The 142815-nt window shown below is 40.7% G+C and overlaps 10 protein-coding genes across 31 annotated transcripts in view; 7 read left to right on the forward strand and 3 right to left on the reverse strand.

The window, feature by feature from the left end:
• Positions 1-2378: 2378 nt before the first annotated feature.
• On the reverse strand, positions 2379-5678 carry LOC147234523 (glutamine amidotransferase-like class 1 domain-containing protein 3, mitochondrial). The gene is made up of 4 exons (XM_086144999.1): positions 5443-5678; positions 4418-4589; positions 3816-4014; positions 2379-2912 (listed from the first exon to the last, which is right to left on the reverse strand). Exons 1-4 carry the CDS (start codon positions 5635-5637, stop codon positions 2717-2719), a joined length of 762 nt encoding a protein of 253 aa, XP_086001125.1. The 5' UTR covers positions 5638-5678; the 3' UTR covers positions 2379-2716.
• A 1415-nt stretch (positions 5679-7093) lies between these two features.
• On the forward strand, positions 7094-10891 carry cln5 (CLN5 lysosomal BMP synthase). The gene is made up of 4 exons (XM_086144998.1): positions 7094-7261; positions 7609-7783; positions 8725-8950; positions 9520-10891. The coding sequence occupies exons 1-4, from the start codon at positions 7155-7157 to the stop codon at positions 10005-10007; spliced, it is 996 nt and encodes a 331-aa protein (XP_086001124.1). The 5' UTR covers positions 7094-7154; the 3' UTR covers positions 10008-10891.
• On the reverse strand, positions 10726-19055 carry fbxl3a (F-box and leucine-rich repeat protein 3a). 2 transcript variants are annotated; one of them, XM_086144997.1, is made up of 5 exons: positions 18750-19055; positions 17173-17551; positions 16923-17045; positions 15411-15582; positions 10726-14423 (listed from the first exon to the last, which is right to left on the reverse strand). In XM_086144997.1, exons 2-5 carry the CDS (start codon positions 17548-17550, stop codon positions 13783-13785), a joined length of 1314 nt encoding a protein of 437 aa, XP_086001123.1. In that variant the 5' UTR covers position 17551; positions 18750-19055; the 3' UTR covers positions 10726-13782. The 2 variants fall into 2 exon arrangements, with proteins under 2 accessions (XP_086001123.1, XP_086001122.1); XM_086144996.1 differs by having other exon boundaries at positions 18788-19054.
• Positions 19056-20498: 1443 nt separating this feature from the next.
• mycbp2 (MYC binding protein 2) lies at positions 20499-86690 on the reverse strand. Of its 19 annotated transcripts, none has more exons than XM_086145004.1 (85): positions 86033-86690; positions 81925-82000; positions 78108-78323; positions 76050-76203; positions 75605-75801; positions 73106-73348; positions 71721-71792; positions 71317-71413; positions 71139-71212; positions 69664-69802; positions 69406-69482; positions 68052-68256; positions 67776-67940; positions 67478-67636; positions 66995-67199; positions 66719-66816; positions 66111-66197; positions 65667-65771; positions 63325-63444; positions 63122-63203; positions 62638-62755; positions 62136-62494; positions 60549-60721; positions 60071-60196; positions 59768-59895; positions 58628-58719; positions 58159-58293; positions 57374-57457; positions 57185-57281; positions 56885-57077; positions 56452-56726; positions 55806-56027; positions 55480-55671; positions 55081-55287; positions 54861-54998; positions 54572-54750; positions 54352-54494; positions 54141-54241; positions 53830-54048; positions 53498-53720; positions 52352-52470; positions 52109-52196; positions 51966-52015; positions 51698-51870; positions 51269-51413; positions 50943-51149; positions 50564-50619; positions 50367-50482; positions 48851-48948; positions 47518-47634; positions 46133-46273; positions 44799-44876; positions 42642-42866; positions 41063-41195; positions 40826-40951; positions 37790-38026; positions 36761-36865; positions 34310-35947; positions 34002-34171; positions 33284-33531; positions 33019-33186; positions 32602-32759; positions 32312-32511; positions 31957-32106; positions 31708-31868; positions 31442-31598; positions 31086-31310; positions 30867-30932; positions 30440-30679; positions 29995-30084; positions 29824-29904; positions 29462-29728; positions 26494-26777; positions 26261-26357; positions 26018-26137; positions 25814-25915; positions 25600-25728; positions 25389-25521; positions 25167-25270; positions 24571-24759; positions 24377-24484; positions 23978-24187; positions 23796-23903; positions 21975-22140; positions 20499-21855 (listed from the first exon to the last, which is right to left on the reverse strand). In XM_086145004.1, the coding sequence occupies exons 1-85, from the start codon at positions 86305-86307 to the stop codon at positions 21740-21742; spliced, it is 14349 nt and encodes a 4782-aa protein (XP_086001130.1). In that variant the 5' UTR covers positions 86308-86690; the 3' UTR covers positions 20499-21739. The 19 variants fall into 19 exon arrangements, with proteins under 19 accessions (XP_086001130.1, XP_086001127.1, XP_086001137.1 ...); XM_086145001.1 differs by having other exon boundaries at positions 54352-54491; positions 66671-66816; XM_086145011.1 differs by having other exon boundaries at positions 42831-42866; positions 66671-66816.
• Positions 86691-91598: 4908 nt separating this feature from the next.
• scel (sciellin) lies at positions 91599-100598 on the forward strand. 2 transcript variants are annotated; one of them, XM_086145022.1, is made up of 23 exons: positions 91599-91737; positions 92640-92681; positions 93030-93111; positions 93297-93356; positions 93476-93547; positions 93643-93675; positions 93798-93818; positions 93899-93934; positions 94199-94255; positions 94330-94398; positions 94859-94912; positions 94989-95057; positions 97013-97072; positions 97169-97222; positions 97307-97348; positions 97794-97862; positions 97977-98027; positions 98406-98459; positions 98555-98602; positions 98691-98759; positions 98919-99027; positions 99813-99915; positions 100012-100598. In XM_086145022.1, exons 2-23 carry the CDS (start codon positions 92654-92656, stop codon positions 100026-100028), a joined length of 1257 nt encoding a protein of 418 aa, XP_086001148.1. In that variant the 5' UTR covers positions 91599-91737; positions 92640-92653; the 3' UTR covers positions 100029-100598. The 2 variants fall into 2 exon arrangements, with proteins under 2 accessions (XP_086001148.1, XP_086001149.1); XM_086145023.1 differs by having other exon boundaries at positions 93801-93818.
• A 669-nt stretch (positions 100599-101267) lies between these two features.
• slain1a (SLAIN family member 1a) lies at positions 101268-113005 on the forward strand. 2 transcript variants are annotated; one of them, XM_086144539.1, is made up of 9 exons: positions 101268-101786; positions 103884-104020; positions 107051-107167; positions 108535-108645; positions 109420-109569; positions 110170-110499; positions 110950-111138; positions 111307-111634; positions 112178-113005. In XM_086144539.1, exons 1-9 carry the CDS (start codon positions 101347-101349, stop codon positions 112251-112253), a joined length of 1878 nt encoding a protein of 625 aa, XP_086000665.1. In that variant the 5' UTR covers positions 101268-101346; the 3' UTR covers positions 112254-113005. The 2 variants fall into 2 exon arrangements, with proteins under 2 accessions (XP_086000665.1, XP_086000666.1); XM_086144540.1 differs by lacking the exon at positions 110950-111138.
• A 3378-nt stretch (positions 113006-116383) lies between these two features.
• Positions 116384-121647, forward strand: kbtbd7 (kelch repeat and BTB (POZ) domain containing 7). The gene has a single exon (XM_086145024.1). The coding sequence runs from the start codon at positions 116668-116670 to the stop codon at positions 118534-118536; it is 1869 nt and encodes a 622-aa protein (XP_086001150.1). The 5' UTR covers positions 116384-116667; the 3' UTR covers positions 118537-121647.
• A 730-nt stretch (positions 121648-122377) lies between these two features.
• On the forward strand, positions 122378-124394 carry LOC147234530 (ras-related protein Rab-33B). Its single transcript, XM_086145026.1, has 2 exons — positions 122378-122658; positions 122880-124394. Exons 1-2 carry the CDS (start codon positions 122401-122403, stop codon positions 123327-123329), a joined length of 708 nt encoding a protein of 235 aa, XP_086001152.1. The 5' UTR covers positions 122378-122400; the 3' UTR covers positions 123330-124394.
• A 1541-nt stretch (positions 124395-125935) lies between these two features.
• katnal1 (katanin p60 subunit A-like 1) lies at positions 125936-136437 on the forward strand. The gene is made up of 10 exons (XM_086145025.1): positions 125936-126713; positions 127834-127994; positions 129946-130111; positions 130292-130416; positions 130493-130598; positions 133846-134004; positions 134094-134220; positions 134514-134648; positions 134796-134922; positions 135531-136437. The coding sequence occupies exons 1-10, from the start codon at positions 126552-126554 to the stop codon at positions 135727-135729; spliced, it is 1467 nt and encodes a 488-aa protein (XP_086001151.1). The 5' UTR covers positions 125936-126551; the 3' UTR covers positions 135730-136437.
• A 2947-nt stretch (positions 136438-139384) lies between these two features.
• tspan7 (tetraspanin 7) overlaps positions 139385-142815 on the forward strand; it is a 13064-nt gene continuing 9633 nt past the window's right edge. The window contains exon 1 of the mRNA XM_086145027.1: positions 139385-139530. Coding sequence (XP_086001153.1) covers positions 139465-139530 — 66 coding nt within the window. The 5' untranslated portion in view covers positions 139385-139464. The remainder of the gene's footprint in view (positions 139531-142815) is intronic.

Genomic DNA, 142815 nt, shown 5'->3' on the forward strand with positions numbered 1-142815 from the left:
TTATTGTCCATATAAGCCATGAGAGACAACCTTCAGGGAGGAACCGGAAGTGAGGGTGTGGAAGATGCAGGGCTTGAAACTCCCAGTCAAAAACGTTAAACTTGCGCTCGCTGTTTTACAACTTGTGGCTAAAAAAAAGTGAGAGGTTGCGATGCATTTGCCACCTGCAGTTCAAACACCATCCCCGATGGCTGTGTCAGACATGTCAGGTGCTGGATAGGCAATTTGGATATGTGCTGATAAGCAGGGTGTAAACATTATTCTAAATATGATTATAGATATGAATATGAACAGTGCAACAGAACAGTTGCAGTGCAATAAGACATTAGAGCGCAGCTTGGTGTGCAACTCACAAAGTGAAGTTGCAAGGATGAGTGCAATTTAATCGAGCTGTAGACTTTACATGTGCAAGAATGCTTAGGCTTGTCAAAGGCCTGGACAGAGAGTGGCTGAAGGAGGTGGGCAGCGCGTGGGAAGAAATGGTTATAAAATACAACATGCCTAAAAACTCTTGCCTCGGCAGACACTGGGCAGGAAAATTCTGCCACCAGTTGTCCCACCAGTAGGGCTGTGCCTTGTGGTGAAATGCGATGACCCAAGACGTCAATCACTGGCAGTCCAAACTGACACTTGGCCACGTTGACCATCAAGTGGTGTTCGTCTAGATGACGGAAAACCTGTGTCAGGTGCCTCAGGTGCTCTGAAGCAGATGGGCGGACACCAGTACGTTGTCGAGATAAACACATATGCAAGGTCACGCAACATTGAGTCAACAAGCCTGTGAAAGATTTGTGCCTCCCCCCCTTGTGCGTGAACTCATAAAACCCCGAATGGGGTGATCACCGCAGTCTTGGACGAGTCCTCCACACGCACAGGAACCCGATGTCAGCCGTGCACCAGGTCCACCTCCAAGACAATAGCGGTACCCACCAGTCAATGGGAGAAGTCCTGTGTATGGGGGACGAGATATCAGTCATTCGAAAAGCAGCTGTAGATACCAAAAAGTATCTGGGGATGTACTGGAAAATTCCATGCAGGTGAAAAAGCACTTCAACATGCTTGAACCGAGAGACCGGGTCTCTCTGTCAGAAGATTCAGCGCTGCGGCGAGGATGATTGGCTCTGAGACTCGGGGTCATACGGCCGAATCGCAGTCACACACTTCTTCTGAGTCAGACGTGTTCAATATGGGGTCACAGAGACAAAGGCAAGTTCAAACTTTTTCCTCAATCCTTTTACCAAACTGACAAAGGAACACTTTGTGCCACAAACACTTGGGACGTAATTCACATCCCTCATCCAGTCTTGTAGCGTGCACCGGTTTAAGGCTTCTGTGCTGAAGTAGTGAACCAATCCAGGCTGCATCTACGCTAGTGAACAATTTTATATTTATTGTACATCTCAAATTATTCTCTGAGATAATACTGTATTTTTTTTTAGGAGCATACCGTGGCAAAAACTAACTTTTTTCACATCAATTTGTGTGTTTGGGTTTTTATTAGTTGTAGTTTTGCCCCACGGGTCTGATTCAGTCGAAATAGAGAGCAATGCCTATCTTTCATGGTTTTTACAAATGCAAATACTTCATGTTTAATTTAACTTATTTATACTGTTTCTTTGGAATATGTATAAAAGTCAAAACAAACTTTATTTATAGAATTGAATTGCAAGTGGGCAGTGTTAACAGTTATCTCATGATACTTTTCATTAAAAGCAGCTTTAGACCATAAAAGTGGTCACTGCAGAACCTATTCATCTCCTGTGGCTTGTAGGTTGATTTTATTGCATTTCGTTCCCCTCATACAGGCTGTTTTGTGCCTCCCAGCGGTAGTAAAAGCAAATGACAACATTAAAAAAAATAACTAAAAAAGAAAAATATCCTGACATGAGAACAGCTTGATATAACGTTTTTTGCGTCTACTTGTTATTCAACAGTTCATAGACATTGCTTACTTGTATAGCGATTATACTGATCCAATAGCGTAAGGCAAATTTAAAATGTATTAAAAGAAATGATTTTTTTTGGAGGCTTAGTGTTGATGCCTTTGACCTCAGCCACTGTTGAACTACCTCCACTGACAGTCCATTACCTGTCTGTCATAACAAATCATCCACGTCAGTTCGAGTCCTGCTGGACGGCCGTTTCCCCCGGCCTCCTTCAGCCGAGCCGTGAAAATCCAGGCTTAAATCTGATGGACTCTGATGATAAAATGTAGTTAAACAGCCTGTTGGAAAGTTCACAGGAAATCCCTTGTAGATGCTGCGCTCAGAGCAGGATGAGACGGTGAGTGATGTGATATGAAATTGATGTGGATGGATAACTTTCATCTTCTAATATATATCTGGGCAATCCCTGTGAGCAGAAATGACGCACACCAATTTTGAGATGATGGTGTTTTATGAAGCCGCCGAAACAAGTTTGGGTTTTTAACGTAAGAGTTAAGAAACAAGCAACAACATTGTCTGTAATTTACACAGATTTTCTTCAGAGCCTGGACTTAATGAAATGAATCAGTAAACCTAACTTTACAAATTTTTGTATAATTTATACTATAAATAAAGAAAGGGATTGACTGCTCTCGTGAGATTAAGTAATACAATCAGCCTAAGAAGTGGACGTGACAATTGCACACGTGCATTCTGTATACGGAAGTTCTTTGAATCAACGCACAGCTTTCCCATTACGTAATATCGACCATTTTCCGCTTTTGACTAAATCAGGCTCGTGTCAATACATCCTGCACCATCACACCGATCCCGTCAAATATTTCATGGATCGGAGCGTCGCACATGAAGGCACAGGTGGTCACCAGCTTGTTGTTCTCGTCCACGTGGTCGGCGCTGACATTTGCATTCACGTGTTTGCAGCCCAGCTGGCCGATCGCAGCTGCAGTGTCGGTGGTGTGGGGATACCTGAAAGGGGCGAAAGAAACACCCAATGACATTTGGATTCACTACCCCATTTATTCCCAGTGGTCGGGCTCTGGACGACTGAAGAAAAATGTGACTTATCACAACTTTATTTCCTTTTTTCCCCAGCAATGGAGATTAAATCTACAGCTAGTGAAAACCTTTTAAGACGACTCTCTCGTCAGTCCGGTTCTAAAACCTCTTCCTGCTGGATTTGTGACCTAATAATTCAGCAGAACTATTTCTCTGAAGTGATGTCACGCATGACTCACTGTCATGGGAATTATTTTGAAACAAGACCTGATACTGGAACGCCTTCGGGTGTGACTTCCAGCCCGACGTAACCCTGACCTGCCTGTTATTTCTACGAAACGCAAACCACTGATGTGTAGCCGAAACGGACCGTCACGCTTAACATAGGAGGGAAAACAAACGCTTAACATAACCGAAAAGTTAAGCCAAAATGCAGCAAAACTCCTGCCAGTATTTTGTGTGATATTATAGATTTCTTAACATTCTCCGGTGAGCAACTGAGCTGCAAAGCAACAATGTACTCAAAGGTGAGCCAGCTCTCTTTAGTTGAATTAAATGTATGTAGATCCCATTAATGTCAAGACCCATTTATATTCTTAAAATCTGACAGAAGCAGACCAAGCAGCTGGGGATGACATCGAATGACCAAGGGAAGAGAAATAGCATATTTGATCTTCGGGTTATAAAGCTGCTTCTGAAGGATGTTTGGATCATTCAAATTAGAAATGCCTCTCATGCAGTGAAGCGTCACGGATGCTGATGTTGAGAAATGTGTACCTCCATATAATCAGACTTCCTCATCATGCTCTGCCTTGATAATTCAATAATTGGTTTATAAACACTGCTGGAAACATGTGGGCTGCGAGGACTCACTTCTTATCGTTCTCCATGCCAACAGTTACTTCACATCCAGGGAAAACCTTGGCAGCCAGTACGGGTGCGATGCAGCAGAGGCCGATGGGCTTGCCTTCACTGTGGAAGGCCTCCAGCACGGCCTTGACCTCGGCATTGACGGAGCAATCCTTTCCCTGCACGGCCCATGTGCACAGATTCTTTGCTGCCCCGAAACCACCTGGGAAATCAATTTGAAACCAAGATAATTTCTCAGTAAAACCACCGAGACAGAAGGCCGTATAGCAGAAATTACAATTAGGGAAGGGTTACGGGTGCGCGGTTAGAGCAGGCGGTAACTTTAAATACTCAGGACTGCTGTACGACCATTGCAAGTGACAACATGAACAAAATGTTTACATCTTGACACTTTTTCCGCCATTTTGTTCACTGATTGGTCTATTTCTAGTCAAGCACTAGTGTAAAAGAGCACATAACGAGGATAACAGGATTCGTGATAGTAAAGGAAATGAAAGCCATGACAAAAAGATGTGTCCTAATCTTTCGAATAAAAATATGCAAGATAGAAATTTAGACTAAACTTGAAACAGTGGAACAAGGAAGCCATGTTTTAAGGACCAGACCTGGGAATATAATGGCATCGTGCTCCTTGACACTGAGTTTAGACAGCTCCTGGATGTTTCCGCGGGCCAGCCTTGCACTCTCCACCAGGACATTTCTCTTTTCCTGGGTAGGATCACCTTTCACATGATCCACCACGTGCATCTGCTCGATGTTGGGAGCAAACATGGAGACCTAAAGAAAAAAAATGATGATGACAATGGTTTGGAATGTTTTGCTTGTTTGTTTTCATAATTTTAGACAAAACATTGCTGTACAATCACTCCTTAATTGTCATCACCGAAAAACAGGTGTCATTAGGTCTAAGTATTGCTTTTGATCAATTCCCAATATGAGGAAAATAAGTGCAAACTAATGATGACCCTTACTGAATAAAGTGTTTTACTTTGAGAAAATACAATAACACTTGAAACCCCCAGATGATACCATTAAAAAAATCAGTATCTATGTGTGTGTGTGTGCGCGCCCTTCCCTCCAAGCAAAACCTTGTAATCATCTGCAGTCAGTTAGATATTCTTACATTGATTTGTGAAAAATACATTTATGAAGAACTCAAAAACACCTAACATATATAAATAACGCTCAATACTAGATGGTCCTCAGATGTGGGCACGTTGTCAATGGAAAGTTTATTTCCAGAGTTTAAGCAAAAGGAAACTTAAGAATAAGAACAACTTTATTTATCCCGAAGAAAATTGTTGTGCCAGAGTTTCAAGTAAAACCTAACAATAATAAATAATAATAGGAAATTGTATAAACAGTAAAAAAAAAAAAAAAAGGGGGGGGGGGGGGGGATAAGAAATACAAATAAAACTATAACGTGTCAAAGTCAAGGCTATATAGTGTTTTAAGGTGTTAGTGCAGCGGTTTAATATTTTACTGATCTGTGCACATGACATTTTTCAAGGCTTTGCCTCAACTATTGAGGACTCACTGGTAATAAAAACATTTTTTTTTTTTTTGCAGATGCATTGCAGGTTGTTGAGAGTGAACTCAGCCGACGAGGTCAGGCAGGAGTCGGACTTACAGTCGCGCCTCCCCTGCTGAGGTGAACCAGCACGGCGGAGGCTTCGTGGATCTCGGTGCCATCGTAAACTCCGCAGCCCGACAGAACCACGGCCACGCGTTTACTCATGTGTGCAGAGTAGAAACTCTTAACGACTGTCCGAATCGTCCGGGTTGTCAGGAGGCTGCGGCCGCGGTGCTGCAGAAGGGTTAGCATGGCGACCGCGTCTTCTTCTGCGATTTAAAACGTGTCCATCGGTCGCTCCCGTCGAGACTTTGCTGCCCTCCCGTGTTCGAGCCGCCACTGCGCCGCTTTCATGGGAAATTCTGATCTCTGTTGACCAAAGCGAGAATTACAGGATTGTGTTAGTGTGGCGCGGTGTTTCATCACGGTTAATATTATCATTACGACTGCGACTATGACTACAATGTTAAAAGTAAAAAATAATCTTCTTCTTTTACTTTCAACTTTTCCCTTCAGGGGTCGCCACAGCGAATCAACTTTCTCCATCTAACCCTATTCTCTGTATCCTCCACTCTCACACCAACTACCTTCATATCCTCTCTCACTTCGTCCATAAATCTTCTCTTTGGTCTTCCTCGAGACCTTCTGCCTGGCAGCTCCAATTCCAGCATCCGTCTACCAATATATTCACTATCCCTCCTCTGTACATGACCCAACCATCTCCGTCTGGCCTCTCTGACCTTCTTCCCAAACATCTAACGCATGCTGTTCCTCTGATAGACTCATTCCTGATCCTATTCATCCTGGTCACTCCCAAAGAAAACCTTAACATCTTCATCTCTGCCTCCTGTCTTTTGGTCATTGTAACTGTTTCCAGTCCATACAGCATTGCTGTTCTCACCACTGTCTCGTACACCTTTCCTTTCATTCTGGCCGATAGTCTTCTATCGCATAGTACCCCTGACACTTTTCTCCACCCATTCCAACATGCTTGAACTCGTCTCCTCACCTCTCCTCCACACTCTCCGTTGCTCTGGACTTTTGACCCCAAGTACCTGAAATCCTCCAACTTCTTGATCTCCACTCCATGTAGCCTCACCGTTCCACCCGAGCTCCTCTAATTCACACACATATACTCTGTCCTGCAATGACTAACTTTCATTCCTCTCCTTTCCGGGGCATACCTCCACCCCTCTAGATTTTCCTCTACCTATTCTCTGCTCTCACTACAGACCACAATGTCAATGTCTGCAAACATCATGGTCCATGGAGATTCCTGTCTAACCTCATCTGTCAGCCTGTCCATCACCACTGCGAACAAGAAGGGGCTCAGAGCTGATCCCTGATGGAGTCCCACCTCCACCTTGAACTTCTCTGTTACCCCTACAGCACACTGCACCGCTGTGTCACAGCAAACATACATGTCCTGCACCAGTGTAACATACTTCTCAGCCACTCAAGATTTCCTCATACAATACCAATGTAAGAATAATGTCTATAACAATATATGTATATATAACCGATACATTTCCTCAAGATTACCTGAGGATTTGTTAGCAGTAGAGGTGCAAGGATTGGTTCAACAATTGGTATTGATTATACTTTTTAAAATTCAAAGTCCGTCGACTAACACAAAAGTAGCCTGTCAGATAAATGAACGGAGCGTGGTCCGGTGTCACGTGATCATGTCTGGTCAACAAAAGCATGTGACTGTGATTCAGGAAGTAGCGGAGCTGCGCCTCCTCGCTTCCTCTCGGTCTCGCTTTAACATGGCTGCTTGGGCTCTTCTTTACATCTACTTTCTAGTATTCCCATATGTTGTCGCTCAATTTTGGACCGACGAACATCCACAGCAGCGATGGCCAGTTCCGTACAGGTATGAAGAAACCAAACTCCTCGCCTTGCTAACGCTAGGTCGTAACGTGGGTCACGTGACACCATTAAGGCGAGTTCCTGTTGATTGGAGCTTTATAGGAAGTTTGGTTTCGACAAAACAACAGTTTTGTAGTTTTTTGTCACGATTTCTCTCTGAAAACATAGCAAGATATTTATTTATGTACTCATAAGAGAACTTTACTCATTTCGAAGGAAATTATTTTGCCAAAAGGCTCCAAAATTACAGTCCAGTCACTACTGAACATCGTATTATCATTTGAGGCTCTTCCTTCCTAATATGTTTAAATGTTTACAAAACATTTGTCCTGCATCCCATTTCTACAACAGGCGGTTCGATCACCGACCTGATGTGGACTCGTACTGTCAGGCTCTCTACCCTTTCTGCCCCACCGGGGACCGGGACGGGAGAATCCCCTACGTGAGAGACACTGACGTCATCTCGGTTTACCGGCTGCAGACCCCCGTGTGGGAATTCAAGTATGGAGACCTGCTGGGGAAGCTCGTAAGGCGCCTTCCAATGATATATCTTAATATATTATTATTATTATTATTATTACGTACACACACATACAGTGCTATTACCTTTTGTCATGGCAGTGATTGTTATTCATTTGTGACATAATCTCCAAAAACAGGATGTGAAAGATAGACACATGGAACATTTAAAAATAAAGTATCAAAGTATCATCACCAAGACTTATGGTGATGATAATACATAAAGAAAGGAAAAGGCGGAAATTGAATTCATAATTGATAATTAAGCAATTAATAGGGGGAAAATGCACACAATTAAATAGACCCAACAGGCCTTTTGAGGAGACTTACTTTGGAAAGTGTTTATGTAGGAGAAACATTAGATTGAAAGCAGATGGGTTTTAATATTGTCAGAGCTGCCAGTTAAAAAAAAAAAACACCCCCTAGGCTAGACTCCAGCTCCTGTCACGGAACAAGTCCAGGAGACCTGGAGATGGAGCTGAAGAAGAGAAGGGTACAAACTTGTGTGTTACATCAAATCCTGTGCTCTTTTAACATGTTATGAGAATGAAACAGCCCTTTGAAGTTGTTAGGACCTTCAGAATGACCTCCATAATAATTAAATGTGTTCACTGTGATCATTTATCAAGCGTGCGCACACACACACACAAACACACACACATACACAAGGGCAGACATTTATGATAAATGACTGTTTACCACAGTAGTATGAGTCACTGAGGTCTGGACATGAAAGAGCACAAAACACTGGAAGGTCACCTCAAAATGTTCACGTGTTGTTAATTTGGCGGTCAAAGAGGCAGTATTATTGGGTGCGTGTTCATTTTTTAAAATCAATTTCATGCCTTAGATAGATACCGCAGACAAACACACACACACACACACGAGCATGCATGCATACAAACCAAAAGGACAGGAGCATGTAATGTGCATCTGTCTGGTTTTCAGCACATCATGCACGATGCTATTGGGTTCAGCAGCGCTGAGACGGGAGCCAACTTCACCATGGAGTGGTACGAACTGTTCCAGCTGGGAAATTGCACCTTCCCTCACCTGAGGCCGGAGGTGGCGGCGCCTTTCTGGTGCAACCAAGGAGCGGCCTGCTTCTACGACGGCATCGACGACTTTCATTGGTCACAAAATGGCACCTTGGAGAAAATTGGTGAAATCAATGGTAAAGCATACGGGTATCATTTTGCCGAAACAACCATCTTGAAATGTCTATCATCAAGAGTGTTTATAAATGCAGTCAGCATTTTTTGCCCTCTAATGATCCCTTACTTAATCAAATAATTAGTTGAAATCACAGAAACTCTTCCAATTCAGGTGATCGTGTCAGCCTGAAACAATAACCATTTAACACAATGACTTACATTGTTTTACGATTACAATGATGACATACTTATTGAAAATCCTCCACTAAAACTCAGCACATTGTTCCACTTTAAATGCTCCAGCACTATAGTTGCTGTCTCACATTTATCGATTCAGGATATAAGACTGGGCTTCTTTTAGTGTATGATTTTACTTCGTACACTTGTTAGCTTTGTTTTTCTTTGTAGAAATAGACCAATCTGCTCATGTCTGATTACACAACGTAGATTTACCTTTACCATGTTCTTAATGGAGGGTGGCTTGTCGCGTCTTGGAGAAATAAAGCAGGAAAATAAAAGAAACAAACAATCTGGCTGTCCTCTGAGGAGCAGCAGTATCATTATTTTTTCCCCCTCTTTCTTTCTCCAGGTACTCAGTTCAGTGATTTAGCCAAGTGGGTCCAAGATGACAACGACACGGGGATCTTCTACGAGACATGGACTGTGCGTTCTGACCCCAGTCCCAACGCCACCGTGTGGTTTGAGTCATACGACTGCTCCCAGTTTGTCCACCGCACATACAGGAAGCTCACCCAGCTCGGAGCAAAGCTGTCCAGCAGATCCCAAACAAACTACACCAAGATCTACCTGTACAGCGGGGAGCCCACCTACCTCGGCAACGACAGCTCCATATTTGGACAGCCGGCTCTGAAGAACCTGGCAGCAGATATCCATAAATTTTACCGAACTTTCAGACCGCACCAGTCTTTCACAGAATTTGCAATCAGCCTGTTAGAGGCTTTTAAAAAGGTTGTGATAGATAAGAGCTTTTATTTGTACTACAACTTTGAGTACTGGCTTCTGCCAATGAAACCCCCATACATGCAGATTACATATGAGGAGGTTCCGTTGCCTTAATCCAGACCAGAGATTCCCTGCAAAATCATCCTTGACAATTTTAAGCATTGTTGTCTTTTATACAGGGTGAAAAGAATGACAATGTTGCTGAGGCCAAAGGAACTGTTTTAAATATTTTGTTTAGTAGTGTGAACAAGCTGCTTCATAGAGGGGTAGATCAGGTAGAGGATCAACAGCATTTTAAAGAAAATGTGCTGGATCAACATGGGTCGATCAAGATGAACTGAGTTAGGTATTGTGGATTATAAATAAATGCACTGAGTTTAATCCAGAGTCCTGGAGTGTAAACTAACAATTTGACTGGTGGCATATAAAGATAAAAACTGCTCGCTGGGAAATAAGAGGAACTCCTTCCATGACTTAATGTTGATCTCAGTTTTCTTCTTAAAGGCTTTGTTCCTGACTTTTAAAAATTCAAGTGTAAAAAATATTCCAATAGGGAAAAAATTTTCAGCAGCTTACGGGACAGTTATTGGTTACCCAATATTTGCAGTGTACACAAGAAGTGTGTAAGGTGCTCACCTCCCTTCTGACACATCCATCCGGACAGGTTAAACGATGAGGAATTATTAGCAACAGCTGTCCGTGATAGTCCAGGTAGTTTAAGTTGTTCCTGATCGGTTTTCCTGTGCAATGGAATTGTAGTCCATGTTGCAATAACAATATCAAACTTATTACTATAATAAGTGATTATGAACTGATAAAGAAATAGAACCAGTACATTCACAAATGTTTATTACCAGTAGATCACATGTCCAAAAACATTTTTATTTCAAGACAGGTGACCAGTAAAGCAAAGTAGACAAAGCGTTTGCCAAGTGAAAGCAAAATGACAGCGTTGTTAAGAAGTATTACTTCCAAATAAACATTTCTGACAACCCCAGATAAATTAACTGCTGATGAGAAGCATTTTTATCACATTTCAAAATGAATCTATTTTGTCTAATATTTTAATTTATCATGCTTCTTTTCAATTAGAACCAGACTACAGCAAATTCCTTAAACAACATTTGAACCATCTTGGGAAGCAGAAGTGGACTAAGTGCAGAGACTGATAATTCTGAGTCTACCATAGAATCAGAGGGATGATCAGATGTTACTGTACCGTCACGATGCTGTTGAACACGGGCAGAGTTCCAAAGTATAAGGATCCACTTGAATGACTGGGACTCTAGTATGTCCACTAAAATATCAAGAATTTGCTCTTTTTCAATAAATATGTTGACTATAGTCTATATTATTGTATGGCTGTGTGAAATATTTAATAAGTCTTGGAAAAAGGATTGAAACATTTCTGGGGAGAAAAACATTAAGATGTAGTTAATCTACATAATACTCAGCACATATAGGACTGCCTCATAGGTTTATTCACTACTGACATCTGAACGTTTACCATTTGATGCTCTTCAAATACAAATAGTTTTTAACAATATGCCGTCAGACATTGAGTTTTCGATCGCATATTTGCTTGCAGTTTGTCAATATTTGGTATGCTACCTGATTGTTTCTGGTTGCTGTAACAAAATCATAGCAGAACTAGACCATCAAATGTTGCAACGCTAAATAAGTCAAAGCATGTGTACATGACTGTGCACTTTTCTACTCCTGAACATCAGTCAGTCTGCCTTTTCAAAGAAGGTATGACACATTAATTCCGTTGTGGAACTGGGTGCAGCCTTACATTCACTGACTGGGAGTGTGATCACTTGACATTCCGCGGTTTGGCTTGGAAAACAACTAGATATCATTGTGTTTATAAATGAACACGTTTGTAGTAGTGGATTCAAGACGTTCAGAAGCAACAAAACCCATGGACAGGGGGAGAAAGTGTCTAATTCAAATCAAATCTTGTCGCTCGTCCGCCTACTGGTTGTGATTTGCTTCTCATATATTACAGAAACAGGTTCATTACAAAAGTAATATTCATGTCAATAAATTACACAGCTCATCTCGTCAAGTGACAATAGTATGAAAAAGATCCAACTAGTAAAGGATAACTCGTACTCTGGTTTATAAAAGACACGAGCTGCGGGTAAGGAAACTTCAAACCCCGACAGAGGGTGAAATAATAAAGAAATAAGTACATTTCTATTCATAACAATCAAACACACAGCGTTTTATATACAGATGCATTTGACTTCCTTCTTAAAGGAAAAAAAAAGATTGTTTCACTCATCTCACTTGCCAAACCTCTTTCCACTGAAATTAATGTCTTAGACAGGAGCACTAACAAAATCTGCAATGACTGATGGTGACAACAGCTTGAACACTGCTTCCTCTCCTCTATGTATGATAAGGTGACATAATACAGAGCAAACTTGGGCTAAAGGAGGGCAGATATTCACAACAGAGAACCAAAAATGAATTTGGTGCACCTGAGCAACACACATCAAGTTTTGCATTCAGAGTGTGCATTTACCATCTAATAGCCACAAAAATAGAGTTGAATCATTATAAAGAAATCCGTCCATAAAGGTTGGAGATCAATATCTACCTCGGGCTTCTCAGAACATTTGCTTTCTAAACAAATATTCATTAGTTGTATTCTCATCTCTTACCGCTCTTACAACTTGGAAACTCAAGACATTTCAGTCTTTATCAGTTTACCAATCTGGGTCCAACTAGGTAATGGGAGAACGTTGTTAAGATCGTTTCTTTCCTTTCATTGGGATCAGACAACCAAAAGCAGTTTGTCCGGACTAACATTTGGTTTTTAGGTAAGGTGCTTAGAAAAATCTATGTCTGTACAGAAGAAATATTTATAAACTGAAAAAAAAAATCCATGATAAAGTCAATTTATGCATGAAAAAATCCTGAATAATAAGAGTGGATAAAATCTCATGACATCAACACTGTACACCATCACATCACAAATATAGACTTATTTACACATTTCTTGCTCACTCCTTGCTGTCTTCAAACATTTGAAGCAGCCTTGTTTTGTTATCAGATGTATGATTGAGCTCCAGTGAGGAGCAAGCCAGAAGTTGTTGACACTGTTGCGCTTATATTTAAATTTGTATAACATTCTGTTCAAAACTTAGCCACTCTAATGGAATCCTCCCTCATCTAAACTTAAAACACCTTCTGCCACCTGCCATAAACAAGAATTAACAGCCAAATGGACCTCTCCAACCCCACGTTGAGTTACATGTTGCAGAGGTGTTTCAAGGGAAATTTCACCCCAAAATATCTTATCTTCCTTCAACAGGGGGAGACAGACGAGTTTGCAGATCAGTGAGAAAAATGTGTTGATTTTGAGGGGCTCTCTCCCTTTAAGTAGACCACAATGTACTGTATCAACATACAATGTAGCATCTAGCCATCCCAAATACTTACCGATGGGGAAAATCATGGGCGGGCACGCACGCACGCACGCACGCACGCACGCACGCACGCACGCACGCACACACGACTGGGTTACAATTCAATATCCAGTTATAAAAACATTTTTTGTCTATTTCCATTTACATTGTTCTTTGTGTTGATTGTTAAATATATGAAGAAGCCAGCTCAGCAAGTTCCATTGTTGGACAGGCAAAGCAAATTTTTACAGTTCATTTTGAAGCAGAATTTTCAAGCTGTGTTTTATGACATGAAACAGTTGTGTAGCAGTCAGGGGCCACATCGCATTCCTGCACTCCACAGGAGTTCAGCAGGTTTGCACTCTGTGCTGGTACCAAACATGATGCTACTTCTGAGCACTTCCAGGCATTAACGCAAAACATGGAGGTTCTTCATCTCAAACTTCACTCTTATGCCTTTTGCCTGGACTTTACCAAGTTGGCATCATGTCTGGAAACCAGACACGACCCAGGTGCTTGGAAACCTCCCAGTGGATCTCATCCAGGGAGTATTTATGATCAGGAATCAGCACCTCCTCCATGATAGACAGCTGAGACAGCCTGCGGCCACACATCTTGACGAATTCGACAAACGCACTGCAAGATACCTCACACTCGCCCAGGCCGATGGCAGACAGCTGGGTACAGTGCTTTGCGATGCGGATCAACTCCTCATCCAAAGGACGCAAGCCATTGGCACACACCACCAGCTCCACCAGACGGGGGCAGTGGAGACCCACACGACCCAAGACCTCCTTGCTGACTGAGCGACCAAAGTAAAGGTGTGTGACAGGGATCTCCTCATTGAAGAAAGGACCAAACTCATCCTCATAGAGGAAGAAGTACATGACCAGATTGAATTTCGGTGAGTGTCGCACCATGGCATCCCAGCTGCTCTTCTTGATGGTATGAAAGTGCTGCCCAGGGTTTTCGCTGACCACGTCGATTCGCAAATGTTCCAGGTGGACGTGTTTCTCAGAGGAGAGGGCCAGCAGGAGTTCATCACTCAGGAGGTGATAGTTCAGTGCCAGCTCTCTCAGCCCGTGACACTGATCTGCCACACACAGGATTCCTTCAAACATAGAAAAATTGCTTCTTTAAACAATTGTCAGCCTTCAGAAAAGCGTTTGAAATAATTCCCTTAATATAGCTTTAGAAGGAGAAGCCAGGTGAATTGCAGCTAGTTTGGTTATTATCATAAATAATATTTAATCAAAATGACAAGGAAAATAAGCAAAAGGCAAAAGCTGATTAACTAAAACAGTGTTCATTCATAAATACAATGCCACTATAATGCTGGGCTTACACCTTAAGACTAAAGACCTAAGACTAAACTATGGATTTTGAAAAGATTTGTAAAACTATCAACTCACACCAGCTCACAATTTAAGACTAGTTTTAGAGTCTTAAGTCTTAGCACAGTCTTGCAACCCTGAGACTAGGCTGAGACCAAAAACTATGGGTCTCACATCTAAAGACTTTGAAAATATTCATGGAAAACCACAACTAGAATCTTTCAGCAATTTTTTATCACCATACAATGTTTTCACAACATATTTGCCGAGCCTCTGCTATTTCAGTGATTTTTCAGAATCAGAGAATCTTTATTTGTGTTGGAGGGCACAAGGGGTAGCATAGCAACCTAGAACAGATGAACATCTTTAAATATATAAATATGGAAAAAAAAAAGGAAAAATTAAAATTGGATAAGGATAAAGTGAAGTAACCTCAACATGTCTATGCAGCGTGACATGTTAGAGAGTTGAAATTGTACAAGCTGGGCTGTTCTGCTCACAGCTCCACCACACGCTGCCCTTTCTGGATAGCCCACACTGATTGGAACGTCCTTTTTTGAAAGCAGACATGAAAAATACACCCTCAACATAAACACCTCAGTGTTAAGCTACAATTAGTGACTTGACCCCCATCACTGTTGAGTATTTTAAAAGCAAATTCCAATCGAAAATTCACTCCAAATCAAAAAGGAGAAAAAAGAAACATGGGCTCCTGTGAATTAAAACTGAAACATCTACGTGAAGATTGCAAAATGCTACTGTACCTGCGGGAGAGACATGAGGGCAGCTGCTCATCTTCAGCAATTTTAGCGTGTCACTGTTGTTGGCAACCAGCACCTTTAGAGATGGATCATCCACTGGTGTGTCATCGATCTTCAGTGAAGACAACGATTTAGAGTTGACAAATACCACAGTCAGAGCTGAGATGAAGTGAGACTGTGGAAAGAACAAACATGGAAGTCAATGATGTAACAATTCATAATTGAAAAGCCATTGTAACTACAGACCTGTTGGGCTTTCCTTTCTGAACCTCTACCCCAGTATCTAATGACTTGACATGGAGACAAGCCTCTGTAATACTTAAGAGGATGAACTTGATCCAAGTTTTCAGTTTATTGGGTGAAGCCAAGTAAAACATATAATAATTAATAATATTAATTTATTCGTGCCTTCTGGGGGAATTTGTTCTCTCCATTTAACCTATCATGGATGAACCATGAGCAGTTGGCTGCTGTCAGTCGGCGCCAGGGGAGCAGTTAGGGTTACCATGTCTTGTTCAACAACACCTAAACAGGGAGCCGGGAATCGAAACCAGGAATGTTCGGTTCCAAAGAGGATTGATCTACCTCCTGCACCTTGTACCTCTAAAGCATATTCTGCCATCACTAAGTTTAGATAATCCTGAATCCTTAATGAATAAAGGATTCCTTTAGGGATGTATGCTAAAAGGGCGCTGATTACTAATGTGTTATGAATGAAAACTGTGCACAATAATCTTCTATGAGGCGCATACACATCTTGACAAAACAACAGTGACCAACATTTAACAGGGTAGGAATCTGATTCATATGTGGTTCCTCCAAGCTTATATCCTATACATACAACTTCAGGTATTTGTATCGATTTAATGAAAAAGCAAGTTAGAAGCCTTTTGAATTGTTATTTTACAGAAAGCATGTTAAATATGAGCTTTAGTGTTTAATACTAAATGTTTTGTGGCCTGGTTGTCCTAGAGCAAAAACACATATCTATTATGTAAGCATAAATAAGAACTAAATGATTATTGAGTCACATCATATCAACTATGAGACCCTTCTGTGAAAATGGAGAAACAAATTTCTTTTGATGACAAAAAGAAAAAAGATGTGTGATCAAAACAACAGCTCACATGGTCTATTTTGTCTGAATTCCTCCCAATCTGTTAGGTTGTAAAGCCTCTATAACAAGAATGTTTTAAATTAAAATTACTTTGATTGGTGACGATTTCACATTCTAAAGATTTTAATAAGAAATGTCATCATGTCCCTCAGAAACAAAATAAACCTTGCCAAGAGTATTTGGGATTTTGCCCTGTGGCCTTGACAATTACAGCCATGTCCATAAAAACAGCAGCTGCTTTTCAACCTCTTCCTCCCATAGAAATAAAGAAAACTGTCTCTTCAGCGGATTAACAATCAATATTGATACTATTAGTTCATAAAATATAAATACTTACCAAACTAAAAATAAAAGATACTTTTTACAATCAACTTCTTGTGATTATATTGTGATTATACCTTTGGGACTTCCATGAAACTGGGCCTGGCTGTCGAGATGAGCCCCAAGGTCTTGAGAGAGCAATTCACCAACTGTGAAAGAATATCACATGCTGCCTCTGCAGACTCTGTACTGCTGTCCACCTTGCGAGTACAAAAAGAGTGGAAGTCAGACATTTCAAGAGTCTTATATATTTTAACACCAAAGCAAACACTATCACAGTGTTGCCTTTTATGCAAAATTCCACGTGTACGCAAGCAGGACTCATACCTTGAAGCTGACATACTGCAGGTGGTTGGAGTGCCTCTTTATAATCTGCTTGATGAGGTCTGGATGTGTTGCTTTCAGGTAAGAGCTTGCTGGTTGGTTGAGTTCAAACTCAAAGCATCTCCACAGTTCCGGCATATGAAAAGCTTGGTTCCACCCTCGACATACCTGAGAGGCATAAGCCCTGTCCAGCAGTGGTAGGTACTGGAAGATGTGGAGCAGGAGCTCTTGAGGCAGTCGGGCCCAGTTGGAGTCAAGCGAGTCGATGGCTACTGTTTCTGCCTCAGTGCTCATCTGCTTTCGCACCTTCTTACAAGCCTCAGTCGGGCTCTTGCTGGGGGAGCCATTGCTGTCCTCCTCACCTCCTTTCATTCGCTTCATCCTGAGAAATGGAGATGTCATTTGGTTAGAGTTATGTAATATTCATAATTATGGTGTTATCATAATTAATACATTACATAGTCTTAACACATAACAAGCACTTAATACAAATTTATGCTTGCAGACTGATCTATGGGAGAATACCAAAAATGTTTGATTGAAGAAAGAAAGACAAAGACACAACAACCACTCATCTTTTAAGGCACAAAATTAAAAACAAGCCACAAAGGAGAATATCAGACATTGACCTCACTCTCCTGTGCCACTTGGGATTCCATATTGACTTTTGGTCATTTTCTTTTGCAGGGCAGGACATGAAAATGATAAAGCAGTCTGTCTTTCACTATCTTTGTAATTGTGTCATTAAACATGCAACCCAAATAACAAAATCAAAATACAGTTTGGATTACTTATTACTCATTTTAGTTAAGAGTCAAAATATGCAGCTACATTTGGAAAAGGAAACATTTTAATTTGAATAATGATCATTATACACTTCCAAAGTTTTGTAAATATTTAACTTTCACATTCAATTCTTCTGTGTCAATTCTCTCACATTCCATTCTTCTGTGAAAGATTAAACTGAACTCGAGAATGTTCCTGTACCTGATTGTATCCCAATCACAAATACTTTATTGACCCGGAGGATCTTGTACACTTGTCAATGTGTGTGTGAATGTGTGTATACACACACACATATTCCATTGCAATTATGCTTTTCATATACGTTTCGATTCTAGACACCAAAGTGGTTATGATATAAATACATTTTATATGTTTTAAACAAATAAACAGAACACGCAAAACTCCGCGGATGTTACTCCTAGCTTATCTTGTCGTAGGCCAAGCAATGGCAGGTGCCGTCAATTAACAACATTACGTGCCTTAATAGCGCCAAATATTTCCCAAGCATTTATTTTCTTACTGCTGCGTGATTCCCCGTAAACGTTTTTATTTCAGCGACTTTACCTGCCAAGAGACCACGTCAATCAACATATTTAGCGTTAAGTTAGCAAGCGTCAGCGATAATGTGTCGTTTGTAACGTCAGAGGGTGAATGTAGCTTCATGCTACGTTAATGTCTAGGCTACATAGCAGCGCAAATCTGCTTCGTGGTGCTAAGGACTACACGTTGTTTAAGACAAGAACAACTTGAAGAACAGCCAAAAGTTAACATTATTTCAAGACTACGACACTTACAAGAAGTTTAAGGCTGCCGGATTGACAACCCACCCTACCTTGTTTACACTCGGCTAGCTTACAAGGCAGGAAAATCCGTCAACAGACTTTGACACTTCAGCCCGGGCCCACGCTGGAAAAGCTCATTCGCATGAACCAAATAACGTGCATCGGTGCACAGTGCGGGGCTATTTAGATGATAAAGAAGAATATCGCGTTTTCGATGAAGAAACGACAGGAGACGCTACTCGGCACGATTGACCTAATTCCCTCGCAGGAGTTACGGCCCCCCTGAGCCTGAAATGGCGAAGTGTTGTTTTGAGAGCGGCGGTGCATCATGGGAAATCTAATGCGAAATGGCAGTTGGAAAAGATTGTCTCCAACAAAACGAGGCGTCACTCCGTAGTCCAAAGCGTGGGGACGAGTTACACTCAAGCTCTCAGTGGTGTGCCCTGTTTAAAGTTTCAAAAATAATTTTAAATGATTGGAGGGCAGCAGCGGTGAAAAATACCTAACTTTCGGTGCAGGCTGCGTTATGCAAATGACAAGAATTACCATAAAGTTATTTACATTGTGCGGCGATCGTCTCTACCACAGCCGATTCAGTGTCAGACAAATCCATGTATAAAAGTGCCGCCAGCTGTACTTTTGTGTATTTAAATAGTTATTTTTTATCGATTATTGTATTCGAAGTAATGCATATCACATATGGACTGCCAGTTATGCGAGATGATCGATTTCCTCTGTACTTGCGATCTAAAATGCAACGTGATGGAAACGACAAAACATAGCTATCCATTGTCAATACATGTAATGGCCACTTACATAATTTAAGAAAATATGTTAAAACGCAGGTTAGGACAGGGGTGGGCAATTATATTGGCTGGTCGGCCACATTTATTATTTAATTTTTATGCGTGGGCCAACTAGGTATCATGTTAATTGAACAAAAAAAAAATTGCAATTTAAATATTTAGATTTTTTTTGGGCATTTTATTTCAACTTTAAAATCATTAATGATCGTATAAATGTGCTGACATTATTTTGTATGTAATCCATACAAAACTAAACAAGGGAAAAATAAGTTTCTAAATTCAATATGGATTGAAAATATTTATATATAAAAAAGAAAAAAGTTTGGCAGGCCAGATAAAAATGCAAAATGGGCCGGATGTGGCCCCCGGGCCGTAAAATGTCCAGGTCTGGGTTAGAGCTGTGGCCTCACAGAACAAAGGACGATTCCGACCTGTGTGGAGTTTGCACGTTCTCCATGTGTCTGCGTGGGTTTCCTCCCACAGTCCAAAAACGTGCAGCTTAATTGGGAAATAATTGGGAAAATTGCCCGAAATGATTGAGTGAGTGAATGGTTGTTTGTTGATGTATGTGGCCCTGCGATTGACAGGCGATCAGTCCAGGGTGAACCCGGCCTCTCGCTCGATGACAGCGGGGATAGGCTCCAGCATCCCAAGAAGATGGATGGACGTTAACCACGTAAATACGGACATACATTGCAATTTAAGTTATTGCATTACATTCTGAAAGAACAAATAAAGGTCATTGTGTCAGGCCATCTTGTATGTTATGATCTAGAGTTTGATACACTTTTCCAGTCACCTTCTGCTTCACATTTTAATTTTGATATTTACATAAATGATTGGCAGATCAATCATTTAAGACTTGTGCTCTATTTAGTGAAGAAGACGCAGAGATGAATGAGCCAGGTCAAGTGCTTATTCAACAGATGAACACAGATGAAGAACAAACAGTATGTAGTTTGCGAAACAGAGAACCTGGTTTATTACCATTCAACTCCATCCACCACGGATATTACAGAGCAGATTCACAAGTATTAAGCCTTTATTTATATATATATGTATATATATGCATATATATACATATATATAATAGCAGCTGTTTCCCTGACCCCCAACCCTACCCCTTGCCTCCTACTAGGGAAAAGCATTACAGGTGCACAATTGTATTTGGTGTGAAGACTGATGCCTCCAATTGTTCAGCTTGATCAGTCTCACTGTGAGGTTCTTTGTTAGTTTTTGTATCACAGAATGATTTGGTACTTGTTCTCTCTTTTTTATTTTAAACAGAACTATAAATAGGATGTACATCCCCATCATTCGCTGCAGGTGCCAGGCTCCTTCTCATTTCCAGACAACAGAAAAGATATGACATTTAGAAGGGGGAGGGCTGTCTACTGTATAAAAATGTACAGTGGCTTTATTGACATACATTCCATAGTTTTAACAGCTGCAAAATAGGAGGCACACCCAGTATTGCACTTCATTAAAAGTTCTGGCTCGAAACATAACCCAGAATATTAAAGAAAACTGAAGTGAAGAGTAGCAACTTCGGAATACAGCTAATTTGAATAGTATCATTATATACAAGATTAGATAAATCATACACTATTTTCCTTCCAAACATAATATTCTTAACAGTCTTATCCACCAATGTATCTTTTTTGTCCATCAACACACGCACAGTGGAGAATACTGTACAAGATTAAGAAAAAAAAGTTTACATACAACAATATTTTAATGTATATTGAGGAAGCTGAAAATACGGCCTGTTCCTGTTTTCTTTTTTAACCGACGCTGAGCCACAGTTGCCTTAAGTAAATTTGTTTCATTTTCAATGTTTAATTTTAGTGATCGGGAGGTGTGCAATGTCTATAGAAGCCGAGGGAATACAACGGCCGCATGCAAACACGTCACAAGTTATATTCTGGTTTTCTTTTTTCTTTTTTTTTTTTCTTAAATTCTGCCATTTCAATCAGGTTACTCTGTATTCAAGGGACCCACTGCTCAAGGTGTGAGCCGAGTCTTGACACTGAAGGTGGTAGGAGAGCAGACCTGAGGACTCTTGGCTGGTGCAGACACCTGGACCAGCATCCAGGTCACTTGACCAGGTAAGAGCCAAGTTTCACGGCTGTGCTTCAGAAGCAGCCAGATATCATCACAGTGGACAAACTGGTTTCAGCAAAAGTCTTGAAGCAATTAGAAGGTGTGTGCATTCCTACAAACGCCACAGCCCAAAGCGAATTCCTCCCCTGTTGGCGGGTGAACTACATGCAAAGGGCATTCTGTACCCTCTAGCTGCTTGCCTTTGGGGCCTGCAAAAACAGGAAAGAGATTAAATCTCAGTTCTGGAGTCAGAAAACATTGCAGTATGTACACATGGAGAAGGGGATATTGCAAAGTGGTCCCAGTTGTCAATGAAGTTGTTTATTACCTGCAGGACAATGGGGTAGTTCCTCCTTTGGGACACTGGTCATCCTCTGGAAATCATCATGGCAGGCGTTGCAGAAGTGTGTGGTGCCAAAGCAGAAGAAAACAGCCACGGAGCAGCAGTACCGGCATTTATACTCAAGGAAGTCTGTGCCATGCTTGGAGCACATCTGGTGAAAAACAGGGTGAAATGATTCTATTACAGATAAACATGTTTTCAGTATGTCATGCTCCTACCCAGAGAAAAAGAAATTCTGATCACATATTAAGTATTCAGTTATGTATATTTTTATTTTTTTCATTGTTTTTCAAAGTAAGTTCTATGGTGATACTTTAGATGTTATTTTGATGGCAAGAATGTAGATTTATTCGTATGCAAACCAGCCAAGCTGGCATTAGTCAGTGTGACCATTTACTCTTCTTTTCCTTTCAGCTTTTCCCTTCAGGGGTCGCAACAGCGAATCAACCTTCTCCATCTAACCCTATTCTCTGTGTCCTCCTCTCTCACAAAAACTAACTTCGTATCCTCTCTCACTACGTCCATAAATCTTCTCTTTGGTCTTCCTCTGGACCTCTTGCCTGGCAGCTCCAATTCCAGCACCCATCGACCAATATATTCACTATCCCTCCTCTGTACATGACCAAACCATCTCAGTCTGGCTTCTCTGGCCTTCTCTCCAAAAGACATAACATGTGCTTTCCCACAGATGGACTCATTCCTGATCCTATCCATCCTTGTCACTCCCAAAGAGAACCTCACCATCTTCATCTCTGCCACCCCCAGCTCTGCTTCCAGTCTTCTCTTCAGCGCCAATGTCTCCAAACCATACAGCATCACTGGTCTCACCACTGTCTTGTTCATTCTGGCTAAGTCTTCTATCCCACAAGTACCCCTGACACTTTTCTCCACCCCTTCCAATCCGCTTGAACCGGTTTCTTTACCTCTTTTACAAACTGTCCATTGCTCTGGACTGTTTACCCTAAATACTTGAAATCCTCCAACTTCTTGATCTCCACTCCCAGTAGCCTCACCGTTCCACCCGGGTTCTTCTCATTCACACGCTTATATTGTGTCATAGCATACCTCCACCTCTCAAGATGTCATCTGCAAACGTGCAAACATCATGGTCCATGGGGATTCCTGTCTAAACTCATCCGTCAGCCTGTCCATCACCACTGCAAACAAGGGGCTCAGAGCTGACCCCTGATGAAGTCCCACCTCCACCTAGAACCTCTCTGTTACACCTATAGCATACCTCACCAATGTCTCACAGCTGGCATACATGTCCTGAACCAGTCTAAAATACTTCTCTGATACATGTCCTGCACCCATTTAACATACTTCCCTGTATGACCCTTTACTACAACTGAAAAAAGAAGCAAACAAACAGACACAAGAGTCCCTTGTGTCAAAGTATCACAGTGCTAAATCCAACTTGCGCTGACTCATTAACAACCCAATGAACAACACTACAAACATCCCACTGTGTTTGCTTCAAACCGAAATAACCAGCCACTTGTTTCCATTTGACTGGCTGTGAGCAGATTACTGCTGAGTCACAGCAGATATAAGAAAGATCAGAGTTCATTATAAGGACAATGTAAACGCACTTACTTTTTACAAGAAAGTTCGACTGTTATTTGGAATGATAACTGGGGGAAAGTAAAAGCAACTAAAACCAACGCAGCAACATTTTGAACAATACACCCTTGTAAGTTTAGACACCGTGAAGTACAGTGTTACACACCGGGAGAAGCCATAGAATTTAGTTGAAATAAATCATGCAAACTATTGTTTATTTGAGTGTGCGCATCCTTCACCCACCTGAGCCCTGGAGACATCTGAGCATGCGCCACAAATCAGCTCACTCGGGTCGTAGTCATCTCCCTGTCCTGCTTCTGCATCACAGCGTGCCTCTCCGCCAAAGTAGGCCTGAAAATAAGAACCCTATTAATTTTCAAACTCTACATCACATCTAGATTTGATAGATCATAATTTTTTGGTACCTTTTTGCATTTGAAGCAGACATAGTAGGCGTATCTGTTCATGGCAAAGCCTGCGGGGTCATTGTGGAAACGTGCCCCTGGTGTGGTGATTGCTTCGCTCTTATGAAGTCCCTCATATTCTAGTCTCATCAGAGCTTTTCTTCTCACATCCTCATAGAGTTCCTTGATGGGGTCAAGTAGGTCCTTGATCACGGAGTGATTTATTTTGTTCTGAAGGAAAAAGGATTGAAATGAGCATGTCAATATTCAAAAAGGTAATATTTTTACCATGTTAATGGTCTTTCAAAAGTTGCTATATGTACATGAAACATAAACATTTCCTGAGCCCTCAAACAAGCACAAAAAAACAATTTGATGAAAAAAATCTATGGAGTCTAAGAGGCAAAGGTAATATCTTACCTTACATATTGGACATAACATGAAACCAAAAGTGATTCGAGGACCAAGCCAACGATTTTCAAGAACACGTCGAGTACACTGGAGGTGGAAAACATGAGTGCAGTCCAGCTGGGGATCAAACATAGAATCAGATCAACTTTAAACCTAAAAGTGAAAGGTACATGTCGAGACTGAACAGTCACATGCGTAGATACCTGAACTGCAGGGGCAGCAGACAGAGCTTCTGTGAAGCAGATCATACACATGTCATCTGCATCTTGTTTCAGGCAGCCAGTATTCTTGTCACAGCCATGCAGGCATGGAAGGCAGGACTCCTCGTTCTTTACTCCACCACAAGGATGTCCGCAAGGGTGAGTCTTACTGCATGCCAGTTTAGAGTATTCCTGGGATGGTAAAATTGGTCAAGTTGTGAAACACGAGTACAAACATTGCCTACAGTTGATTGGTTGGAAAAGTGCTGCAATCCCATGCCTTTTTTACTGAAACTTTTTTCCATCCATATTTGTGTCTCAACAAAGAAGTTGCCAATCTTCATAGCAGTAAACATAGGTTTTCCAAATGATGTGTTGACAGACCAAGAGGGAGACATTGTGTGCAGGGTAGAGTTAAAAAAAAACTGTCATTTGAGAAAATATGCAAAGATTCAGTGTTGGATGTCTTTAGAACAATGGATAGGACTGAAGTTTCACTAAATCTAAGGTTTTGAGAGTTACAACTGCATTTCATCAGCAAAGCAGTGAAAAGCAATTCCATGTGTCTTTCAATCTTGGCCATTTGTTTTCAATATTACCTGACAGTCTGGGTCTGAACAGACACTGCCAACTGCAGACAGTTCAGTTCCATTCCTTGTTCCGCAAAATCTGCAGGCATCTGAGCTGCTGGAAGCAGGTTTACCTGGAAATAATTTTTCATGTGAGAAAGAGCTCACACGGGCTTTCACAAACCACAGGGAAATTCTATTTTTTCCTTAAATATGACAATTCTAATCACGGAGTCAATAGATTAGGGTTACCTGTGTGCTCCCTAAACTCCACCATAGCTTTCATTGTTTTGGAGTCTGCTAGAGCCATGAGCCAGAAAAGTTTGGTCCTCCCGCAGCCCTCATGGAGATCCACCTTAATGGCTTCTTCTTCCTCCTTAAACACCTGAAAATACCCATAAAAATGAACAGCCAGCAGCAAATTAATATTCCAAGACAATAATACCTTGAAGTAACAACACACCTGTCGCTGATGAGATCGCGTCCGTCTGTGCAGATGGAGAAAGCGATCGCAGTCGGTGCAAAGGTTGCCACAAATGTTACACAGGATGATGGCTGCTGTCTCGCTGTCGTCATGGTTGTCACACATTGGCTGTAGAGAGAAGGAAGACCCAATTTGTGATTGATCGGATCATAGGTGGTTTATTTTCAGACACTATGGCTCATCAGGCTCTCACCATCTGCTTCTGCTGTCCATCTTTACCCATCCAGCGTCCAGAGGACAGTCTGTCTACATGGTCTTGGTCCAACACACACAGTGAAGCTAAGGCCAACCACAGCTGCTCACCAATTGGAAAAATGGTAAACGGTAGGTTAAAGTACAGAACCCCTGGGTATGAATAATATACCAGCTAACCAGAGTATCAGAATAAAGTTCATACCCTCGTGGTAGCTATGCAGCGTACGGGAGAGCGATGCTCCTCCTCCATTTTGGTCAAAGCTATGATAGTCTCAGCTATTGCATTTTTGGTGACTCTGGACCATGCATCAGAGAGGTGACCCTAAAAATGAATTCATGATATGGCTGCCTTACAAATGCACATCCGATAGTGTAATGTAGTTCACTAACATGATTTGATCATGTATAATGAGTTAAAACAAAGTTGATACACCAGAGCACTTACACCTGCCATATCTTTAACTAGCTTTATGATGATCTCTGCAATCTGAGGAGGAGTGGACCCCTTCATCCACCAGTGGCTCTCCCCCCTGCGGATGTAACTACACGACAGAAATGGAAACCAGACCAACGTGAGAGAAATATTTGCTATATTTAATTTCTCCATCTTTAAAGTAATAAAATGTTTCCCTTTGATAAAGACATTTTTTGGGGGGGGCTAAGTAGGAAGCAACGCACCTGGAATTAAATATCATGGGCAGCGTGACAGTTGTAACCCCTTTGCCCGCAGCCATTCCGGCTGTGCCAGAGATAGTGGTTCCTTTAGCCTTTAGCTGCACAGTGAGCGCTTTTGCAATACAGCCGAGGAACATGTCAAGGATTCCTAGCTTGTTCCAATCACCCTTCTCCGTTGAATGGATGATGTCACTGATGTCTGCTGGTGGCAGAGATTTCACTCCAATGATACTGGCAAGTCTCACTGGTGTTACCTCTGGGAGAACTCGCCGAAGTAAAGAGGTCACCTGAGATAAAGAAAGGAGGATAAATATGATTATAAACGTATGAGATTGAGTTTATACTAATATGGTTTGTGCATTTATTACTTTCTTTCTAATTTAGGCATCACGAACAAAAAAATATTGTAATCATTACATTTCAAATGATCAAAGATGTATTGGTTTATACGAGTGATTTTGCAAATGAAACACCAAATTAAAAACTGGTGATAAAGGATCTCTGGAGAGACTTTTACCCATCAAGACGTGATTATACACACTATTCCCATCCACATACTGTCTACTCCAAAATTGATTATTTTTTTATTTTCAAAAGAGGTCGTCACAGAATACACGATTGTGAGATAGGTTATATCGACTTGTCCGACCATCCACCGCTTTCATTATCTCTGCAAATAAAAAATAACCCTGAAAGTACACTATGGAGGTTAAACTCAAGTGTTTTCAAAACTAAAATCAAAGAAGACATTGAACGAATGAAAATGAATAATAATGGCAGGTTGGTAAAGATATTGTTTGGGATCCAATGAAAGCTGTTGTCAGGGGGGGAAATTGTATATTTTTGTGTATATCAAAAGAAACAGAGACAATTAAAACTATTCGAATCAAAAAAGGAACTGAAGGAACTTGAGACAAAACGCAAAAAGGAACCAATCCCAAACCTGAACACAAAATTAAAAAATGAGAATAGGATTAATACTCTGTAATCATATGAAATACAAAAAAGATGATCTACATAAAGCAGCATATATTGTGAATCTGGCTCAAAAATTTCAAAACTTCCGGCAAGGAAACTGCAAAAAAAATGAGCAGACAGACAGTACAATTTCCAAAATTAGGGTCCCGCGCTCAAAAACCCTCTTCTATAAGCAATGGGAAACACAATTGACTTTTCAGAATTACTATAAACAACTTAATACTCAGCCCCCATTAGAAGATGACCAACATATCGAACAGTTCATAACACCCCTTGATCCACCCACTGTATTTTTAAAACACAAAAGTAACAGCCGAAATTACCAAGTGAGTTTGGAATAGTGCAAAATCAGGGTAAAAAACAAATAAAGCATCAGGGCCAGATGGGTTTTCTTCTGAATGGTACAAGACCTTCAGATCTGAGTTAGCACAAAGTCTTCTGAATATATTTAACACAGCCTTAAAAGAAGGGAAAACCCCGCCAACCTGGAGTGAGGCTACAATCTCAGTCATTATGAAGGAGGGAAAAGACAGAATACTGATTACAAATTGTATACATCGATACTTGCCGGAAGAGTTGAAGAGGTCCTCCCTCACCTTATCCATACAAACCAGATAGGTTTCATCTCACAGATATCCACAACAACATCAGACATTCATTACATATATTGATTAGCCTTGACGCAGAGAAGGCATTCGACTCTGTGAGTTGGAGGTTCTTACATAAGACTCTTGAAAGATTCGGTTTTCGTAAAGAATTCATGACAGGAATTAGTTCTCTATATAAAAATCAAACGGCACGCATCAAAATAAATGGATATCTGCACTAGACAAGGCTGTGGATTGTCATAACTTCTCTTTGCACTTTACATTGAACCATTTGCTCAACGGATCCAGCAATCTGAAAACATTAAGGGTATCAATATAAATGGGGAGCAATCCAAAATTACAACACACAGATAACCTTTTAATACATCTAAACAATCCAGCTAATTCAGTCTCTTGGCTATTTGAACTTTTCGATTACTTTTGGAAAGTATGCAGGTTATAGAATAATGTTAAGAAGACCCAAATTCTAAAACAAAATTACACTCCGTCAAAACAACTCTGGGATCAACTCCATTTTCAATGGGACCTGACTATCTTGAAATATCTATGGCTCATGATACCTAAAGATACTTATACATTGGCAAAGACAAACTATGGCCCCCCTCCTCACCAAGATAACATTAGATATACAGAAGATGGAACTCCAACCCCTTTATGAGCTTTACCCAAAGGGTGGAGACCAAAAAAATTGACATTCTCCCAAGACTTCTTTTTCTGTTTCAAGCTCTTCCAGTATAAATCTCTGCAAAGCAATTATCTGAATGGGATAACATTATCTCTAGGTCCATATGGCAAGAGAAAAACCCAGGGTAAGGTACAAAACACTACAACTCCTAAAAGAACGAGGAGGTATGGCTCTACCAATTTTGAAAGATTATTTTTTTTCTCAGCTCAGATTAGACCACAGATAAATTTGTGTAACCAAGACTATCATGCAGGGTGGAAAGACAATGAAATGTCACTCATCGAGGACCGTCAAAATCAGGCAGTATTGTATCATCTCTCTCCTGATTTGGACTCTGAGCTGAGATGGCTTAAAACTAAGATGGAGTATATTAGGATCTTCATACGGATGACTTCACTTGCTCAAACATCAACCCCTTTTCCTCGATTCCGTTTGTTTATTTTTGCTGTGTTTTGTATGTTTTCTTAAACGATTGTTATTCCTGTTATCATTATCTCTTTTTTTTATAGGTACAAAAAAAACTGTCTGATCAGGTCAAAAGGTCTTCAGGTAAATGTTTGTCCGTGAAAAACAGAAACAGGTAGATAGATGTAAAATAACTAAATACATTTTTAATTATTTGCAAACATTTGCCATGTGTAATATGCAATGCATACATCTTTAAAATGCAGGATGATTTGTTGCATGCATAATTGCTTACCTGTCTCTGTACTCGTGGCGACGCTGTGTGCAGCAAAGAAAAGAGGTCTTGCATTAGTGTCAGCTGCTGAGCGAGATACTGGCGGCCGACATTGGAGCCGCTCAGCGCAAGAACCATTGACAGGAGCTCAAAGCAGTAAGCATCTGAGGAGGCATCGTCGTCACTTGGCTGAGAGTTGGCGTTCTCTTTGCTGGAGATGGCGTGCTCCCACTCCTCCCTCACCCTTGTGGCCTCCATACGAATAGCCTGGACGATATGCGCACACACCTGAGGAAGAAAACTCTTGTTAGGCTAGAGTCGGGATTATTCAAACCAGAATCAGTGTTTGTATGTTTAGTAGCATGAGCTAATTTTGTTTTTACCTGTTTCTGCAGGTTGGTCAGTTTGCTTCGACTGAAAATTATTCCAACCATGTGCTCTTTAAGGTCAGCATCAGAGGGTGCCTGTTCAAATCGCGTGTAAAAAAAAAAGCAGACATTAGGTCAGCCAGTGTCTTAAAGTGTGATGCTAAAGTTAAACATCATTGTACAGACCTTGTCCTCCCCCTCAGGTGATGAAAGCAGATTTTTCTCTTCCTGCTCGGGTGTCGGCTCTGCATCGCCACAGATGAGCTTTCCAAACACCTAAAAGATAAAGAACAGAGATCACTCTGTAAGGAATATGTTTGTTTGAGATTTGTTGAGGAAACAACAGCTATAAGAATAGAGGGGAAAAAAAAACTGTCTCATGGTAGTATGCTCCTGCCAACAGGAGCACATTATAAATGACAGTAATCAATTAATTTGACTTCATTGTTAAATAAGGCTACAGTGACTTTATCCTTTAAGCAGTAAATTCTGATTATTTTGTCCTTGAATCCGACAGTGTTACATGTATAGGGAAATTCTCGACAGATTTAATTTGATGCAACAGTCATGTTACTGACAGACTGACCGTTGCCAAGATGTCGCCAAGATGTCGGTCTTAAAATTTACTAACCTGTGAGGTGATAAGGCGAAACACACGGAGCGTTTCACCCTCACAGTTCTTCTGCTGAGCCATACTGGCCGAGATCTGTCCTGGAATCTTGATACTTTCTCCCTCTTTCCAACCGAGGACCTTCACCTGGCGTACCCTCAAGGTGTTCTCTGGACCTTTCAGTTCCACCTTGATAACATGATGATCCCCACCTGGAAGCTCACTTGTCACCCAGCCCATATGACGTGAGTCAAGGTCAACCTGAGGGATTGGGATATTAACAGAAAACATGTACGTCCACAAAAATAGTCTGATAATATCTCCTGATGGAGTTTATGGAAATTACAGCAAATTGTAAATGTGTATAGCATTTTTAACACAAAAAAACATAACGATTAAGATATTATCTCATAGTCAAACTCATTAACTGTTAAAAGAGTTAACCCACCTGTTTGATTCTGCAGAGGTCTTCGATTGCTTTTCCACAAAGAAATGTCACTGATGTAACTTTGTTCTGTAGATATTAGACAAAAAAAGTTATAAATACTTTTTGCTGGAAGTCACATTATCACTTTCCGTTAGGAAAGTCTATACCTATTATCATATATATTTCATGACTATGAGTGTTTTATTCCCTGAATAGGCCAGCTCTGTGTCCACTCCTTACCCCAATGTCTCTTGAGTTGTCCACATGAACAGAAACATTGGAAGCATTAATGCCTTTCACACAGCTGATGGCAATGCTCTTAGTTTTGTTCTTGTCTTCATCCCCTGATTCCCAGAAAGTCTCTGTGGAGCCATCTGTTAGACTGCCAATCATAGCAGGACGACTGGACGTTTTGATGTCAACTACACTGGTCAGATCCTTCAGACAAGTCACTAGGCAGAGATCCTATTTCCACATGAAGATCAGTGTCATGTCAGTCCACATGTGATGAACACACATGATTTAATTAAAGCATAACAGATCAAGGTCTGTTATGCTTCAATAAAATCAAATCATTATGGAGAAATCTGTCTTACCTGGCTCATTGCCTCATAACCTGACTGTACACTTATATTGAAGCTCTCCTCACTGTCTCCGTCATCTGACTTTGACAATATATTGTTAATATGATGGAAAACGTTGCTCTGGTGCAAAAACTGGTGGTCTGACTGCTTGAATTTAAGACTCCAGCACCTAAATGAAGGAGTCCCAATATTAGTGCTAAAAAAGAACTGTTCGTTTAATGCAAGATATAGTGTGTTTGCGAGGTAAACACTTTCTGCACATCCCAGAAAATAGTTACCGAAGAGCCATTTGCTGGAGAGAACTTCCACTAGGAAGGGACATCATGAGGTCAGAGATGGTCTGAAGGAGGCGATGGAAAGTGTGGGGGAGCGGATGAGCTGCCTCACCAGCAATAACAATGTCTGACAGTGGATGTTCACAAACACCAAGGTCTCTTTCCTGTAGAGGTGTTGAGAAAATCACCCTCAGAACAACGATGCAAAAGAGCAGGGGTAACACTTAAAATATGCCGTCACCTGCTTTTTACCTGCTCTATGACTTCTTTATTTCCTTTGTTCTCATCATCTTCCTCGTCCTCAGGCTCAAAAGGTGACGGTGTAAGAGATGCTACAAAATGCCATAGGATGTCATGCAGCGAAGTTGTCTGGATCACATTGCATAAAAGCCAGTTGAATGCCTGATGGGGACACCAAGAAAAAAAAAAACATGAAAATTAAGAGATGTACTAATGGGGCTTTTGAACTTCGATATCACAGATTTTTGAACAACGAGCATATCGTTTGCATGATAATACTAAAAGTAGGATAATTGGCAGTGTTTTATCACAGGCAATTATCATATAAAGTCTGGGCTCAGAGATTGCGTCGCTTAAACCACAGTACCTCCATTGCAAACACCCTGCAGGCAGATTTTCGAAGGGCATGCCTCATTGCCACCTCCAGGCCCTCAAGATCATGGTGCTGAATAACAAATGCCAGGACAGGCCACTGAAAGTTCCTCTCCCCCTTACTGAGAGAGCCATGAGCTGAGATCAACCTGGAAAGCTCCGGAGAAGGGTGGCGCAAAAGGGAGGATCCCACCTCTGTAAAGAAGATAAATCAGATCATTAGAGGCTGCCAATCATTCCTTCTTCAGAATTTTTGTGAATTTCGAAATAGCCAGGTTTGAATACCTGCATCGCCACTGTGGACCCTGCGTCTGGGAACGGCTTTGACACGGGCAGGGGAGGGTGAATGTTGCTTGTCATACTCAGAGGCCACAACTGAGTAAGACCTCTGAAATACTGTGCGCTTTGCCGTGTCACTGTCTGTGATCGGGCTGGTCTCAAGACTGAAAGATATGAACAATAGCACGTAGCCTTCAAATAAAACCTTCCCAACAAGTCCTTTAGTAAGCCATCAGTTTATTTTAATTGTTGAAATATCATCAAGGACTTAAACATTTGTTTGTTAAAAAAACAACCTGAAATGCCTCAAACTGACAGTACTGTGACTATATATTATTTAAGCCCATGTTCATTATAAAAATAATTTGATGGTGATTCTGTATTTAGGTTGAAATCGTTTAATATGTAGGTAAGATGCTTTACCTTGGGGGCATTGATTTCATGTTGCTCTCTGGCTCCTCAAACACATTCGGACAGGCATCGGGTGTGACTGAAATGTAAGGTGCAGGGACTGACGTGGAGCGCAAATACCTCATTTCATCTTGGAAGAGGTTATCGTCTTGGTACGCCCCAAAGTTCTCCGTGTGCTGCCTGGTTTGGGACAGAGAGAAACAAGATCTCGAATCATTACGTGATGTTTTACTACAACATGTGAAATAAAGTCACATGGATAGAAACAGTTTTCTACCTCGCTAGAGTCTGAAGGTAGAGACAGCTCATTTTATTTGGGAGTTCAGCTGACACGCCCTCCTTGAGGCTGGGTAGCAGCTGGGAATGCAAGGGCCTTGGAGGGTGGTGACACAGCATACTGGGCTCTGCTGCGCTGCTGAGCGACAGCAGGAACAACGCATTTGCTCGAATCACCTGGTGAGCTTCCATAGTGGGAAGTGCTCTTGGTGTCTTCACTTGAAGAGACTTTTTCCTCGACTGCTTAACCTGACAAGAGATACACCAATTAACATGCTAACGCACATCTTTTCAGCTTTAGGGTAGCAAAGTTAAATTAAATCACATTAGTTAATTTCAGATACACTTTAATGCCAAGAGTGAACTGGCACGCATGGGGTTATCCATTTGTGTTTAGTGAAGTCAGCAGTTTATAAAAGAAGTAAAAACGTTTCTCTTTCAGGACTTTTTACTACGCTGATACCCCAGATCAGGTTGGCAGCAAGTTAGGCTATGCAGTGTGTGTGTGTACGTTTGAGTGTCTGTCAAAAAAGAAAAAAAAAAAAAAAAAAACGCACACTAACCCAAGCTTACTGTTCTGTATATTTCCTGTGCATCATGTATTTGCAGTCCCTATGTCCTCTATTGTAAGTCGCTTTGGATAAAAGCGTCTGCCAAATGCAATGTAATGTAATGTAATGTAATGTAATGTAATAAAAGACATCTCAGCATTGGGCTACCTTTTCCCTGGCAGCAGTCTGTTTCTCTCTCAGATACTTTTCTCGGCAGCGATCACACACTAGGTACCAGGTACTGCCTCCTATGCCTCCGTCTCCACAGTTCCCAGCCCAGCCACCACAGAAATGACCGATGCTGTTATACCCTTGTCCTCCGGCATAGCGACCGCAGCCTGGTGGAGAATTAAGAAGAAGGGATATTTTTAACTGATATGACTCTGAGAAAAAAAAACCACAACTTTGAAACAGGAGAACTCAAATATGCATTTTCCCGATAACAGAAAGAAACACAGAAAGTCCTGAATACTCACCTGGGTGAGCCTGCCTCATATGGTATGTGACTGGATATGGATGAGATTCTCCGCACAGCTCGCAGATTGTGTCTTTCTCTGGTCCACCCATGGCAAGTTGTGCCATCTCTCCAAACAGGTTGCCCCTTGGACGCACCTCTGCCTTGTCCCTTTTTTTCTTCTCCCTCTTTGCTTTTTTACTGTCTTTGTCATGTTCCTTCTTTTTTAAGATGGCACTTGACCCCGGACTGGGGAAGATCATGTTCTGGGTGGCTGCCTTGATGGTGGCCAAAGAGATGTCCTCCCAAAATGCTACCAGATGCTGCAGTGTTAAAGGCAAAATTGACTTAACCCTTATTGAGGTGTGAGATGTCATCTCATAGGAAACGGCCTCTCCTTTCCCATCCTCACACTTTTCTGGCAATGGAGGTTCTTTCAGCATTGATAGCACCTTGTTTTTGTTGATGCTGCCCATTTTGGAGATGTCTGGGCCATGGGGAGCAATGTTAAACATGTTAAGTGCAGAGGATATCTCTAATGAGTGGCGGTTCTTTAGTTTGCTCTCTTTCTCTTCAGCACCTTGTCCTCCAAGGGAGTTGCGTATAGGTGCATGTTCTTTGGTCAAGTCTGGGTTGAACTTTAGGAAGGAGGAGCAGGCCATGGCATCGTGAACGATTCCTTCGTGCCAAAGGAATGCTGCGAAGACTGCTCGTGCACATTCAGCCACAGAAGGGGACATTGCCTGTTTGACAGGTTCGGAGAGTCTTGGGGTACTCTCACCTTTAAACAGAGGCCCAGATTTGTCCTTCTTTGGTCGTGTGTGTCGACTGGATGTTTTGCGGCTCACCTTGGGTGAAGAGCGGCTCTCTAGCTCCTCTTTCACGGGGGCTTTGCCGATGCTAAAGTGCACCTTACACGAGCCCTCGTCGGTATCCTGAACCTCCACATTCTCATCGTTGCCATCTTCATTTGAAAGGAGAGCACTAGAAGTACACACCTCCACTACTTCACTGTGGAGGTTCTCTTGGGTCACATGAGGAGAGGGAACACGGTTCTCCATGTTACTGATTACTTCAGTATTTGGATCTTTCGGAGACAGTTTTGGTTTGGGGGAGGTAGATCTTCCCCTAAGTGGCTCTGTGAGTGGAACCTTCTTCTTTCTAAGTGTGTCAGGATCCAGGGTGTACGAGTCAGATTTGGATCTCTCTCTTGGAGGCTCTAGCTGGGCTTTGGAAGATTGGCTGACTTTTGGGGGGAGGTTCTTGTCATGGTGTGATGAAGAGGAGTGCTGGGAAGAGGTACCAGAAGGACTAGACCTGCCTGATGAAGACATCCCTTTTTGTTTGGGAGACGATGAACGAGAAACAGGGTTTGGAGATTCAGCTCGATATCCCGTGGTTCTGCCATCTGACTTTAGGGCCTGAAGAGTGTTATGATTGGGTGAATGAGAGCGGCTATGAGAGTCAGACCGCAGTTTGGCTGTATCTGAACGCAGAATTAGGGCTTCACTGGCAGAGAGTCCACCCTCGCTCATCTTCATTCTGCTCTGCTCAGAGGAGCGGCTTCCCCGGCTGTCCTGTTTTGGCGAGCGATTCTCCTGACGGTGTTTGGAGGCTGGGGACATGGAACGTGCACCAGGCATCAGGTTTCCTCGTTCACCTTAGTATTAATAATTGAGACACAGTTACTAAAAAGAGACAAGATTAAAAACATAAACATTTAAAGGGGATCGACACAGCTAATTTTAAGCCCTACATTTTGATATTTGAAGTACCCTTACATAACCATATGTAAAGGTACAAAAAATATTTTTCTCATACTGGCCCTTTTTGTGACCCTGTCGTTCCTGCCACTTTAGTTCTATCTTCTTCAGGTTACTTCCGTAACAGTTCGGTTTCATGTGATTGGCTAACACCTGGAAAATTGCTTCACGCTGTAGGCATGTTTTACCAGGAGTAGCTGGCCAAATAAATCCATCCTGTTAAAAATATCAGCTTTTAGGAGACTATGACTATCTACCATTATCTCATAACTTGCAACTGTTTTTGGAATTTAGTAACTGTAAGATAATTGACTGAAAGATGGATTGTCTGGAAATCTATCACTCATTTAATGCGCAATTTTAAGAAGGTGGGATGCAATTAATACAAACGTTAAATAAAATGGGCAAAACATTCAGAAGTGAGGGATGGGTCTTTCCAAAAATTAGCCTACATTTTTATAAGGTGTTTTCTTTATTCCCATAGCTTGAACTATTTATTAATAGACAGAAAATCTCTCATGTGATATATGCTAAGGCCAATTTTTTGTTTGTTTGGTCTTTATCTTAGTTCTCCTTCATGGCAAGACTTTTGGGCAATAGCAAGAAGTGTGGAAATTTAAAAACAAATTCAGGAGTTTGGCACAGAAACTAATGTTTACATTCCTACCCACCCTCTGTCTGACAAACACATGCATGCTGTGATTACCCACCCTTCTGCCTTAGAGCGAGAGATGAGAGAGCAGTACCATGCCCAGCCATGGACACACTGCTTTTGTGCACACGCTCACACGAAGCAAGGCTGCGTGATGAACCTTCTACAGCGAAACAAGGCATGGTATGCAAGGAGGCCACCACAGAGAAAAAGAAAGCACAAAGAGGCAATGGAGGCAAGTCAAGGAGATGAAGTTTGAAAGAGGCAACAATGGCAACACGGTAAAGAGATGGGAACGTCAACGGATAAGCAGAGAAACTAATAGACAAGAAGACAGAAACTCTTATATAGCACAAATGTTAAACATACAGATAAACAGATTACATACATGAGAAAAAAGTAGCAAATCCAACAATGGCAGAAAAAAAGACTATCAGAAGACAGAGCTAAATGCATGTTTTTTTAAGAGGGTTCTGTATCATATACTTGAGGAATATTTTTGAACCAGGGTTAACTGTGGATCGAAAGTAAATACTATAGATATATGCAATTTGACGTTAAATTTAAGTATTAGTTAATGTCTAAATTTCTGTAAAATGAACCAATACATTGAAAACAAAAGAAATTTCAGGCCTTTGGCTTCTTGTTGCAGTGAATTGGTGACAATTAAGCACAAAAAAATGCAAATGCAAAGTTAAGCTGCAATGAATGTTAATGAGGAAAAGGACAAAATCTTCCATCATCAAGAGAGCAAGATGAAAAAACTCAGCCAATTAAGTCAGCACATGGCAAAAATATCAATTTTAACAAGATGTGTGGTCAAACACTTTCCAAAATTTGCAGATGTAAATAATTTTCTGGCTAAAAATCACAATTTTTTTTTGAACCCAAGACTTTGATTTGCAATAATAGACCAGTCTGCTTGTTAAAGATATTTGAGCACTGTAGAGAACTAAACTTCATGTAATGGGATACGACACATTACACTTGCTCTCAAATTAACAAAGCAAATCAGGAGAATGAAAGCTGGGAAATGGGCAATCAGCACCAATACAAGCAAGCGTTGCCAGAAACTGGGCACACTTACTTAGAAGCTGTGGTTGTGTCTGGGGCACTTGGGAAGGGGATTGTCCAAAGACAAATGGGCTGTGGACTAGGGAAGAGGAGGAGGAGGATGAGGAAGAGGAGGAGGAAGAGGGAGGTTGGGCAACTTGCTCAAATACAGAGGAGGAGGAGGAGGAGGAGGAGGAGGAAGAGGAGGAGGGAGCTGCTGAGAGGAAGGGCCCAGACTGAATGGAATTCAGTATGGCACTCAACCGGTCACCTGCAGACACGGAGACAGAGGAGGTGGAAAAACTACAGCTTAGACTACGGTTTGAGGATACGACTGGGGGTTTGAGGGTGTGAATGGTGATTTAAGGGTAAAGCAGTTATTGGTTTTCATTGTAGCGTACTGAGTTTTCAGCATGGGAGGCAGGTCAATATGAATGATAAGCCGCATGTTTACTTCATTGCAAAAAAAAGAAAATTTTCTGAAAATAAAACATTGACTGAAACCACCAGGTCATTGAGCATAAAATACTGCTGCTTAGTTAGAAATCAAGCGGCGCATGAAGTCCTAGATTCTTTGTCAGTGTTTCAAACGTTCAACCAAAACGAAAAACCATGGTACAGAATCATGATCCCATTTGACAAAGCATGTGGCTCTGTTTACCTGTGACAAATAATTCTCCTCTTTTAACAAACAAAGTTAAAATCACTGCAAAGTTAAATTACTGCAACTGCTGGGTCACTTCAAACACAATTTAAATTGGAAATCAGATGTTGAGAAAAGAGACCTTCTGTGTCTTAAAGCACTAGGCCTGATGAGGAAGCTTTACATTAAAAGTGTGCATGTTTAAATGTTAGAGTTATATGCTTCAGCTGTAGCCTGCACAATCCTCAGAGGGAACCACTGGCCTTGACTGACTTTCTCACAACGTTCCTTGTACAAGACACAAAAACCTAGGTATTCCTGTCAGTCTAAGCAGTGGTTCTCAACCAACAGTTTGATCTCATAAAGTAAGCGACTTGCTTGGCCTCTATCTTACTTGGAGAAAAGCCCAGTCCTTGGACTGAATCACTGTCAATGTAAGTCCATAGAACCAACCTCTCTGAGTCTGGATGTAACTGTGCTCACTGTCCACCTCAGACTGTGGACCCCTGTCTATCAGCAGGGTTAGCTCTCACTTCTTCAAATGCCAGGAAGAAATTATGATTGAAAAATTTTGGTCTGGAAGACAGAAGAGCATAACTGACTGATGACCCAGTAGCAGCTTGGGGAGTCAAAAGTTTTGAGCTTGAGGGAAGACAGGGAGCAGTGATCTCAGCAGACAGGGCTTCAGTTCTTTATCCAACCCTCTTTCCATGTCACTTCTGCATTAAAAAGTATTGGACAATAATCTGTGAACAAAAATAAACTAACCACAACCACTAACTAATGTAATCATGGCTCTTTTGTTAGTCTACTTTTGTCCACCAATATGGCAATTTGAGTTAAAGTAGCTTGAGTCTGGTTTTTGTTTGAATTTTGCTTTTTCAGTGACCAAAGCAAATTAAAAGCACGAACATTAAGCTTCTTAGGTGATTTTTGTCAAATATTTATAGATAGACGCTTGTCAGATATACTTTAATTCCAGTCCCAAAGAAATCCTCCATCACTGGACTACATAACTTAAGGCCTGTTGTCCTGACATCTGTCGTCATGAAAACATGACACTTGTGTTGTCTCGCATGACGGACATCACAGGTCAAATGCTGAACCCCTGCAGTTCGCCTATCGAGCAAACAGTGGAATATGGAATTGCACAATATCCTCGAATACCTCCACTCCCCAGGAATTTCTGCAAGGATCTTGTTCGATCACTTCAGCTCAGCATTCAACACTATCACCCCCGCAGTCCTCCTCACTAAAAAGTACCAGTTTAAAGTCCCATTCTCCACCTGTCAGTTTATCGCTAACTTCCTGACAGAAAGGAGGCAGCAAGTGAACACTTGGACAATCTGCGTTGGATGACTGTGTGCTCCCCTAAACTCTCTTCACCATCTTCACCGATGACTGCCTTCAGAGGAACCATCTGTCACCATCAGAGACAGTATTGAGTCCGCACAGAGACGGAGTTGAACAGTTGGTCCTCCAGTGCGGTTGCAATAACCTGGAGCTGAACCGGCTCAAAAGGGTGGTGATAACAATAGACTTCAGGAGGACCCCCTCTCCTCCCCGAGCTGCCCCCATCACCATACTAAACAGCACTGGTAACTTGCAGGTTTCTAGGTCCCATCATCTCCCAGGACCTACGGTGGTCTTCTAAAATAGATGGCGTGATCGAACAGGCCCAAAAGAGAATTTCCTCTCTGATCTAGTTCTTCACCAAAGTCATATAGTTTTCTCCCCTGCTTGGGTCAGCCACAGGACGAGCACAGACTGAAAAAGCACAGACTGAAAAGGACAATGCCCTCATCAAACCAATTTTCCCTTTGCCTATCTCTTAGGAGGTACACATCAATGCATGTCAGCACTATCAGACATAAGAACAGCTTTTCCCCTACAAGCAGTCCCTCTGCTAAACAGATAAATCCCCCAAACTATTAGAAATAACCATTTCTTATTGCACTGAAACTATAACAGTGCCGGTACAAAACAGAGGTGAAAGAAAACAGCCAAAAAGGAGAAATTAGTAAAACTGATGCATTCATTTGAGTAACATGCTCAGTATTTCATACCATCTTGTGGTATCAAATGACTGTTGTGACCAGTGTTTTACCTAGACTGCGGATATTGCGGAAACCAAAGGCTGAAAAACTTGGTGCCGAAGGACAGAAATAATTTTCTCTACTTTGTGAAGCGATCTAGACCTATCAACGTCTTATACCTACTCGTAAATTTGTTCCCTGTTACTAACAGCTAAAATTGAAAATCCCTGTGGCTCTTATCCATTTATAATAATCAATATTTAACTTCAAATTGATTCAGAACAACCTAACCAAACCTTTAAGAACCAAAAACTACAAATCATTAAAACATTTGGGCTCATAAAAAAAAATATGTCTGTGAGCAGTAAATCTAAGGCAAGTTAGTCCTCACCTTTGTTGTTAGAGATGCCATAGTCAAATCCCTGAGCACCATTTGAAGTTGTGGCTCTGTTGAAAGCCTGCACTGAGAAAGGACTGGGTGGTGGTGTCTGAGTCCCATGCTCAACAAGTGCTTGTTCTAAAAAAGAAAATTACATCATTTCATACTTATTTATTTGTTATTTGGTTTACTATTCAAAACATTCCCTGTGAAGTTCAAATGCATATTATGAGATGTCAAGTGGCATACCCTCCTCATGGCGAAGGTACTGGTTTCCACCACGGTCTCTGGCCAATGACCAGGCCTCCCCCTCATCACTCTCACAGAACTCCACAACACTGTTTTTATCCAGCTGTACCCAGGTTCCCTCAGAGTTGACCACCTGATACACAAACAACACCCTTTATCCATGCGCACACCAAGCACTCATCAAACACGCACGCACGCATACACATAGCAGAAACGCACACTCGTCTTGTGCACATGTATCAAAATTGAGTCAAAACCAAAGACTGAATAAAAAAGTTGACACAGCCAGGGTTCAGGAGCCTTATGCTGTTTTTTTGTTCAAATGGTTGAAAATGATGCAATAAGTGGTCCCAAGAGCACAATTTTCACTTCTTACCTCTGTAGACATTTGCCAAATTGACCTGTGGCTTCCATTGCTAGATTCAATTTCCTTCTTGATATAGCATGATGCTCATATTGTTAATTATAGAATCATACACAAAAAATGAAATTACTCTGCAGGGTATATTCAATAGCATCTCTAGCAAAACACCAAGTTTAAATTAAAGATATCACCCTTGTTACAGTCAGCTCTTACTTGATTCTCTTAACCACCTGGTGCAAAATGATGGAAGCCAAAGGTCAAAAATTAATGAATTCATGAACCAACAATGTCCATTTTTTATACAGTCTATGGTCACAGACATTTTCCATATAAATCCCAGTCTATCCATCTTATTATTGCACAGACAAAACCATACTACGAACTCTACTACAGCAGATCAGTAACATGCAAACATTCCCTTAATCAACTGAAACGAACAAAGCACAGTAATAGATCACATGAAATTGATTTTTAGTATCGGCAGACACTGCAGGACAAAACTGATGTGGCTAAAGAAAAACTTACTCTAAAACAGGTTGCTTATTGAAAGATAAAAGCATGAGGTTGTTTTTTTTCTCAACTCCCTGAAACATTATCATTTTGGAAAAACAAACATGGATAAATGTATTAGTATTTGCAGGCTGCACCTCCCAGATCCAGACAGGGCATTCCAGTACGGCTCAGAGAGGAAAATATTGAACAGCATGACACACCACAGCAGCCACAGACAGGTCATATCCAAAAGAGGAGTGGCTTGACTCATCACCAGGCCAAAGGGAATTTATAAAGTTTAAGAAATCAAGTTATTGACAGGATGATTAAAAGTGGAAAAAAAGATGCATGGCCCAAGCATTGTGAGATCAAACTTCCAGTGAGAAGCCTTGCTGCAGCTGAATATGACACCCTGAAACTGCAATGGATTTATAGATTAAATTAGTGAGTAAGGAAGCAAAATGCCACAGGTGTTGCTTAAAGCTCAAACAAGAGGAAGGATACAGAACACACACCCACACCCAGAAACACCTGATATATACATGACTTGCATTCAATTCAGAACAAGAAAAAGAGGGAACACTAATCTGCTAGTCAAAAAAAAATTACTGTGAGGCCAAAATCAACTAACAACAGCTCTATACAAGACTTATACAGACTAAATTATTTTTTTCATTCTATGAACAAAAAAAAAAAAGACATTGTATTTGGGTGAGTGCGTACCTCGCCTATGGCCTTGACCATGTTGCCAAGAACTAACATTCCAATGGGGATACCCCTAAGGTTTGGGCAGCTTCTGATGTTGTGACCAGAGGGGCCGGTCTTCACTACCTTATAAAGCCCTGGGCCGCCGCCCAGCCCTGCCCTGTTCTGCACCCGAGTGTTGGCCTCTTGGGAAGGGCAGCTGCTCACCTCCTTTGGGTTTTCCTCCAACTGGCCCTTGACCTCCTGCAAGAGGTGAGACCATTATATTAGTTTATATTTTATCAGAGGTAGGGGACTGTAGGTGACTGATGATAGACCAGAATAGGATCAGCTATTAAAAAAAGTCTTAATATTATAGCGATTTTGGGGATATTAGAGAGATTTTACTTTAAGTGCTGGAAAATAGCATGAATGCTCATGAGGTCTAGGGTCCAGAGAGGTGTAAAGACTCAAGAACCAAGCAAAGAAAGTTCAGGACATAAGTTGAAAGTGCGCAGAGGGGGTGGCCAAACCTTTTTAAGATTTTGGGATTGGCTGCTCTCGGGCTCAATGCACAGTGGTGTAGGAATAGATAAAAATGGGGTGGTGTTGGATCTGATTTTATACAATTAATTCTGATTGATTTATACAATGAAATCCAATCCTATTGTTCCCTCGCACAATTTGTGTTGTGCTGGATGTTCATTGATAAGACTATCTTCTGGATAACTACTAAGCTCTACATGCACAGCGACTAGACACTTTACTTTCATGTCATGCACTTGATAGCCAAACCCTAATCAAATTAGTCATATCATTCACTGACAACATTAAGGAAAATTCGAACCTCCCATGTTGGACTGTGACAATAGCAAGACTAGCAATGTGAAAATCCAGAAGGACTGGAATGTCACAGCCGCAGGAAATAAAGGCTCCCCCATCAATCCCTACTCACTCATCTCTGTTTCAGTACATCTCATGTCAATTTCATAAGAGCTGAAAACCCATCAATTTGATAACCCAATAAACTTAAATGTGAGTTCTGAACTGCTTTCAAATCAACCAAAATGTAAGAGTAAGAAGGAGTTGTAAGAGGGTTGCATTCACTTTGTCTCGTTAAAACTAATATACGTTGAATGAAATAAATTATATATTACACTCATACATGCATACCCTTGCATATTGCCCACCACCAAAATAATTGTGTGATTCAGAAAATGAGCTCGGACTGGGGTAGAGGGTGAATCCTAACAGAACAGTATACTGTTTAGCTAATTGGCACAAGAGGTGCCTGTTGTTGGACAAAAGCCCACTTCTGCTCACAGACAGCAGCTCCACCCCTCTGGAGCTGGAGTTTTGAGTTCTCCACACAGAAGCCTTTCGCAGATGGATTGATGTTAACATGTTAATTTAGTAAATAGACACGCGTGAGACAAGAAAAAAAAAATCATGTTGTAGTGCACTATTTTGCCATGAGACCTTGGTCTGTGACTGTACACACATTGGCATGAAAATAGAGCTAAAGGTCTACAAAAGGCAGCCTAGTTGATTTTGTAAATGTCTCTTTAAAACCTAGGACCATTAAGAGGCTATCTCCAATATTTTTTTTTTTTTTAAACGTTCACCCTCCCCAATGAAAACTGACAGAGCATTAAAAACTGTGACATTCATTATTTCAGCATACTAACACCATATGCAGTATATACTCTAGCCATTTCAATATCTTGAAAGACCAAACCCCACAGAGTTAGTACACAAGACTTTGGCATCCTGGCCAACAGTGATGAAATTCAAAGGACCAAGAGACGATGCATTACTCCATACAGACTTGTCTTAATGTTACCAGGTATAAACGGAGGCATGCTATGGTACACAAGGATACAGGACTGTACATGACAAGCCTCTCAAGACCTCATGCAATCGACTTATTTCTTCAACCCCATGCATTTTGCAAGCTTGGACAGTAGTAATTTATGTGACCACTTCAGAAGTCTATAGAAGTGGGAATTATATAATGTAATGTAAATTACACTTAAATCAGACACCCATGCAAGTGTGGTTTTAAATTCTGTGCCTGACTTTAACACTGTGGGAGGACGATAGGGTCACAAGGGGTTCAAGAGGACAAGTAGAGTAACAAACAGATGATAGGCTACAGGGCAGACAAGCTATTCATCCCTCCTTATGAACACTCACCTGTGGCGGGAATATAGATAAGGGAGTCCACGACAAAAAGCCGATATCCCTGACTCCTTGGCTAGCGTTAAAAACATTCTGAGCAACAGATCGTGAGACAGTCAAGAAACAGTAGACTCAAGAATGGAGAGTAAACAGGATGGGGGCACCGATGTATTTTTTTGGAAGAAAAGTAATATTCTGGTTTGGCCCTTCTAGCATTTTCGCAATCAACATTGTTAAACAGGTAAAGTGAAAAAGAGACGACAGAAAGGTGGTTGTGGTAAAAAAAAAACAACCTATAAAGCAAGCTTGAAGAACAGTGAATGGAGCCAGTGCCTGTTCAAAGCTTGATCACTACACATGAAGTGTCAGATGAAAAACTTTACAGGGGCAGAAGAAGTATTGGAGGGTTAGGCATAACACTATAGGGTTCAGCTTTATTTATCCAATGACCAAATGACCTCAAAAACAAAGTAAATACAATTGAAGAAAAAAGAAAACTTCCAAAAAAATTGTCCACTTGAATGATGTGGTGTGTCATGCTATTCAGACAGAGACCTTACATGGAAGCCTGCTAGCACCTCAAGCATCCCAATGCAAAGGTGGAATTATAAAGCAGCAGAGATACAATTTCCCAGTGAAAGACAGTGTGGCCCAATAATTGCTCCATGACAGAAAACCACCTGGATTTGAACATTTTATCTTTTTCATTTGCTTCTCGGACTGCAACGAAAATGTTTAATTGTATCATGGTTTTCCTGGCATGAAGCAAAATGCAAGAAAATCCTTGTTATGACATGCTGTGGTGCGTCTCTTGATGAACGTGAGTTAGAGGAAATGGTGAAAATTAAGCCGAAGAGTGCAAAGTAACCTGGTGAAAAACAGGATGAGATTGCTCCTTTACTACCTTTCTCTCTGTCTATTAGTTCCTGCATTGGAGTTAACTTCAATGTGCTCAAGTCTAACCCAGATGAACGACCATTTATAAATATTCCATATACACATGATGATTGCATTCGGATTGATTTTTTTTCACCTCTAAACTTGAGCAAAAGCGTGCATGCTCACAGCGGCTTTTCTTTCGCACTGTGCATTCGAGAAAGTTTCTTATACAAGTGGTCAAACAAATTTCATGCAAAAGAGCACTCCATCAGTTATAACTGATCAAATCATCATTTCAGCATGCTTTGTGGACATGAATGGGGTAGGTGCCAATCGCCGTATGATCCTGGCACATCCTTAATAATTAAAAAATAACTGTGATCACTGAGCTAGATATCCCAAAATGAACAGTGCAGGAGCGACTGTTATTTTTAAACAGCACCAGACTGCTCAGCAGGCCTGCTACTTACATCAGCTGGGACCAGAAGGCTCCTGCCCAGGTGCTGGTTAAAAGAGAGGCACCAGGCCTCAGTGTAACCATTCATGCTGGGAACGTACTTCTTTACAGTTTCATCATTGAGCTTGAGCCACACACCATCATCATTGTGGATCTAAGGGAGAATAAGCAACAAACCATAGCCATGCCATCCTGTTACTATGGAAACAGGAGAGGCAAATAAAACACGTCTGAGGCCACAAGAAAGTCCCTGTTCACACTCAATTCAGAGGATTCGGAGCGTTTTTCAACAACATTACATGTAACTGTAACTTTTTGTCAGAAAAGGGATTACAAAAAGGCTTTGCACTCTCTTGTCACACGGAGGGATTTTTCCAACTGTACGCTCACGTGCTACAATTCTTCACTCATCAGTAAGGAATTCCTCCAACTAAACTCAGAAATACAGGCCATTCAAGAGACTGGCCACAGGTGAGTGAAATAGTTGATACCAATTGTGCTGAAGATGTGTCCGTTCATCAGCAGTTTTAAGATAATAGCTGAGTGAAAATGTGTTCTCGGTAAGAGGGACAGATTGTAAACATTATTTTGCTATCAGAGCTTTGGTTGATCAGAGCATTTGATTCAGTGGCAGCATGCTTGTCATACTTCTTTGATTCATCTATTTACAGCAAACAAGAATTTTGGGAAAAAATAATTGGGTTTTGTAATGGAAAAAACTCATAATACCTATTTAAAAGTACGGTTTGATCAGGTCACTTGAGTATTATTGTGATAATGTTTGGTCCAGCCTGATCAGGGTGCTGTCTCTTTGCAGAGATTCTCAATCACCAAGATCCTTGATAGCTTCAGCAAATTGTTTTGGTTTTAGCTGACTGAAAGCTTGAATCTTGAAACCTATTGATTCAGTGATCTTGATGACAATTTTATGTGGAAAAACATCTTGGGGCTCACCCCCTGTCAAAGTTTAAAAGAAAAATCCTCAGACGATAGGTAAAAGTATCTACAGTATAATTTTAGTTGCTCACAATACATCTCTCCAGTGGAAAACCGTTTGCAAATACTTTGCGGCTCACAAAGAATTTCGATAAAGCCTTTCAAGTAGCCTCAGAGTGCCTTGCAAGAGGCAAGAGTATGAAGCAACACAAATTAAGAGGAACACATTTACAAGCTTTGACAGAAAGCAATAATCATAGTTGAAAGAGGTAATTAAAAACAATATTTCAAAGCCAAAGGGTACAAGATTACTAAAAAATGATAGATTAAGTTACAGTTATTATAATTATCATTCAGTACTTCTTGGTTTAAAAAAGGAAAAGGCAGAAATAGATCAATAGTGGAAGGTGCTCTAGCTTGTTTAGCCTATCATTTTTATCTGCCGGGACTTAAGTCAATTACCTCATCAGTGAAAGTGATGGTGCCATTGACATGCACTATGCCTATTTGTTCGCTCTGCAGGGAGGGGTGACTACGCACACGCAGGCCTGCGCTGTCCTTGGACACAAATTTACGGACCTGAGAGAAGCAGAGGGGAGATGGAGACCGTGAGCCACAGGAGCAAAAGAGCAGAAAGAAAGAAACAAATGAAGCAGAATGGAAAAGTAAAGAGAGCAAGACAAGTGGCGGTGGAAGGTTGCATGCACTAACCCACACAGAGCCTGCCTCTTAGTACATATGTTCAGAAAAATAAACCTAAAGAGACCCATTTTGAATACCACCATTTATTACTGAAGTTCACCTTATGACTTCTGAATATAAAATGTAATCACATAATGACATATAATCAGATGCTTTTAACACAATTATGTCAAATTCATGGAGAAAGTTTCTGCATTTTGGAACTTAATGTGATTTGTGAGGTCATAGATAACCTTGGCCTTTGTAGAGCTTAATGTAATTACCAAATTTTTGAGTCAGAATGAATTTTTGTGCCAATTTATGGAGAAAATTTCTCTTTGCTATACTGAGAAATCCTGCAAATAGGAGCTGTTTGACAACAAAAAAAAAAAAAAAGAAAAGAAAATGCCTTTGGGGACTGCTGACCCAAGCAAATAAATGTTGACTGTCCAAACAAGCCAAATACTAATCTTTTTTGTTGTTGATGCTTTAGTATAATATTTGCCTAGTTGCAGAGTGCTTTAATCATATACAAATCCACTTGAAGTAAAACCATAAACTGAGGGGGAGCGATATGTGTAATTTTCTAGTGTAGTGGGACACGTATCTAGAAACGTTTACTCATTTGGTGATTAAAGAGCACTATAACAGAATCCTCCAGAAAAACAACTACATGTATACTTATTTCAAGCCTGAGAGCATGCACGCCCACATCATGCAAAACACTAAACACACACACAAACACACAAAACACACACACACAAAACACACACACACACACACAGACACACACACACACACACACACAACTGATTTGGCTCCTGAGAGTACTGGACCAAAACTACAGCAAAAACAGATAAATGCTGCCTCAGAGGGAGAGACTGAAAAGTAAAAGCTCAGCACAACTGGAATATGTCTTTCAGGCTTAGAGTTTGTTCAATTAACATATTTTTGAATTCAAAAGTTTGTAGATATGTAAAAAGCCATCAACAGGCAAACAAAAGAGAAAGATCTTTTGTCAATTTCAAATAATGGGTATTTGCAGGCGTGCCTGAGGTTCAGATCCATACGCTTCTGCGTGTTATCAGTGTGTTTAATCAAAGGAAAAACTCACCTTGCTTGGTTGTGGTTCAGCTTTTGGCTTCACCATCTGAGTTCCTGGTGGGATCATGCCTTTGGGTGGGTCTTTAACCTCGACTTCCAATCCAGCATCTGTAAAGAGACACAGACTTAGAAAAAGTCCAGGATAGTGTGAAGTGACCATGCAGTCCTGTTTTAAGCTTTTATAAATGCAAGCACAGTTCCACAAGTGGACATTGTCATCTCAGTGGTGGATTCAGGTGCTTTAGAAAAACTTAAAAACCAGCTGAAAAGTACAGCAAAAATGATAATGGCGATACTAATATCACACCAGGAATATGAAACCATGAAGAATCAAGTTTAAAAAAAGCTTTCTTGAGAGCTCAAGACAAAGATAACACAAATTGCGAACTTTATTACTTAATACAGCATTCCTTAAAGCCTATTTTACTGATGGAGATCTATGCTTTAAGCTGTTTGATGTTTGTGTGTGTGTGTGTGTGTGTGAGTGTGTGTGTGTGTGTGTGCATAAGGTATAAGGTAAATTCAAAAAGTTACATTTTTTTTTTTTAGTTTATGTTAGGCTAAGGTTTAGAGGGTGCTCATCTCCTGGGAGCAAATCTACATATAGACATTCACATGTCAGGAAAATCATAGAACCACAGGGCCCATAACTGTACATCAATCTTGAAAATTGTAATTTTCTGTCCTTATCTTAGCATCCCCTTCATAGGGTTTACCGTAAGTATGTTGTACTGGGCCTGTTTTACATCTTTCTTCTCCTTTTGAGAACCTTAGCATCTTCATCTCTCCGTCCTCCAGCTCTGCCTCCTGTCTTATCGTCATTGAAACTGTTTCTAGTCCATACAGCATCACTGGTCTCAGCACTGTCTTGTACACCTTTTCTTTAATGCTGGCTGATAGTCTTTTATCACATAGTACCCCTGACACTTTTTCTCCACCCATTCCGACCTGCTTGAACGCGGCTCTTCACCTCTTTTCCACACTCTCCGTTGCTCTGGACTTTTAACCCCAAGTACCTGAAATCCTCCAACGTCTTGATCTCCACTCCCTGTGGCCTCATCATTCCACCTGGGTTCCTCTCATTCACACACACATTCTGTCTTGCTGAGAAATAACCTTCACTCCTCTCCTTTCCACTGCATGCCTCCACCTCTCTAGAGTTTCCTCAACCTGTTCCCTGCACTCAGAATAGATCACAATGTCATCTGCAAACATCATGGTCCATGGCGATTCCTGTCTAACTTCATCTGTCAGCCTGTCCATCACCACTGCAAACAAGCAGGGGCTCAGTGCTGATCCCTGATGGAGTCCCACCTCCACCTTGAACTTCTCTGTTACCCCCACAGTACACCGCAGCTAGCATACATGTCCTGCACCAGTCTAACATACTTCTCTGCCAATCCAGATTTCATCTTACAATACATGTTTTACGGCTTTAATGGTGGTTTAACATAAGAGAATGTGACCACTTGTGATTTACTGACTGTCTACAGCAGTGAAGCATTGTTTGAATAGATGCCCGTCACCTATTTCAATTCCATCGATGGTGACATGGATTGTATAGAGTCCAACAGCTCCAGGAGTCCAGTTGGCACTGTAAGTCCCATCCGTGTTGGCACGAATCAGCATGTTCTCACTGGGTCTTAATAGTATAAAAACAAAGAAATAAGTAGATTGTTTCTCAGATATAAATTAGGTTTGATTCTGTAATCTCAACACCTACCTCTTAGGGGTAGGGGATGCAAAGCGCAGCTCTTCAAAAGAGTAGTTTTCATACACCTTAAAATAGAGCGAATTCAAATATTAACATGCAATTATCACAAAATAACAAAATGCAATATCATAAAAACAAAAGTAGGGACACTATCTAGGGTAGATTACATGACATTTGGAAATGTTCATGATATTTTGCCTCCTTGATGTTAAATGATTATTACTGGAAAAATGTAACAGGTAACATAATTGTAAGGTTCAATCCATAACAGTATCAAAAAGAATCTGAAGTTATGAACTGATTTTATATTAATCGAATCACAGTATTTTAAAAATCTAAACAACCCCCACTTTGGACAAAGATTCTGAATCAGTTTACTGAGACTAACCTTCATCATGGTGATAGCAATGTATCGAGCTTCTTTCACAATCATTGGTTCATATGTTGCCTCCAGCTTGGGCACAGGCAAACCTCCAAAGGTTAGATCAGGACCAGAGGATGAAGGGGAGGAGCTTCCAGGTAGCCTCTGCAGCTTCTTCACATTTTCCGGCTGCAATGACTTCTTCTGGGAGACAGGCACAGCCTTTACTTCCACCTGGCAATAAAAAAGACGAGGCACGTGAGACAGGTGCAATAGAAACAGTGATTGTAGGATTTCAGGATTGGTTGTATTGGCTTTTTAGATAGATGTTAACTGTGTGTCTGAGGCCTTACCTTCATATTAGGAACATGAACTACATCCCCATACTGGTCTTTGGTCTGGACTACAACAGTGGCTGGCCATCCACAGCGAATATCATCTTTGTTCAGGATGAGAGATGTCTTCTGCGGGTCTGCATAGGAGTCCGGCTGCAGCCACCTTGACAAAAACGGAGTAAAAAAAGTCAGTGGTGCAATTATCTAATTAAGGGTTTAGCCGAACCATTATTTAAGGAGGATAGCATACTTGAAAACAAATATTTGAAGAATTTAAATTGATGTAGCAAAACCACTACTTTAACCACTACTGCATGATAAATTCCAGGAATAAACACCCTTTAAATAGTTTAGTTTTCAGTAGTTTTCTTTCCTTTTTTGTGTTCTTGCCGTGATGTTTAGAAAGGACAAAAGGTATCTGCAGAGGCTATATTCACAAAGTAATACCTTGCCAAACGTCCTCCACTTGAGGTCTGCACACATGTGATAAAGTCCTCAAGGAAAGAGTGCTCATTAGTTTGGAGGTGCAAGGGCAGATTCCCTTCAAGCGCCTCGAGGATGATGGGGGGGTGAGACAATGCCAAACCCTTCCCCAGAATTCCTGAATGGGCTTTGCACACCTGAGTGGAGGCAAAGGAAAGGCAAACCAATAAAAAATTAAGCTGAAGCGAGAGGAAAAAAAAAACAATGCAATGGAACTTAAGAAATAACCCACTTGTAGAGAGGCTTCTTCAAGAATCTCCAGATCCTCCTCCAGTTCATTCCCTGAATAGAAAACAAGGCAATTGAATGATTAATTCGACACGTCACACAAGATCAATTTGCAATGTACATTATCCTTTAATCCCTCTCCCATACCAATAGGGAGTGCCAGGTCTTTCTTCATCAGAGCGGCAGCACACACACTGCCCAGATAGGAAAGCTCTTTCTCTAGTTGGATGATTCCCTGAAATGTCCAAAACCATTTTGTCAAAAAAAAAAAAATCATGATGTTCCACAATTTTTACACAGCTTCTACACATGTATGGATTAGATGCAATACTTTGCCAATAGATTCTAACATTTCAACAACTATTCAGAGAGACAAAGGCCTCACTTTACCTCATCAGGACCAGGGTTAAACTCATATCCCACAGCCACACACTTAAAGCCATAGAAGCTGGCTTTCTCATCTTTCACATAATCTGAAGCGGTTTCCAGTGAAAACATAATTTCATTTCCTGAAAGAGAAGAAGTCAGCAAAACAACAGAACAATGGATGAAGATAGGAAAACGGAGCTCCGATTTACTGAAACAATGACTCCCAGATAAGACGGGTTCATGTGTGAGGTTGATTTAAAAATAACAAATTTCATAAACAACTAGTGGCATAATCAATTAAACATATTCACACTTTAAGGGGCTGCACTTTTAAAACAAGTTTTTAACTCTCCACAAGAGAATTATATACACTTGTTTAGGATGGTAAATGGGATGGGTTTAGGATGGGTTTGAAACCTGGTTAACAGGTTAACCAGTTACACAGGTTAGTGAACCTGCTGTTAAGGTTGTTGTTATTCCATCAGGACCCCCTCAGTGGTCAATTCATACACAAAAACAATTCACCAAAAGGACATTAAGTGTCTTTGCTGAATTTGAGCTGTACTTTTGCAACACCTAGTGCTCACACTATATTTAACCAATTAACTTAACACACACAAAAATTAACTGACTTATGTGACAACTGTGATAAATCACAAGATGACAGACAGGTAAGATGCAAGAGAGAAGGATTCTTGTAGGTGGTCTAAGAATATTCGCTCAAAGGTAGAATTTGTTGGTAGGACTTGTTCTTTTTCCATACATTTTGATTCTTTTCCACAGCAGTGGCAAATATGCTGTTGATATACTGTGTCAATTATTTTCAAAAATCTTCTTCACGAGAAGAAGAGTTTGACAAGAATTAACAGTGGCAAACTGCCTCGATCTGTCCTTTGTGCCGTATGATGTTCTCCTTAGTTTATTACAAAGAGAAAAATGTAGTAGAAATTCAAAATCATTCACCATGAAGGACAGAACATGAAGATTGAGTTTGAATAGCAAGGCCCATGTGATGCAATACAGTGGACATAGCTTTGATGATAGGGCTTTTTCCACAAAGCTATGCCCCTATTCAGTTATGGCTGATATTATCAGAGCTAAGACCAGAGAAGTCTTACTATTTTTTTATTTCATTATTATTATTTTAACTTATTCTGCCTCTCTTACCTGGCAGAACGAGGACGGTCGTTGGCCAGCCAGTGGAACCGGAGAACTTTCTCAATTCAGTCCAGGTGTTAATAGTGTCATGGATCAGAGGTTTACCTCCCAAGCAAGACAAGTGGAGGATACGGCTGGGGATCAGAAGACGTAGGGCGTCTTCGGGCTGAGCGGTACCACACTGCGGATCGAACTCAATGGTTGTCCAACGGACACAGTCTGGGAATGACACCTGAAACATGTTGAGGTGTGAGATGAGTTTCACTTTAAACTGGTATCTTGTTTTACTTTCTCAAATGCAAGCTTTCTGCTCATTTGTTTGAAATCAAAATTATACCAACCCTGTATTGTGTGACACCCGCTTGCTTGTAAGGATGATCACTTTCAATCACTGAGTAATGATTAGAAGTGGTACAAGCAGACAGGCCCTGCTCTGGCTGGTTGCCGGTAGTGCTGTCTGTGGACTGGTTGGGATTAAAAGTTGGAGGCGCATATTTTTGGTTGAGAGCGGAGACGGAAGGTAACAGCTCCTGGACCAGCCCGAAAACCTCAACAGCGGCCTGACAAAAGCGGATGAGCAGCATGAACATATTTCTGTGTGTGCAATTTTAAACTCCAAAGATGGGAACAGGATATTCATTTGAAAGCTTACCTTTGGAACAGATGCAGCCACAGGGCCGATGTAGGCCAGGATAAGAGGGAGAAGCATAGAGAAAAGACTCGAGGAGCTCAGGAGCTCAGGGATATCATCCACTATTGAACACAGAGTAAAACGATATAAGTTGAAGTGATGCTGGTAAATTTTATTCAAATGGTTCTACAGCAGTTTCTATTGAAATATAGTTGCAGCATTGTGTGCTTACCATCTACTGCAAAAGCCCTATGAAGCAGGTCCTTTGCCGCTCTGACCACAGCACTGACTACAGATAAAGCACGGCTACAGTTTTTGTCTTCCTCATTGGCTTTGCTCAGTAGCTGGGACTGGAGATCCCCATCATACTCACTCCTTCAGCAAGAAGATGCATTTAAAAAAAAATACTGCGGGGACATCGGCTTGAATAAAATGACTGCTTTCCCACTTACCTGTAGTAGAGGATCTGTGGGATCTGTCCCCGTGTTTGGTTGGTCCCATTGCTACTCAAACTGCAGGTGCTGAATGTGAAGGACACCCCATCGGAGCACTGCACTGTGGTCATCCCTCCATCCCCGTTAGCAGTTCGACTGCCATAATTTCGTAAGCGGACAGCATACTTCACCCCTTCCTGCAAAAGCATAAGCTTATGTTTAGAATGAAACAAGAACTAACACCCACTACTTCAACAGATACCACAGTACCACAGATACGGTACTATATATTCATGAAGGCATGTACCTTCAGTGGCACAGCCTTGTCCAGGCGAATCTCAGCAATGTCACTTGGAGAATCATCAGTACTGTAGGTCCCCTTCACCAGCTCCAGTGATGTCCATCTGTGAGAATGTGCCGAGTCTCCCGGGTGATCAGTTTGTGCCTGGTCAGAAAACAAAGGGTAAGACGCCATTGTTTGTAAATGAGCTTCGTAGAGAAGATGAGAAATATCTGTGCTCACTTACATCATCAGCAAGCACCTCCAACTCATACTCATGGATCCCCCCTCCCCCATACACACAGACGCCCACAAGCACAACGCCTGGTTTGTCCACTGTCAGACAGATGGCATCAGGAGAGCCATTGCCTGTGTTCCAACTCCGGCCCTGGCTTGTTTTTGTGAAACGGTTAGGAGATGCTTTCACAGCATGTAGCGAGTTCAGCCCATCAACCTACAAAAGAAAGAGAAAAGAAAAGATAACCATCACATCAAACTTATTCAGCATACGAGGCTGACTGATCTAGATGGGCAAATACTAACAAATAAGGACATCCTTGCTATATTCATCTATCCCTTTTCAGACACAGCTGTGAATCCTCAGGCGGTCAATGGGAAAATAGACAACACGGAGTAGTGTGATTACCTCAGAGCCCAGGGCAGATGCAGTGAGCTCAGAAACAATGGAGGCCAGCAAGCCACAGGTGTTAGAGACCAGATGTGGAGAAAAAAGCTCCACTTCTCTCCTCAAACTCTTCCTCACTGGCAGCACCACAATCACCAACATCTTCTCAAGTACCTCACGGAAACTGGTCATACCCATTAAATTTTCTTCTGTCTGAAATTGTACAAAATGACACCAATTAGGATGTTCAGATATTTTTTTTCCATTTGTTTTAATTATCAATTGTATTTCCCATTGTTATTTTTATCAAGGGTCTTGGGCAAAGGTGCTAGATGTGCTTAACTCACATGGCTCAGTTTCTCCATATGTGCCACCAGCAGGGGGAAGCGGTGGGCCAGGGCAGAGTCATTCTCTGTGCTGACTTGTTTAACCAGAGATCTCAACAATACTTCCCCATCATATGCAATGGGTAGGATAGATGTCAGTTTGACTGAAGTGTTACACAGAGCTGACATCACTGCCGCCAGAAGACGGCTGCTGGAAGTACGAAAGTTGGCCTCTGCGATGTCCTGAAACCAAGACATGAACGTTGTTAGCGGTTTGTTTCAATAACTTGCTTTGAGAGTGACCTAAGGACTTTTGTTCAAACAAAATAATTCATCTTAGGATAGAATTTGGATAAGGATTTTCCTTTCCGACTTTCTCATTTCCGAGCAATTTGGGGAAAAAAGCTAATTTTTTTTTTTAATTCCTCTTCCTTCAGCTGAAGGGAATATTCAAATCTTTATACTTTTTGAAAGACCTTAAAACACTTGATAGCCTTACCTTTGACACTTTATATTTTATTGTAGTTCTTATTCTCCCTCCTTCCTACTATTATCTATTATTGTTATGTTTTACTTGAAACTCTGGCACAACAATTTCCTTCGGGATAAATAAAGTTGTTCTTATCTTATCTTATCTTAAAATGACTAACGATAATCAGCAATTGACCTGATCCAGGCAGTTAAGCAGATCACAAAGGCAGGCCCACTGCAGAGCTGGTGTTGGGTAGAACGAGTGGAAGCAAGCAGTGAAGGTGTTATGACACTCCTGTAACACAGCCTCCAGCAGAGTAAGAGGCTGAGACAAGTAGCCCTGTGGGTCGTTGTCCAGCTTGGTGAGGCAGTTGTCCATGCCTTCTGACAGGATCTTCTTCAGCAGACTGCGTGTTTTTCCCACGCACTCTGCCAGCTTGCTCGACTCCTCCACTACAGCTTTGGTGCTGGCTGGAAACCAACCAATATATCAAAAATGAGAACAATCTGAAATTTGGCTAAAAGTTGATATAGGAACTCTTGATTCAAATGTGAAATTAAATTGGAAACGTGAAGACAAGTTACTATTGTGTCCATCAATATTTGATATGTTGATGATGCACTCCTACCAGCAATGGGGAAGATCTCACAGATGTAGACCCTGAGCAAGCGGAGGCAGCAGGTGCCAACAAAGCGCAGCCTCTCAAGGTCCAACAAGGTGGCGGTGTACTGGAAGCCCTTCAGCCCTCGCAGCTCCTCCACTCCCAAGACCAAGGTGGTCCAGCTCCAGTGAAGGATACTGAGCAAGGACTCAAAGCACTCCTGAAGAATGATGGCAGTCACACACGTAAACACACGCTGAACTTAGAATGGCAAAGCGACGTTACAACGCACTTGCAAAATATCAAGATTACGTCGACAATACTAACCACTGACACTGTTCGTGCGAATGATCGTTTAAGTATATGGACTGGCTCACTCGTCTGCTGTTTCCCTTTCGATGCATTGCCATCATTAGAAGGAAGTCTAGCATGAAATACAATACAAAAACACAACTCCAGTTATTGAGTCGGCAAGCCAATGGTCTGAATGAGAAACATGACTGTTTATGTACTTACCTATACAGTAGCTGTGGTATTTGACCCGCATTTACGTCCGTACCATTGTTTGACTTCTTGGAGCTTTTGAACTGAAATACAACACTAAAGAAAAAAACACACACACATATACATATATATATATATACATATATATATATATATATATATATACACACACATATACATACATACACACACACATACATATATTCTTCTTCTTCTCTTTCCGGCTTTTCCCTTCAAGGGTCACCACAGCAAATCAACTTTCTCTATGTAACCCTATTCTCTGTATCCTCCTCTCTCACATCAACTACCTTCATATCTTCTCTCACTACGTCCATAAATCTTCTCTTTGGTCTTCCTCGAGGCCTCCAGGCTGGCAGCTCCAATTCCAGCATCTGTCTAATAATATAATCACTATCTCTCCTTTGTACATGACCGAACCATCTCAGTCAAGCTTCTCTGACCTTTTCTCCAAAACATCTATCTTTTCATCATTGTACTGTTTTTTACACACACACACACACACACATAGATATATATATATCTATATATATATATAGATATATATATTCATCCATCCATTATCTGCTCCACTTATTCTTCACTCAGGGACGCAGGGGATGCTGGAGCCTGTCCCAGTCCAGGGCGTATATATATATATATATATTCAATCGCAGGGCCACAGATATAGACAGACAACCTCTTACTCACTCACTCATTATCTATACAAACATACATATAAGTACACACACACATGAGATCAATACACAGAATATCTATAAAGTGAAATCAGTCAGTACCCATCATCAGTAGTGATGGTAGCCTGTCCATGGGAACCGCAGTCACTGCTGGGACCCGACACTCTGGCCCAGGCCACATACCACCAACCCAACTGCAGCAGCACAGGTTCATCAAACATCATGGCGTACTTTTCCCTAAAAATAAAAAAAAGGCTGTTAGTAACCAATAATATGTTTAAAACACTAAATTTAAATAATCTCATATCCCTATACAGACAAACTGCCTAAAATAAATTTACTCGCAGTGCAAAAGAGAAACTCAAACTAAAAAATCATTGTGGAAATATCACGGAGGGTGTATGAGACTAAGACACAAAACACCCAGTGATCTCAGGAGAGTCACTGAAGATATGTCCAGGTTGCAACATCAGGTGTACTTTAGGTCTGTCATTAATTCTTCCCATGAAACCTGTGTGACTAGAAGGTAGACTTTTGTTTAAAATATCAAAAATAAGTGCAGAAACGGTACCTGGCAGCACAGTCATAGGCTAGAACATCGGTCTCAGCCAGCAGATCACCATCTGTCTCATGATCGCCACCATCAGGCCCGAGCTCAAATAGCTGTTCAACGAAAACAACAAAACTGGGATGTAAACTGGATCCAAGCAGAGGATAAGAACTATTTGAACAAAAATGATCAGATGATTACAAGAACACATAAAACAATCTATGTCTAAATTCTGTCAAAAAAAGAAATATCTCACTTCTATTCTTCAGGAGAACAAGAAAAATGTTTGACTATTTTGATAATGGACAGCTTTTTTTTTTTTCAAATATCTACACCAGTTCCTTACTTTGCCACTTCCTATCAACATCAGTAAATGATAGATACATGCTAAACGTTTATTGAAAAGGAATGTGAGGAACAAGTTTTTCTTTTAATTATAATATCTGAAAATAACAAAAACAGTATAATCTTATTCATTTTAATCAAAATTCAAAAGGGATTTACAGGAAGCAAACTTTGGAAACTCCAGTGGTTGGTTCGTTTCAAAAAACAATTATCACCAACTGAATTTATAGACAACCGTAGACTTTGTCAATTTTTTAATGTGCTGTAATTTTTGATTCTTCAAATATTTTGTAAGACTGTAAAAAAATGTTAAAATATTGTACTTTGACACATCTTATGCATTATCACACTGCTATTGATATCCCAAAACTCGTGAAATTCATTTATTAATTCGTTATCTATACAACTTATCCTGCACTCATGGTCGCAGGGGTTCTTCCCAGCTTTCAGTGCTTGAGATGCCGGTCACCAGTCAATCACAGGGCCACATATAGAGACAAACAACTATTCACTCTCTTATTCACACGTGTGGGCAATTTAGGGTCTCCGATCATCCTAATACACATTTCTGGTCTATAGGAGGATACAAGAGAACACCTAGGCAGACACAGGGAGAACATGCAAACTCTCCACAGAACGGCACCAGAAAGGTACCTTCTTGCTGTAAAGAGAAAGCACTACCCACTGGGCCACTGAGCCAACCACGAAACTATATCAGAAAATTGATTAATACTAATTACGAGAAAATTAAGTGAACAACAGTCACATTAATCTAATCGATATTAAAAAAAAATGTACTATGTAATATTTCCTCACCTTGATTTTAGCAGTATATTCTCCTCGCCCACCAAACAGTCCCAGCCCACCAAGCAGAATATCTGCATCAGCGCAAAAGCGGATGGCCTCCACAGAGTGAGCCGAGTAGCCCCAGCCCCCGCCATGGCCTGAGGATCATGCACAAGATTTATGAGGCTCTGTTGTTTATGCACCACAACATATCATTTGACTTCACACGGTGAACAAAAGTCACTTAGCTCATTTTTAAGTCGAGTAATTATGTAATGGAAATATTTCAGTTTTAGTTGTCTATCCTGATTTGTGGGGGAGCAATTAACTTACTCTCAAATCTGTTCACGACACTGTAGTCCTCCTTAGAGTAGACCTTCATCACTGCCTGAGTCTCCTCCTCTGCACTGGTTACACCCATCTTTAATTCTTGCATCGCTGCCAATGTGTCCAGGCAACCTAAGATGTGACCACAATATATTTCCTTTTAGCATGAAATGATAACCTAACCACTGCTGTAAACACTTAATCATAAGTTTGTGTTGTGAGTTACCATTATCATTATCCATTTTTCCAAAGAATAAATGGAAACAATGTGCGTTAATAATCTTCCAACTATTTCTTAAAAAAAAATGTGGACTGAAATATTGGAAAATTAATGCATAAAAATGCCAGCAAAGTACTGCAGGTCTGCAAGATTGAGTGAAGGGTCCTTACAAGAAATTCTTTAGAGTAACTTGGCCTAGTTGACGCATCAGCGTTATTCAAAGTGAAGCGTTAGCCTTGCTGAGTGCCTTGTGAAAACCATTACCGAGAATGTGGAGAGCTCCGTGGGAGCGAGTGGTGGTGGCGTGTGACCCGGATGGCAGAGCCAACTCTGGACTGAGGATGCTACATCGAGCCTGTAGATCTGTAGCAGAGGGCATCCTGGCATCGGCAATCACTGCATTGTAGCACCACATCTCTCGGGAGACGGGTAAGAACCTAAGATTAAAATCAGAGAGAAGTTGCTGGAAAATGAGTAAGAAACTTAAATGAATTGAGAAAAATCATGCAAATACATTCTAACAAAAATGCAACTGAATAGCATTCCCTTATACAGTATAGGGTAACCTTCCTAACCTCTTGTTATTATCAAGCATTGGCCTTATAATATACAGTATATTAAAATCATTCTAACGCCCGATTGTCTGATTCATTAGACATTACACAAAAAACACACCATCACAATATTTTGAGCACAGAAATATCCTGGCCTCAAGGTGGCTGACCCCACAACCATGAATATTGCATTCATTCACTTGCATACAAAGGTCTGATTGCGAGTTTTGTTGAGTGGAGCAACCAAAACCACCTCCTACTCAACATCTCCCAGACCAAGGAGGTGGTTGTGGACTTCAGGAAGAATTGGAGGAGACATGTACCGATCACCATCCAGGGTGAGGAGGTGGAAATAGTGGACTCCTACTATATACCTATATACTTTGGGGTCCACATTAACCATAAACTGGACTGGGCACACAACACACATGCACTCCACAGGAAGAGTCAGAGTAGGATGTTGTTCTTGAGGAGACTGAGGTCATTTAACATCTGTAGTGGGCTGCTCAAGACCTTCTGTCAATCAATGGTATCCAGCGCACTCTTTTTCGGTATAGCGTGCTGGTGGGGCAATGCCAGGACTGGGGAGGTCAACAGGCTCAACAAGCTAGTGAGGAAAGCCTGCTTGGTGGTGGGACTGAACCTAGAAGATCTTCCATCGGTGGCAGTGGGGAGAGTGAAGGACAAACTGGGAGCTGTCCTGGACAATTCTTCCCACCCCCTGCACGACAAGCTGTGGCCGATGGGCAGTTCATTCAGCCAACAGCTCATCCCACCCCGGCAGAGAACTTAATGCTTTAGACGCTCCTTTGTGCCCACAGCCATCGGACTGTATAACAGCAGTCTGGATGGTACACAACTATGATCGGCCAGAGGTGCATCTGTGCTACCGCAATCTCACTACCTCACCCATTAACATGTGTCATGCTCTAACTCCTCTCCAATTTTATCCTTGTTGGTCTCAGCCAATTTGCATGCTGCTTAATTTTGTTTATTTTCGTCATTGATATTGTCACTCTCTTAATTTTCCGATCCTTGTTGTCGTTTTGGTTATCTGTTTTCACCGTTGCTGTTGTTTTTTTCCTCCCATACTGTTGTCTATCCTTGATATTATTGTTGCTGTTCTCTCTGCATCTATTTATTTGTGGATGTCTAACTGTCTTCTAACTGTCTCTCTATTTATATCCATATTTATTGATACTATAACTGTCACGCTGCTGTGACAAAGAATTTCACCAATGGGGATCAATAAAGTTTTTCTCATCTTAGATTATCATGCTAGAGCCCTTGGACTGACCTCCATATGACGTCATACACTGGGTCCAGACAGAGGCCAAATCCCTGCAGGTCCTCCTGTTCAGAATCATTGAATGTGCGACAGCTTCCATCCATTTTGTTGATAAGAAGACATTTAAATGGCGGCGGCTCAGACACAGAGGAGGGCACGAGGCCGATGATTTGCTTGCTGGCAAAGATCTCTGAAGTAGCAAGGACATGCGAATTGATAAGGGCCTCATCGATCCGCAAGAACGTCTGGTCACCACTGGCCCCTATCCAGGTTGCCTTTCGTCCATATTTGGCTCCTATATTGGGCATGGGAGATGGCTTGGCATTCCAGTAGGGCATGTCAAGGATGGGTCGGCCCAGCTGCCCTTTCTGAAAAGCATCAAGAAAATAGGTCTACATTAATGGACAAAGTAAAAAGTAAACATATTGAGTACTGATTTTAAAAAGGAATGGCACAGGATAATATCTGTAAATGGCTCCTGATCATTTCACGAGGATGATGTTTTTCTTACCGAGAAACTGCCAAATGTGAACACCTGCCCGTCCATGAGTAAAACGACGGTGTGATTGCTGCCTGCAGTCACCTGAACACTGGGACCCGGAAGAGCCTGGACAAGAGTTGGAGCACCCCTAGGAGGTAAAAACAGTGGTAAATGATGTTGTGTACGCACACACACACACATACATACATGTACACCCAAAAACATACATATATAAACACACATATACATATATACACACATATATATACACACACACACAGACACCCATATACATACATACATGTACACCCATATACATACATATATAAACACACATATACATATACACACACATATATATATACACACACACAGACACGTACACCCATATACATACATACATGTACACCCATATACATACATATATAAACACACATATACATATACACACACACACACACACACACACACACACACACACACAAGCACAAGCTACCTGATTTCTCAACATTACCTGGAATTGACATCACCATGTCCAAGTTGACCGTGCTGGCCATAACCAAATGTGTAAACATCTCCATTCTCCATCAGTACCACTAAGAAAGCACATTACAATTTTTTTTAATTCGACTAAGTCTTAACCTCAAAGTTAACAGCTCTTTGACTTTGTATACACCAAATTACAATCTGGAAGAGCAGAAATAACCAGGAACCTACCTGAGTGGTGGAACCCACAGCTGACCTGCACGGCTCGCAGCTCACAGTCGAATCTCACTGTTCCTGGGGGGTAGGTGGTTATTTTACTGGCATCCTTCTCTCCACGCTCGCTGCTACCATCTAAAAGGCAAACACTTGAGTGAGCAAGTCTGAGCTTGAAGAGAAAAGAGCGAATTTTAGTTGAAACTTCAGACTGCCACGAAGACATCTCTGCATAGACCTAGAAATCTAAGCTGGAGGAAATGAGAGGACTCAAAAAAAGTAAAAAGGGAAAGAAGGGCAGCATGCTGAAATAGAAAGAGAATTTAAAAAAAAAAAACACCTCCACGACAGAAAGGCTTTTGGCAACCAGTTCAACTGAAAGACCCATCTCTTCTGGAATTAAACCTTAAGCAGCAGTTCCTGAATTAAAAAAAAAAAAAATTGGATGTCTTTCTTAAATATGTCTGTTCCGATAATGAGGAAGAAATACGGTTTACCCAGAGCCTTCTATAAGAGGTCAGAAATGTGTTTGGGGGAGGAAAAGTTCGTCAGTGACACATGCACTGCCGTAAATAGAATGAATATAAATAACATTTTGGGCCATGAGCCAGTCTATTGAATTTTAATTCAAAAACTGATGTCGTAAAAAGAAGTCAGTTTTCTACAACCTGAATTTCATAATACATGTTAGATGAACACTGACTGGTTCATGACCCAAACATTTATTAGGAGGGGTTCAAAGCTCAAGGACAAAACTATGAATGTCAGTGGGTAAAAGTGGTCTTTAATCACATCCGATGCACACAAAGATATTGCTAACTGGGGCATGTAGAGCAACATTTTCTCTTCAAGAGTGCAATACTATGAAGAAAAACATTCAGGGGAAATACGGAAAGTGACAAACACTGCAAGTGAACGTTATCAATCGGTCTTCACGTCCCAAAAAAAAGGGAAAAATATCATTTCACAATATACAATAGTATTGTTTTATAATCTAGTTACTGAACATCACAACCATGGATTTCAAATGGACAACAGCAGCAAATAACATGTGACTGAAACGCAGATTCTCGAATTTAATGTTTAACAAAACACTTAATTTACCATTTTGAATTTACAGATAATCTTATGCATAGTATGTCATTTTCAGAGGCTCAATAGTAAATTGACTCAAGGCCAGTTAACACTCATTCCCACCATATACCAAGTCAAATTAATTATATAAAGGTCTGGAATTGATGGTATGTTTTTGATTGTATCTCCTAGCCTTTCCCTAAAACTGCAAAAGTGAGGCTCAATAAAAGTCAAGCTAAAAAGGATTAAAACTATAGATAAATAGTAATAACTTTAAGAATGGCCAAATGTACCTTTTGGTAGATTTTTAAAAAGAGGGAATGCACTGGCAACCTCGACAGGAACAAAATGCCTGAAAGACCACAGAATACAGCTGAGATAAATCATCAAAGAATTCTTTCCTTGGTAAAGGCAACCAAATTAAAACATGCAGCCAAGTCAAAACACTGGAGAGGGAAGATGCATGTATCAGTGTCAAAGTTTACTAGCAAGAGACACCTTCATGAATGTAAATACAAAGGATTTACAACAACGTACAAAGCTCAGGCAACACTTCTATTCCTGAGTGGAAAGCGAGATCGGACAAATTATCCAAGCCTCGGAAAATGTTTAAAAATGGCCATGACTCATGTGTTAAACAGATTCAGGGGTGAGAGTCACTTCAATCACATCTTGACTGCATCTTTTGAAATCCATTGTTTTTCTATAAGGAGTCGAAACAAAAAAAAAATGAGTTGCAGTCTCCTACGTGTGCATCTAATTGTTACTACATAGAACACACTCACTGTCAACAGGATTTGCCTTTTCCAGAGGGGAACGTTTACACAGCTTCGGGATGTCTAATGTGCTCAAATTGCTAATATGGTACAAGTAAGTAGGATTAAAAAAAAAAAAAAAGGATCCTTGCTTATTGTTTTTCAAGGTGAAGTTGATAGGCACTGTTTTTCCATAATATATTGCAAGAAGAACCTTTTTTGCACTCACATCTCACTCCTTCACAGTGTTAATTTAACTATGGAAATGTATACAAAATCTAATTTAAAAAAATAAAGGGAACCAGCTCACTGAAAAGACGTGTCATAAACCCGACTAATAAGTTTTGCAGTCTTTTTCTCAAGTAAAAATGAATCCTTCTTGTTGTTAACGCATTCACTATCATGATACCTCACAAGGTCACAAGAATCCCGCCTTCAGAGAGTGAGAGAGGAGGTGCACGGGACAGCCAGATTGGGAGATGAGTCAAAAGGGTGTCTCTGCACCCGTTGAGTTAGTGAAAACCATAGTACCTTTGTGCTTGTCCCGTTTATGCCTTAGTGCCTGAAGGGGTCTTATTCTGGCTAGGGCCTGCTCACGCTGGTTCATAAAAATGGGACCAGGAAAAACAAGGGGGCCTGGGGGAGAAAGAAACTTTCACATGCATGCACAATGCTCACAAATGGGAAAGAACACAGGATAATACTAGACCACAACAATACACACTGACTGAAAAATTATGAAGACACAAGCATGGGAAGCCGCCGAAGTACAAGCTCACACAACATCTCGGTCATTTGACACTGAAAGGGGATGGACATACTGATCATACTGATCAATTGGTAATCGCCAGCCCTCAACACCAAGCTCCCCCTGTAGTTGTAAACGGTCTAATATAAAAATACAATTTCCTAAAGCCAAAAGGCCAAAAGCTTTTCCCTGAAAACGGTCCCATCAAATCTGGAACAGATTCATACCTCGTCCCTCCTCCAGCCTGTGTCGGCGGTTGATCCTCTGGCGTTTCTCCTCCTGACGGATCTGGATGTGCTCCTCGATGTTCACTCCTGGAGGGGGAGGGACAGGCACAGCTGTATAACACAAAAGGCCCCAGGTACAAGGAGGCCAGACAGGATGCAGCAAGAGGAGGTCAGAAAGACAGAGCAGAGCAGAACAAGAACACAACACACACGAATGAATGAATGATGGAAGAAGTGATGGCGAAGCAATGACTTTGCACACAGGACCAAAATTAAAAGATGAACGACAAAGCTGAACATTGCAATGAAGCCTTTATAATAGACAGTGTAACTTGTGGATAACAAGCAGCACGCGGGCAAAGCTCCGAATACGGCACACAGCTTGCGTACATTCTCGGTCATTGACACTGCACACTAGATAAACTTGTAATATTAATATCCTGTACCTAGGCACGAATAGGATTTTATTATGCTACCTATTTATCACGTCAATGTAAAAAAAGAACAGAGGAGAGAGCAGAGAGAAAAGAAAAAGTCACGCAAGATATCAGTTGAGATACCTAGCAGAAGGTCCAATGGAATCATCTCCTTCACAGCATCAAAGATACCTCTCTCTCTGGCGTCCGGCCCATCCAGTTCTCGGGCACAAGCCTTGCAACAGCCGCATGCTGAGCAGCCTGACTCCCCGGACCCACAGCCACAGATGCTGGAGGAAGGAGAAACACGTACAGAAGCATATCATCAAAAGAGAAAGCAAACATGTTTACATTCATTAAACACATGGGATGTAAAATCCCCCATGAAGGGACTCTTGGTGAAAATACAGGTACTCTGAAAAATTCACAAAAAAATGTGGGCTCTTGCTCAAGGATGCGCCATCTTACCCGCCTGGAACTCTGTCTGGCCGTCCACTGCTGACACAGCTGGCACCATAGCCAGTGCAGTCGCCACACACTGTGCAAACCATGCACTGGTCTAGCTTCCACTTATGCATGCCTGGCTGACACATCATGCTCTTCTCCTCCTTGTCCTCCAGCTCATCTTCCAGATCCTCATCCATGGCTGTAGCCATGCTCTCAACACCAAATGCTACAAAAGGTATACAGATACAAATAAAACCTCAGCTACAAAGCCAATTTGCAGATAGGCTATGTTGTATTTAAAAACTAGCATATGCCGTATATAACATGGATCTGTAGTCTGCAGTTTAATGAATCGTATACTAATAACTCATAGCTGTCGTCATCATTACCTATGATGTTGGCGAGACCAAGAGTGGGATCGGATTCTACAAAAATCTTGTAGAACCCTGGTATACAACGGCCACATGCCAGTTTGTCTGTTCAGTGATGATACAATTTACTCACCCTTCCCTGCTTGACTCATAGCTCCAGTGTCTCTGCCGCACTGACCCTTGTTATTGACCCCAAACGTCCACACTTCTCCATTCTTTGTGAGGACACATGTATGAGCTTTTCCCATTGCAACCTGAGTTACAAAGTGACCTTTCAGGTCAGTCACTTGGCCTGTGGAAAGGAATGCGGGGGACAATTTTAACAGCTATGTTTTTTATTCTTAATAATCATATCTTTAGAGGCTGAGGTTTCTGAGAATTATCAGAAAAACAGACAAGAATTTGAAGTAGCCCTGTATTTGTCAACTTACAAGTGCTGTCACTGTAAATGGCATCTTTTCCAAACATGTAGAGTTCCCCGTCCTTTGTAACAATGCTGCTGCTGCCGTTGTTACAGGCTGTGTATACTGCTGTCTTGGTCTCCAATTTGATCATCTTTTTGGGCTTGTAGGGTTTGGGCTGCCTGCGACTTTTGGCTGCAGCAACAACAAACACATCTGCTGAACAACTAACCTGATATTCCGATTTCACGTTTCTATAATCTATTAATGTATATATTTCCAGGGGACTGTGTGAGTTTGCCTTACTGGATTCTCCATCCTCTCCTTTGCTAGCAGAGCCTGTGAAGAACACACTTCCATCCTCAGCCACTAACAGGGCATGAGAGCCGTCATGACCAACTGAGAACTGTAGGATCTTGGGAGACTTGGTCACAGGCAATTCCAACCACTTCCCTGCAGATGGTCCTCCCTGTTTTATCCCCAGGCTTTGATACTTTCCTGTGTAGTAGATCTGGGATAGAAAGAAAGCAACATTGTGAAAACAGAATACAGACTGGGAAAAAGTAGTCTAAATATGTCCAGTGTGTTTGAGTGCAGCAGTCGTACTCTAGCACAAATACTAGTCACTATGTGGATAAGGTTCATGCGATATTAACTTTTCGGCACTGTTTTTCTTTGCAACATATCAATGATTATCTTGTTTTTGAAAGCCTGATATAATTGGTCTAAGAATGGGCTTTCAACATTGATATATCATTAACATTATTTACAATATTATTATTAATTACGATACAATGTTTCAAAAAATTAAGCCATAATTAATTTGACACTCATGGTTACAACTAGACCTTGATCCAAAAAGTTAGACATACTGAGAAAAAGCTTGTGCTTTCTGTCATATTTCAGGAAACTTTCCAGCCCAGCTGAAAAGTGACCTTTGAGCCAAATTACAGGTAGGCTGCTTCTATTCTTAACCATTTAACTGATCTATGTTAGTGTAATCTGTAGATACTGTGTGCTGGAAGATTAGGCATTAGGCTCCTATAGACATGAGCCATAAGTAACTGTCAACCACTACTATCTTAAACAGACAAACAATGCACCACACCCCCAATGCGCACTCGCATGCACGCACACACACCCTTCACACACCCCAAGTAGCTTCATAGTTTGCATTCCCCTGTTACAAGTTGTATGCGGAAAAAATGCCAGATGAAATGGCTTACAGTCGAACACTGACTTGTTGCCATGATACTGCATGAACTCACAAACAGAGATTTCCCTTACAGCAGGACTTGGTATGATTTTAAAGAAAGATGATATTGTACTCTAAGTCCGATAGCTGGTTGATAAACTCCTAATAATTCTGACTATTTAGGCAGGAATGCTACTTTAAAAAGTCGAAGGAGTTTTATATCTAGAGTTTGGTACAATGCTGGTTGTATGCTCTTTTCATACAGCCTTACAACTGGAAAATCTGATGGTAGTTAACTACATACAGATGTGATGAACTCAGAGAATGCTCATTTTGCGTGATGGGTTTCATGTGGCTGTTGTGACTAACATGGGACAAAGACTTTGGAGCGATGATTTGTTTGCAGTTTCTTTTTTTCCAGGGTTTGACACTCACTATCAGCTGGCTAAACATCTTCATACTCACCTTTCCAGAGGCAGTTTTCATCAGGGCAAACTCCCTGCCAGCTCCAAGCAACGCTGCCTCTTCATCAAACCCTGTGCCTGAGAGATGAAGAGACTATTTAAAGCCTCCAACACACAAACATAGTGACAAGACTTGGTCCTTCTTTTTTTTTTTTTTTTAGCTGTGTGTTTTGCACTTATGATGACACAAGTATAAAGCTGTAGCAGGTGCATAGCAATATTACCATCTATCAGTTCATAAATATTTGTATCCACTCACTGATGATGTGCAGATCCTTCTCGAGGTCAAAGAGAGAGATTCCGCAGGCATGCAGACATTTCCTTGCCAGCTTTAGCTGCAGTTCCTGCTGCAGGGACGGTTCTGAGCTCATAGTATAGATCCTTACCACAAAACCATCCTGCGAAAGACAGGAAATGCTGTTTAGTTCCAAACATGACAAAACATGGACGGTTGGCGTGAAATGCCACAATAACTCATTTTTGACAAAATACTGGCATAAACATATGCATAAGCATTACTTGTTTTAAGACCTCTATGAAGTGACTGTATTTTCTTTTCTTTCAAGTGACCAAAATGGTGCAGATTTGTTTGTTTTTTAGTACACAATACACAACATAATTTTTGACAATATGATAACCTATTTATAGACACTCATAACACAATGATGGATATGAACCGTATGGCTGATTTACATAAGGTAAGACTATCAAGGGAAAATTATAATTGTTCTCCGAGGGTGGAGCTTTTTATCATAAAATATCACAGTCAATCATTTAGATTCCACTGACTGAAGAAAAAAAATGACTGAAAAGAACCATTTACAGGGAAGGTATCGAGTGCAGAGAGGAAAACAGCAGGGATATAAAAAGAGATGAAGGATGGTACTGGACTGATTTGGTTTACACGGTGTGATATTGATCTGATTCCTGTAAACCAGGTGACATTTGCTTTGTATAGTAATAGACAAACTCAAATTTTCCTCTAACAAATTACATCCATGCTTGACTGCTTTCCTTTGCAAGTCGACTTCTTTTCTGAAGACCCTTGTCGACTTCTTCTGTGTCACATTTAGCATGTCACTATCTTGTGGCTTTGCTGCTTTTAAGACCTCAGAGTGGAGATTATATTTAGACCCTAAACAATAAAATCATTGAACTTGCAAGGTATCCCAATCCTTCAGTCATATCCCTCCAGCTCCCGATTTGCCTAGTAACTGCTATCAGGGGGCAAAGCTAGCTGCAGCGACAGATATATAGATTTTGCAATACCCCCTCCCCCACTCCTCTTACAGAGTGCTATTGCAGATAACTGCATGTGAGATTCAGCCCTGGAGAAAGAATCTCATGTGGTGCCACTCTCACCAATAGTGGCACACGATGCTGCATATTAAAACATACCAAGATAAGAAAAAGACGGGGAAAAAAATGGTACACAATGGAAGATATAATTATGTTTGTGTTCATAAAAATTTGATGGCCAAGAGGGTGACCACATAGGTATACAAATCTCTCATGATACAGAACGATGCTCAAAGCAGTAAGTCACCTGTGATATCATCAAGGCTGAGTCAAGCCAATGACCGCACAGTCTACGGAAATGACTAATGGAAAAAAAAAAAAAAAAAAGAACTATTGACTCCTTCTCCCGAATGTTATTTTATTGGAGAAACCCTTGTGCGAACTGGGACTTTCTCCACTAATAACTGGTTTAATAAAGAGGCTCATAATACGTACATCTTTGCAGGCTGCTATCTGGTTGATGTACTCTCCATCTGTGAAGAGTATGTTCTGTCCATCCGAGTGTTGACCTACAGAGAGGATCATTTTGTATGTGAATATTTTAAATGTGTTGTAAGGTTCTGATGGCTTTGCATAGTGTCTTAAAAAAGGAAGCTGAAGTGTTTCTGAGTACCTGGCATTGTAACTGTCCCCTCATGCTCCAAGGTCTCAGGGTTGATCTTGATGGCTGACATACTATGGTTACTTGTATCCCGGTATAACAAGTAGCCCTGAGCAGAGAGGAAAGACACTGATGCAAACTTGGTTCAGAAAAAAATTACTTGTTAAATATCTTGAAGTATCTTGAAATTTTATAATTACAACTTCCCTATATGTTTCACAAATATATCACAACTCAAACGATAACGGGCTGCCGCCGTTAGATGTGTGTGAGTGACTGTGTGAGGATGGGTGAACACTATCTACTTCAAAGTGCCTTAGAACCACAAGATGATTAAAACGCTATATAAGTGGGGTCCATTTACCAGTTAGAAAAAATTAATTGTAAGAGTATCTAGGTGGAAAACACTTCTTTACCTGTGCAAAGCCCAGCCACGATCTCTTCTCCTTTCGATTCCTTACGCGAGATGTGGAGTTGTAAACATGACCCTGTGAAGTTTCAATCACATGTGGGCACATAAGAAAAAGATCAGCTTTAATTTAATACACAGGAAACAAAAGGGCAAAAACTATCTTCTTAAATCTTCTTAACTTTTAGCAATAACCAAATGTGCATTCAAATATTGTGGTATATTCACTTTCCCAATTCTTTAACACCTCAGTCTTAAAAGAAGTAAACCTATACATCCTGTCACTCAGTTATACTTAAAAATGATGTATACACATATTTTGCTCAGATTTGGCTTCACCCATCTGGGTGGATACCAAAAACTCTTGGCGAAGAGGCACTAAAAATGTGCCATAAATGTAATTGTTAGTATCTAGTTTAAAGAAATGTGGTTGTCCCTGCAGAAATTTGGTCAATAGATCAAAAGGGGAGAATGAAATGGTTGGCGAATTGATGCCAAAATAATAAAATTCAAATAATTTAATTTAACATAAAGCAGCTATAATGTGGTAAGAGAAAATAATTTGCACAATAGCCTCCATTACTCATAATGATTAGTTCTTATTGGACTAAGTGTCTAAAGATTCACACAACTGAATTATTCCTTTCCCTCCAGTTCATCCAGTCCTTGAGTATATACGTTGGTGTAACTGCACCTGCCCGTTGGTTTCATTTAATCCCCCGATAATAATCCTATGGTGATACAAAGTCACCAAAAAAAACTCTGAACACAAGACACTGGCAGGTGCAGCACTTAATTTAACAGGGAGCAATGCCCAGCACCTTCCTGAGAAAGCTTTATACATCTCATCAAATCTGTTTTTTTAATCGTTTGAGGACTTACGCTGCTGTTTCAAAGAGACATTAAAAAGGAAGGGTCGGGTGAAAGTACATTTATTAACTACTACTTTCCACAAATTTATATTGCATTTCGACCAGTGCCTTTGACCTTGTGTTGTTACACATAGAGGCAAACACTACGACCCCAAATGTGGTAAGACGTCACCACTGTTTTACACATGAATGCTTTTCTGTATGGGGCCTTTGCCACCTTTGGGTTTAAGTTTTCAACAGCATCTGTTGTTTGTCTCTCTTTCAGCTGGATCAAACAAAAACAGCCAGCGTGATTGTAACCAAAAATTATAGAGGGGGACAATGAGACATGGACCACTCTAACAGATACATTCACTGTAGTGAAACTTAATTTTTAAATATTCAATATATATGAATATACAGCAGAATCTACAAAGTGTTTATCTTTAGAATTCATCTCTAAAACAGCTGTCCATATCCCATGGATATTAAAAGTTATAGATCCTATAGGTTGGTGAAAAAAAAGTCTCTGATTACGAACCCTGACAGTGCCACTGTATCCAGAGCCCACTTTATAGAGTCCATCCTTGCAAAGCAAGTACAGGAAGGAGCCATCCGTCTGGAGAAGACAGCGCTCGTCCTCATCAATGGTCACTCCTTTCAGGACCCACTTGTTCATCAGGGCTGCGCGTTTGATGCCGTTTCCAAACCAGTCCTGGATTTGAATCTTTCCAACCAGAACTGCCTGTACACTCCGCTGTAGTGCATTCAGTATGGTGGGCACCTGGGAAGACACAGGGAATCATGGAGGGATTAGCGTTGTATATTTTCAGAGAGAAAAACATATTGCACCAGTGCACCATATTGCACCTTCTCTGTTGACTAGTATTATTGTGGACCACTTTGACACACATTAAAAGGATGATTATAACACAACACAGCTGACCTCACTCCTTACACAATTTGGTTAAAATCTAGTGAAATGAACCACAAAATCACCTGGACGCATCCACAGATAAAGAGTCAAGTCGGCTTGATGAAGCTTGTGCTTAAAAAAAAATCATGCTGGTGAAGATGAAGAGGGTCTTAAGGGTGAAGAAGACTACCAACAAAAATATAATTATAATCATGAAGTCCGCCTCTCTTCCCTCGGGCAGAGAGGAGATATCAGCAAGCAACCAGCTAATTGACAGAAGAACACGGGCAGTCACATTATCAAACAGGAGACTCAGAGAAGCTTGACATTTTCCAAAACTCAATTTGTGCTGTCTAGACATTGTCTGTGCTAGGGAGAAATGCAAAAGGCCTGCTTTTGACTGAAATACACTTCACTGATCTGAATAATTACTTAAAATCTGAGGAGCAAATTAAGTAGACATAAGCAACTGGGTTGTGGTGATTCAAAGAACATAATCCTTCAAGTCAGGTTATTTTTCTTCTTTACATACACTCAAGTTTTTATCAATAAAGTGTTTCTTCTGGACAGGTGATGAGCACAAGGAAAATATGCAAACCGATCTCAGAAACTGAAAATAGGACAGGAAACTAAAAGACTGAATCTTGATGAAGTAAAGATATTTTTAGAAAGAGAGCATGTTAGGGTGATATTTGGTATCTGGTGCAGACACAAAAAAACAATGACAGCAAGGACATTTTTTTCTGTTTTTTGTTTTTTCACCAGCTTCATTACATGTGAATTTTTAAATGTTTTCAAGAGGTTGACACTGTTGAAGCCTTGATTAATGACCACTGCAAACAAGGTGAACGTTTTCCAACATCTCTTTCTGCAAGAAGAATAAGGAAAATACAAAAATAGCTTAAAGTTATGATAATGGACCATGGCTGTTAGGACACCCGAGTCTCCCCGACGTACGTGCCCAGCGTATCTCAGCCAATGAAGTCACACAGAAATTATGTATTCATTTTTGTATTGTATTCACAAAAAGTCAGGTCACAAGGTTGGGCTGCTGGCAATTAAACTTTGTCCATCTCTCAACAAAAACATTTTCTAAAAGGCTCCATTATCAAGGGATATGATAATCTGTTTAAGTAGGGGGCGTAGACTGGAGGTTTGTTTCTGCAACTAGCTTTTAAGTATTTGTTCTGCGCTTCATTGCAGTTTGCATGCAATTCATTTCAATCAAACAGTCAATATAGTAGCTGGCAATTTTCTTTGTGCTTTTGATAGAGACATCAGGATACTGTATATTACTTGTCTGTCAGCCACCTTTCATAAAACGCCACCTTGTTCTCATTAGTGAAACGGCTGCAAAAATTGAGGGTAGTAATAATGAAGCCACTAAAATTAAGAGCTTGCTGTCTTTCCACATTACTTTACATGTCTCTCTCCTTTCCTCTTCTCAGACAATTGTCAGACAGAACTTGAGTCTGGCATTTTCCTCTCAATTAACATTTCAGCCAGACATGTAAAGAAAGGTTGTGTGCAAAATCCTTATTTGAAGGTAAATTTATACATGGTCCACTAATATTACAATAATAATGAAAATTGATTAAAGAAAAGAATACAGAAATACAAAAAAGGATTCACACTGAATAAGAGTAACACATAGAAGGAATTCAGGAGGTGAAAAAGGATGTTTGGGCTTCTTTTTAAAATGCCTTTTTTCTCACTTTATCACAAATTTGAACACACTGCATTTTAATCTTGCAAATGGGACTCGTGTTGTACTAATAAGCAAAGTCCTGCATTAAGGGCAGTAAATGTTACAACACGAACTGAAGAAGCCACTCGGATGAGAGGCGAAACATCTTAAAGGAAGAAAATCAAGTCTAGTTGCCAACAAGAAGAAGATTTTGACAAGAATTAAACATGAGCTGGTTGACTGAGAACCTCAAAAGACAGTGTGGGCTTAACCTTTGCAAAATCTACTTTCTACCAGGGACAAACCAAGAATCATACTCATAATAAGCCATCATGACAACAATGTGAAAGGGACTAGGGTGGACTTTCAGATGTGAGGCTTACATGTTAAACCACCATCAGATAAATGTGGATGATTCCTGAAAAGGACTGAATTACCTGTATTGTCTGGCAAGCATGGCTACCATTGTTGGTGAGGATAGCAGAGACGGCCTGTAGGATTTTGCCGGTGTCTCCCCAGGCAACCACCAGACTAAAGAGACAGGCGCAGGACAGTGCAGTGATGGCCTGTCCAGTCGGGTCATTGGGCCCTGTGCTACGAACCGTGGTCTCCAACAGCAACTGGAAAAGAGACTCTGAGGACAAAAACACATCTATAATGTAACAAATGTAGCATTTGTGTTGAAAATTGTTAGTGAGGGTGAAAGTTATTACAGGACTACAATTTACAACAAAGTGATAACATATTTCAATTAGCATAATTGCTCTGGGAAAGACCACAAATGTGTACATGATTTGGCCACTGGTCTAATGCAGTGAATTTCTGTAGATTGCACAAATATACCCAATAAGCCTTGACGTGTACACTTTTTTTTATCCTCACCTAGCACATCAGGAGGCTCAGTCTGGAAGCCCTCAGGCTGCTGTCCCTGCAGCATGTCCAACAAGGCCTGCAGACTACGCAGGCAAAGAGAGGGGTGGGAGAACCGTGTCTCTTTTATCAATTCAAATACGCCACAGAGTCCAATGCCGATGATCTAAAAGAACAAAAACATGGAGCAACTTTACACCTCAAAAGAGAAAAAACACATATTTCGCATGCAAATAATCATACATTCCCTTCCATCCAAATATAGCTTTGCACAGTGAGTGTTCAGTGTTGTTGAAATAAACGGTTTCTTAAATGAGATGTATCAAATAAGCTGACCTTCGACAGTTTAGAGAAGAGGTTTTCATTTAATCTGATGGCTTTTTCATTGTAATCTTTGGCAGAAGCCCTCAGCTTGTGCAACTGCCTGCTGATTTGACTTCAACATCTATTATAATTTTCTAGTACATCTGCCTTTCAATTGGGCTGTACAGGGTCTTGCATTAAAAAAGGATTGTTTGACTAACAAGCCTTTTTTACAAAGCTTGTTAGTCAATAATATTATCCTTCAAAGTTCCTCTGTATTTCAATGAAGGACTACTTCATGCAACTTCAGTTGTTTTGAAGACAATTCCACTTGAAATACAATAAAATGTTATGTGTCTGAGGCAATATCTAGGAACATTTACATTCCAAACCAAATACAATCCTGAGTGCAAGGAAAAGGGATTTTCAAATTGTTGCAGCTTCAATCATCTTTTATCACAACTGTATATGTATGTTAATGTTTCTTGCAGATAATTTTTCAAAGCATGTTGCAGAATAAGGATTTAATCTAAAAAAAAAAAAAAAAAAAGTGGAAAAAATACCAAATGTCATGTATGTTTCTCTACCAAAATATAGAGGACTTTAACCCCAAACTAAATATAAAGCTGTATTTTTTTCAATTAACAAGTCCACCCACAGAAAATGAGAGGCCACTTCAAAAAATACTCATAGTATTTAAGTCATGAAACATCCAATCATTTTCTATTAAGTCTTTTTGCTTTTTTCAAGCATCTCACTGCATATAGCAATGAAATTAGTGTGATATTTTTTAATGCATAAGTTTTGTTTGTTCGAGACAGACGCACTCCAGTATTTTGATTGAAACAGTATATTGTGCTTGCTGAGCTGACTGCACAACCTGAATGAGAAAGGCTTATTATGAATGGAGCATTTAATTTAATCACGTCATTAAGAGGTAGCTCATATTTCAAATAGACAGAAATACTTTAATAGTGAGTAAGGCACACTGAGGAGAGGAGGGAAACCAGAAAACAAACCAGGAAGGCATTCCCCTGCAACTTTTGAAAATCCTGTCTGTGGAAAATGATGTTTGCAGATGACTTTGTGTAGTGACAGGAGAGCACATGTGGAGTAAAATCTAGAGAGGTGGAGGTATGCTCTGGAAGGGAGAAGAATGACACAGCAAGACAGAATATATTTTTGTGAATGAGGGGGACCAAAGTGGACCAGTGAGGCTAAAGGGGGTGGAGATATTTTGTGGAGGATTTTAAGTACTTAGGGTCAACAGTCCAGAGCGACGGAGAGTATTGAAAATAGGGCAAGAAATAGGTTGAAGCAGGAGAAAAGTATCAGAGGTACTATGCGAAACAGGAATATCAGCTATGTAAGATGTTCTCAAGATGAGGTCAAGGAAGCCAGACTGGGATAATTTGAACATGGCATGTACAGAGGAGGAATAATGAATATATTGGTAGAAGGATGCTGGGGTTGGAACTGCCAGGCAGGAGGTCTAGAGGAAGACCAAAGAGAATATTCAAGGATCTAGTGAAAGAGGACAGGATGAGGAAGTTAATTGGAGTGAGTGAACCGGATGCAGAGAATATGGTTAGATGGAGAAGGCTGACACGCAGTGAGGACCCCGCAGGGAGAAGACGAAAGTAAATATTGTAGGAGGATTCCAACAATCAAAATACAAAGGGAGATAGAGGCCTGAAAGCTCCTTTAGTCCACACGGACTGGCCTCCTATCACCATAAATGCAACCAAACCTAGATGTTGTCCACACCTTTGGCAGCTTGACGGCCGGCTCGCGGTATTCCTCTTCTTCCTCACTGTCTGAGTCTCCGCTCTGCACAGAGCTTCTGGATGCGAGGGCTAAGGAGGCCTCTCTCTGCTGCCAGTCCAGCACACAGTGCCGCACGTTGCAGTACACATTGAATGCAGATGGGTTGCTGTGCAGCTTGATGTCCGGCACGCAAAGGGCTCCATCTAGACTCTCAGCCTGCAGAAAATAAGAGAGCAGTGGTCAGTAAAGTCAGAAAAACCTTTCCTTTGTAACCATTGCAATGCTTTTTTGTGGCAGCAGAAAGCCTCTTAGCACTTGAGAGTCATTTAGAAACTGTAGCGTTGTTTTGTTATGAGTGAACCTAATTGAGATGAGGAGAGAAAGAACATGCCAGTGTAATGTTTTGTACAGTTCCTGTTGACATTTTTATGGCTCTCAGGAGCTGATTTTCAGAGCTGGTCACTAAAAAAAGCCTTCGGTTTGGCTTCAAGCCATGAATGAGATGCAGTTACTTCTCAGTTCTTGTGAGTAGTGAGCTGGTCAGAGGGAAATCAACTCTGTTCATTATTTGAGTTTGTATTTCAAAGTGAGAGCTGCTTGTCCTCAAGAGGCAAGAGTAACAAGAATCAATAAAGAATTACCATCTTTACACTTTTGGGAATAAAAGCCACACAGGATGATGTAATCTTTTTTGGGATGGGTCATTCTTAGCTAGGACCATGGGCGGGAAATGTAACTGCATCTCTTGTAGCATGGTATCTGCAGCTGTCTACCTTCGCTGTTGTGACAGGGAGCAATATAGTTCAAGAGCGCACAGCCTATAAAGAATACTTAACTCTTACAGCAAATTAGCCCTGTAATAATTCAGACCATCCAACAAGGATAAGAACACTTGTTCCTGAAGAGATGACAGCAAAACTGCAGGTGGATATAAAACTGAACACAAGGTATGACTGACCAATAATGACTGGTGGTTGACTTATTTAGTGTTGCGTAATATCCATCTACTAACTGTAACCATTGCTTGGCCCAGTGATGTGAAACATAACCAAACATTATGCTATTTGATATCTTGTGAATTAGGAATGCATATTTTGCATAAAAAAATGAAAACAGAAATAGGTACACGCTGAGCATGACATCTACCTTATTGTTTCTGAAGTCTAATTGTCATTAATTTGTGATTCGTCAGTTTTTCATTAAAATGTCATGTAAGAGATGCTTAAATGTCAGTAAAGTTAATATATGATGAATTCAACATTACAGAGACACAGACACATTTTATTAAGACTACATTTTTTTACACCCTTCAGGTATCTGCTCTGAAATTCTCAGTATCGTTTCATCAGTACAAAAGTATTTCACGTTTTTGAGAAAATGTAAGATCAAGCTTTATTTTGATTCCCTCCGCTTGATGAATTTATTGCATTGTGTCGTGTATAAAATTAACTCTAAGATCAGGGTTTATTTTTATTCCTTCATTTCCATGAATTTATTGTGTGTGATGCGGCTCCATGGGCTGCGCCTACACCTTCCCCACGACCTCCCGCTCCAGAGACTGTTGCCGCAGGCACGCGCACATCTGCTCTTCAGCATCAGGGGCGAGCAGACAGGAGCGCCACTGCACACCTGTCCCCAATTCACCGATCATCATCGCACCCCGAAATAAGTTGGCTCTGCGGTCCCCTCATCGCCAGATGTTCCTGTGATCCAGGGCCGGCATTTGCACTCCATTTTCGAGAACGCTTTATCCCTTCTGCCAGTCAAGTTTATTAGTTTTCACCTGAGACCACCTTTTTAGACACAACACCCTGTCCCTGTCTAGGCTGCAATTGGATTAAAACCAACAGAGCCCTTACACAATAAGCCATATTCTGTATCATTTGATGAGCAGAATCAAGATTTGACCTCATCCTCACAATTTATCTATTCATTCCCATTGGTGCATTTAAAAAGTACAAGATATCAAGATATCTTTATTTGTCCCAGGGGAAATTTGCTGTTGTAATAAAGGCTTCTACATAACAACATGTGCAATCCGGTCATATGGAGTAAAGCACACGAGTGCTGACATCAGTGCATTCACATCTCATTTAACATGCAGTGAAAGTGATGATTTTAGCTGACAAAGTTTTTGTTTTAATTTATGGAGTATGTTAAAAATCGTACCAGGACACAACCAGAAGTGCTCAGCTAATCAGTAATGCAGAGAAGAAAGAGGGGAACATTTCCCACAATACAGAACTCTTCGAGACATAACTCCAATGAATAGAGCATTATGAAAAAAGCATTTAAAATAGTGATCCTCGGTTTATTTTTTTGTAAAAGACAGACCACAAATAAATCTCCATTCACTATCTCATTCTTCAGAAATTGTTTATGTATTACTTTTTGTTCTGACTCAACATCTACATGTTCAATCCACATTGACTGTGTTTCATCAGGGGGAGGGACGGAGCAGAGAAGACTTCAGCCCATCCTTCATCTGCATCACTGCCTGAACCCGCCTGTGTCTTTATGCCACGAACCCACTCCCTGCCTCCACATAAATCCTGCTGCTATTCCACATCAACTAACAAATCATGTCAGCATGAGGATAATTCAACTGACCAGCCCACTCCATGTCGAAATCCCTGTCACACTTAGTCAGCTGAAGATGACAAACGAGCATAGAGACCTCTCCCCTGCATCCTTCCCAATTTTGCTATTATCAGATTTAGAGTTTTGCCTCTGCCAGCAAATGTAAATCTTCTCAGACCAATAACATTGGAGAGTACCTATAGAGCAGACCGCACACACAAACCCGAACATCTTTTACAGGGAAAATGTGAGAACTGTCATCGAAAAAGCCTAGGTTTTACATTTTGTGCCTTAAAAGATGATAAAGTGAACCCATATTCATTCTAAAATAGACACAGACACATCCATATCCACTGATACGGACTACGTTCATTCCAGGGATGTAGGAGATGGAGGCAGGCAACTGTTGCCTTGGAGATATGAACACATCAGGTCGCTCGGCAACAGGCCATCGTGTACATGGGAGAGCCACTCCCATGTTATCATATTGTGTCTCTCTCCCCCCCCCCCTCCACCTTCATGAGTGGGAGATGGGAGATGAGGCAACTGACAGTCCATCATTAAACACCATAATGTTGCCCAAGACTTTTCAAAATGCCCAACTCACATTAACTTTGTAAAATTTGTTTTACCTACCCCATAAGCAGATGTGTATCAAACGTGTTGCAAAATGATCTACATTGTTTGACATTATTTTCACTGTCATCTACTGCATGTTGATCAATTCTCTCCATTCACCCTAAATCAGACCGGGAGCAGGGTATTTACAGACATAATTTGTAGTATCACATTAAATTTGGATCTCATTATAGTTCAGTGTGCAACTTTTAAACAGTGTAATTTGTAATTTTAGAGCCCCTCCTGTATAACTGCCAGGAACAGTTTGAAAAAATAAACAATAACAGTAAAACTCTTGTAAGGAATTTAGGGGCACATATACAGATGCCAACTCAAATTGCCACTCGTTTTTTATCAACAAAAAGCAAAAAAGTAAAGCCCCAGAAATGAAACACATAAGACAGTTATTATTAAGGTTGTGTTATGAACGTTCCTACTTTTCTGCACTGGATTCTGAGGTCTTAAGACACAAAGATCATTTTATTGCTTATTTTAAAAAAACATCCAACTACAGTAACAGACTCTTTCAAAACATTCAAATATAAATATAGCAATAGCAGCATGATATATAGCGGTGTTTATTGTTTATTGGTCGATTAAACAATAAAGCACCTCTTACCTTTGTCCTTGATTTGACTTTGGACTTGACTTTCTGTCGTCTTTTCAGCTTCTTCTTACTCAACGCCTTCTTTCCCCTTGAATCAAACAAAGATTAGAAGGGTTAAAAATACATCTAGGAATTCAGAACTGGTTCCCATTTAGAAACATTACTGAACTCTCCAAGGCATCAGATTGTCCAAGTCTGCTTTTATCAATTGCAGCATATTTTCTTTACGGTCACATACAAAATTAATGACTTCGAACACATACAAGGATGGCGAAAAACAAGAAACTAAATTCACCAAAATTCATCAAAACAAGGCAGAAATATTGGTAGTTTTACTATCTTTAGGGGGATAATTTAAAGTAATTTTATTCTGCATAACAAGCTGAAATTTCAGGAATGCCAGGTCTGCTTTTGTCATGTCTATGCATGAATGCTGCTTCCCAATAGAGCAGCACATCCTAATGGAGGCTAAGAATCCCATAATCCGCAAGATTTTCTAGCACTAAGAGTATCTGAATTAAGAGGACTACATTATAAATAGCTTAAACATACTTTTGCCATCACATTTTTTTCTCTCTTTCTTCCACAAGGAAATATACACTTAATTAAATTGATTGGGGAAAAAATATATACAGAAAATGCACATTTTCACCCTTACTGGGATCCTGTTGTATCATCATCATAAAATATTTCATTTGAGTCAGCTTTTAGACAAATAGATACACCTCCACATTTGGTTGTTTGGTGAGATTTAACATATGCCAGTTGTGACTGACGGTATTCTGTCCATCTTGAATAGGACCAGGCAGCTTATCATTGTATGTAAAACACTGTCTGATTGTGATGATGTATTGCAGATGTTTTTCATGGAGTATTGTTCACCCCGAGTTCTCTGGATACATCCAAATCAATGTTTCCTCAATACATTTTTCCAGACGATTTCAAAACCACATGAAAATGTCATGAATAAATTATCAAATGGTCATTTTAAAAATAAAATCCCAGGCGAAAAGTCTGGCTGAAAAAAAATACTCAGCTTATAAGGAACAAGAAATATAAATAGGTTGGAAAAAAAAATGGATTTAATTATCTACTTGTTTAAATAGGCATAACATTACCATGACATGTGCAAGAAATTGACTAACAGAGACCAAGAATGTATCAAAAGGTGGTGATTTTGAAAACAAAATATTCTTCTAAATATTGTGATAATTGACATATTTCCACATTGTCGAGGAATAGTCCAAACACTGGAAGTAGATGACGTGGTTATATATTTTAAGTATCCTGCTCTTAGGATACTCAAACAAAAAAAACATGAGCACTAATACTGGTGAGCTGAAGTTTACTCGTCTGTCAACAATCATCACTATCCACATCCATTTTCTCACTCAGTGCCAGGTCTGCCGCTGCGTCACATGAAGATAGTGCAACTGAAACACATACCTCTAAATGCTCCTTTACCAAGAGATATGATTTGCAGGCAGACGGGCAGGGAACATTCTCTCACCTAATTGAAACGCCCAAACTCTGCATGCTTGTTTGGGGTTCTTTCTTAGAGATTTGCATTGAATTTACTTGAGAGCAATAATTTTGAATTATAAAAAAAGCTTCTTCCAGAAACCTACAGCATTGATAATGAAGCCCTGTATAACATATTCTGGGTGTAACTGGATGTAATAAGAGATTTCATCAATCAATACAATTGGTGATGCACTGTTCGTGCGTGTGTGTGTGTGTGTGTGTGTGTGTGTGTGTGTGTGTGTGTGTGTGTGTGTGTGTGTGATGGGGGGGTCGTTGTTTCTCTCAACAAGCGACGTAGCCTGTTCTATTCTCACCATCATTATCAAAGTTGGTCTTTATGCCAGAAGAGAAAATGCTCTGTCTTTACACTGAAACAGCTGTTACAGAATTAAATCTATCACAACCATCTAATTTGGTAATTTGTGTTCTTTGAAGCTCAACATTGCCCAACTGTCAGGAAGCAGGTTTACATCAGTTTTACACAAGCCTAGAGCAAGCAAATGATTACTTTTGAACACATTTCTTTGATTAACTATTTGTGGAATGCATGTCATATACATTGAGGGGGTTAACTCACATATTAGGCTCAGAATGACAAATATAGTGCTCTGCAACAGAAATACTACTAAAAACAGCGCAGAACAGTATGAGCAAACCAAAATATCATGCTGTTAGTTGGATGACCTAAAAAAAATTCAAAGGTTGCTGACAGAATTCTTTACAAGCTTCTTTTTCTCGTTTCGCCTGTTCCCTTCAGGGGCCGCCACAGTGAATCAACCCTCTCCATCTAACCCTATTCTCTGTATCCTCCTCTCTCACACCAACTACCTTCATATCCTCAGAATTCTATACAATATTTTTCATTTTTTGGTCACAGAAGAGGCTTGAGCAGGAAATTTGCAGTTTGGGAAGAATCTGCTGTGAGCAAAATTCAAAATGGATTTTCAGTTTCGGTTTCTCGGAACCAAAACTGAGCCTATCTACTTAAGGTTTATTTTCCCCTCTCCTTACTTTGAACCCTCAAGGCTTTCACACAGCTAACACCAGAGGACGATTTATTGATTGATGACTAAGTTATCATTACAACTCAAACCTTAAGGTTTCAAAGAGCCAGGCTGTCACATAGTTGCTTGGACCAGTCAAACAGATCTGAATACAAACAGTGAAAGTAAAGCTGCTTACAACTCATACATCAAGAATTAGATTTGCTGCTTCTAGCATGGAGATGTGCTTTAGCTTTTGAGCATAAAAGGGTGTGTAACAGTAAGAATTAATGCCCTACGAAGTAAAAATTCTAGAAAAATGATTACATTGATTTGGACCGCTGTTTATCTCAGAATACATTTTAAATTGAAAATATTTTGCAGCGGATCTGAGCTTTTTGCCAGGATCTCAACAAACTCACACAGGTGAGGACTGATGGCATGATGGATATAAACATTTTTTTAAAGACAATATTGCCGTATGCCTCTCAAAGAGGACTTGCTCCTGGATGGAGTGGGCTCCCTCTCAGCCGGTTCCCCACCCCTTACCCAAGTATGTGCACCATCATACATAACAAGCAAAAAAAGATAAGACGACCGAATTAGACAGGCGGAGCGTGTAACGACACAGTGTGTGTTTGTGTGTGTGCGTGCGTGTGTGTGTGTGTGTGTGTGAGGAGGGGGGGGTGCTGCAATGATCTTCAACCTGACTGACAACAATGACGTAACTGTTTTAATCCAAACACAACCGAATGTCCACCCTTACGACGTCGTGAAACAGTGAAATCGGGATTTGTACTCAGCGCAGTTCCGGCCCTGAGCGGACGCCATATTTCTATGAAATTTAAATCACAGGTTTAGGTTGACATAAACCTGGGGATGGGCTGGGATTGCTCGGCGTCGGTAAATGTTAGCTAGCTGTCGAAAACAGTGACGCCGTTGGGCCTGAGTAGACAGGGCTAACCCCAGAAGAATGATTTATGCCTGCAACTTGTCATGAAAACTCAAGCGATGTGATCTTTGGACGTGTTATGCGCGGAATTCAGGAAGTTGAAGTGCGTGTGTTTAGGCTTTTGCCGAATAATGGCTACGACAAAAATTCAAATGAGACAAAACGAATACAGAGAGTTAAGTTAGCCGGGCTAAAATTTGCTCTCTGTGCAAACGGAAGGTGCGCTGCAGTCCGGCTGAGTGTTCCTTCAGTTCCAGCAGGTTGTGTCAATGTTTACTTAAAAATACGACGTTAGGAGACCGGGCGTGAGAGCTCTCCGCGCATGGATGGACGTAATCTAAACCTAACTGGCTCGGGGTAAGCTAGGGAAGTCGACGCTGAAAAAGCTACCTAGCACACTGACCCTGAAAGGAGTGAAACCGAATTGGCCGGTTCGACTGAGGTGTGATATGTCAATACAGAAATTATGTGCGCACAAATAAGAAGAAGTCACAGACACTGAAAACAATATTAGGCCACATTTGCTAACGTCAAATCACACACGACTACGCCGGGATTCATATTAGCTTACGGACGTTAGCTATGTTAATGTTAGCAACACATATGACAGACCAAGCTGAGCCGTAAAAGATTGAATATTTTCGCAGTGTTTTGAACTAACCTTCCTTGGTTTATCCCTTGCTCTTTATCGTTGATAGCGGTCGTATAAATCCGTTTGTATCTTTCCGCCAGAGCTCGTCCTGAGAGTAAAAGCTGGTACCGAGTTCGACAGTCCGAATGGACTCCGAGAGTCGGACAGGAGCCCATTCCCGAACCGATGGTGGTGAAATCAGCTCCTACTCCATTAATGACCCTGACACCCAGCCCCATCGACGGCGACGAGGAGGGCATAATCCCTCCACAGGCGGCAGCCGCTGCCGCAGCAGCACACATCATCGTTTTGAAGAACAATGCATATATCACACAAAAGGTATAGCGGCTAGATAATATCCAGCCATCGGACGTGGTCCAAACGTCGTTAAATCCACCAGACGTTACATCGATTGTCCATTCCAAGTTGCAGAAATACCACGAAAAATATCCAGGATCCCCGGCTATTATCAGCGCAAACTGCACGAATGGCCGCCCGATCGCGGTTCTTGACTCCGGCGGATGTGCTTTCTCAAGCTACGGCGATATTTCTCGGAGGGCGGCAGAAACCGCATTGTTGTTCTTCAAAATTTGCCTTGTGGCGTAACGTTTTTATTCGTCCCTTGAATATTCCTTGACCCAGGAGAGGGAGCACCCTCAGTCGGTCTGCCATCTTAGCTCCATCATCCCTCCCCTCCCGAGTGGAGTGGAGCGTCGCTAGCATGCCGGGATACTTCACACGGCTACGGCGACGGTGTCATTCATGTACCACGGCCACCGTGGTCTTATTTTCGACCTGGACGTCGTCATTTTAGAGACGAGTACAGATCATCACAGGGACGTGATGGAGGAGAATCATTCACACCGCCCCATATCAAATGTTCATAATGTTCATTGAGGCGAAGCGCAGGCGCATACAAGGTAATAACAGTCGAAGATACGTGCTCGGTATTAATACTGCAGAAAAGGCATCAAAAACATCACCAAAGGTATTGGGCACTATTTCACAATGCGAACAGCTATGCTTATGGTGCCTCCACATTCTGCCCTCCGTTATGTCAAAGTACGGGTTAGTGCATCACATAAGTACCAACATGAAACACACACCTACATAAACAATTGGGCTTTTTTAGCATTAAGCTATAGGAGGCTCACTAAGTTCCAACTATGACAGCAAAGGATGCTGGGAAGGGTCCTCTTACCAGTCACCCTACAACACATTACAATTTATATATTTGCATGTATGATTTCAATTTCCACATTCGATTTTAGAAGGCTTCATAGCCAGAAATGGGGAATTATCATACTTTCATTCGTATATGATCAACCAAATATTGGCCTTTTTTTTCTTTCAAAGAATAATCTGTGGCCATACAAAAGGAGTGGGTCTTCCTTCACTCAATCCAGTAGTTTGTCCAAGAATCAGCAGTGCTGCTTATTTCATTGTGGATTTTGCAATGTGTATATTTCTACGTTTCCTATTTACAAAGCCATATGAGCCCAGTCTTCTCGGGAGTGCTCTGCACTGTTTTCACAATGTGTTTCGCTCTTCCCGTATATAAATATATGTTTATGTGGATCTAAGTCTACTTCTGAATACGCTCACAAACCAGTGTTTTTGTTGACATCAGTGAGATGAAGCTGGCTGCCTGTCACGGTGACCACAGCAACAGTTATCTCTAGAATTTATGAGGACACTCTTAGGATACAGATGAGTAGACAAGCGGTGAAAGATTGACAGAAGGAGAATCATGAGAGCAGAGCCCAGTGGAGACTTCTATCATTTCATGAAGCAAACCCCTCTGTGAAAAGAATCTGGGGTGATAGTTTTATTGTTACGCTTCTGACGGTCATCGCATGATGCTTTATACACACCATCATTTTGAATAATTTATTGCAGTTTTATCGCAGCCTCTCGTCAACTGACAGGTTTTGATTTTATGACACATCAGGTAATGTGTTAATTGATGAGGGGAAAAAATGGCAGAAAAAGGTAAGAACCCAAATGTATATACTGTAAATTGAGGTATCGTGCACAGTCCTGGATTAACAGGGTGAAAATCATAACTCGTGTCTTTCTTTGGTTGTTTGTGTTTGTTTTGTTTTTTTTGTTGCCATGAACACCAAGTGATGTCACCCCCTCTGTCACTGCAGCAGGACTAGAGACTGTACGGTTCAGCTTGGTGATCTCCAGGGACTTGTGTCACAGACCACTGGTCAATTATATCCTATTTCCTTGAGCTCATCTGGTTTAGCAAAGTAATTTCTCTGCAGGGATTCACATAACGTTTACCGATTGTGAGGACTAAGTTTGAGAACCCTTAAATCATCCTGTGAGCGACTTACCTTGTCAGATCAGGTGAAAGGCTGCACTCTGCAACCTAACAGCTAGATGTCACTAGATCCTACAAACCAGACCTTTAATTTACAGAGGCATGAATCCAGCACCAGCTACGACTGGCTCTCTGAGACATTAAAAGCTGTAAACGGCTTTGTTACTAAAAACTGTGACACCCTGACTCAAAATAAAGTAGTCAGATAATGTCAGTGTTTTGGTTTTGTGCTTCACATTTTCCATTGTACCACACCATGCAGAGATTATTTGCTGTTCCATAAATGGCAGCTTGAATGATGTTCAGTGATAGTTGGCGATCCTTTGAGTAGTACGCAGCTGTGACACCTTATTTTTATTCCAAATTTTTCACAGAAGAGAACACAGTTCAGATTCAATCCTCATTTAAAAATATGACATATTGTATATTATATCTCTGCCTTTGAACTATAATGTGTACTGAGAGCGATAAACCATGAACATCATAAGAAACTGTGTGTATACAGGATTAGAAGAATTGGCAAGACATTATGCAGGTTATAGAAAAGATCGAGAATATTTAATTGAATGCATATAAAATGGCACTGAGGTTTGGAATGTGTGTGTGTGTGTGTGTGTGTGTGTGTGTGTGTGTGTGTGTGTGTGTGTGTGTGTGTGTGTGTGGAGAGGGGGGGTTCAAACCACAGTGTTGGTTCATTGGCTGGTTCTGAAATGGCCCAATGGTAAGAGAGGGGCTGGTCTCCAGCCTCTCCTCATAGCAACCCAGGAAGGGTTTTGAGATTATCAGGAACGGTCTCATTGTGCGTCTTAACAATGTGAATGGAATCTCAACAAAAGAATTCATCATCTTATAACTGAGTAGATTGTATATCATTTATCAGAAATCCCAAAGGTTAATGAATTTATCAAATTTGAAGAACAGACATCACAAAGTGCTTCACATTTAAGGACGGAGATTAAATGTCTCTGTCAATTGAGATTAGATATAGGCAACTGATAAATTAATGAAGTCAGATGAAACAACTGGACAAAAAAAAGCCTTAAATGATGGCTGCTGTTATTTATTTAACATACGGACCCTTCAAATACCGCTGTAAGCTTCAGCATACATATTTTCTAGAAAATTGCCGAAATTAGCCAGAAGCCTTGCAGATTTTCATGTCATATCATGCAAAAAAACACCGCCCATGAAGAAATATTCATTTAGGCGATGCAGGAATTTGTGAATGCCTAACAAAAATCCCGTTGTCAGCGAAGATAAATTTATAACACCAAACAGATCCTACAGAAAGCATAAACTCCTGCACTCCTCAGAGACTATGATCGACTCAACTGGGGGGAAAGTCCTGTGACAAGAGTTCAGCTTGACTGCAGGCTGAAGGATTTTAAAAAATGTTCAAAAGAATTGTTCCACAGTAAATAATAAGTTCTCAAAGATTTCCAGTGTGTTTTCCATTTGAGATTATGTCGTCCCGATGGTATTCTACAGATGGAACATTCAGTATAACTGATTTTTTCTGGCCACAAAGGTGTTGTTTGCACAAAGTTTCAGGGCTTTATATTGTAGTAAAAAAAGAAAGATCACAGACAGTAAAATGCACAAGCAAAAAAAAATGTCCAGAATCAAATAGGTTCGGAGAGTCAAAGTGTTCACAGATCATCAGTCTGACTCCCCTCATCCTGGAGAATGCCTGGAGCAAGAGCAAAAAAAAACCTGATCAGAGATACCTGCTAGGATTGTACGTCCAAATGCTACTACAAGAACCTTGGCCTGGATGCTGAATTTTAAAGGAAGCCACATTCAAGAAATGAAGACTTTAATTGTTAAACTGTCATCTTTGGGCTGAGCTGGTATTCATCGTTCCCATTGTCTTAACATTGTGGAAAAGGAAGGTAATGAAAAGAGAATGTTCAGCTCTGGACTGTCTAAAATCGAAGCTGTATACACAGGTAGTGCCTACTTGTGTTTATCTCTCTCCATTCACGGTGAATGCAGGTAGGAGGTATTGGGACTATAAGCTAGGAAAGGGTGTCATAGGTCAGCCGACTAAATAAAGCTGTCCAGCTATTTCTTCCAGGATCAGAAGTCCAGATTTGCTATAATGTTGATAGGAAGTGTGTCAGTGTCTTGAGGCCTCTTGCACTTTGTATGTTAATGTGTTGAAAATATGTCTGGTTTCTCTGGTTCAGATCTCAATTTTTTTTTTTGTTTTTCTCTTAAGCTACAATCTCCCTGGATCCCCTCTTATTAACATACAATTCCTTGATGCTTTCATTACAGGCAGAATGTAAAGTGTTTGTGTCTTAAATTAGATTAACTTACTACAAGCATTTACTATAAGAGCGCTTCGGACATTGTGTGGATACCACTTTTCTTGTTAAGTCATCACAGGATTATCTGCATTCCTGTCATAGTGCAATAATGGCTAGAATGGGCTGACAGCTCAGGACCTTGTTGACGCGCCCTAGCATACTATGCACCTTCATACTTTTGGTCATTCAAGCCGAGGCACTCCCATGAAAAAGTCAAAGCAAGTCAGAGTTTAACATTTCATACATGACTTCTTTCTTCTTTAAAGTGATTTGCATACCTATTAAAAATTTCATATGACTGTAAAGAAGCATGTCTGCTCATCCCATTTAGATTGTTATCTAGTAATGAGTCTCGTTATACGAAAATGTTTTTTATTTTATTGCCAATGTCTGCAACTAGGACTGTTTCATGTGTGACTCGGATATTTTGTTTTCTTTGTGATGGAGATTTTGTTTTGTCTATTTTTAATTTCCATCTAACATGGCTAAGTAAAGAAGTATTTTCTTATCTTGGACTAGAAATTGCAGTGAATGTACCTTATCCTGCAGAGCTGTCACTGTTGGAATTGTGCAAAGCAAGGCAGGTCATTTATGACTGCACAATATACCGTCATAAACAATAACTCTGAATGGGCCTGTGTGTCTTGTTGAATTTGAAAACACCTTTTCACATAAAAGACAAGACAAATCCTGGTAACATAACCAAAGCTTCTTAAATATGAGACTCTGGATTCCATTATTTTAAATCTGACATTTCAGAAGGATCCCTTAACCATAATTTGTGACACACCCACTTCGCCTTTTGACTTCCTTGTCACCCAAGTAGACTTGCAGGTCCCTCCAAGCTCCACCCTTTCTTCACAACTTTCAGCCATGAGCATGCAGTTAATGGAGTAAAGCTGGTGATTCAGAGAAAGAGAAATATGTGCAGACAGACTTGTCTTTGATAGTTGTCTCAAGCCCCACCCGTGGGTGGCCTTGGAATCTCCTCCCTTTAAGTTAAAAACAGGTGTAATTGTGCGTCTGCGGAGTAAAAGGCAGGTGTTGATACCTGAATTATCGTGTGTGTCCCGTTGGAGCTCTCAGTGGAGGTAGGTACACACTTTACAAATGCCCTGCTGTTTTCATTTATTTGTTCCTGTTGTGACATTACTAGGAGAAAAAAAAATGTAATATCCTAATCTGGTTTCTGTGAGAATGCATGCTGGGAATTTCACACTTTTTACAAAACTGTTCAGTTTAACAATGCCTGTGTTTATGGCCCTAAAAGAACGACTAGAATGAAGAATAAAATAGTTTAAAGTGATTTACAATAGGTCAACACTTATGGGTGTGTTTGCATGGACTACTATTGTTTCCCAGTACTACAGCCATTGTCAGTGCACACATATGGTGCACAGAAATAGGTTGAATAACTGCATTTGAAAACAAAAGTGGAACAGTACGTTCTGCCATCACAGAATCTAGAATGAGGGCTGATCTGCATTTGAGGCTTCGTGCATGAAAACAGCTGATTGTTAAAATGTGTCACCTGTCGTCGCATTTAAATGACCTCCGATCCAGAACAGCCTTTGTAGACACAACACAGGTTGACATGTTTAATGTTAAACTGTTTTTGATCCTCTCATAATAAGAGAACATATGGACATATTCTTAAGGCTGACAGTCAACGTTGAAGATTTTGGCTAAGGTTTGGGACTTCTAAGTATTTTAAGGTGAATATTAAAGGCCTGTCACTCACACACCCCATTTTTTTTCTGACACCGTTGAGAAAGTGTCTGATGGATGGGAGGTGTGTCCTCATGAGGGGAAGATCCAGACAAACCAGTTAAGAGGTTTAACTCTTTGTCTCAGGGTTAACAAAACATTTCAGGTTACACCAAAACAGTAGACTGAAATATCTCAGCCCATAGCACCATCCAGTGGCAAGGACGCTGCAATTTTTTTTTCTCGCGTCGTGAATTTCTTTGTCTTGTTTTATTCTCACTTCCAGGTGGAATTACCAAAATGAGCCGATACAGATCTTCGCAGTCTTGTGAGTATTTGGGAAAAGCCGAGCACCAAAGCAGTAGTGGTAATATTTAGAATGAAAATACAGCAAATGCTTGCAGAGTAAAATGAAAAATACGGTTGACAGTGAATGTGACAACAATAATGTCCAAAGTAAAATCACAAATAAAGCTTGGATGACACATTTGCCTAGTATAATAGTGTAATGTAAACTATGATCCATGATTTGTTTTTAACATGAGGAAAAGTTAAGATACACATATTTCACAATTTCTAAAGAAAAAAAAAAAAACGACTGCTTAATATATAGATTATGTGACTCTTTCTCATCTAACATGTTGCTTAAACAGAGTTTCTGTTTCTGTGTTTGCAGACAAAGTTACCAGCAGTAACACGGCTCTCCTGGAGGACAACAGCTGGATCAAAAAACCTGATGACGAATATGAAGCCGTTGAGTAGGTTTTGTTTCGTGTGTGTGTCTGTATGTGTGTGTACGGACAAATATATATATCACTTGTGGAATGTAAAATGGTGGGTGTGCCCTCAAACCTTAGTTTACCCTTGTCTTTTTTCTGCATTCCTTGAATGAGTTACAGTGTTGAGATATCTGTGTTCTCTCTCTCCTTTTTTCTGTTATCAGCCGAGATCCAAACTTTGCCAAAACTGTTCTTGGCCGCAACCGATCCAGTGGAACTTTGAGGTAAAACGATCATTTCAAACCTGTTTGTAAGGTGCACAAATATAAAAGTAACACCAAACGATGTGTAGTTACACAGTACAATAGGAATTATGAGCATTTGTTCTTTTTCTCATTTATAGTTCAGAGGGTCAAGAAATACAAAGCACCAGAACTACAACTACATCATCTTCTGTGCAAGCCCTTGCCAAGAGGTAACCCTCTGCTCATGATGTTGCTTAGTTTTCACATGCGGTTTTCAAATGAGAATGTAGTGAAATAAACACACCGCACATTTCTGACGTCGCAGATTCAGTGGAACCCAGGATGAGCTGAGCAGCAGGTCGGTATAGAATCCATCATTACATTATTGCGTGCACATCGAGGTACTGTTAGAATTTTACCTTTTCCTTCTTGCCATTTTGCAAATTAAAATTTGCCTTCATATCTCTTCTCCTCTGACAGCAGCACCCCCTACACCAGAAGGTACTTTTTCATTATACATTATTCTTCATTTTACATTATATTTATAAGCTCTAATCCCATTATCTACTTTGTCTCCGCAGCACATACTCATTCACCAAGTCTGAGTCCCCCAGCTCGTAAGTAGTCAAGTTCCAATACGTCCAAATACGTCAAAGACAAAGTTATACAATAAATACAATGTGTGATCTTGTACATTTCTATCCAGAATATCGATATCTATCTAAAGCTTTACTAAATCTATAACAACTATCATAGAGGACCCTGAGACAAGGGGCTTAAGATACAATCACAAAACTAATGTTTGTCAAGCAAATGTGAGACAGTAGATGAAAATGAATGCTCTCGAACATCTTTCAACATTATTTGTGTGACTCCTTCAGCACCACAATTACAGAAACCAAAAATGGAACAACAACTGAAACCACCGTGACCACCAGGTACAATTCAACAAAAATACCTTTCATGCTGTCAAATGCGGGCGTGTCCTAATAATGACACACCTCTCTCGCAGGTCATCTGTGAACAAAACTCCCACCAAGACTGAAACATTTTCTGAGAGAGTCCAGTCTTCTAGCAAGGGGTAAAAGTATTGTACTGTTTACTAATCATTGTGAAAAGATACAAGTTTGAACAGGCTAAAGCAAAGAACTCATGTCAGCTCAGATAATCAATATGTAAAATTATGGATTCGGCACAAAAATAATCAGGGTGATTTTTCATTTTGTTCGTATTTCACTGATTCTATTGTTATTTCAACTAAGATTTGTGATTTAGAATTTTAAGAAATTATTTAAATTAACTATGCTGGTAATTTAAGGGGCTAATGAATGTTTGAAAATGTCTTGAAACAGAAATTCATTTATCAGGAAGTATTAAAGAAAAATAGCACAGCTTTCTATTGTTAAATAAGAAATATAATCTGAACCAATGAACTCATGTGGTATATGCCTGGTCAACAAATAGTAAAGTATTCAATCATGCTGAGCAGTAATTCAAAGGTAGGCTGAATTTTTCTGTTCTCATCTTATGTTTTCACACAGGTTCCCGTACTCAACCTACTCATCTGTCAAGCAGAGTATCACTACCAAACAAGAGTAAGATACATACTGTCCGATTTGAATTTCTTTTTAAATCCACGCATGCACTTTTATTCTATGTGTGTCTGCGCAGGGCTGAGGATCTTGTCCCATCCACCGTCTCCACAACCAAGACAGTCACTGTGAAAAGCAGCACCAATGAGTAAGTTTCATAGTGGCTGTAAACCTGACGACGCTCTATGTGACATGAAATACAATACAATAAAACTTTATTAATCCCACTGGGGGCAATTTATTTGCACATGACACACATCCAGATAATACAAGATTCCCGGGAGCTCAATGTGAAATAAAATATCTGTCATAAATAATGATGTGATAAGGAGAACAATAAAAAAAGATCGTCGAAGCCCCAAGTAGGCTGTGGTTACGGCACCCGCACTGGAGTTAAAGACAGATTGCTGCCGGAAAGAAATATTTAGAAATCAAATTGCAGGAAATATGTTGAACATTTGAAAGCATCTTCCAAGTTATTTATTCATATGTTTGTTATTACATGTGCAGTAGTATTTTTAGCTTTGTCTGTGATTTATTGAGCTAATAAATTTGCTGCGAGGATTTGTAGGTCAGGGAAAATCAGTTGTTTTTTTTTATTTTGATATTTAATATATCATTTCTCTAAATGTGAAATATTGTGGGGTTTTTTTGGGAGTTGGAGTCAGGAAGTGGAAGCTGTTCATGTTTTATTTTCTCTTTCTCTGCCATTCTTTCATTCATTCTTTCTTTCTGTCTCATGATTATAAAGTACAAATGCCACAATAGTTTTCTCCATTCTTCATGGAAAACTCTTGACAACAGAATACATTTTAGGAAAGTCATCAGCAGCTGACAAAAACATTGTCCCTCCCAATATGATTAACAAGATGTACCTTCACATGTGTTTATTAACTTCGTCTTCTCCTTTTGGCTTTTCCCTTTCAGGGGTTGCCACAGTGAATCAACCTTCTCCATCTAACCCTATTCTCTCCTGTCTTTTTGTCATTGAAACTGTTTCAAGGCCATACAGCTTCGCTGGTCTCACCACTGTCTCGTTCACCTTCCATTCTGACTGATAGTCTTCTATCGCATAGTACCCGTGACACTTTTCTCCACCCATTCCAACCTACTTGAACCCGTCTCTTCACCTTTTTTCCACACACTCCGCTGCTCTGGACCGTTGACCCCAAGTACCTGAAATCCTCCAACTTCTCGATCTCCATTTCCTGTAGCCTCTTATTCATACACACACTATACTCTGTCTTTCTGCGGCTACCCTTCATTTCTCTCCTTTCCAGCCGCATCACTGTCTCACAACTAGCATACATGTCCTGCACCAGTCTAACGTACTTCTCTGCCACTTAAGATATCCTCATACAACACCAGAGTTCATCTCTTGGCATCCTGTCATATGCTTTTTCTAGGTCTACAAAAACACAATGCAGCTTCCTCTGGCCTTCTCTGCACTTCTCTATCAACACTCTCAAAGCAAATACTGCATCTGTAGTACTCTTTCTAGGCATGAAGCCATACTGCTGTTCACAAATGCTGATTTCTGCTCACAGTCTAGGTTCCACTACTCTTTCCCATAACTTCACCGTATGGCTCATCAACTTCATCCCTCTATAGTTGCCGCAATTCTGCGCATCCCCCTTAATCTTGAAAATCTTGCCTTTCCTCTTCTCTCTCTTCTTCTGAACACATCTTCCTCCTCTCCTTCTTTGACCTACAGTAGACCAGTTTCCATTGGTACCCTGTAGGTCATCGGTACCAATGGCGGTCGTTGTTAACCCGGGCCTTGACCAATCCGGTATGATCTGATTATTAGGTTTTATTCACATGTTTGGTTTTGGCAAAAGTGTTACGCCGGATGCTCTTCCTGACGCAACCCTTTGCATTTATCTGGGCCTGGGACAGGTTCAGGGAGACACCAGCCCGTTCTGTCCGGAGGCTGCATTGCATGGGTTTATTGAGTGATGATTTTAATCTTATTTTGAATGCTGTACAATACATTGTTCAACACAAAGTGTTAAAGTAATATGTTGCATTAATAATGCTTTGCAACATTTGCCTAGCAACTCTAATGTCACCTCCTGAACTAAAGATTTTATCTTTCTACAGTGCTGAGGACAAACTCTATGATACTCTCATTCCCAAGTCCATCGCGGATAATGATGATACGTAAGACGCATCTGTCAAATGTCATACACATTGTAAGAAATAATAATCAATTTCATCTATATCTTGTTATCAACCACTGTAATTATTGTATTACAGCGACACAGCTGTGTACACAGTTGAGACAGTGACAGTGAAAGAAAGTCCGAATGGGTGAGTTGTCGCTGAACACATATTTTAAATGAGATGAGATGCTTGAAAATTGATATAAAAGTTCACTTTGATTTGTCCTTTCAGAGATGAAGTTAAAACATCTACCACATCAAGGACTTCCTCAACGTAAGATGAGAGTTTTTAAAAATAAAAAAACACATAAATACACTTTTGTTAAGAATTTCTAGTATTTAAGTCGGATGCCATTTTTTCACAAGAGACTTGTTAAACCTGCACTATGTATTATGATACAAAAGTACCTGTAAGACCAAATCTTGTATATTGTTCAATTATAAGACACTGATAAATTACTTTTAATTACTTGAGGAATTTAACCACGTTCATGTTTTACACATTTTGTTTATAAGCATAATAAACTGACAATGTTAGGAGTTAACTGTTTACTTTGTGTATTTGCTGTTTTATTGAGACTAACAACTTTATCATTATTAATCAATTTTCTATCAACAATTCACCTGTTAATAATGATTATTGAAACTGCAACCCCCAACCTCCAATGTTAGTAACTATTTCATAAAAATACAGATTAACAATGCCATTGTCTCCACAGGGCTGAAGATGACCTGTACGACACCCTCCTTCCAAAAGCCATCAAAACTACTTCATCTTCACCAGTCAGGTGAGATGATGCAGTAAAAACCTTCAATACAGCCTTAAATGAAGGATGAAAGATGTGCTGGGGTTCTGGTGACAGTTAATTTAACTTCGTTCCCTCTGTTGTTTGGCTGTGCAGTTCGGACAGGCCATCTCTGACTTCGCCAACCTCTACGCTCAGATACAGCAGGTAAGCACAACAAGACACCATAAACAAAAGAAATTAACCATTGACAGTGCCTTGGTAAAATCTGGGAGAGAAACAATCTAAAAATGTTGTGTTTCAAAAGTTTAATGATTAAAATAGTATTTTTATCTTGTGATTAAATAGGGTTCTGATTTCTTACTAATATCAACTGTTATGTTATAATGAGAAGAATAGCGAGTCGAAGAGAATCTGCCTTCCTACAGCTACAGCTCCTATAGCAATTATATTCCCTCTCCCACCACCCAAAACCATCAGCACTTACAGAATTTTGTCTCACTTACTTTTGAAGTGGAGGAGGTGTCCACATAAAATCATCCAAGAAGCTTTCTATCACCTCCAATCTGTTCTGTTTGTTCATAGTGAGGACATCAGCATTGAACGGAGAAGGTCCTCTTACTCCAGACCAAACTCCGGGTAGGAAGCAGGGCAGGATCCTTGCACAATTCATTTTAATGTCTTTAAAATGTAAAATGCATTCTCATTCTCACATCTGTTTTGTCTTTTTGCAGTTATGAGTACAGCAGTCCAACCGATTACACCTCTTCATTGTACAGAAGGTACTAGATGTTCTTGAACACGGTTGGAATCAGTTTTGTGTCAAAACAAGGTTCTGATGTGTTTTAAAATGTGTAACTGCTTCTAAAGCAGGTCTGAGGACATGCTGTCAGATCCAACTTACACCAAATCCTCTGTGAAGAACAGGTACTCGGAGAGGTAAGAAACAACAGCAGTTTGTGCGGACTCTATTGTATTTCTCAACATTCTATGAGTGTGTTGAAAGTTCATCAGTTGCCTGGTTAAATTGACGCTTTCTCTTGTTAAAAATATGTTTCCATGCATTGCAAACCCATAACACTGTTATATCCCTCACAGGACCGTGCTGGAAAAAGACCTGTGCACCTACTGCCGTAAGCCCTTCACTGGAGATGCCAAGATGGTGCTGGATGACATGAAGATAAACTGCCATGCTTCCTGCTTTAAGGTGCCTCTATTTCCATAGAAGACACCGGCATGTAGTAAATCAAGAACTACTCAAATATTCCCACAATACAACACAATATTCTAAATATATTTGAATATTCAAAATAGACACATGATCAGAGAGGAGTATTTGATTCAAGATTATTTTCAAAAAAGTTTGAAGCCATTCATTAAGAGTTGGGTTGACCTCCATCATTTTTACACTCCATCTCAGCCTGAGGTTGCAGCTTCCAGACTCATGAGTAAATAGTGCCCACTTGTCAAACATGATGAAACCACAAAAAAAGATATATAATAATTATATAATGCATATCTGAAACAGGACAGTATATGCTTTATTAGTCTCAGTTGACCTCAGTTGTTTGGAAGAAAGTTAAAGGCTGTTGCCCTGCAAAATTAGGTTATTTGTTTGTTTGTTTTACTTTAATTGTCATAATATTAAGTTGCAATGAAATATAATTTAATGATAATAGTAAAACTTTTTATTATTGCAAAAGGAACTTTTATGTTTACTGCATCCAACTAAAGAGCTGCTTGTAACAGAATTTATTGAACAATGTGTTTCTTTGTTTTCACATAAAATTCAATATATGTATAATGTATAGTTATAATTTTCTGAAGTTTCCTGACATTTTGTGACCAAACTTCACATGTTGTTTAAAATACCCGAATAAAATAAGCAGAAAATGCGTCGGTAATGTAACCGCAGCAGAGTGCAACCACAGTGTATGACCATCGTGTGTGTGTGTGTGTGTGTGTGTGTGTGTGTGTGTGTGTGTTTGGCAGTGTGAGGTGTGTAACAGCGATTTGGGACATCTGAAGGCAGGGGACAGCTTGTGGATATACAAACACATGGTGTACTGTGTGAGATGTATTGAGATCACAAAAGGTGAGAAAGCAAACTTTTCAATTTACTTTTCATCAATAACTACAAATTATTTATTTGTTGTGCATAAAAATAAAATTATCTGTTTTTTCCGTACAGAGAAATGGCGGCATTAAGTTCATCCCATGCTTTGGTGGAGACGAATACATGGATCGCAAGAAAAAAATCCATTACAGCTTATTTAACTCTTTTTGGGTGACATGGGGTCTACTTTTGTCTTTTACAAGCTGTCAGATTTTCACGTTTTTGAACGAGCAGACTTTTAAATGACATGAAAAGACTATTGCTAATTGTCTGAATCATTCTTTCCGTATAGTACTTTTAAAATGTCAACAATCTGCACTTCAAAAGTAATACAGTTATCAACATGTAGGGCCGGGGGCTTTTTCTCTGTGCAATATAGGCAATTAATGCATTTTTAAATCTGTACTACATCGTAAATGTCTGCTCTTTAATTGATGTTTATTGTTTGTTGTTTAGATATGTCAAAACTGATGTGCTTCCTTCTTTATATTAAATTTCCACACAACAATTAAAGTAATGGAGCAGAGTAATTTGAAAATCATTTTCATTATTGAATTTCAATTCAAGGGTTATTTGTATGGAATTGTTAAACACGAAAATGAATTATCTTACTGTGTGGTGCATCGATCCTTATATACTACAGTAAACCGAGCACAAAATCTGTTTATTGTCTTTGTTCGTTGATATTCTGGTTTAAGAATCACTTCTGGCTCAAACTGTATCTTCTGTTGGCATTCTAAAGAATAAATCATTTTCTTCTGTTTCTGGAGCCTCCACCTTAATAGGCATTTAAAACGTTGGCAACCAATTGTTTTTCAGAGGTCTTTCTTTAAAAAGATGGTTTAGGTAAATGTTAAAAAAAAAAAATTAAATTAAATTTATAAACAGAAAAACAGAAGATATTCCAACACCTCAACATATTTTTAAACCCTTTAAAACCGTTCATTTTCATAATTATAATTAATCTGGATGGGGTGGGGGGGGTCGTCCCTAGAGCCTCATTCACTGTGCATCTACAACTCCATTGCCTTCGTACATGTATTTTTCTTTTTTCTCTCTCTCTCTTTTCAGCTTTTTTATTTTATTTTATTTTATTTTATTTTATTTTATTTTATTTTATTTTATTTTATTTTTTACATCCCATTTAACTCTCACCTCCGGATCAGCGATGGTGTGACGATGGGAGTTAAACTCCGCGCCGCTGGCCAATGAGAAGGAGGCTGGGCAGTCATCCCAGCGGCAGCATCAGTGTGTGTGTGTGTGTGTGTGAGAGAGAGAGGGGGGGGGGGGGGGCGAGAGAGAGTGTGTTGTTGCTTTAAAGGAGGGGGGGTGTCTGTGCACCCTCTGTGAATTGACTTGGACCCTCTGCGAGCAGGCCGTGCATTGTCCTCTCAATGTGCGTCCCACTCAATGGAAGCCGAGGTGCTGAACCCCCAGATGATGGCGGACGTCAACGGCGGCGGTAAAATCTCCAAGGCGGAGCAGGAGGTGCTGAAGCTGCAGGAACTGGTTCGCAAACTGGAGAAACAGAACGAACAATTGCGGACGCGAGCGAACGCCGTAAACAACCAGCCTTCCTCCTCCTCCAACACTCATCTCCAGAGCCTGCATGGGGGAGCGGCGGCTCCTGGGAGCTCCTTCGCCCACAAATATGACATCTGCAGCCCGACGCAGACGCATCCTTGCAACCGCGGAGCCCGGGAGTCACCGGAGGAGCCGTTCGCTTATTTCCAACCGAGCTCGGTGTCTCCTGATGCGGCTGAAGGGGAGATCGGCCCCACCACCGTTTTGGATGATGTTGAGATTTTAGACCTGAGCATCGTACTCCCTGTCGGAGAGCCCGAAACCTGGTACGTGTGTGTTTAGTTTGTATTTTAGGTGAGAAAATGTTGTTTTCTGACCCCCGATGTGAGGCTGTGAAGGCCACACGACGAGTTACCTGCTCCAGATTGGAGCCTATGTGTAATACAAGCCTCCTAATATTGATTCCCATTCTAGTGGGTCGGACACACACACACACACACACACACATGCACACTGTGACTTGAAATTACAAGAGAAAAAGGCACAGAGAGGCGACAGCATGCACACAGAGAGACCAAAGTATGAGAAACATTGACCTCCTTCACTCCGGGCTTCCAGCAGCTGGGCTGTGGCGCAGCTCTCAGCCCCAGGATGAACTACTTATCTGGATCTGCTGACTTTCTGTAGCTTCGACACCATGCCGTCCGGGCAAGTGAAGCGTATGAGGCCTCATGTGAAGTGATGATGTGGAAACTGGAGCAAGCAAGATGACGGCGGGCATGATGGGACCCAGGGTTGGCCCGCCGGTGCATCTTCACTCCCAACTTACCACAACTAATTTGGCCGCAGTCATTGCATCCCACCTGACCTAGATGTCAAATAACTGATCAGATCGCCCTGCCGGGGAAAAGTCACACACGCGCTTAACTATTTTGATTGGATCCTGACCTTGTGACGCAGACGCTCGCATGTGTTTTATCACCTAAGGCCAGTTTCCAGATCTGATCAACATTTTGTTTTTCTTGTCTTGTTCCTTTAAAAGTGGCTAATCTGGTTTGGGCTTGAGGTAGCTTTCAAAGTTCTTGTAAAAAACAACCATAAGCCCATCAAGTAATGACTGAATTCATTATTATCCTCCCATTATAGCGCTTAACATGAAAATGTTAAAATAGAAAATACAAAACATTTTCAAGTCATAGTTTTTTTTCAAGTTTTTAAGTTTTCGATTTCCAGCATTTAAAGTTATTCTGAGTATTCATCAATATGGCTTTGCTATTAGCTGTTACATTTACTGATTTATATATTAAAAGATTCATCACTCACAATGAAAGGACACATTAACTTCCACCTGTATTACTTTGTTTATGTGAGTTTATCAGTCCACGAAAGCCAAAGTATCGTTGACAGAAAACATTTACGTACATCCACACCTTCTTAAAATTATTCTCAAGCCATTTTTTGACAAAAAAAATTTTTTTTGGCCTGAATCAACTGCCTTATTCAACAGTTTTGTACATTTTCTGAAAAACTTGATAATAATGACTTGATTATTTTAGGAAGGCAACGATATACATTACATTACATTACTCACAAAAAGTGCAATTCAGTCAATGAAGATCCAAAGTACCAATAGTCAGAAGTCAGAAGTCAGAAGTGAGCACTCTAGCAAATAGCCATCTCAAAACCATATACGTACATTGATTTCTTCGGTTTTGTTTTTTTTTTGTTTATTTGTTTTTTCGGGGTTGGGGGCTAAGTCCGATTAGCGGGGTAGTGCTTGGTGAAGAGGTATGTTTTCAGCTCCCGGCAAAAGATGGGCAGCAACCCCACTGTTCTGACCTTTTTTGGGAGTTCAATCCACCACCGAGGAGCCGAGACCGGTTCGATCGGCAGCCGGGGGCTCCGAGCGATGGGGCGGACGGTCACTGAGAGGTGGCAGATCGGAGGGGACGGGTAGGGACAGGTGGCTTGACCATATCCTGGAGAAAAGACGGGGGGCTGTCCCATTCACCGCCCGGTAGTTGAGGCACCAGGGTCTTGAACTTGCCAGGGCGGCTACCGGGAGCCAGTGAAGGGACATAAGAAGGGGAGTTGTATGGGAGAATTTGGGACTGTTGAACACCAGGCGGGCTGCCGCTTTCTGAATTAGCTCCAGAGGCCTGATGGTCACCGCTGGGGCACCGGCAAGGAGGGAGTCGCAGTAGTCCAGACGAGAGATGACTAGAGCCTGTTTGTTTTATATGTAAATGCATTAGAAACGACAGCGTCCTCTCACATGGTGAACTGAGGAAAAGATGCGCGTTCCTTTGTCTCTTCAAGTAGACAGAAACCGCACGTCGAATGAATCGTCGCCTTACCGCCGTGGTGGAAAAGAAGGGTTTACGTTGTAAAAGTGCCAGGACTAATTGGCTTCTGTATTTCAGGCTTTATGTGAGTCCTCGAGCGAGACTGCTGGATGGCCACAGACTCAGCCCTCTCCAGTGGTGCAGGCAGGTACTGGACCGCCCGGGGCCTGAGGTGGAGCTGGCGAAGATGACGCTCTGTCATAGACTAGATCAAGGTACCGTGTATTTACCCTGCAGATTAACAGCCAACATGAGAGGACACAGCTGGACATCTGCCTCCGTGGCAGCCGACATGTGATCATAAGCCGCGGTGCACGTTTCTGGAAAGGTCTCTGCATGCAACGGGATTTCACTGGCAGCTGCGGACAGTTATACTGTTTCCGGATGTTCTGGTTGAATTTGTGTCGCTGAAAAGCAGCTCAGATGACGACCAAGAGCCGACTCCGCTGACACATATCCGCGGATTCAATTCAGTAAAGACCGACTAAATCAGATGTGCCCAATACGTCGATCGCGATCAACCGGTCGATCGCAAAGGTAGTGTGGGTAGATCACATGGTATTAAAACGTAGACGCCAGTCGATCATCCTCAGTATGAAATTTGTCGCTTGACTGACAGTCGGTCCGTCCGATTTTTCTGACATCACTGCGCATGTGCAAGTAATGGCGCGTTCTGGCAAGCTAGCGAGTTAGCCTCCAATGTGTGTCTTCTAAACTTATGGGTATAAAAATGAGTGGGGGAGCTGGACTAAGTAAAAAGATTAAAACATATCACTTCCATACGGAATGGAAGTTGACTTTTCTTTATTATGTCATTTTCAAATTGTGTTTGCCTCATTTGCCGGTCTGCCATTGCTGCACCGAAAAGGGGAAACGTGGAGCGGCATTTTCAGACCGTTCAGAAAAACTACAACACTGACTTTCCTCCGAAAAGTGAGCCAAGAAGGCGAAAGGTGAAGGAACTAAAATCCCAGCTGTCATTTTTCTCACAGCTAACTTCACCTATGCTGCTGACTCCATTCAAGTCATCAGAATAAGATATTTACCAAAAAAGTACTCTGTTGTAGTGTGCCATAAGGGTTCATGCAGGTATACAAGAGCCACAAACATTTATTGTGTTAAGCATACTCTGCAGATATGTAAATAAATATATATTCAGCATTTTTAGTGGAGGTAAATCATTTTCACATGGTTATTTGAAAAGTAGCTCACAAGGTGAAAAACTGTGGGCACCCCTGGACTAAATGATAGGATAAAGAGATGTTTTCTGTCTGTTTCTTGTTTTCCAGCATCAGCTTTAAGTCATCCATCGCTCACTTGTGTCTCTTTCTCTAATTCCTTTGCTTAGTAACAACATTCTGATAATTATTCATGTGTATTCATGTGGGTGAGAGAGACGCATAGGGGGGATTACTTTACCGTAAATGGTAGCATTACCATGATTTTAATACTTTGACTAGCGTCTCTCCCACTCCTTCTGGGAGTTTGTGTGTCGCTGTGTCTGTCGCTGCTCTGCGCAAGTTGATCCGACCGAGTTTATCCAACCGATTTAAAAGCGATGCTTTCAGGCACAAGAAATAAGGTTTGAATTCCCCATCCAGAAAATCGAGTCAGAGGCTAAAAGGAAAGTGAGGAGAGTTAATGGGAGAAAAAGAAAACAAGGCGTTTACTTGCTGCTTGTCAACTGAAGAAGAATCAACTGCTCCAGGTCCAGATAATCTAGTAATCATCAAAATTTTACAGGCTGTCACCACAGGAGAATTGCGTGAGATCACATTTTCAATATTTAGGCATGATCGCTTAACTTAAACGATAAACCATTATCATTTTAGCATTGCATTCAGCCAAAACGCATAGATACGGCTTCATGGAACCCTGATTTCCCCTCCTCCACTTACTCGAATCTGATAATATCCTCATTTGTTATGTTCACCCCTCCATATTGTCTGACTCAGCAATTTATGTTAAACCCCCCATTTTGCTGTACCTGCTTGAACCATCTCCACTAGAACACATATTTTTTTTACAAAAATGTGCTATAAAATTATCAAAATTAGGACACTAATGCACCACCGGACACTCATATAGAATATTGATTGAGTAACACTTTCTACTCTTGTGCAAGGGGATATGGTTGCCATAGAAACAGCACTCAAGTTACCTCAGTTTTAATGCAGAATTACCCAAAAGTCTACTCAAATATGCTGTACAAGAAACTCCTGTGCTGCGAAAGCACAATTTTATGCAAGTATAAGTCGGGGTCTGCATCCATGTATGTGAGTGTGTGTTTGTATGTCTGTTGAAACCAGCGTGTGCTCTGATTTTAAATTCAGCAGGGTTTAGGGGATCAGTTATTCCCGTATTGTGCGGCTGTTGTGCGAAAACTAATTGAATAAGCTCATTTGTTCGTGTTTGGCTGATGTTTTTTGTGCATGCAACTCAAGGTCTTCTTTTCTCTCTAAAGCCGTATTCAGTAAAGGTTGGCTCTCCTTCGCCGGGTCGTGAATACTCTCTTGTCTCAGGGCTTCAGTAGCTGTTTTTTTTGTGTGAAACCCGTAATGAATGCAACTTTTATCCAAAAATGGTCAGGGCTAATTGTGTTAATGACACCAACTGCAGTTTGTCAGGTGTCTGCCTCCCTGACTATCAAGCACTAGGGCTGTGTTTTTTGCATTGAAACAATTTATCTTATCTTCCATGAGGTCGAAATGACTTACTTGTAATCAATTTCAATTAGTGTGAATAAGTGACACCGCTTTCCAAAACAAATTCATTTATTTATTTTATGGTTTCTACATGTAATTAACTGCTTACAAACAACAATTGGCAATAAAGTTTTACAAGCTTTTCGCTTCAGCGTACAGCAGGGGAAAATATTCTGTGCAGCACAAATGCGACCTTCACATTGCAGCATCAGGCAGCGGACCATAGCTGTTCTGATTCAGATATTTGGGAAGGAGATTTAGCCTACATACACAATCCCTGCTTATCCTAAGATCCCTCCCAAATATCTGTAGATTCGGTCAATAATCTGCAGCGGTAAGCTAAACCACGTTTTAGCTCATCAGCCTCGATAGCCGGAGTTTGACCTGAACATTTAAAACATCAATACTGACCTGAGGAGAGCAGATTAAACATTTTATCAGAGTGGCTTACAATAAAATCAGTCTGCTATGTGTGTGTGTGTCGTTTGAATTTATATATGTTACATGCAAACTGAATATCACACTCTGTCATGTGTCCAGCGAAGCGATGGAGAGGAGTGTCTCCCGCCCGTCCTTACAGCTGCATAGAGGGACTTTCCACCCTCAGCATCCCTATCCTGCCTTACTCAAAATCTGCTGCACTAATCGAGTCCCAAGGTAACACGTGATTTGCAACTCTAACCTACTGACCAACCTTTTGTAGTTAAGTGGGTACACTTAACTCACGCCGTGAGTTTCTTGTAAGTTTAAGGAGGCCTTTAGTACAGGTGGTACTTTTATCTGTAGTGATCAATTGTTTAAAGCACGGATATCAACTTTATTGCACCACCATGAACTGTATAACAATAAGGGGATAATATATTATCGTGTGAATATATGATATTTATTTATCATTTGCTCTACCGCTTGCACCACACCGCCCCCACAATGCTTAAAAAAAATGTAAATTTCATTATATTGATGCATCCCATTAATATCAAGCAAGTCCAGAGGGTTTGTCAGTTGACTCACCTGTTGACGCTGAGATGCAACGTAAAAGACAAAGACAAGGTTATTAAGGTTTTCCTCGGAGTTCATCAGTTACGTTGTTTGTTTGCCTTTCAGCAGAGAATCACAAGAACTACTCGGCCAAAAATTGATGAACCGTTTCAGGCTTTGTTGACAAAGAGCCTATTCAATTATTGGACTAACTGACGTAACACAGCAAGGCTCCTCTCTTTTCATTTTTTTTCTTTCTTATTATATTTTGCATTTTCAAAGTTGCTATTTATCAGTGAGAACATTTGAGAACATCAGCCAAAATTGAACATTATGTTGTTAATATAATTTGATGATAAATGACTTTTCTTCTCATTGCAGTGTCAAAATACATATCAAATATAATTTTAAACCATGAAAGCTTTTGGCATCTTAAACATTTTGGCATCATTTAATCACGATAGACTGATTCCATACAGTTTTGGTACTTATGTGTGTCATTTGCGTTTGTTACCACTAGCAGGTGCAAGTAAGTCTATATGCGAGAGCAAAAGACTATAGGACATTTGGCCAATAACTGAATACAAAACTCTGCTCCCCCAAGAACTGCTTCGTAAAAATATCCCAAGGTATTTTGTTACCGGTGAGATTGAATCAAACTGAAAATTGGGACTGCATGATGAAGATTATGACGCTAAATGTTCTCTAAATATGGAAATTAAATCCTCCATCTTGACCTAAAGCAAGTCAGTAAAAACAAAAGAAACCATTGATCTTTCTCTTTTACCACACCGTGCGAAACTGACGGCACCAACCATTTTCGTTTTTATTTTTCCCCCAAACCCATCAAAACAACAGAGCCAAATCATCTGTTGCCCCAAATTACTTTTCAAATCTGCAGCATCACTGTAACCCAGATTCCGAAACAACTTCATATCTGCACTTTTGCAATCAGATTACAGCAGGTCAGGAAATGCGTGTCGGGAAAGGATTAAAAAGATCAAACTTTTCGAAAAGATGCTTATCCTTTCTTCTCTCCCTCTCAGGTCCGTTGCCATCGCCAGGACCGTCATTCCTCGCTCCCACCCTCCCGCTCAGGGCCAGCTGCAGCCTCGGTGACAGAACTCCCACCTTCCTATCGCACTCCACTCTCCGCAGTGAGTCTGCATTCACTGTCTGCATTCTAAATAGAGTTGTGTTTAAAAAAAATACATTGTCTGTTTTGATTTTTGAGTGTGCCACTGTTCCAGAGAAGACAACGCCCTTTGTGTTTTACGATTGAAATAATGCAGTATCTTATAGAACATTTGGAAATGCTTAGAAAAATCAAACTTGAAGGAACCTCGCAGAAGGGGAAAATTCTTAGAAATCTGTGGATCAAATCCCAAAGCTTTGTTTTTAACATTTCTAATCTTTACAATGCTGAGTGTAGTGGCAATGAATTAATTCAATTATGTCATTTAATGTTGCAATACTTTCAGAAGATATTACAGAGAAAATGCAAATAAATTACTTGATCGTTTCCAAGTAAGAAAATCGCTCTAGTTTGTCAAAATTTTAAGAAAACATTCAAAATTGGAGAGAAATATGGACCCCTACGCACCGTGACGCACATCAGTAGCTCATTTGTGTCTGTTTTGAAAACTATTGCATGAATGAAATCAAACATTGATTACGGATTCAAGTACAGACAAGCATAATAATGTTTGTGGAAACACCTCATTGTTTTTCGATGGCATTAATATACAGTTTTCCCCCGAATGTGTGTTATTTTTACCCATAATAGTCCCAAATGATAAGATTTCATCCAAACCTCATCCCTGTTGGGAAGACTGTCATCTGTGTGAGGATGACAGCTATCAACTTCAAATATAGTATATGTTTACATATATACGCACACATGAGTGAAATAATAATGTATGCGATTTCAGATGTGGGTCGCCGAAATGCTGCTATCAGTCCCCAATCTTCCCTGGACAGCGAGGCAGGTGTTTCTGAACTGGAAGACGACTCCATCTCCATGGGATACAAACTGCAGGACATGACAGACGTGGAGGTCATGGCACGACTTCAGGAGGAGAGTGAGTGGACTATTCAAATGTTTGGGTTGAGAGAGCATAAGATATATCTACCAAAAAAAAAAAAAAAAGTGAAATTTGAACTCTTGCTGACTATATCGACGTGGTCTTTGTGGAGTTTTCTAATTTGCACAGTGTTGAACGTGCAAATCTTCAGCCCTGTCGTGAAAGTGTTTGTTATGGCGTTTTATTATCCCAAGGGTTTTCGGAGAACACCCCGCGGTTGTCAGTAAGCCCATTTATTCTCCAGCTGAGTTATGGAAGACTATCTCCATTAGTCCCTACTGTATATAATAGTTCATGTGTATACTCGATTCAGTTGCACTTTTTATTTTCTATGTCCCTCGTTTTATTACACAATTAAGTCACTTTATGAACTAACGTGACACAGGTCGTTTCGACTGCCTCTCGTTATTTAAACTTTTATGAGTTTTCATACGGATGTGAGTATATTGTGTTTCTCACATGTCCTCGTTGTTATTACATCCTGTTCCTGTAAAATACGATTTGATTGTACGTTATATAGTTATGGCTGGAATGACTTAATAAACTACGTGAACTAATTTCCTCCGCATGAAAAAAACACCCTCTTTCACCCTCCAGGTCTCAGACAGGACTATGCCTCTACCTCAGCGACCGCCAGTCGGCGCAGCTCTAGCTTCTCTCTACACCCCCTCAGGCGCAGTGAGATGGATCTCGATGAGGAAGATGAAGAATATGAGGGGTACGACCAACTACCTCCTCCCCAGCCTCGACTGTTTCGCGCCGGCTCTATGCAGCGGGGAAGCCTGCCCCACTCTCACACCTTCTCCAGCATCAGAGACTGCAGACGCAGTTCGACCACCTCACAGTTTTCACTCAGCGGACTCTCTCAACTCTCCGAAAGCCACTGCCTGACCACAGAAACACACTCGGCATTTAGACATAGCACAGGTGAATGTCATCTTCGGCTTTATTTTGTTATTTGAAGATTATGAATACCCTCTTTGCAGAAAGTATGAGTATATTATCATGGATATTAAAACGGGTCACATGACTAATGGAGCGATTTTGCAGTCTTTGAAAGATATCAGTGTCACGAAGGGACATACTTTATTGTTTTTGTCTCGCCAAGGCACGATGTCCAGGTCTGATTTTTATCGACGGAAAGACCAAATCCTGAAGTTTGACATTTGCATGAATTGCTTTCCTGCAAACTTAACAACTCTGGTTAATTTAGGCGAAAGGCTAGAAAGACTTGCATGGCTACAGAAAGATAAACAAGCTTATTTTCCACTGTATATGCATATCATAAATTTGCTCCACAAATGTCGGAAAAGCCAGTTCCAAATGTGTTGCACGTACTCTCCTGCAACACTGATGTGGTTTGCTGTGGTTGTGCAGACAAACTACGGAGAAGCATGCCCAACCTGATCCGAGCTCCCAGCATGTCAAGTGTTCCCACTATTCAATGCCTGGCCTCCCCCGCCATCCCGCCCTCCCACGGTCCCTCCTCCTTGCCAACACTATCCTCCCTCCGGAGCAGCCAGAGCTTCGACTCGTCTAACGGGCTCATGCGACTCCAGTCCTCCAGTAAGATCCCAGTCCTTATGTTTATGAAAAATCAGACAAGTAAGTTGTAATCGCCAGTGAGTGGTGATAGAGTTGAAGATCTGGTTGGTGAATGCCATGAACTGTCTTATGTGTCAAAATGTGGCTCACCTTTTGCGGTAATGTATTTTCTCCTCTTCTGTATTTCAGTTCCCCCTCCTGGCCAGCTGAGTCAGCGCGTACAGAGTGTCAGCAGTTTCCATGCTGCCCCTCGCGCCCAGCTGAAAGCTACGGCCTACGTAAGCCCCACTGTCCTGCAGGGTCCCACGTCACTGTCCAGCTCCACCAGTCTACATTCCATCCCCAGCGGCACTGTGCTGCCTCAGCCCCTCAAACCCAGTAGCAGCTTGGTACCTCAACCTGTGAAAGCCGCCGCCGGACAGTCAGCGGTTCCCCGCAGCTCACTTCCACGCCCGGCCTCCTTTGTAGGGATCAATGGAGCTTCACGCACAAGTAAATTGACCCAACCCACTCGTAGGTAAGCACCAAGGAAATGTGGCGGTCTGAGTCCTGTCACATAAAGCTTCCACCTGGTCCTGCTGCGCCGTGCTCTGACTCTGATTTGTTTGGTTGGCAAAAATTGTTGATTGGATATTTTCTATACGTGCAAGGAATGGCCTCACCATTTGTAAAGTTAGTATATGTCCGGTTAAATGTTTTTATATTTATATTTCAAGACAAACCTGTCATAGTTTGTTTTGAAGCGCCTCAGACTGCTGTGTGACAGGTATGACGCTAATGGGGAAAAAAGTATTAAAATGTCATCGGTAACAGTGGACTGTTGTGATTCAAAACCAATTTGAAAATAACCCAGCTTGACTGTTTTTTTTTTTCGACTAAAGTATTTTAACAATTGAATAAAAATTGTGGAACTGTCTGAATCATGTCCTCAGGTTGGCACAAATATTGTTTTGAGTGTTTGGCCATTTTAGTCCCATGTTTATCCTGCTTTCTTTCCCTCACGGGAAAAAACTTTGGTGTAGATTTTCAAGTTTAACAGACTTGATTTTTCCCTCTGCAGTTTGCTGACTCCCCCAAAGAGCCTTGCGTCCCTGAGCGCCCTGAGGGACGGCAGCTGGAAAGATGGCTGCTACTGAATCCAAATGAAAGGATATTCCAGAGGTATACAGGGTAACCCTGCAAAACAGACTAAAATGGCTTTTCAGATGGGCCAGTCTGAGGCTGTGACCCAGGAAAGAGTGACTGTTGTCATATATAAAAAATCACTTCTCCTCACTGAAGGACAAAGTGGAGACAGAGTAGTGACGGTCCAGCAGGCTGGATCTTCGCTTTACTACCTGCTGCAACCTGGCAATATTCTGGTAATCAGATCTCAAATGTGAACTGGATCTTGTTTGATATGTGTTATTTCTTTTTGGTTTGTGTTTGTGGAAAAGTGAGGGTTTCATTCCTTAGAGTTAACATTTCTCTCTACCTGAAGAGACAAAGTTACTGCCCGTGCTTTTATAGATGCTTTGACTGATTTCATAGGACTAATTTTACATATACTGATTTTTTTGTCAGACCGTAACGTAGGAAAATGAACCTGAAACTGAAGTTTTGTTACATCCTGTGCCTGGTGGAAAACAGTGAAACTCATGTCAAATGTATTCATCTGAATTTGCAGCACTTTTATCAGTTTGATTAACATGTGATCATTTTTTCCTCTCCTTTGTTCAGTAAAGTTTAACAAATCGTTAATGTAATGGTATAGTTGGCTAGTTTATTTTATTATTGTTTACATTACAGCTTTCATTTTTGTTCTTCGATTATTATAATTGCTGCAATGATATTGCACATAAAGCCCTTATGCTTTCTATGGATGAGGAGGATAGAGGTAGGAGGAGAGTTTTTAAAGTGAAATAAAAGCCTTTAAAAAGATACCATGTTTTGTTTTTTTCTCTTCATGAGAAATAAGAGAATTTCTTTTTCTCAGTCATTTTCATTGTTAATATTTTTCATGTTATGGCAGTGTTCACTTTTCAGTGACATTAGTTATATTGCATTTTTTAAGTGTCATAAATTCCTTTACAAACCAAAGCTACTCAAAATGTTAAGTTGAACAAGTATATAATCAGAAGAGGCTCTGACCAAATTAAGAATTCTTATCTGAAGTGTTTGAGAAAGACGCATACGTAAAGTAAAAGGCTTGTACTTTTTTTTCCTTCTCCTTTTTCAGGCACGTTTTTCTTTGCACATAGCAAAACAAGGCAAAGCCCAAAGAGCAAAAGTTAATTTAGAAAGTATCATTGTACAATTTAGACCTAATTGGTCTAAATTTTTATACAATTATACAATCAGTTATTGCATAATCTATACTCTTTGATGTAATGTATTTGAAAAACAATTTTCCTGACAAGTGCATCAACTCTTTTCTGATGTTTTATCCTACTATAATAGCAGTATATTGTATTGTTTATGTAGATTTTCCTTGATCTGTTCATACTATTATTCAAGAAGTGAGTATGAGAGTGGGATTTGTCGGGGTTATATTTACGATTAATGATTGTTTTTCTTTTTTTTCCACATTTTTAATAGAGCAGAAACACAACACCTACAAGTAAACAAGTTGAGGAATTTAAAAAATCTCAAAATCAAATGGAAAAAAAGTGTCACGTAACCGCCACAGTGAGCAACAATAAATACTCAAATATAAAATGAGGCGCGGAAATGTAAAATGAATCAAGTAAAGTGATGGAATAAATCACTTCACAACTTTCATCAGGCAGCAGTGGGATGTGGCCAATTACTTTACGATGTATATGGAATTCAAACGACATCTCGATGAGATACCAAACTTAAATGAAAGGAAATGGGTTGACCTCATAATTCTAATTCACTGTAATTAAGAAAAAAAAACTGTTTCAGAATTATTGATGAGAATATGAAGTGAAAGTACACAAAAATTGAGAAAAATATGAAAAAATTAACTGTTTCGTAACAGGCAGTTTAGCCGTACTAGTGATCCTAGAAGGACCGAGTCATGTTTAACAGGTCAGTGTGTTGATGTTACATCTCCACGGTAACACTCCCCACATTCATTTTTGCATACTGTGGTTTAGATTATGTGACTCTTATTCTTGTTTTTTAGATATTGGACTTGAAATACTAATGAAATCTAAAGTGTCTTAAGGGTATAGAGATATAAAATTCTTATTAAAACTTGCCAGTGCACAAACTACACTTCTGATTTTTGGATGTGGATACAATGCCCGACAAAGCACAAGAGGAGGCATTTTGGGGGGGGTTGTTATCATTTGCATAGCCATTATTTGCAAAGAATAGAGAATAAATCTGCTCGGTGGAATTTCTAGGACGCTGTAATAACCAGGAGACACTGCAGGAGTTCTCCAGGCGGATTGGTTTTGAGTGGACCATCCCGACTTATGAGCTGGGATTCAACAGAATGGAGATCATCCGGTGCACTCCCAAGTCCAAAGGCAAGTGTTCAGGCCAGGTTTATGTTAGAAAACTGCTAAGAATATGTTTGTTTGCGTTAGTTTGACATGCATTTAACAGAAAACAAAACTTGTAACTACCCTGTCATGTCTGTGATGTTGTTATTTGAGAAATATTTTGGGATGGTGGTAAATCAACCCAAGAGCCAGTCTAAGATCACATATGGCAGTCCAAAAAGACGACTCCCTGGATAAAATAAACTCTTCTATCATTTTGTGTAGGTTCTAAAAAGAAAGCTGAACCCTCATGTCTACATATGTGGACCTCTGTTTAGGCAAACCAATTCCTGTTGAAGGACAATGATTCATTTTCACCCTTTTTTTCAATTTTCACACTGCGGAGAATCAACGACCTCAACCGCAAATACCCGTGAAAAAGGACAGCTCAAACAGAAAATAATGTGAATTATCTTGGTTGTGTTTTGCATACAGAAGATAAGTAAGTGGTTAACAGAACATGTGCAATGTTCGCTGTATTGATATAAACTAAACCTTGAAAAATAAAATGATGGAAATCATGTGTTTAGGAACCACCTTAAATACCAGTTGTATATCACGGCACATTATGTGCAGCTTTTTCCTTTGAATTGGTTGTTTAAATGCTGTATTTATCCATGCCGTTTAAACCAATAATGTGTACAACACCACTGGGAGCTAAGTCAGGAGTTAATGTACTGAGAGGAGCTGCAGTTTATGTCCTGTTCTGGGGGGGTTACACCAATTAAACTAGAGATAAGAAAAAGTTAGAACTTGTTTACAAAGTCCCTGAGGTTTGTAGTGTTCAAAAGAGGCATTATGGTTTTTTTTTTCAGAAAGCGGTTATATTTAAAAAAAAACACAATTGGAAATTATTATAAATTACAATTACAAGTCATTCACCATAATTGCAAAGGTGAGTAGAAATAGAAATGATTCTATACCTATCAAAAATCAAATACATTTGGTTAAAAGACTGCAATGCGTCATCGCCTTTCATTTATGACATTTTAATCATTTGAATGATTCTTTTATGTCTGTGTCTGTTATATTTATTTCTTTTCTTTTTTCGTGTATTATGAAAGTGCTTTTTTTAAACCATGGACAAAATGTGACAATAATGATAATGATTAGTCGTTGAAATGGAACTCTGAAATATTGTTGTTTTCTCTGGGGGTGGAGTTTCAAGTTACTGCCATCTTTACAAGAGGGCTTGAAAACATTGGGAGTCCATGCTCTAATAACCCTGAACAAGGAATTAAACTTTAAAAAAAAAAAAAAAAGGAGCAGGAAAATTACCCCATGAAAATCCAGGACGTCGTACGGCAATAATTTTCTCAAACTATTTAACACGATACACACACGTTATACACGCACGCGTCTGCGTAAATACACAATTTGATTATTGTTATTGTTCCAATTCAATCCAGGTCAAATCAATTGACCCAGTTATAGCAGCCAATCAAAATCACGACACATTCTGCCTCAGCAAGTTTCTATGAGGGCGCATTCAGCTAAAGCGGAAACGAGGACTTGTACCATTCAAAATAAGAGGTTATTCTTTCTAGATATTCGATTTAAAACATCGATATCCCCAAAAGCACGCGTGAGATAAATAGGATAACAATCAATCCGTCGTCTAATTGAAAAGGTGCCATTTAGACGAGCAATAATGCGTAATAGCAGCCGTGAAATGACATGGATGGGACTTTTATTTTCTATCATTTGTAAAGCGTCGCCGTAAAGACCGCGCGGCGAGTCTGCCGTGATCTTCCGGACTGGTGAGACGAAGACTAGGATTAGCCGAGTGTCCGTGTCTCTCAACGCAAGATTGGTGGATTTATTCGGATTGGACTTCGACACTATGTCCGCCTTGGCACCGGGAGGTCCGGTCGTTTCGCCACCGAGCCGTTGAGGTGCACTTCGTCACGGCATGTTCCCGGTTTGCCGCCGCGGACGCGTCGCTCCGCGCCCGGAGCCCCGCCGTTGTTTGGAGCGGAGCGGGCATGTCGGCGTGTGACAGCGGGCCTTTCAAAACCTCTCGGCGACGTATAAAACGGCGGATTTTTGAACCGCGATGGCTTCGGCGCTGAGCGTCTTCAGCGGCCCCGAGGTGTTGGAGGACGTGAGTCACGCACGGGTTCTCATGCGGGAGCTGAAGCTGCTCTACGACGCCCGGTTGCTTGGGGATGTTACTATCGGGGTGGATCCGGAGGGGGAGTCCCTCCTGCCCGGCGGGGAGTCCAGTGGCGGCGTTGTGGAGCTTTTCCTGTGCAGCCGCAACGTCCTGGCCGCCGCCAGCCCTTATTTCAAAAGCATGTTCACCGGGGGGCTGAACGAGAGCGTCCAGGAGAGGGTGGTCATCCGCGGCGTGGACGCCGAGTCCATGTCGGTCATCATCGACTATTGTTACACGGGCAAGGTGACCATCACGGAGGCCAACGTCCAGAGGCTTTACGCGGCCGCCAACATGCTGCAGCTGGAGTACATCAGAAAGGCGTGCTCCAATTTCATGACCAGAAGGCTGGACCTGTCGAATTGCGTGGGGATTTTAAAATTCGCCGACTCTTATGACAACCCGGAGTTGAAGGAGGACGCCCTGGCCTTCATAGCCAGGAACTTCGGCCTGCTGTGTAACGGCGGGGAGCTGAGCGAGATGGACTTGACACAGCTGAAGGAGCTGTTGTCTTTGGACACCCTGGACGTGGACTGCGAAAGGAAGGTGTGCTCCGTGGCTCTGCAGTGGATCGAAGCCAACGCCACCGAGAAGGCGGAGGATGCGCTGGCGGTCCTGAAGTGCGTCCGCTGGAACCTCTTCAACGAGAGGGACCGGTGTTTCCTCGAGGGTCTGGTGGCCAGGCCTGTGATCGAGAAATACCTCGAACCGTTCTTCAACAAGTCGGCGGAGGACGCCTGCGCGATGTCGGCGTCCCCGGACGTACCGAAGCACAGGATAGGCGTGAGCGCCAAGGAAATGATTCTCTTCTTCGGCCTGCCCAATGACAACATCATGTGCTGCGACCCTTACTCAGAAGACCTGTATTTCATGGCGCCCCCTCTTGAAGATCTCAGTACTCAGGATTACAAGCGCTCCACCATGGAGTCCTTGATCGCCTGTGCCACACCCGAACACAACCTGTACCTCGCCTCCCACCTTTCCAAACATTTCTGGCTGTACAACCCCGTGCTCAACTACTGGCAGGAGTTGGCAGAGAGACCGCTGGGGCGGATACACTCCGGGATGGGCTACCTCAACGGTCACGTGTACCTCTTGGGGGGACGAAACCCGGTGACGGATGCGAGGCTGAAGGATGTCGAGTGTTACAGCGTTCAAAGGAACCAGTGGACATTTGTGGCTCCGCTCCCTCATTCCTTGGGCAAAATGCAGGTGGTGTCTTTGAATGACCACCTGTACGTGGTGAACAAACGAAGAATGCTCTGCTATGATCCGAAGAGGAACCGCTGGCGCCACTGCGGCTCACTGAGAAGAGACAAGCTTCACAAGGCCTGTGTTTTTCAAGACCAGATCATCTGCGTGTGTGACATACCTGTCGTAAAAGCTTACAGCCCCGGCCGGGGAGAATGGAGGAGGTTGGGTGATATTCCCATTGATAGTCGAGCTCTAAACTACCAAGTGATTCAGCACAACAACAAGCTGCTGCTCCTCACTCAGACTTTATTACAACACAACAAAAACAGGGTCCTCATCCATGAATACGAACCCTCCAAAGAAACCTGGAAGAACATTATGGCGGTGTATGTGTCCACCCTGGGCCCGGTGTGTGTGTCCACGCGCATCTATCCGGCGTGCCTCAGCTCTGCTCACAGCTTCTCCACCGAGGAGGACGACGACAGCGGTTCTAGTGCGGACTGGGACTTGGATGGGTTGACAGATGCAGAATCCGACTCCGGCAGCTCAAGCTCGTTCTCGGACGAGAACTGGTAGTTGAAGGTGTTCCCGGTTCAGACAGCTGTTTTTTTTTTTTTTTTTTTAACTTATTTATTGTTAATTTAATTAATTTTACAGGGTCTTGTCCATAAAGAGAAATGGCAGTTTGAATTTGGTGTTTGTGAGCCATTATCACAAGTCAAGCCAAATATTCCTGGGACCTCCTAAAGTGGGCTGGCTTGACCAGGATGCTTATCACCTAATTCAGTTGAGAGATTTTTATACATCAAGTACAATAGATTTGTCAGCTTGCAGTAATTACACATGTTCATTTTGAACTAACGGTGAGTATTCTCCACAGCAGCTTACTCTTACAGACTTAGTTGCCATGATTTTAACCAGGTTGAATCTCTCTAACGACAACCCCGCTCCATGGTAAAGGCCAGAGGAGTGCAAATCTTTATTATCTGGAAAGGAAATGAGCACAGCCTGTGAAAGTGCTCTTTTTTTTCTTCCCCATCGTTTCCACAAATCAAGGGCAAATGGCAGCAGAGCTGACAATGACTTCATTCATCATCAGTGTGGCCGGTGTCCTGCCTGCAGGAGGGTATTTAGGTTGTTTGGTGGACTCTTGTTTGCACAACTGGTAAAAATGCAGCTATTTACCTCTTGGATTAGAGTTTCCTGTTCATGGTTAAAAGCCAGATGAATTTTCGCAGTCACTACTTGCAGAAAATGTGCAGAACCTTTGAACATTTCAAACGAGGTACCACACAAAAAAATTGCTGAGGATGAAAGAGGTTTTTTTTTGTTAAACCCTTAAACATGTCATCGAGGAGTCCCTCACAGTCTTGACCGTACAGTTGCTATTTGTTGGTAGAAGAGCAAAAACCCCAGGCAAAAGACTGAGTAGACAGAAAAACCCTGGTACGGTAAGCCATCATTTTAGACCATTTTAGAGGTCTCAAATTTTAGAGGCTTGGCAAAGCCACTTCATGCCGATATTTCAGTGAGATGTTTGTCCCAGATGTCTGAACTTAGAAATTCTATTTTTGTGTCACACCTCTGCATGAATTTATGCGTCCATAAATATAGAATGCTATTGAACAGCACTGAAATGACCGCTTCGCGCTTTGTAGACATTTGTGCCAGTTCTGTCAAGATTTTTTCCGGTCTCTCATCAACTAGAGGATTTACCTCCAACTTCCGTCTGTTTTTTTAAGAGCTTCTTTTCCAGGATGTCTCCACGCTTAGTCCAAATTTCCGTGCTTATTCATGGGCCCTTTGGAGTTCTGGCTACATGGGCCTTCGATGCAGCCCCCTCACTTTGTCCCCTGTTGGAAACTAGCCATTTTGGCTCATTTTTCCTGGAAACCAAACATTCACTACAGTTGGAGGTCCGAGCTTTATGCTTGCGAGGATTATTTGAAGTCTGGTTGAAACCAAGGCTAAGATAAATTAGATTAATTAAAACCTATATATGTTTGAAAATAAGGAAACCATAGGTCTATTTTTCCATTGTGTTTTATGTTTGCTCACAGTACTGTGGCACCCAATAAGACCAGGGACGACACTTAAGCCAACCATGCCTTTTCACTGCAGAGCCATTTTAAGCTGTCAGACAGGGTTGCAAATAATGCAATGAGTTGCTGCACAGCAATATTGTAAGTGGAAACAGGAGCGTAGCCATGTAATCACTTAGTTCCACCTGTGCCCTTCTCGTGATGAGGTATTGCTGCCGGGTCAAAGGGTCTATGAATTTGATTCATCTCAGATGCTACCAAAGGTCATGTTAGGAATATTTATTCAGCTAGAAAAACGTGCGAACGGTAACATGAACGTCGTCTTATATTAAGCAAAAAAATGAAACCGGCGTACCTTTGATGCGAAAAAACCTCCACACACATGATGGGATTCTTGGTTGATACCCCTGTTAAAATTACAGTTTTAGCAAAAGCCAACTAATTTTGGATTTAGAGGTGGTTTGTTGTTTTCTTTTCTTTTCTTTTTCCCATTTTTACAAGTGAAACATTGATATTTTCGTGATGGATAGTAATCATCCTTAGCCTAATCCTTAATCGTCTTCTAGGACAACTTAAAAAAAACATAGTACAACCTTAATATGGCCATTCTCCTCCACAAAGTTAAGCACTGTTTGTAATTATGTTGTGAGCAATCCACAAAGCCATTACAAAATATGATTCATTTTGCTATTCAGTTGTATCTTCTGGCAGGACAGCTGATCATTTCTATAAAGTGGAATTCAGGGTGCCGGTTTATTGCCTAATGGAATTTATGAGAAAAATGTATTCTATGCGATTTCATACGCACATGCTCCTGCTTGCGTTTCCTTGGACCTCCTCTGCAAATGCACATGATGGGATGTGCTGCCAGCGCTACTGTATGAGAAGAAGCAGCCATGTACTGTAATCCGACTCAGGTACGGGCTTCAGAGAAAAGCCTTCATGCCACAGTTGACTTTTCTTTCAGAGATGTAGAAAGTCTTTTCTCTTCATCACCTGATACATTTTGCCGAAATAGTTCAATATTCTATTTGAGGGAAGGTGGGTGTGGTTGTCTTTTTTTAAAGATTGCAATTCAGAAATTGTACTCCCACAAGGTTTTGATGGTAGATTTTTAACTTGCATGTCATAGGTGTTACAATGCCATTTCCTTCCAAAACCTACAATAGACTAATTTTACAGGTTATTTGCTATGTTTAATGTGAATAATCTCAAATGTTGTGAACCCAATTTTCTACCAGTGCAAAGCCATCAAAAAAATTAAAATCCTCGGCCTCTAATCTTGACTATTAACTGAAAAACAAATGAGCAGTAATGAATTGCAGGTGTTTGTTGTTCATTTCAGGAAGATATTGGTTAGAATTTGGGAGACATAGTAACTCATGTTACAGATAGTCTGTTATACTGAGTCACGACATTTTTGTGTGTCTGTGTTTGACAAGAACAAGGTTTTTTTTTAACCTTTTAACAAACAGGGTTTGAATTGAAATTATGTTTTTTTGTGTATGTGTTAAATAAACTTGGCAATTAAACAAAAAGTGTCTTCAACAACATGCAATATGGCAATGTAAAACAACTTCTTGTCCATTAGGATGTCTATTTGATTTTATACAAGTTCAACTTCAATAAAAACTTAAAAATGAAATCATTTTATTCTAATTTAATTATTTGACAAAGAAAAACAACAGTACAGGGAAGTGCTGTACACATTTATCAACAAGATGTGCAAATGCAACAACTGATATCTATAAATATTCATGATCACACCAAAACTGAATTTCTATTAAAGAAAGTTGCAGAATTTAGCATTAGCAAAATGTGGCCACCTGGCCGAAACTCGAAATGTTGTTTGGTTATTATTTTATATGTCATATTTATAACAGGTTTATCATTTTCCCTTGGAGCTATTGCCTCGGACTTGGAGATCCCCAAGGCTTCTTGATACAGAGACGATCCAAACGAGCAGTAAGTAGGGTTTATACATTGTAATAATCACGCACTCAAAAATTAAGCAATTAAAGTCGGATCATTTTAATAGGAACAAGAGCAGATAACATAATGTGCAGGTAGGAGAATGAAAGGATTCGTAAACTTGGTGATATTAGTAAAATATTCGTGGGTCATGAATGAATGAAGGAGAGCTTAGACGTTCCATATCCGAATAATAATCGATGAAGACATTGTATCTGTCTCTCTATACAATGCAGAGTAAATGTGTGTTTTTTTTCCGGGACAATATTTATTTAAAAATGAAGAAGAGAGTATTTTATCATGCAAAAAGCACCGTTGTAATTTTAGTTCGATGCACGTCTCGCGAATGGACTGTGCCGCTGATGCTGCACTCGTAGTCTCGCGATATTTCGGTGACGTTGACGTCTAGACATCGAGAAGATGAGCGATGGCAATAGAAAACATATCAGGTGAGGAATTTCACACAGTTTTCGATCGAAATGACTCCCTAGAGCTGTCGTCACATTACGACGGTGACACGGCGGAGACGCGGGTTTTCAAGATAATCGTCATAGGGGATTCAAATGTGGGGAAGACGTGTTTGACCTACAGGTTCTGCGGTGGCACTTTCCTCAACAACCCGGAGGCAACAATCGGGGTCGATTTCAGGGAGAGGACGCTGGAGCTGGATGGAGAGACCATCAAAGTAAGAGCAGACACAAACAGGAATATTCTCACAACAGTTATGCTGATGCATCTCAAGCTTATCAGTGCTTTTTTTTTGTCCAAAACTTTCCAGAATTTGGCTAAAATTTTGATCTGTAATGATGATGTTTATGAAAGGTATACTGACAAAAGTGTTCTTCTGTGTGCCCCAAAATGTCATGTACATTATATGTCCTGCTATGTCTTTTTGTCTGGTCCCAGTTGCAGATTTGGGACACAGCAGGTCAGGAGCGCTTCAGGAAGAGCATGGTTGAGCACTACTACCGTAGCGCCCATGCTGTTATCTTCGTGTACGACATGACCAGCCTTGCTACCTTCGAGAGCATCCCTGAGTGGATTGAGGAGTGTAACCGGCACTCCGTGGGGCCCCTGGTGCCCCGTGTCATGGTGGGTAATAAGTGTGACCTGAGGGACCACAGGGAGGTTCCCACGTCCGCTGCACAGTGTCTGGCTGACAGCTACAACCTCCCCTTGTTTGAGACCTCTGCCAAAGACCCTGCTGAGAAGGAAAACGTTGACGCCATCTTCCTGACTTTCGCATATAAACTGAAGAGCCACAAACCCCTGCGGCTGAAGCAGCCCAGTGAGAGCAGTGCACGGCATATGTGGAACAAGAGAGAGCGGGAAACAGCAGCAGCGTGTCAGTGCTGAGGTCACCTGTATTCCGGAGGGATTTACACCGAGCATGTCCAAAGATCACAGCATTAATTAGCCGCATGAATGCTGAGGAAAGCACTGAATAAGGAAGCAGCCTCACGCTCTGTCCGCTAGTGTGCACAGTTACTGACAGTACACTCCTACAAATTTGCACATGATTTTAATGAATTGCATGGAAGGATGTAGCAGCTCGCCAGATATTTCAGTCCAAACTGCACTTAAAATCACATCAAGTCAACCCACAGAACTGATAAAAGCACTTAAGTATATAGTGAAACGACATGCAATCAGCCACTTAGCTTCACTCTAACTTGTTCAACGACGACAGGGAAGTAAAAGGAAAATGGATTTTAGTTGCTGCAGAGGGACCAACATGGAAAATAATTGCTGTGCAATCATTTTATGTAACTGTCTTAATGTGACATTTCAGTCTATCAGAACAATAGAGCTGTGAATGTCTTTATGTGATTGTGGAATGGATATTTCCTTCACCAGCAAATTCATGTCAGCTCTTTTGAGGGTGATGAATCAAACTAAGAGGACAAACAACATCCTGCCCCTGTTTGTTTGGACACATTGCATTCACAGCCGAAAAAACATACCAGAATAGGATTGACTCCTTTCCCAAACTTGAAAATGGATGTAAGATACAACTGGTGTGACAAGTAAAATCACCGCTGACTTGGCCTGCATGCAAGGCTATACCAAAATTAAAGCACAGGATCAGTATTATTTTTGTCTGTAGGTGCTTTGTATCATGAATATATTGGCAGCACTAGAAATACCTTCTGCCAACTAAAGCTGCTTTTATCTGAATAATGTGTATCAGAATTACTCAATAAAATATGCCGAGTTTACACAATTATGTCTTATTCAAACCGAGGTTCAGCAGAGTAGTCTCTGTAATATTATAATTTCTTATTTACCAGTTATTCACAGTGTCCCTGCCTAATGCTGAGCATCAACATGGAAACCTATGTTATTTTCCATTCATCACACATCAAAGCCTAAAAGTTTGGAAGATATGAAAAATGCAAATAAAAGATGGAATCATTTAAATTCTACATTTTCTGTGCTTTGCTTCTTTGCAAACAATGTAAGTGCAACATATATCCATTCATTCATTCATTGTCTATACCGCTTATCTTGCCCCCATGGTTGCAGTGGGGCTGGAGCCCAGCTGCCACTGAGCGACAGTGCAAAATATTTAGATATTATTTAAATATAATACATTTATTATGATGCTCTGAACAGTTTTCAAATATAAGTCCATTACGGTCTGTAACACACCCCAAAAAGTTGGGAAGAGGGTAAATCAAGGGCTGCAATAATGATGATAAATGAGTGCTTAAATGGTGGTACATGAATGGGATCCAGGAGAATGCAGTTGGATCAAGGATATTTATTAGTTAACCAACAAACAGGTGAATGTTCTTACAAAGTTTAAATACAATATTCATTGAAAAAGTGATAGGAATGAATGTGAATGTCTTACCTCTGATGTTTTGTCTGATTTTTTTTAAATCATTAATGCAGTAAAAACAAAAGGCATGAAATTTGGAGAAATGTTACAATACTTAGGGACGGTACAAAAGCATCAGCTGAATACCCATGACCTCTGACCCCACAGGGGCACCGCAAAAATAATCATGATTCATCTGTAGCTGACAGAAGATAAACCTTTGTCAAGCACAGCAGTGCAGTTACATTCACAAATACCAGGCAAAACTACAGGGCAAAAAGGAAACCTTGTTTTAACCTACCAGAAGTGCTGACCACCTCTGTGGGCTTCAAGGTCCAAGGTGGCAATGTAGGTGCATGTTATTTACCTAAATTATAAAAATTCAAAATCACTTGTAAAACACAGACCATTTTACATTAAGATGTAGATTAATTTATTCTGTGTTTTTTGTTTGAAACCTGTTAACACATATATTGGTTAAATCATATGGGAAATATATATAACCTGTCCAGTTGTTACCAAGCTCAAAATTTTTGCTAAAGCTTTGGTATGAAAATTAAATAACAAAATAAAAATAGGTCTAACTGATCATTTGACCTCTGTTGAGCAAGCTGTCATCAGGATCTAATCTTTATTCACAGTAGGTAGAATATTCATAATTACATTAATTTTAGGGAAGATGTGCTTTACTCGCAAATAAACAATTGTTAACAGAATGGTCTGAGAATGATCGGTTGTTGTGATTTCATGCAGATATGCCTACTCATTTATTCATAACTACTTAGTTGCTAAGGCCTGGTTTCAGAGATTTGACGATTTACATAATAACGGCTGCCGCCGACCAGCGGTCATTGTCTGTATGAATGTGGGGCGGGTGGTGCGTTCAGAAACCCTTTAAAAGTGTGTTTCATTTGAATTTAAATAGTTTCCTCGCGAAAAAATATACAACCCGGGGACTATATCTAGAAATCCGTCGTCGTTAAATCACATAAGGCTTGGTTACAAAACCAAGTAACAAAACAAATAACAAGACTTCCTTTGCAATAGCAAGTGAACGATATGGTGCAAGTTTTCATATTTCCCACGGATCAACGGGTAAGTGAACGTACCGCAGTTGTCTAGCCGTTTGTATTCCTCACCCGGCGTCTCTGCGGCCATGGTAACACTCCACATCGGACCAGCGACCCAAAAACGACAATAGACAGGCGTGCTTTTCACCCGGATCTCAAAATCAGCTTCTTGAAAGATCTGCGATAAAGAATTAGGTCGAAGACATCGAACGTTTACGCCCCGACGCAACGTGTTTACACCCCATATGCTGGGTGGATTAGAGGCGTTTGGTTTATTTATTAACTACTCGTCGGTTCTGTTTTCTGTAAGTGGCCTTGTTTTGTTCACCCACGGGAAGGCGTGAGAAGAGCAAGATATTAGAAGAAATCCTTGTCTGTGAATTTAAGGCATAGTCAGGTGCAACGGTACTCGATAATCACGCCGTTTTGCCATGACAGAGCGCTAGCTTACTTCCGGCGGAGGCTCGATCGATGAATGAATCAGTGCAGCTGCTCCGTTCTCCGAACTAGCAGGACGAGAATCTCCTCCAAATTTTGCTTTTAATGTGCCACTTCAATCGCCGTAAAAGCGCGATTTGTACATCGACTGACCTTTAAGTCGAAAGTTTTTATTTTTTTATTTTTATTTATCCCCCCCCTTCCCCCTCCTCCTACACTCCGGATCGACTGGTTTCTTCAATTAGCATGAATCTGGCAGATATCGGAGACAACGCCAAGAAGGGTCGGGAGTATGCTTTGCTGGGGAACTACGACTCCTCGGTTGTTTACTACCAGGGGGTCATTCAGCAGATCAACAAGCACTGTCAGTCCCTCAGAGATCCTGCTCTCAAAGCCAAATGGCAACAGGTAAGCTCCTACTTAAACTCAGACTAATTTCACCTTTTATTACTAAGTGGTAGCAGAGATTGCCATTTAACTCTATGGTCTTCATGGTCAGTTTCAAATATCCTCCAAAGTTGGCCTCCTGCAGACATTTACATGTTTGCTTTTTAATTTTAATGATGTGTACTCTAATTTTAAAGAAATTTTACATGGCATCATGTCGAAAATAACACCTTTAATGATATGATAATACAGAATTTCAGTAATCCCAAATATTTATGTCTGTAAAAATAGTTGACATAATTTTAGCTTTGTTTTGGCTGGGGCATGCATGCTGTAAAAGGGAAAGCTGTGATGTCACACAGGGGGGAAGGTAGGATATTGTGACATGACTGTGAATGGATATTGTTTGATAAATACATTTTTGGTACAATATTTTCAGAAATTTCCCATTATTTTATTTATTTATTTTATTGTTTAATATAAGTGATTCCCTGTAGCTTTTTAAATATTTTCCCTTTAAGCTGCAAATATTTTAACACTGATGATATTTTTACATTTGTTGATATTTCAGCTGATGTCTTGTTCCTCAAAATATTTCCTGTCAGGTTGACATGAAATTTTGCCTTGATTTTTGCATCACCTTTTTTGTGAAATGTTTAGTAAAACATTTACAAAGGACTGAATTGCTGCTAGTACTTCTACTACAACTATGATCAATCAGTTAGCCATCATTATCGTCACTATCAACAATTTAAAGATTAAATATATACAATTTGATATTGTGTATTAATACACAATGACTCTTCAATTTTACATGTGTTCAGAGTAAGGGGGGTCTTCAACAGGAATTAGACCGAAAGTTTTAGGAAGTATTTATTCCACAGGAGATTTGTTTCTCCGAGAAAATATTTAGTCAAAGAAGCTGCATGGGTCCCTTTTTGTTTCATCTTAAGTGTTAGCTTCTGTTTTGTTACATTTGCTATCATGATTGTTATTGCTATAATATTTTTCCAGTGCATTCTCATTTACTCACTACCTGTGATTCTCAATTTTCTCTGCTTGTCCATTCCAGTATTTTCAAGTATTTCCTCTTAATTTTCACGGGGATGCTGATGCATTCCTCTTGTGTATTTTTGACCAGGTGAGACGGGAACTGACGGAGGAGTATGAGCAGGTCAAAGGTATTATGGAAACTCTAGCAAGCTTCAAATCGGAAAAGCCCATAGATATCCTGGCCCCTCAGCCAGAGGAGAAGTCTGAGGACCCAGCAGTATGGCCTCCTCCCATTCCTGCTGAGCACAGGTGAACTTTATTTCTATTTCTGTTTCCTGTAACCATATTGATACAATAATAGGAGCAGAGTAGAACCCCGTGAAAACATTTCTGAGAAATCGTTTCATTTACCTGCCTGTACCGCAGTATCTTCTTATTTCATTCAACTTCAGCTACAAAACTCAACATTTACAAACAGGAACAAAGTATGACAATATGAGTGGAACATCTAAAACTCAGGAGACTCCATAGTTGAAACCATAGTTGAAAATCATAGTACCATAGAAAACCATAGTTGAAAACGAAAGTGACGGTGACAAATTTCCAATTATTTATTTATTTATTTATCTTTTTAAACTGAAATTTGTCAGGATTCTATTGATGATGTTTTCCACAAAATTATGGCCACTCTGTTAGTCTGTTAGAATCAGTGTTTCTTGTCAATTAACTCTCACGTTATTTACAAGCTGAAACATTAGTTGCCTGTTTGCTGACCCTTAACCTCATTACAATTAGAGTCACAATCAATATCATGGAATCAATACATTAATGAGCCCTGTTGAAAATGTTAATTTGCTAAGCTGCCTCACCCCACGGCTTGAGAGATTTCTTGTTTTTTAACATTTGGTGCACCGTGGTAGCCTAGATTATTTTGTTCAATAGAATGTTAATGCTGGGTAAAGATAACAATAAGTATCTTTTCAATATTAATTCACAATGTTGAAAATCCAAGTTAAACAACCACCACATAAGGAGAACAAAAATTGGGAAACACCTCACACTGTTATATGGCAATATTTCTGTTCACTAGCCAAGGGAAAGCCATCCACAGCAGTTTTTTTATTTCAGTCTTAAGTGGTAAGTCAAAGTCCCTAGGTGCAGTGTATCCTGTAGCCTACAGGTAATGATTGTTGCTGAGCCTGGATTTTGGTCCCTCAGATTAGATTTCCGGTCTGACTGGATGAAGTTGCTCCCTATAAATTTCCTCCATCCTCAAAAGCCTTACAGACTCTGACATACAGAGCTGTTATCACACAGGTTTTTCACGGCTACAAAAGCGTTGAGGACCTGAACTGGTCAGTTAGTAAAGCGCTCTCCACAACACCTTGAGTTTGCCAGATTCAACGTAGAAAGCTATAAAAACAAACGTGACCTGCGCTGATACTTATTTGGCCCAAAACGGCTAACTTGGCCATATTTAAGACCTTGTAATCACTGATTGTCCGCCTGCTACACATGACGACAACCATGCACACTTTTGTACTTCACTAGATAGCGATTACAATTTGAATAAGTGTGTCTACATTGTAAAACGATATTGTTACATTTTAAGGCAAAGTATTTACTCACTATCATTTACACCCAGTATTGTTATAATGTAATTAGCTGCTACCATTCAGGAACCCCCTTTTTCTTTTCCGACCTGGCTCAGGTGGTTAGAATGGTCGTCTCATAGCCAAAAGATCCTGGTGTGATTCCAGAGGTTTTCCTTGCTTGTCAAAGTGACACTGAGCAAGACAGTGAACCCCTAACTGCTCCCTAGATGCTGCATGGTGGCTGCTTGCTGCTCATGGTACATTCAGAATGGGTTAAATGGAGTGGTCAAATTTCATCGTTCATGTTTGCTGTGTATATAAATGATTATGACCAAATAAAGGGCTTCCTTCTTCTTCTTCTTGGGGCTTTTGCCCTTCAGGCCCTCTGTTACAGCGAATCATTTGCCTCCATCTAACCCTATTCTCTGCATCCTCTTCTCGCACACCAACACACTTAATTTCCTCTTTCACTCCATCCATAAATGTCCTCTTTGGCCTTCCTCTGGGCCTTCTGCTTGGCAGTTCCAACCTCAGTATCCTTCTACCCAGATATTCACCACCATGCAGGAAACCACTGCACCATTAAAATGGTTTTAATGTTACTGTCTATAATCGACATCCATTTTCATCCCTCAACAAAGTTGTATTGCTCTTTGTGACTGCAGGAATCCTGTAGCGAAGCGGCCAAACACTGGTGTGAAGCAGCAAAGGAGAGACTCCCCCGGTGTGCAGCATCGAGGGGCAGGGCCAGGAGGCCGGGGTCAGGCCAACCCTAAATCAGACAGACCTGGATATAGAGACTGCCGTGGCACGAAGGCCAAAGATGAGAAGGTCAGGTAGTAACTGAAGGCTGATCTGATAGCCCCCAAGGGCCTTAACAAATCTGTCCCTGATTATTATCTAGAAGTTTGTGTGGATTTATATCAGGGATGTACAACTCCCTTGTGCCGTCCTTTACCCTGTGCATCCCGTTCAAACAGCTTTTTTTTTCTGTTACTATTTCTATAACAGGGGAAAAAAGGTGTCGGAGAGTCACAAGGGGATACGGAACACAAGTTTGATAGCGTAGGATATGACAGTGACCTGGTGGACTCACTGGAGAGAGACATTGTATCCCGGAACCCAAATGTGCACTGGTATGTCAGCACACACAGACGACCACTGCTCTGCTGTCACACACACGGCTGAACACATTTTGCTGACGGGCTGCAGGGATGACATTGCTGATCTGGAGGATGCTAAGAAGCTGTTGAGAGAAGCAGTGGTTTTGCCCATGTGGATGCCCGACTTCTTTAAGGGCATTCGTCGCCCTTGGAAGGTATATACACCGACACACTCAGACACACAAGCGTGCATGCAGCCTCATACTTATAATACATTTAGAATCTGATAATGTAGGTACATTGCCTTGCCGAGGACTATTATGGCTGACATTTCTGGAGCCTATTTCCAATGCAGAGAATCATGCAACCTGTCACAACAGCGGGACATAATTTGAAGTGCAAAGACTTCAATTAGGGAGCAGATTAACAGTTAAGTTGTTTGTCATTTGCATCAACTTCTTGTATCGTTGCCCCCTAAATTTCTACTTGCCAGCATGACAGCAGCTTAGAAGAAGCCATTAACACCAGCTTAATGAAAGTGTAAATTGCACATTGCTCCATCGTGTTACTGTTCTAAGTGTAAGTAATTCATAACAACTTATACTGATGTTATAGGATGCTTGCTAAGCTACATACGCTAAACTTTGTCTTTGCAAAAGTAAAGAAAGCAAAATTGTTTTACTTTTGCTCTTTACATTGATTATAAGGGTCCCAAAGATTCCTTGTGGTCACTGTTCCTGGGTGAGATAACACAAAATGTGCACATGGGATGAATTTTCAAATATTTTGCTTATTTTCAATTAAAGACTTACTAGTTATGAGAAAGTTCCCTTGCTGATTCCTTTTTTTGCCCTTAACACAACCTAGGAACCTATCAGCTATCTGCCTTATGACAATTACCCCTAGGATTCAGACACAATTTTTACACTTGGTCCCAACCACCATCTGTTTTTTAGAGATTAGCTCATGCCTTCCTTTTTGGATTTTGAAACTAATCGAGTGAATTTCCCGAGATAAAAAGTGTTAATCCAGTCAGCAAAAATAATTACCATCATCATAATACCATCATAATTACTTAGGGTATTGTCAAAAATACATAGAAGAGTGGAACTGATTTTTCAGTGAAGAAGGGAGGTAAGCACACATAGCAGCTGTCAGCCTGTTGCAACACTGTTCTGCCAAAATTGGCCATTATATGTCATCTCAATCTATAATTGCAAATTCTGCAAGAGGTCTTAGTCACATATGGTCAATGTATAATTTCTATGTGTCATGTTGTAATTGGATTCACTGATGGACCCTGACTTTTATTTCTACACAAGAGATTATATGTTAGTATGTCAGAGAGAGGAGGACTGTGGTGCTGGAGTGGAGTGTAATAGTTATATTTCATTAAATAGGATGAACAGTTTAAATATGCTTAAATAGTTTGAACATTCAGTGGCAATGTCTTGTCATTAAAATCTAGCTGCATGCTAGGTTCAAATTCCTACCCAGTGCTGAGTGGGAGGTGTAGCATATCTGGCAGACTGGTCGTCTGGTAATTGGAGGGTTACTAGTTCAGTCCCCTGCTGCGGCCAAGACCATGAGGATATTGAACCCCTAATTCCATTTGATTCACCACCAGTGTTTGAATGTGTGTGAATGTGTTAATGAAAATGTGGCACCTCGTAAAAGTCCCCCCGCCAAGAATATGTGACTGTGACAGTGTTGTAAAAATACACTTGTCACCAGTTGACTTGAAAAGCCTTCTCCAAATGTAGTCCATTTACAATTGAAATCACATCTCCGTATGTTTTTAATCTTTGGCTAGCTGCTGTCTTTTCCTCTATTAGATTAAGGTTGAAAAATGAGTGATGCTCACTTTTCCTTCTCAAGTCAGATTTCACCATCAAATTAACCATTAGTGACATTTTTGTAAAAAAAATTGAATCAAAGTTCTACACATGACAGCTATTTTCACATGTTGTGCACAATATCAAATGAGATTTGAATGAAACAAGTGAGATCAGACGTTTTCCAGCTGAAAAATCTACAAGTCTATACAGGTTCAGGGACCCTGGGATCCTCCTGATCAACAGGCTTCACTCAATGACTGGCCAAAGCGCAATATTCTCTGTTCTTACTGATGAGGAATTTCATCATGTGAGACCTCTGCCCCTCGGGCTTGACATGTGAGGATCAATACTTTAGTATTTTTACAGCAGAACAGTTCTTTTAAATTTTAAACCTCTTCTTTAGTTCAGATAGATTCCGAAATACTTTACAAGCCACTGAGTCAGCAGTCCAAAATTAAACATAATACTGTTTCAGCAGCACAATCTTACAATGGTCAAATAATGACAGGTTTGTCAGTGTTAAAAGATATATAAACACCCTTTCAGATTCCAAGTCCGCCTATCTAATCTTTTCAAGCACTTGATCCAATGCTGTCTTCTCAACTGTTTTTATATTAACAGATGACAAGCATTTAATAAGTTTTACTAGACTCCGGTCTTATAGCAGCAGGTGTTTTTTACCATACTCCCCTCTAAATCAGACCTGTAGCTTTAAATGCTGAATATTCATATTTGTTTGATTGTAATGGATATGAGGGACATACATTTTTCAGCCATTCATTCTTCGTAAAACTGCAGGCCCTTTGGTAAGAAGGTTCCAGTTCTTTCTGGTGTTTAAAAGCTGCTATTCTGTGTGTTAGTTGAAAGCACACATGTGGAACACCAGTTAGAATTTGAATAATACACACATGCACGTAGTTCTCTAGTACCACATTAAAGTGTTTTTCCTGTGACAAGTAACACTACGTGTAAATGACACTATTTGATTTACGTCTACTTCCATGTTAGCAGAGTTTCTTTGGGTCTTACCATGATAAATCTAACAGCAAAAAAAAATGCATGTTAAGATCTAGTCATATCTGGCCTGATCGTTAGCTTTTAATATTGAGACTCCTTAATATGTTTCGGAATTGTGACATGATACATTATGCGTGAAATCAACCAAATAGAATCAATGGACTGAAAAGATAATAAATGGTTTCGATGTTCATCTGCCAGTCAGCACTTTGACAGCCTTAAGAATGAGCCAAATAGTAAACCAGCAGCCACACATTTTAACTTGCTCCATAAAACTGCGGGGCATCGGTAGATGCTTCACTATGGCTAACATTTCTATTACCCTGTATTATCATCTGCTTTTTCATTTTCTAAATGATCTGTTACGTCAATGTTTTGTTGAATGTGATTACTCTTTTAGGTCACATACTGACTTATTTTGTGACGGTGATCAGCACTTGATTTTCTGTGTGTGTGACTGTTTGTAATCATCATGAGGGTCTTTGAGTGTGTGTGTGTGTGTGTGTGTGTGTGTGTGTGTGTGTGTGTGTGTGTGTGTGTGTGCGCGCGCACTGGCGCGCATACCTGTTTATGCCTGTGTGTTTGTGCTCATGTGTTCTTGTTCTAGGGTGTGTTAATGGTGGGTCCTCCAGGGACAGGGAAGACTATGTTAGCTAAAGCTGTGGCCACAGAATGTGGCACCACTTTCTTCAATGTGTCGTCCTCCACCCTCACTTCCAAATACAGGGGCGAGTCTGAAAAACTTGTCCGCCTGCTCTTTGAAATGGTAAGAATACGTTCACGTGTACAATCTGTTTTTTTAATGTTTTGATGTAAGTCAGAAAAGAGCTCTGATAGTAGAGTTGATCTGACCAGGCCAGATTCTACGCGCCAACGACCATCTTCATTGATGAGATCGACTCGATCTGCGGGAGAAGAGGAACGTCCGATGAACATGAGGCTAGTCGGAGGGTCAAATCAGAACTTCTAGTTCAGATGGATGGTAAGCGAATCAAAATTGTGCAAGGAGACAATGTAAAGAGAAAGCTATAAGAGATAGCAGTTCTAAACAAGGTTAGCCGATAATAAAAGATGAAAGCATCAATTATTCATAGACTAGTCATTCTTCACATCCGGTGGGATACATTTGGCTTTGAAGACTCCTTGCAACCGAAATTATTTGTGGCAGATCTTTGAGCATGTGAAAAGCATGGAAGATTTTTAAACCTTTCAGCTTGTTAAAATCCCAGACTTCCTGACAAATCTTCTTTTACTTTTTGTAATATATTCAACCAGGTGTGGGGGGTGCCCTCGAGAATGATGATCCCTCAAAGATGGTGATGGTACTTGCCGCCACCAACTTCCCCTGGGACATTGATGAGGCATTACGGCGAAGGTTGGAAAAGCGGATCTACATCCCGCTTCCAACAGGTGACCGCTCTGTTTTTCAGTTGCAAAACCATGAAATCTGATTAATGTACTGTTACTAAGTTTGGCTACAGCTGCTCCATGTATATATTGCTGTTAACTGCTGTGACATCTGAACAGTATGGTAATGAAGTGTGTATATGTGTGCAGCCATGGGTCGTGTTGAGCTTCTCAAGATCAACCTGCGGGAGGTGGATGTGGCTGACGACGTGGACCTGGACCTCATTGCTGAGAAGATCGAAGGCTACTCTGGGGCTGACATCACCAACGTCTGCAGGTGTGTGTGTGTGTATGCGTGGGGGGGTGATACATCTTCGAAGGAAAAACAAATACAAACAGATTCACTGTTACTGAAATGGAATCAGAAGTCAGACAAAGTCCTTACTGTCCCATATTCTGTCAAAAATGTATCTTTCACAAAACCTATCTTTTGCCTTTAACTGTTTTTCCCAAAACCTTTAAGTGTCTCTTCCATCACCAGCAAGATTACTTTTCCCAGCACACCCGGTTGCACATGCTCCTAGACACTCAAGATTTTCCATTTTTGAATTTAATGATAAGTATAAAACACAGACAACAGAATGCATAGGGTATTATTTTAAAAGCTTCAGTCGTCATTAGAAGGCATTTCTATGCTGAAGCTTGAAAACGATTTCAGTTCAACTCTCCTCTTAGAATTCTGACCTTGACGAGGCTGTCGGTGTTCCCATGGCTACACTGGGGGTGGCAATCGCTTATAGGTTGAAGGCAACGTGCAAACAATTTTGTAGAAAAAAAGAAAGTGTATGCCTGTACACATTCATTATCGCAGGTATCCAAGGTTGTCTGTGCTCGGCTCCTCGTGTGTGTGTTCATCCCTGCATGTGTTTTTTTTTTTTTCTTCAGGGATGCATCCATGATGGCTATGCGTCGTCGTATCCAAGGTTTGACTCCAGAGGAGATACGAGCCCTGTCAAAAGACGAGCTGCAGATGCCTGTAACGATGGAGGATTTCACTATCACGCTCAAAAAGATCTCCAAGTCAGTCTCAGCTGCTGACCTGGAAAAATATGAAGAATGGATGGCAGAGTTTGGGTCTGTATAGAAACACACTGTCTGGATTCTGGCGGACTGGAGGTCTCACCAAAACTCTCCCATACATAATATGGGGCCTGGACCTTTGCACACCAATGTAACAAATGGCACAAGGAAAATATTCACCTCTCTGTGAATGCTGTCAGGTGGTGTTGACACACTTCATGAAGAGGCCTTCTGAGGCTTGTTTCACGTCACGTTCGATTAGACGCGTAGTATAGATCAACGTTGTCATTAACATCCCAACAAGCAGTGGCTTATGAGCCTTGCATGTAATATGCCAGAAATGTTTGATTAGCACCTCTCCATTTGAGATGACTGAAAACCTCTCAAATCATAAATCAAAGTCAAAATCAGTATTTCATCAATGTCACATTCCCAGCCAAGAGAGAGGACTGGGTTGGACTGTTCCAGAGGAAATGAGGAAATGTCATCATTATTGCTAATAAATTAAGTACAACATCAAGAAGCACTGAAGAACCCCTCTGTTAATAGTTTTTCACTAGCTACATCATCAGATGTTTTTAATTTTGATATAGTTTTGTCATGTTAGATTACCGCGGTGATCAAGGCTTTGCTGTGAGATGTGCATCATGCTCAGGAGACGGGCGTAATCGTATTCACTCTGTGCTGGTAGAGGAGCTCATGTGTGGTGTTACTGCGCATGCTGTTATGTCATCATCAACACCACATAGCAATAAAGCTGCAGATCCTGTGTGATATTTGTCCCTGCGGTCTATTCGGGATGTTTGGAGGCAAAGTGGGACTCAGAATGACAGAGAACAAGAAAGGAAGGGGGAGGTGCATGTGTGATGCATGTCAATGGGAGCCACACACGTATCGTGTGTCCTCTCAATGCGGACGGGATCCAATCATGTCACAGTCCTGAAGGCATCACACTGACATCGGCTTTTGCAACATTTCTATTTTCCTGCACTAAGGAGGGAAACAAAGGGACATGGCAGAAACCGTCATAAGTAAAAATTAAGTCAAAATAATAAAATGTGCCCCCGCTTCAAAAACTATAAAAATAAACAGTAAAAATAGACAGTTTTTAGAACTAGCGGGATAAACCAACACCGGTTTATTTAAGCCCTATTTATAGTAATGGTCAGAACTGTATTCACTCTCCCCACTTTAGGCTTTCTTATACTTCCACCTGTACTGAATTTTTCTTTTAATTGGAAGTGCCTAAACTGGTCTATTATTTACGGGAGTCTCAAGAGAACCCAGATGGTCTAAGGATTTGCTAAGCACCCATTCATTTTTTCTTGCGCTTACTTTCACTCAGTTAATGAAATTAAATGAGAAAATTAACTCCTTTGACTGAGATAAGGCTGCGGATTTCAAACTTCAATTTGAGAAATTAATGAAACCCAAGAAGCACACAATGATTGCTTTTATTATTCAATTCATCAATTGGATCTTTGGTTGAAGATGGTCAACACCATTTGTGAAAAAGGTGTAAAATGCTGTATAGTATGTTGAACAATATATCACAGACTAAATACGATACATCTACTGAAATGAAAAGCTAATTATAGATCATATTTGTCAAAGTCAACAATAGATGAAACTTACAAGTGGATGCTCTGTACAAACCATTTAGAGTAAAAAAGAAAATACTAAGGGACATTATCATACAGATCTTTTTCAGATCAAAAAAATAATTTTAGAAAATGTTTAGAGCAAAACTAATTTTGCTTCACTTTTGGTTGAATATTTCTGACAGGCATATTAAAGCTATTAGAGACATGTTTTGTCAATGAAGTAATGTTTATTTTCTGACTGGACTATTAATTTATTGTCTTGGTTTGTGTACCTGTTTACGAATAAAAAAAAAATAAAAAACATGACACTTCTTTTCAGCATGGTCTGATTATCTCTGCATTTTCCCAATGGTTCTGAAAACAATTTAATGAGTTGACTCATTGTGAGAAAAATAAGTGACTTAATTAGTGAGGAATTGTCTAGACAGATAACAAAAAGACCCACAAAGCATGGTCATATAAAACACTTTTTCGCACTTGAAAGTGATGTCTTATGGTCAGATGGAAGATGCTTGAACAGACTCATGTTTAGATTACAGTTGAATTCCTTTAGAAGGTGTGTGTGTATGTGTTTCTCAGGGGGTTCTGTACAAACTACCTCCCAACCAGCCATCGTACCAGCCCATCATTGAAGTGAACACCACCACTCTGGAAAACATGGACCACTTCCCCTACCTTGAGAGTCTTCTCTTCTCCAAAGCAGACATAGACTCTGAAGTAAAACCCAGAACAGGAGTGTTCAATGACCAACACCCGAGTGCTTTTTGCCTGCAAAGCTGTTCTACTAACCCTCCTGTATGGAGCAGAATCATTGATCAGCAGACACCTAAAGCCCTTGGAATTATTCCATCAAAAACCTCTGGGGAAGATCTTGAGGATAAACTGGGAAGAAAGATGCACCAAAACCAGCATTCTTGAGACAAATATGCAAAATACCAGGACCATCATGATGCAACAACAATAGGATAGGCCGTGTCATCCACATGCCCAGCAACCATCTCCCACAGCAGATCCTGTACTCCCAGTTAAAAGAAGGACAGCAAGTCCCTTGTGGGCCAGAGGAAAGAGTTAAGGACAATATTAAAACCAGCCTGAAAAGGTTCAACATACATCCTCCAACCATGCACCTTGAGGACCTTGCACTAAGCAGGCACCGCTTTGGGAAAGCAGTGGAGGAAGGTGTAGCACAGCGTTAGTCTGCAGTCCGCCCTGCTGCAGCAGCAAAGTGGCAATAGTGTAAGGACAGACAAGAAAGGGCTCCACCACCATCCACTGCTTCAACCTTCCCATCCCCACACTGCAACAAGATATATGGGTCAAGGATCAGCCTCCAAAACCACCTTAGGACCCACTCATGTGACAACCCTATCATGGGCGGACAGTCTTACTTTATCTGAATGACTGACGAAGAAGTCAGAGGATAGAGGGGGCTACGACTGACCATCTGACTTCTGTTTCAAGGGTTGCTATTTTTTGGTAAACAAATAGACACTGATCTGTTGTAACATGCCAAGACCAAGCCACACTTCAAATAAAATCGTACTTGGATGAAGATTAATAGAACACAGCAAGCTGTTTCACAAATTAAAACTAGTAGACCATTAATAACACTTATTTTCATATTAGTAGCCAGTAATCTGACTACAAGCTATACATCCATTCCATCAGACTGCACTGCACACTCAAGTCAATCTCTATTATATGGTCACTTTTATACCGGAGGATGTCTAAAAATATAACTCATATGAAACATATTTTAAGATTGTTAAATTAAAATGGGGAAACTTGAACTTCATAAATGAGATCAATGAAACTAATTGTTTAAAGACTGTATTTTCATTTATTAGATCTGCCCTCGGACTACTTTCTGTTCAATCAGTGGGTTTAGCCACCATAATGAAATATTGCCGTTATTCGTGCGCGCCCGAGCACACAGTTCAAAACAAATAGGTCCGCCAATAATCTCACGGTTTAACAGATGTAAGCGTTTATTAATTTATTTCATCACTTTCATTATTTTTTTCTATTTTTTTTATTTTTTAATCTCAAACTCGCCCCGACCGTTTCCACCCTGCGACCAGCCGGCGGAGCTGACGCGCCGCCGCCGATGACGCGATGCGGCAGCATCAGCGCGTGGCCGCGGCGCAACGTTACAGTTTCACCACCGCCGTCAGTGTCTCTGTGACCGCGCAACGATGGAGACCAAACCGGTCATCACCTGCCTCAAAACCCTTCTCATCGTCTACTCCTTCGTCTTTTGGGTATGTGACTCGTCGTCTTAATTTCCTTAAACCTTAACCAAAAAAAAAGGGAAAGAAAAATAGGGGGACGTTCCGTATTAGCACTGCGTGTGTTTGTGAGCGCGCGCGCGCGCAATGAAGGGCTTGGACATGATCGAATTGATGTGAAACGTTCGGCAGCTACATCAACGCGAACGCTTCGACTCCATTATTATTATTATTGTTTATTTATTTGCTTTTTAATTTGATAATTTCCAATATGTCGCCCGTGTAAAGTGGCGGCGAGGCGAGGCGAGGCGAGGCGAGGCTCGACGTGCTCTGGGCGTCAGTGTCGGTCCACTCCTCTCGCGGCACCGTGGACGGCCTCGCTGTGGGGGTGGGGGCGGGTTCACGGATGTTCCGCGGCTTTCCGGACGGGCCTCGTCCGCCCGGTGCGGCCCGTTTCAAACGCGCTTCCTCGGCCACATTTTGGGGGTCGATTCTGGTTTCTTAAAGGGGCCCTGCGCCCCGAAGAGCCCGTATCGATACCCATAAATCTGTTTTTACTCTGAGTAGATTAACAGTACTCGCAGTAACTTGTGTAAATAACCCTTTTTAACCCTGCGTATTTAGTACTGTTTGTTAATGAAAATCATTTTGCAAGTAATAACAGTAATGATAATAATCATTATAGTTATCAATTTTTATTTAAGGTTCCTTCCTTGACACACAAAGACACCTTACAGACATTCACATGTACACAAAATAGAATACAAGTGACAGTGGTAAAAAAAAAAGTAAGCGTGTATCATTGGCTTGTGTTCAAATTCCAACAATAATATTTTGATTAATTTTATTATTATTTTACACACAACTGAGAGGCTCCCTGCATCATTATTGTGGGGTGTCAACATTTGGTGTTTGGTACTCATTCTTTCATTTTCCCTACAGTGCTATTGTAACATTGTATTTTGAACATGTGTGCCAGCGTTGTCTAATTCTGTTTCAAATTCTGCATATAATCAGTTTATTAAAATAGACTGAGATTTGAGGTTGTGTAAAAGGATCCGTCAATGTGTTCTCAAAAATGATAATCAGCCTGTAATAAGTTCGAGTGAATCAGATATTTGCTCAGATTTTTGCATGCGTATTGTGATTTAATGATATATAGATGTATCTGTGTAGGTTAGCCTTCGCAATATATTAGGTGAGTGTCAGCAACATAACATGATGTTGACTGAATGGAATGATCGCATCTGAGGACCCACAATGACATGTCAGTCAATCTTATTCACACATGGCATGCTAAATCTTGTAAGCTGTGAGAAAACTCACGAGGTTCTTGCCTGTGGAGGTTACAGTCATCAGATCATGGTTAATTATTGTTGGTACGTCTATGATCGTCAAGAGAAGAAATACAAGTCCAGTTGCCATGAAAAGATTTCAATAAGAATTCGCAAGGTTCTTATTTTTCATAAACAATCTACAGGATAACTTTGGCTAATAGTGTGCATTTCTATCTGATTTGAGGGATCTAGACAAACAAGGTGGGATCAGTTCCCAGAATTATTTTGTGAATGAATGACCTTTGTCAAATTTCTGAAACTGCAGCATGGCCAGAAAATTAGCTGGCTATTTTGACTGTTTGTTGAAATCAGAGTTGAAACATGAAACTCAAAGTAGGCCCCATCTTGGTTTGTGGAGGAGGAGGAAAGGTTTTTTTTTTATTGAAAGAAAACAACCACATTATGAAATTTGAGATCATTGCATCTGATAGAATTGCCCATTTGTTTGTATATCACATAACATGTGTAATTTTCTTGTTGCCCCCCTATCTACACCCATAAATGTGTGAACTATTAGGTTAATTTGTGCATGCATACTGTGAATACATGTTCAAGAGTTTTGTTTGCCCCCAGCTTAGTTTCCCAAGCCTCAGTAGCACCAGTGGGTTGCAGGAGCCAGTAGTGTCCATTAGTAGTGTAGTGCTTTTGGCTGTCCTGGTGCAACATAAAGCAGATTGCAATGGAATCTCCTCTCCTGGCTGGAACGCATCATGCTTTGGCAGCAGTTGTCGCAAGTCATTCTGCAGAGCTATGTAAATATACAGTGTTATCATGCCTGTGAACAAGTTTGCTCAGTTCAAGCACTTTAGTCAAATAAGCCACCATTTTCAGAAACATGGACAAGTGTCCCTCCACATGAAGCCATTAATAAAGCAATGCCATACATAAAGTTCGTAGTTTTGTGTTACGAGTGAGCAAATCCCCTCCCCCCTCAAGTTGTTCCCATGCAATCCTGTGTCCTCAAATGAGAACATTACATTTTGAGTTCTTAGCTGCTTTTCTTCTCTTATCTCTGACTTTTCATTCTTTTTTTTTTTTTTTAAGACTTTCTTATGCCGGCTAGAGGCAGCAAAAGTCAATGAAAGCAATCAGAGTAAAAACAATATGGAATCGCTCTTGAGTAAATCCCGATTCTAAAGAAGATAAGATGCAAAAGGTTATCTATTTTTTAGGTTTAAACTTGTTTTGAATGTTGACTAACAATTTTAATTTGATATACATGCTAATTTAAAACAAAATTAGCAATTGTAATCATTGCTGCTAATTAGGAAGTTCTGTTTGAGGAAGTTGCGACTTAATCATGTAAACCATACACCCCAGGAGAACAGATGAGACACTGAGGAGGTTTGCCAGGGGGTTGTCAATGCAAAAATAACATGTGGAATTTTTGCACTAATTTTTGCAATCATTTACGATATTAGGGAGGTGGTGGAACTGCTTGGAAAGAATTGCTTTAGGACTCCTTAAGGTATTGAAGGCAAACTTATGTCAAATTAGCCTGTCAATAAAGCATAAACATTGTTTTTCTAAACAACAAAATTCAGTTCTTGGGATGTTTTGGTAGCTTGTTGTTTTGTTATATACCGCAGCTGTTGGCCAGTGATGCTTCATGCTTTTAAACAAAACACATCATCAGAGGAAAATCTGACCACTGAGAGAAAGGTTTTGTTCTTCATATGGCAGTTAGCAAACAACAATAGGGGGCTGCAGCTGGAATGCTGCCATACATGGCTTGTGTATACCATACTGGACCAATGCTACACATGGCTATAGGAACAAAACAAAATACAGGAAAAGTACATCAATTTAGCCCCTTATTGGAACCAAAACAAAACCTACATATGCAATCACAACCCTAAATGAAACATCACATCACAGATACTGGATTATCAGTAGAGTGAAGCAGCAAGTGTCTTACCCTCAGAGAACATGGTAAATTAACATTCGACCTATATATACACTACAAAACAACTTAGATATT

The sequence above is a fragment of the Fistularia commersonii genome, chromosome 4 (assembly GCF_037954325.1).
Source record: "Fistularia commersonii isolate RoL2024-O1a breed Wild chromosome 4, RoL_Fcom_v1.0, whole genome shotgun sequence".
Lineage (NCBI taxonomy): Eukaryota > Metazoa > Chordata > Actinopteri > Syngnathiformes > Fistulariidae > Fistularia > Fistularia commersonii.

Excerpts from the sequence above, each read along its gene's own strand:
- LOC147234523 (XM_086144999.1), bottom strand. The coding sequence starts at position 5,637 with ATGCTAACCCTTCTGCAGCACCGCGGCCGCAGCCTCCTGACAACCCGG. Across the intron at positions 4,015-4,417 it reads CGATGCCATTATATTCCCAG|GTGGTTTCGGGGCAGCAAAG; the intron begins GTCTGGTCCTTA and ends TTGATTTCCCAG. Across the intron at positions 2,913-3,815 it reads GGCATGGAGAACGATAAGAA|GTATCCCCACACCACCGACA; the intron begins GTGAGTCCTCGC and ends CGCCCCTTTCAG.
- cln5 (XM_086144998.1), top strand. The coding sequence starts at position 7,155 with ATGGCTGCTTGGGCTCTTCTTTACATCTACTTTCTAGTATTCCCATAT. Across the intron at positions 7,262-7,608 it reads CGATGGCCAGTTCCGTACAG|GCGGTTCGATCACCGACCTG; the intron begins GTATGAAGAAAC and ends TTTCTACAACAG. Across the intron at positions 8,951-9,519 it reads GAAAATTGGTGAAATCAATG|GTACTCAGTTCAGTGATTTA; the intron begins GTAAAGCATACG and ends TTCTTTCTCCAG.
- fbxl3a (XM_086144997.1), bottom strand. The coding sequence starts at position 17,550 with ATGAAGCGAATGAAAGGAGGTGAGGAGGACAGCAATGGCTCCCCCAGC. Across the intron at positions 17,046-17,172 it reads TGCAGTATGTCAGCTTCAAG|GTGGACAGCAGTACAGAGTC; the intron begins GTATGAGTCCTG and ends TGTACTCGCAAG. Across the intron at positions 15,583-16,922 it reads GTTTCATGGAAGTCCCAAAG|TCTCACTTCATCTCAGCTCT; the intron begins GTATAATCACAA and ends TTCTTTCCACAG.
- mycbp2 (XM_086145000.1), bottom strand. The coding sequence starts at position 86,307 with ATGATGTGTGCTGCTGCGGCAGCGGCTGCCGCCTGTGGAGGGATTATG. Across the intron at positions 54,049-54,140 it reads TGGCTGCATCTGTTCCAAAG|GCCGCTGTTGAGGTTTTCGG; the intron begins GTAAGCTTTCAA and ends CGCTTTTGTCAG. Across the intron at positions 52,016-52,108 it reads AGACCTGGCACTCCCTATTG|GGAATGAACTGGAGGAGGAT; the intron begins GTATGGGAGAGG and ends TTTTCTATTCAG.
- scel (XM_086145022.1), top strand. The coding sequence starts at position 92,654 with ATGAGCCGATACAGATCTTCGCAGTCTT. Across the intron at positions 92,682-93,029 it reads ATACAGATCTTCGCAGTCTT|ACAAAGTTACCAGCAGTAAC; the intron begins GTGAGTATTTGG and ends CTGTGTTTGCAG. Across the intron at positions 93,676-93,797 it reads CAGGATGAGCTGAGCAGCAG|CAGCACCCCCTACACCAGAA; the intron begins GTCGGTATAGAA and ends CTCCTCTGACAG.
- slain1a (XM_086144539.1), top strand. The coding sequence starts at position 101,347 with ATGGAAGCCGAGGTGCTGAACCCCCAGATGATGGCGGACGTCAACGGC. Across the intron at positions 101,787-103,883 it reads GTCGGAGAGCCCGAAACCTG|GCTTTATGTGAGTCCTCGAG; the intron begins GTACGTGTGTGT and ends TCTGTATTTCAG. Across the intron at positions 104,021-107,050 it reads CTGTCATAGACTAGATCAAG|CGAAGCGATGGAGAGGAGTG; the intron begins GTACCGTGTATT and ends TCATGTGTCCAG.
- kbtbd7 (XM_086145024.1), top strand. The coding sequence starts at position 116,668 with ATGGCTTCGGCGCTGAGCGTCTTCAGCGGCCCCGAGGTGTTGGAGGAC.
- LOC147234530 (XM_086145026.1), top strand. The coding sequence starts at position 122,401 with ATGGCAATAGAAAACATATCAGGTGAGGAATTTCACACAGTTTTCGAT. Across the intron at positions 122,659-122,879 it reads TGGATGGAGAGACCATCAAA|TTGCAGATTTGGGACACAGC; the intron begins GTAAGAGCAGAC and ends GTCTGGTCCCAG.
- katnal1 (XM_086145025.1), top strand. The coding sequence starts at position 126,552 with ATGAATCTGGCAGATATCGGAGACAACGCCAAGAAGGGTCGGGAGTAT. Across the intron at positions 127,995-129,945 it reads CCCATTCCTGCTGAGCACAG|GAATCCTGTAGCGAAGCGGC; the intron begins GTGAACTTTATT and ends TTGTGACTGCAG. Across the intron at positions 134,649-134,795 it reads CTACATCCCGCTTCCAACAG|CCATGGGTCGTGTTGAGCTT; the intron begins GTGACCGCTCTG and ends ATATGTGTGCAG.